The sequence below is a fragment of the Taudactylus pleione genome, unplaced genomic scaffold, assembly GCF_031769625.1.
Source record: "Taudactylus pleione unplaced genomic scaffold, aTauple2 ptg000198l, whole genome shotgun sequence".
Taxonomy (NCBI): Eukaryota; Metazoa; Chordata; class Amphibia; order Anura; family Myobatrachidae; genus Taudactylus; species Taudactylus pleione.
The window spans coordinates 8,251,626-8,395,804 of NW_028284600.1; the positions used below are offsets into that span (position 1 = coordinate 8,251,626).

Here is a 144,179-nt window from a genome sequence, read left to right on the forward strand (position 1 = left end):
TCAGGCTCCGGGGGAGACAGTTGTTGTCCGTGGGATGAAAAAGCCCATCACGGTCATGCCTGGGCAGAAGACCAAACATTCCACCTCTTTGGTCTGGCAATATTTCTATCCAAATCCGGACAACAACTGTCTTGCCATATGTACCATATGTAAAGGTGAAATAAGTAGGGGTAGGGACGTCAACCACCTAGGAACATCCTCCCTTATACGGCACCTGCAGCGCGTTCATAAAAAGTTACTGTCAAGTTCAGAAACTTTGGCTAAGACCGTAAGCAGTCCAGGGACACCTAAATCCCGTTGTCCTGTTGTATCCAAGCGCCTGCAAACCACACCGTCAACTCCCTCCTCGTCAATTTCCTCCTTAGTCAGGATCGGAAGTAGTCCTGCAGGCCATGTCACTGGCATGACTGACTCTCCTATCCGGGATTCCTCCGGAGGATCCTGCATTGCTACGCCTACTGCTGCCGCTGCTGCTGTTGCTGCTGCTGGGAGTCGTTCATCATCCCAGAGAGGAAGTAGGAACACCACTACTTTTACTAAACAATTGACCCTCCAACAGTGCTTAGCGAGGAGGATGAAGTACGACAGCAGTCATCCTGAAGCAAAACGTATAACTGAGGCCTTGACTGCTATGTTGGTGTTAGACGTGCGTCCGGTATCCGCCATTAGTGCAGTGGGATTTAGACAATTGATGGAGGTAGTGTGTCCCCGGTTCCAAATCCCGTCTAGATTCCACTTCACTAGGCAGGCGATACCGAGACTGTACAGAAACGTCAGAAAAAGTGTCCTCAGTGTCCTGAAAAATGCCATTGTACACAATGTCCACTTAACCACGGACATGTGGACAAGTGGAACAGGGCGGACTAAGGACTATATGACTGTGACAGCCCACTGGGTAGATGTATCACCTTACGCAGCAACAGCAGCAGCATCACCAGTAGCAGCATCTCAGAAATGCCAGCTCGTTCCAAGGCAGGCTACACTGTGTATCACCGGTTTCAGTAAGAGGCACACCGCCGACAACCTCTTAGAGAAACTGAGGGAAATCATCGCCCAGTGGCTTACCCCACTTAGACTCTCCTGGGGATTTGTGATATCTGACAACGCCACCAATATTGTGCGGGCATTACATCTGGGCAAATTCCAGCACGTCCCATGTTTTGCTCACACAATAAACTTGGTGGTGCAGAATTTTCTGAAAAGCGACAGGGGCGTGCAGGAGACGCTTTGGGTGGCCCGAAAAATTTCTGGCCACTTTCGCCATTCAGCGACTGCGTGCCGAAGACTGGAGCGCCAGTAAACACTCTTGAACCTGCCCCGCCATCACCTGAAGCAAGAGGTTGTGACGCGGTGGAACTCAACCCTCTATATGCTTCAGAGGATGGAGGAGCAGCAAAAGGCCATACAAGCCTATACATCCACCTATGACATAGGCAAAGGAGGGGGTATGCACCTGACTCAAGCGAAGTGGAGAATGATTTCCGTGTTGTGCAAGGTTCTCCAGCCCTTCGAACTTGCCACACGTGAAGTCAGTTCAGACACTGCCAGCTTGAGTCAGGTCATTCCCCTCATCAGGCTTTTGCAGAAGCAGCTGGAGAAAGTGAAGGAGGAGCTAAGACGGAGCGATTCCGCTCGGCATGTGGGACTTGTGGATGAAGCCCTTCATTCGCTTTGCCAGGATTCCAGGGTGGTCAATCTGTTGAAATCAGACCACTACATTTTGGCCACCGTGCTCGATCCTAGGTTTAAAACCTATGTGGTGTCTCTCTTTCCAGCCGACACAAGCCTGCAGAGGTGCAAAGACCTGCTGGTGAACACACTGTCAGCTGAAGCGGAACGTGACACGTCAACGGCTCCTTCTTCATTTTCTCCCGCAACTGGGGCTGCCAGGAAAAAACTTAGGTATCCTAAGCAACCCGCTGGCGGTGATGCAGGGCAGGCAGGACCAAGTTTGGACATCTGGTTCGGACTGAAGGACCTGGCAACAATTTCTGACATGTCTACTGTCACTGCATATGATACTGTCACCATTGACAGAATGGTGGAGGATTACATCGGTGACAGCATCCAAGTAGGCATGTCAGACAGTCCATACCTGTACTGGCAGGAAAAAGAGGCAATTTGGAGGCCCCTGTACAAACTGGCTCTATTTTACCTGAGTTGCCCCCCCTCCAGTGTGTACTCCGAAAGAGTGTTTAGTGCAGCCGGGAACCTTGTCAGCGAAAGGCGTAGGAGGTTGCTTCCACAGAATGTGGAGAAGATGATGTTCATCAAAATGAATTATCAGCTCTTCCAGGGAGACCAGCCTCCAGAAGGTACAGAGGGACCTGTGGTGGTGGATTCAAGTGGGGACGAGTTAATACTTTGTGAGGATGAGGATGTACACACTGAAGAGGGTGAGGAATCGGTGGATGAGGAGGATGAGGATGACATCTTGCCTCCGTAGAGCCAGTTTGTGCAGGGACACATTAATTGCCAGCTTGTTTTGTGGGGGCCCAAACGAACCAATCATTTCAGCCACAGTTGTGTGGCAGACCCTGGCGCTGAAATGATTGGTTTGTTAAAGTGTGCATGTCCTGTTTATACAACATAAGGGTGGGTGGGAGGGCCCAAGGACAATTCCATCTTGCACCTCTTTTTTTTCTTTGCATTATGTACAGTTTGGGGCCTAGTTTTTCTAACTGCCATCCTGTCTGCCACTGCAGTGTCACTCCTAGATGGGTCACGTGTTTGTGCCGCCCACTCGTGTCGCTTAGCATAGTCATCCAGCTACCTCGGTGCAACCTTTTGGACATAAAAACACTATTGTGAGGCGTGAGGTGTTCAGAATAGACTGGAAATGAGTGGAAATTAAGGTTATTGAGGTTAATAATAGCATAGGAGCAGAAAAACCTACAAATTCTGTGATTTTAGCTGTTTTTATGCTTTTTTTCAAATAAATACAGATCCAAAACACAAAACCCAGAACCCAAAACACGGAAGGGTGGTTTTGGCAAAACCAATCCAGATCCAAAACACGAAGAAAGATCCAGATCCAAAACCAAAACACGAAAAGTGGCCGGTGCACACCCCTAGTTATTATAATTAAAAATTATAACCCAAAAAAGGTGTCGGTACTGAGTATCATTGAGTACCATCAAAAAAACAAGCACTGTAACAGTATATGAAGTATAATTATAGGCAGAAGAAATTCAGTAAAATTCAGTAAAATTATTCTTCAGTTGTGATTCAGTCTCTCTAGTATGTTTTCTAGAGTTAATTAAAGCCACATTAAATTATTGTATATGTAAATATATTGCAGGCAAGCCATTAGATTAGTTCAGTATTGTAATAATAGCATATAAATGCAATGTAATGAGACACAGAAAGGGAAGTAAATTAAATAATGGTTTTTGAATTTCCCTAAAGCCGAGAGCTTTAGTAAATTGGAAGCTTATATTCCATAAATAATTTTGATAAGCAGAATTGCAGCCTTTAGATATTTAATAGCAAAAGCTCCAAAATTAAGCACATCACGTTTATATTAAAATAATTGTTTATATAATCAACTTTCGGTAAAAGGAAAATTAGATCTGCTGGAGTCTGGGTGGCAATAAATAAGCTGTTCTATTGATTAAAATGCTTATTTGTGTTATTGAAAATCAGGAGTGTTGGTAGGTATACCTACTGTTCCTCTATTTGGGGGTCAGTTACCCAAAAACACATGCGCCTTACAGCTTGTGTCTCTTTTGGGTCTGGTGCACAAATCTATATGAATAAAACCTTCCAGAGATTCTGAGGAAGGAAGGGTCCAAAAATGTATCAACATAAATATGATCTTTTCATAGCAAACAACCAATTTGGTAGTTTGTTAATTGGATGGTATCCCTGCCCTTACATGCGCATTATAGTGCAAAAGGGGATGGAGCCAGTATATGCTTGTATGGCCGGTGATTGGGGCCATGGTTAGGAGGATCAGGAGTTTGTTCTTGGACAATAGTGCCCCAACATAATAATCAGGAATTTTGACTGATATGGTTATCACTGTAGTCTAGAGCAGGGGTAGCCAACCCTGGTCCTCATGAGCTACCAACAGTGCATATTTTCCAGGTCTCCTCACAGAATCACAAGTGAAATAATTAGTTTCACCTGTGGATCTTTTGAAATGTGTTAGTGAGTAATGAATACACCTGTGAACCAACTAGGTGATCTGGAAAATGTGAACTGTTGGTAGCTCTCGAGGACCGAGGTTGGCCACCCTTGGTCTAGAGGGTAGACTTACTAAAACTTCTAAAAAGAAAAAGTGGAGGTTTGGCCCAGAGCAACCAATCAGATTATAGCTATCATTGGAAGGTTCTAATAGATAAATGATAGCTAGAATATGACTGGCTGCTTTGTTTACCTGGTTGCTTTGCTTTAGAGGTTCTACATTTACTACATACTGTTGGTAAATATTTCACAAAACTGAGGATACTTGAGGGATATCTTAGGGGGAGATGTATCAAACATTGCAGAGAGATAAAGTAGAGAGAGATAAAGTACCAACTAATCAGCTTCTAACTGTCATTTTACAGGCTGTGTTTGAAAAATGACATTAACACTTTGCGATGTGCGATCCGACGAGCCAAAATATCATACCGCGGGTACACATTGAGCAATGTAATGAAGGATAGAATGTTCCCTCCTTCATTACTTGCAACGGCGCCGAATGCAATATCGTCTGGTTGGCTGTGTAGCATGCAAACCGCTGGAGCGCGCAGATAGACCTTACACACTGGACGATCCAGCCAATATGCGCTTCGATTCAGCCGTAAACGACATATCGGGCTGACATCATCCTACCCAGCATTAGAAGCTGAATGGTCGGTCCTTTATCTCTCTCCATTTTATCTCTCTCCGAGGATTGATACATCTCCATTATGTCACAAGAGTTGTCTCTATGTCTACCTGACGTTTGTAACGTGTGACTTGTAACTGTTGCCTGCAACAAGCACTCACACATTACTTGCCACTTTCTAAAAAGTTTTTGCATGAACTTCATCAAATTGAGGTGTGGTTGCCATTGTAGTCTTCAGCTTGGCACGGGAGAATTAAAAGGAGATGGGCGGATTAGGGGGTCCCTGAATTTCTGTTTCCTGAATAATATACAGCGGGCTTAGGCTGCGCTGTATCAAGCTTCACACAAGTTATGTCAGAGCACCACCAGCTTCTGGCTGGCCAACGCTGGGGGTGGGGAGGGGGGCACGAAATCCGTCTACAAAGAGATCTTCTTGAAATTGATATTATATAATTTTTCTTATATTTATATATAATTTCTATAATGTATTTTATTTATAAATTCCTATAATATATCCTATATAGTGTTCTTATAATTGTGTGGTTTAATCTCTGTAAGTAGCTGTGGACCCTTTGGGGTACTGTAGAAATAAAAGATTATAATAGTAACTTTCTCATTGTTAGTGAAGGTGGACTCGTCAATCGTTAATAGCACAGTAGACTGCCATGCTGTCTAGTCAGGCAAACTACAAGCTATAATAATAATTATTATATCAAGGCTTTATACTTAGGAAAAATATATGGTATATTACATCTTGCTCATTTTCCAGGGGTAGTATTTGGCATTGTATATGTACTTGAAGATTGCTGATTATTCCATTGTGCATATTATATCCTGCCTGCTGAGTATAATGCTATTGGTCTGTATCTGGTGACATGATGACGTCAGTTATGGACACAGAGTAGTTCTTTTGGCCACTACCACACATGTTTACCTGTTTTAACAATAATGTGCTTGATGTTATGTATAGCACACAGTCACATGGGGGTTGCGGGGGGTGCGCCGAGGAGTGACACCAAACAGGGCCGGCTCCAGGGGTCGGTACACCCTGTGCCGTCTCAGTTACTAGTGCCCAATATTCGAGGGGTGTGGCCTAATTACCATAGGCCACGCCCCTAAGTGCCATTATTTGGAGGCCTGCCCTCACGGCACGCCTCCAAATAAAGTCAGGCTGGGCGTAAGCCAAGCACTCCGTCACTAGCTGGGCTTCCCCCTGCCCTCTCCCGGCACTGAATGGATGCTGAGCGCATGCACGCAGTATCCATTCAGCTACTCCAGGGTCCGGCACTGCCGCACGGCTGTGGCAGTGGGGGTCACCAACCTCCCTATTTGACCACCCATGGGCCACTTCGGCCCACAGGTGGAACAGCGTGATGTTGAGGAGGGGTGTGTCCTCTATGGGGTGGCGCCCCTGTTTGACCGCACTGGTTGAACACCCCAAGAGCCGGTCCTGACACCAAAGTGCCGACTCCTCCTCAGTGACAGGAGCCTGGTGCTGCACTGTAGCATTACCTGCAGCACTTGGCTCCTGACACAGTGAGGGAGCACACAGAGTGGTCTCCGGGGGCAGTCCACACCTCTGGAACCCCCCAGAGTGATTACAATGGGGTTTCGGGCTGTGAGGCCACACCAGCGACCCACGAACCACGCCCCCTACCCATGAGGCCACGACATTTTCACAGCCCTTCATGCATCAGGTGTCACCGCGGGGAGGGACGCCACTGATAGCAAACTAACATACTGAAGGTGTATTTATAACGAGTGCTGGGTGCACAATGCACACGGGCTCCTAGGTCCAGGGGCACCCCGCATTACACACCTGCACCCATAGTTTACTTACCTTGTACTGTCCAGCAGGTCCCTACTCTGCGGCGCCATCCTACCAGGGACATCTTTGGGAAGATGGCACCGCACAGTGAAAGCTAAGACTCTGGCCCTGTGCCAGAGCCTTATTCGCTATCTTCCCGAATATCACTAGGAAGATGGCTCCACAGAGGAGGAGGGACTTACTTGCCAACACAAGGATAGATACTGGGCTTGGGGGCTACCCTGCTGCACGGTATACGTTGAATTTGCCGGCGGACGGGATACCATACGTCGGAATCCTGACCCCAACCATCCCTAAGGTAAGAAGATGGGTAAGTATGATACTTAGCCCGGGGATGGGGGGGTTAGTTTTTATGCACCCCTGGGGAGAGATTACGGTTAGGCACCCCCTCGGGAGGGTTAGGCTCTGGGGAGGGGGAGATTAGGGTTTGGCACCATTGGGGGGAGATTACGGTTAGGCACCCCCCGAGGGAGGTTAGGGTTAGGCACCACCAAGGGAGGGTTAGGGCTAGAGGGGGGGGAGGGGGAGGGTTAGGGTACTTACCACCCCTGTCAGGATTTAACTCCATCGGGATTCCGGCATCAGGATTTGAAGCTGGCATATCATAACCAGGCCCTGCTGCACATGTGCCCCCTCAGGCATTCATTCGCACCTGCATACTAAATATATTGATGTTTTTATTGCACTATCCAATAATTTTACATTTTTTGCCACAGCCAGTTTATAATAGCTTAAGTAGTATATAATGCGGTGCATACATGCATCCTACAAAATTTATATTATTGTTTATATACTGTTATATATATTGTTGAAAATGAATAAGCAATAGCTTAAACCACACCCCATTATTTTCCCATTAAAATTTTAGGCCACATCCCCAAACCTTACTCGTTTTCACACATGTTGATATTTTATAACTATGTTCTTCATGTCGATTAGTGACCAGACCTATCCCTGCATACAGGAGTTGTCTGAGCTGAAATACTCTGTGTATCTGTTAACATCCTAATGTTCTGATTGGCTGCAGGTGGTTGTAAGTTAACCTAGACTCAAGTCAAATGCAGCAAAAAAATAACAACCATCTAACACCTAATTATTTAAGTGGAACCATCAATTTACCACAGAGGAGGCCGCCATTTTGTGGGCTGAACCAATGTTTATGGAATGCAGCCTATGAGCACACTGCTTAGCAATATCTCTGAGGCATAAGGTTATTTATGCCTCATGTCTATGAAAGGAATCGGTATGTATTACCATCTGCCGCATGGCTAATGCGAGAAGCCCGGCAGGGGTGAAGATCCCGACAGGGGTTTTCGGCAAGTATTACTAACCCTGCCCCCCCCCTAACCTTCTCTTAGGGATGCCTAACCCTAACCTCCCCCCTAGTGCTTAACCCTAGCCTAAACATAACCCACACTTGCCGACTATCTGACTGCCCCTTCTGGGAGGGAGCAGCCAGAACGGCATAAGTGGGGGGCGTGGCCAGCAAACGGGGACGGGGACGGCCATATGACAAGAGTTTGTGAGCAGGGCGGGGGCCCAGCCCCCGCTACACACTGCCCATATTACAGGCAGTGTGAAGTAGGGGGCGGGCCAAAATTACACGATTCGGCGTGAGTCGCGTCACAGGCCCCCGGGGATTTTCTTGCCTTCCCGGGAGGTCAGGAGCGGAACCCGATTTTTGGGAAGCTCCCGACCAAATCAGGAGGGTAGGCAAGTATGACCTCACCCCCCCCCCCCGTCCCCGCAGCCTAAACCTAAGTCTCCGGGGGGATGGGGGGGCTGCCTAACCCTAACCTCCCCCAGGGGGTGCCTAACCCTAGCCCCCCCTTCCCCTAGCCTAATCCTAACCCTCCCGGGGGGGTACCTAACCCTAAGTCCCCCCGGGGGACCTGACACCTAACCCTCCCCCCTGCGGCTGTCCGACCCTGCCACCCGGCTCACCTTCGTTCGGTATGGCAGGCGTCGGGCTCCCGGCATAGGTCTAATAACAGGCGTCGGAATTTCAACGCCTATCATTAGTACCCTGCCGGGATTTGACAGTCGGGAAGCCGGCATTTCCTGACTGCATCCCCTGTGAAATGTCACTTGTTTCTATGAAATGATTGACTGACTGTACTACATGCATGAGATAGGACCTCTATAACATAGCATAACAGGCCTGCTTGTCTAAGCACGTGCTCAAATGTTAAAATATTTTCCACACGCTATGTGATTCTTCTACATTTGCATGTGATTGTTCAGAGCAATTTTCAGCTATAATTTGCTATTTCACAGTTTCGGGGCAAATCACAATTGAAATTCACTTAAGAATATAATTTAAATGCAAATTGATGTGCTATTTCCTTCAGAGTGAGTCGTTGCTTAATGTCGCAGAAGGCGCAATTATTTCAAGAATTCAGGTGAAGTTGGACAGTTTGGACTAGGGACGTATTCAACCGTAGAGCTAATTTAACTAGCAAGTACTTTGAACTAATAATTGAATAATATAGGATATGTTGTATTTCATAATTAATCAGCACTACAGTGTTCCACACATGGAAGTTAAAACAAACACAACCAGCAGCAGCTCCTACCCTTTTACCTGAGAGGGGCTGCCGCTGGCTTGGGTCCCGGCGCCTGCTCAATGAATCTGCCAGGAGTCAAGACCGGTGCCTGCGTATGAGCGGCGATGGGGCAGTGCATGACAATTTTTTTCCGGAAAACTGCTGAGAAATTGTCGGGTTTTTTTATGACTGAATTAAGTCAAGTACATCTTCTTAAAACGTATCCAACACAATTTTATACAATTTTTTTTTTTTTTTAAAACACTGTATACCATAAAAATTGCAAATTTGGCCGATGGCTTCAACTATCTATAGAAACCATTGATTGTTTGAGGACACAGCCACCGATGTGTCGGTTCACAAACCATCAATGGCCCCACACCCCTGCTGGACCCCTCCGTACCCCGCTGCTGGACCCCTTCACACCCTGCAACGGAGGCCGCAGGATCCCCGTACACTGCCATGGATGCCGCTGAAGCCCCGCAATGCAAGCCAGACCCCCATGTATTGTAAATACTGGAAAAAAATCCCATATCCGAAATCCTCCTGGTCTCGAGCATTTCGGATATAGAAAACTAATCCTGTATGTATGTATGTATATATATATATATATATATATATATATATATATAATATATATATGTGTTTATATATATATATATATATATAAATATATATGTTATATGTATCTAATGTATATGTATATATATATACGTATGTATATATATATATATACATATACACATGTACATACAGTACATATATATATATATATATACATATATGTATGTATATATATATATAAATACATATATACACATACATATATATGTATATATATATATATATATATATATATATATATATATATTGTCCAAAGAGATTCGGCACTCTGGGTTTGGAAAAAATTGGGGGGTGCCTTCCTAGGAATAGTTAGAACACAGGACTTCTCCTATGGTGGTGCTTGGTAGCATCACACCGATAAAGAAAAGAAGGAGGCGGATAATGGTTAAAAGGTGTTTAAATAAGCAAAAACATGGGTACAGATAGAGGTCGACGTTTCAAGGCTCTAAAGCCTTTTCATCAGGACTGTACCTGCCAACAGAGTGTAAGAAAGGTGCTTACCTTTAAAGAGAAGGTGCTGAAATCGGGTGGTCTCAGCGCAGCGTGTTCCAGCAGCATGGCCAGCGGGGACATCCGGCGGAAGTGGAGAGCTGCAAGCTCGTCTCCTAGCAACCGGGACGCCCGGCGGGACGCGTCACCGGAGGCTGCCGTACTGAAACAGAGAGTGATGTGTAATGGATGTATGAAAACATAAAAAGGTGTTGAAAGTGGATTGAGGTGCCGTGCTAAGGATGTGAGTGTGAAAGAGAGTGTGATGTAAGGAAAAGAAAGAAGAGCTACGTGAAGTGTTCTAAATCGTATAGTAAGAACTGAAGTGATTACTGTGAATATTAATAAAAAGGCATAGCAACACTCATGGAGATAATGTAGTATCGATTCCTGCCTGTCTATACCTTCTAAAATTGTCGCTATTTAGCATTATGAGTCGCACAAGAAATAAATGCTTTCAGACTTTGAGTGTGGTTCCAAAGCACAAAAAGTTATTATTCAATATAAAAACAGATGGTTACACGCTGTGATCTAAATACAATTTAGCGCAAATAAATTATACAGACCCAAGGTACAGTTGTTACATACACACGCGCTCTGGACCCAGATACTGGCATCAAAGTAGAAACCTCCATCAGCAGCAAAGCAAGCAGACTGGCATCCAGGTTTAGAGAGCCCACATATATACTCTTACAGAGATAGGCAATACAATAAAACAGTTTGGCATGATTCCATTGGTTCTTCTTCCTGGTTCTTCTGTTACAGTATAGTTCATAGGTAAGTTCATATGGACACAATCCAGCCTCCAACAGCCCTTTGTGTCCTTTTTCCCGCTGCATAATAAATCTAAGCTGGCTACATTACATGTTAATGTTTAACTCTCTATGGTCCATAGTTTGCAGACACATGTTGCGATCTTCTCACTGATGGTACCGGAAATCTGCAAAGACACAGTGGATCAGTACAACACCAAACATGGTCTGCTTACCATGTACTAAACCTTAGATATCAAATTACATTTATTTCACAACATTAATATTACTGAATAAACCTTGAATATTACACTTTAATACTAGGGAACCTTTTATGTAAGTGTGCAGTGTGTAAGTATTGGGGTATTGGGAAAAGCCGCTAGTTAGCGTTGTGCGACTACGTGTTTGTGGAGTACACCATGGTGCATGTTTTGCAGGGTTGATCATTTTATATGTTTTAGTGACTGTCTGTATTTATATGATGAGGACTTTTAACTTCTTTCTATTGCGTGGGAATCGCAGGACGCTAATTAATAGCATCACCGTATGTACTTATAATGGGCGGGATTCACTAAAATGGCACTGGGCGGCCAGTCGTAAAATGGCGTCTCATTGCCATTCACAAAATGGCATCGTGCAGATTTAATTTTAAACCGATTCTGTCTCAGCCAATTATCCGGCTTTGACATACTCTGATTTAAAAATTAATTTAATCTTCCATTATGACATATTATTTAATGTTATATTATGGGATTACACAAGGTGGTTCTTAAACCATTGATAATGTGTCTCTAGGAGGGGACACATTATAAATATCTAATATATATAATTGCAAAATTTTTGATTGCAAAATGTTATTGCATATATATATTATTAATAATTTGGAGTTGTGCACCTGAGATTTGTCTGTTTCTGTGACTGCAATTAGTCTCATTAGGTAGCACCTCCCATTACATATATAGTCAGGTTATGCAGTCCAGAAATCTTTTTCATATACTACATTCAATGTGCTTTATTGCACATCTGAGGGAAAGGAGACGCCCTGATTCTGGACTAGCACCCTTCCTTATTGGTTTAAAAGCATGGAGTATGGTAATGTATATGCACACTGTATTAGGCACAATTCTAGGTAAGTCCTACAAGTTATATACTGTAGTGCAATTTTGGTTCATTTTTGGGGCGTGGGTCCCCCTGGATTGCGTTGGTTGGTCTGTCTCAGGGCACTGCATTATAACACATTTTCCTTTATAACACATTTTAACTCTTCACTGTGTGTCTAATATATATGTACCTCACTTTTTTATTTTCATTCTTTATATGCAGCTGCAGCTGCTCCTAACTATCTCTTTTCACTGCACTTTTCTTACTATGATGCCCTGGGGCGGCTTAGCTGGGACGGTTTTGGGGGGTCCTGCGCTCTGGATTTGAACCTTAGTATGTTAGGGACCTACCCGAAAGAGGTTACCTGGATATGGTGGGTAGGCCCATAACCTTGGCCATGATTATGCTAAAAACCTCTATTGATTGCAAAATTTTATTATATATATTATTAATAATTTGGAGTTGTGCACCTGAGATTTGTCTGTTTCTGTGCCTGCAATTAGTCTCATCAAGTAGCACCTCCCATTACATATATAGTCAGGTTGTGCAGTCCAGAAATCTTTTCCATATACTCCTCTACTTCAGCCACTGAAGCATTATGGTTCTTTTGAAATTCCCTTTTCAGCTGCAGAATTTAATCCATCTTCCGGTCTATTACCTCCTTGGGATCGCTGGTATCTTTTGAAATGTAAGTGCAACATTTTACACCAAATTGGGTGGCCAAAGTTACGCAATACCCTCCAGTGACAGCTGTTAAATAATTTAACACTAATCTATGTTGCACGAGTTCTTTCTGGTAAGTTTGCAACGCCTTACCTGTATACCTGAATGTGTCATCATACATCTCGTGATATTATCTATTAATTTAGCAAGATATTGGATATATCTAAAATTTAGTGTACCCCGAGCGATCCTGGTGGGATCCAATGCTACCAAAACTTGAAAGCCAGTTGTCTCTCTAATTAACTGTGTTGCTTTATGCACGTCACCAGGTATCATATTTCTTTTGTCTCTGTGTTCATACTGTGTGTGAAGATATGGTGATGGTGTGTTTTTATGAATACCAAGCATTTCGTCATGTGTAAGGGTCATAACTTCTGGGACTACTCTTCCCAAGTAACACAGACCTTCTGAGCCACTTATACACTTTCCTTCCACATATAAAATATACATAATTGGGGAGAACATAAGGAATAGAATGCATCATGATCATCCAACACATTTCCCTCACAAATGATCCTATCTCAGGTTCTTCCATCTGGCTAATACATGTTTCTGGTTGTATAACCCTAGCACAGTACCCTTCTGGTATTCTGCCAACCGTTTCTTTGGTGTTACTTAGTGTATATTTATACCGGAAGTGTCTTCCACCTGACCTAATTGTGCGTAACAGTTCATAATTGATAGGCTCACGATCAGCCCTTAGTGAGAAGGTCATTGTCTGGTTATTCCCAGTCACCTCCCAACTTCCTGGTTCATTGGAGTTGGTTATGTTTAAACATAAAAGTGTTTTATCTACCTGGTACTGGTGGAGTTTAAAATGGGATGGTTTGGTGTTAAGAAATTTTCCATCCAGTGTCTTCCCTTTTTGTAATTCTAAAATTTCAGAGACATTTAATAGGAATGGCACTAATCCTACATTATGCTGTCCTTGGGGCACTTGAGAGCACACCCAACAGTCGGTTTGGTTTAAAATTTTGCCCACCATGGTGTGATAATCCTCTAAAGGATACCCACCCCAATACTGGTTATACTTAGTTTGGCACTGTTGGATGCATCTCTCGTTTGACTATGGACCCACAGAACTCACACATACAATAATCCTCAGATGATAGACCTTCACACTGTCTCCGAGTATCCAGAATAGCAGATCTCTTAACAATTACTGTACTGGGTTTGGTCAGATACTGCCCTTGTGACTGTATTGCTCCTTCTCCCGACTCCACTCCATTGATATCACCATCAGTTCCCCTCTCCGTCCTCTGGGCTTGATTCAGAGGCGTTTGCAAAAAGCAAACTAGGGCGGGAGCTGGTTTTTTTAGTTGCGGCCTCCTGGCTGCTCGCATAGCTGTGGGTGACCACCCACAGCTATTGCGAGCGGCCAGGATGATGGTCGCGATGGTCAAGACCATCGCGACCATTGGGCTTGCGACGAGACCCTTGTGCTAGGGTCTCGTGGCCGCAAGCCCCAGAGAGCTTCTGGCTCTAATAGAGCCGGAAGCTCTCTCACTGACATCACTGGTGATGTCAGTGGGGCTGCCCACAAATGACAGGTGTTCGCTTGGGAACGCCTCCATTTGTGAAGCCACCCCCCGGCCACACCCACAAAACGGGGCAAGCTGTCAATCAACATCGACAGCCGTCCCTTTTGTAGTGAGCCACGGAGCGAGTGCTTTTTGCGCTCAATCGGGGGCTTGCGCATGCCACGTGTGCGCACTGGGCCACCATTGACCCGATTGTGAGCGCTATGCGCTTGCGAGCGGGCCTGAATCAGGCCCTCTGTCCTCCATCACAGAAACCAGAGATCCCGAAACAACCCAAGATAATGAGGACTCTGGGAGAAAACACAAAGATAACCACAGCAGGCCAATCCATTGATGTAAACACTGATCTACAAATTTCTTTAGCTCAGGTATCTCACTGTAATCTTTAATCTTCCCGGAACAGACTCGCAATTGACAGGTCTACGTTATCTGCCTCGATTCCACCTTGTTTCTCCACCGGTTGGTTGACCTTCTTACAGTGAGTGGAATGGACCCAGGTATCTCTCTCCGCCACCTTCAATGAAGTTGTAGTCGTCAGCAACACCTGATACGGACCTTCCCACCGATCAGTCAAACAACCTGAACGTAAGAAATTTTTGATCATAACAAATTCTCCAGGTTCAACATTATGACAGTTTGTCTCAGGCATATCATGTGACAAAAATTTCAGTTTCTGCTGTTGCTGTTTTAACTGTTTACTCATTGTTATAAGATACCTTACAGTTACCTCATTGCTACCTTTCAAATCTTCCTGCGGACTTATAATCAAATGAGGTTGTCTACCAAACAGTATTTCAAAGGGGGACAGATTGAGAGGGGGTCTAGGAGTTGTCCTGATACTATGATGAAAAGTGGTAGTGCTTCTGGCCAACCCAGTCCAGTTTCCGACATGATTTTACTTAATTAATTTTTAATAGTCCCGTTCATCCTCTCCACCTTGGCACTGGCTTGCAGTCGGTAGGGGGTATGAAGTCTACTATTAATACCCATCAGCTTACACATATTTTGGAAAACATCACCTGTGAAATGAGTACCCCTATCACTCTCAATAATTCTCAGTAGGCCGCACTAAAAAAAGAAGCGGCCGCCCTCATTCAGAGAGAGTGATCGCTTCTTGCGACCTCCTCTGAATGAGGGCCTAAGTCCTGTAATGGCAAGGCCAAAATAGAAAAACCTGGGATCCACATTATGCAGCATCCACACATTCCCAAAAGGTACGAATTTGCTGTTGATTCTGCGGCAGTGTCATGGTTTGTATGGCTTGGATTCTGCCATTTTGTCAGATGTCGTAACCCCTGGGTTAGGCAATGTCCCAAGTATTTAACCCTGGACTGGCATGACTGTAGTTTGTCCTTAGCAACCTTGTGTCCCGTTTGTGAGAGATTAAGCAATAAAAGTTTAGTATCATTTAAACATGACATAAACGAATCAGAACATAACAATAAATCATCCACATATTGTATTAGAACAGATCCATTGGCAGGTTGAAAATATTGTAAGCAGTCGTGTAAGGCCTGGGAGAAGATACTGGGGCTGTATATGAAACCCTTGGGCAAACGTGTCCATGTGTATTGTACACCCCTGTATGTAAAAGCGAATAGGTACTGACAGTCAGTATGAAGAGGTACAGAGAAGAAAGCAGAACAGAGGTCAATGACAGTGAAATGGGTTGCAGTTGGTGGGATCTGCATAAGAATGACAGCTGGATTTGGCACTACGGTAAATTGGCTCTCTACTACCTTATTAACCCCTCTAAGGTCTTGTACCAGCCTATAACCCCTCTCACCACTCTTCTTCACAGGAAAGATGGGGCTGTTGGCTACACTTGCTGTATGGACTAAAATTCCCTGCTGTAATAATCGCTCAATTATGGGATTATGGGACTCTACCTCCTGTTTTAATGGGTACTGGGGAATTTTTGAAGCTTGCCTACCGCTTTTTAGATTTACCATTACAGGAGCTACATTTGCCATTAATCCAGTGTCCTGTCCATCCTTGGTCCAAAGTGAATCTGGAACTTGGGATAACATTTGATCTACCTGAGATGGGTTTTTACCTGAACCGGTAGAGTGATACATTATCCTTTGGGGAGTGTCCAACATATCCCTCACCTCGTGCGCAACTCTCTCTGGGATATCTAGAAATATACCATCAGGGGTACAATATATGACACATCCCATCTTACATAACAAATCCCTTCCCAGTAGGTTAGTAGGAGCCGCTGCTGCCAGGAGGAAAGAATGCCTGGTTTGCAATGGCCCGATAGCGACCTCTGTGGATTTGGTTAAAGGATAATGTTGCACTTTACCCGTTACACCCATTGCTGGTACTGTCTCGCTGGTCACCTGTAAATTAACTGGAGAATTTATCGCCCCTGTGTCTACAAGAAAAGGATATTTAGTACCAGCTACATCAACCATCATTACCGGTTCTTCCCAAGTACTTCCCGTTAACCTGACTATCTGTAGACTACAGGTATGATCTGACCCCTAGCATTGACTCTCACTCTCCAATACAGCATTTAAGGCTACAAATGGAGCTGGTGACTGTTGGAAATTTCCTGTACTCTGTGTATATCCCTTATGAGGATATCCAGGTACTCCCTGGTTAGGGGGTCCTACCTTCTTCACCTTACAGTTCCTACTTACATGTCCCACTTGGTTGCAGTTAAAGCACCGTCGTGAGTGGGGTGGATGAAAGGGTTGCTGTGTGGGTTGAGCGGTAGGGAAAGGTTGTGGGTGTGGATAAAGATTTTGAGGGTAATATGGTAGTTGTGGATAGTATGGGTTTTGAGGCTGTGTGTGATAAGTGGGGTAGGGCTGTGTTTGTGGTGGTGCAGGGTTGGTGAGGACGTGTAGTTGTGCAGGTGCATGTGTGTCTGGTGGCTGTGATGTTACAGTAATTCTAGAGCTTGAACACTAACAGCCATTAGCTTCTCGCTCTGGGTCTCTCTCTTTTTAAGGATGTTTTTATCATGTTTAATAGCAGATTCTATGAGTATGTCTACAGTAACTCCTCTCCAGCCAGGTAGTGAGGTCTGAACTAGGGTCTTTAGATTGTCACCTAATCCCTTTTTGACTACCTTTCAACTGCTAGCATGTAGGCATTCCAATAACACCTACCCTTTTCAGTGATTTCGTCCACCCTCTACTCAGTTCACAATCACAATTTAGCCACAACTGTGCGGTTCAATTATAATGCTTAAATAACCCTAACTGATCACTGAATACTGTAATCACACAGAGCTGAAACTACAACAAAGACAACAACTACACCTGCTTATGTGTATAGCCTGCGGTATCTACTACCGAGCCACTAGGCCGACACCCGGCGCCTAGCACTTAAGGGTCCTATGATACCCTTAACTAGGGAATATGTTACCCCTACCAACAAATATTCACTGTTACACACCCTTTTCCTGCGCAGAAAAATACATGTTTTCCCAGACTATAGCAACACTGATCAAGATATTTACAACAATGCTATCTATCAATGCAATCTCAACGGCTTTGTTCAAATCACGTGGCAGCAATACAGGAAATACGTATAAGCTATTGTGCGACTAGTCGCATACACAATAATGCGACTACTACACAAAACATAATATTACCCTTACGCTATTGTGCGACTTCCCCTTTTTAACATAAAAATCTATCAATGAAGGAAAACAAACTTTTTCCTCCCTTATCCCTGGATTCTTAATCAGCGCTCCTTAAGTCACAATAACGGGTAGCGGACTCTCAGCAACAAAGTGGTAGCAGATTTTCGAAGGCACAATGCGTTCTCCTGCTATGGCGCCTCCACCCTTTTGCTGAGAGATCGCTGACCGAGTGTTACCAAGTGACCGGTAGCGTGATTCACACTGTAAGTCCCCAACTATCGATTCCTGCCTGTCTATACACTCTAAAATTGTCGCTATTTAGCATTATGAGTCGCACAAGAAATAAATGTTTTCAGACTTTGAGTGTGGTTCCAAAGCACAAAAAGTTATTATTCAATATAAAAAGAGATGGTTACATGCTGTGATCTAAATACAATTTAGCGCAAATAAATTATACAGACCCAAGGTACAGTTGTTACATGCGCACGCGCTCTGGACCCAGATACTGGCATCAAGTAGAAACCTCCGTCAGCAGCAAAGCAAGCAGACTGGCATCCAGGTTTAGAGAGCCCACATATATACTCTTACAGAGATAGGCAATACAATAAAACAGTTTGGCATGATTCCATTGGTTCTTCTTCCTGGTTCTTCTGTTACAGTATAGTTCATAGGTCAGTTCATATGGACACAATCCAGCCTCCAACAGCCTGTTGTGTCCTTTTTCCCGCTGCATAATAAATCTAAGCTGGCTACATTACATGTTAATGTTTAACTCTCTATGGTCCATAGTTTGCAGACACATGTTGCGATCTTCTCACCGATGGTACCGGAAATCTGCAAAGACACAGTGGATCAGTACAACACCAAACACGGTCTGCTTACCATGTACTAAACCTTAGATATTAAATTACATTTATTTCACAACATTAATATTACTGAATAAATCTTGAATATTACACTTTAATACTAGGGAACCTTTTATGTCTGTGTGCAGTGTGCAAGTATTGGGGTATTGAGAAAAGACGCTAGTTAACGTTGTGCGACTACGTGTTTGTGGAGTACACCATGGTGCGTGTTTTGCAGGGTTGATCATTTTATATGTTTTAGTGACTGTTTGTATTTATATGATGAGGACTTTTAACTTCTTTCTATTGCGTGGGAATCGCAGGACGCTAAATAATAGCATCGCCGTATGTACTTATAATGGGTGAGATTCACTAAAATGGCGCTGGGCGGCCAGTTGCAAAATGGCGTCTCATTGCCATTCGAAAATGGCGTCGTGCAGATTTAATTTTAAACTGATCCTGTCTCAGCCAATTATCCGGCTTCGACAGTAGCACACAACAAGAAACAAACCATAAATGCTGTACACACAAATTTGTCTAAAAATAAAGATCAAAGGCATCGGAAAAGTGATTTTCAAGGGGGGGGGGGGCGAAGGAAAGTGGGGGATAGAACAAAAGGAAAATGAAGAGAACAGAGCGGTAGAGTATTGTCAAATGCAAAGGTGTATATGGACTATATAACAAGGAAAGGTTATATATAATAAAACAGATGTGCTGCAGATATAGCACGAAAAATTCATACCAAGAAATTTTTTAAAAAAAATTTACAAAAAAAAAAATTAATTTACAAAAAAATGTTCCATGAGAATTTCTCATTAAGGCCTCTAGGACTGATGGTATCTAGCTTATGGATCCATTTGGCCTCACGTTTACTTCATTTCTTGGCACGGTCTCCTCCGCGGATGTCTATGGGGATATGGTCCACAGTTTTATATTTCTGACTAGAAAGTTGATGATTAGTTTGTTTGAAATGCCGAGCGACAGGTTGGTCCATCTCTTTGCCATTCAGGGCAGCCCGGATGGCTGACCTGTGTAGGGCCATGCGTTATGCGTTCACGGAATGTACGTGTGGTCTGACCCACATAATACATACCGCAGGGGCAGATGATGATGTATATAACGAATCGCAACATACAGGTCAAAACATGACTGATGTCCACTTTCCATGTAGTTACACGTTGTGCAGGAGGCGCATTTGTAGCAACCAGGTTTCTTTTTTTGTATAAAGGGTACTTGATCCGTTGGTTGTGACAACACGTTAGCTTTAACTAAAATGTCCTTCAAGTTTTTGCCCCTGTTGTACGCAGGCATCAAGTTTTTATTTTTGTCCCCAGACACTATTGGCCAGAGTGCCTTAGAAGCATTGGGTAATACAGGGCTTGCTAAACTGTAATCTGTGATAAAGGGGATTTTGGCTATACTGGTGTCAGTGTCCACGGCTGGAGATAAGAGTTGATCACGGGGTATGTGAAGCACTTCTTGTTTGATGTTTTTAAGACTGACCTCCGAGTAGCCCCTTGCACCAAATTTCGTACTCATTAGATCCAGGGTATGTTCTAAATCATCTGGGTCGCTAGTAATGCGAGCCGTAGAAAATAAGGCGCCAACAAAGCACTAATCAAGTGAAGAAATTGTGTACGCTGCTGCTTACCACCTGGGAAATATTGCCATTCTTCCCTAAAACAAAAAATGATTAGAAAAATAGGTGAAAAAGCACCTCACAAACACACATGAACCAAATGTATCGTTGATAATAAAAAATTTAATGCACAATGATATATATAAGAGAGAATAGGTACTGGTATATGCCCAGATATCTAATAGTGTAGCTCTTATAACACAAGAAAACGATAAAACACTAACAGAATTCTGAATGATGTATCAAGAAAGCGACAACAAAGTAAAAATAATGTTGATAAAAATTGCCAACAATCCAATACAAAAATATAATCACTTGTAGAGCTGATGAAATTATCAATATGATTGAATGGAAATATAGCAGACAGTAATATGAATAAAAATGTCTTGTAAACTGTTGGGTATAACAAGAGATAGCGTGGCTGTATTGTAGCCTGAAACACAGTGTCCACATGAAGTTCACATACCCATGAATGTCACCTCCTCGGATGGACAGGCCTGTCAGTGCTGTAAATAATGTGTTCTCCGGCAGCACAGTGGGATTGCTGTTCCTACCAGCTGGATGATGACGCTGCGATCAGCTGCATGATCTGTCTGCTACTGGTGTAATACCTATACCACACTTGTGGGAGCCGTATCCCAGTAGCCAAGTTGTAGTGTGAGTCAGAGGGGACATCCAGCAACACGTGGGATGTATTCGGGCACCCAGGTATGGCGGCTGAAGAAAGATGTATAGCGCTTGATATGTGCGATCTCCACGGGGTGGGATGTGGTAGCTCCGGGAGTGCAGGTATGCAAAGTGGGACGTCAGACAATAATTCCTTAACGCGTTTCACCGCTAACAGTGGCTTTCTCAAAAGGCAGAATAGAAGGTCTGCAATCACAATTGGTTATAAATAGCATGTGGTTAAACTCAATCACCTGTCGGTGGTTAATCAATTCACAGGTTTAAAGTAGTATGCAACATGCTACTCATTCTAATCCACTGCTACCATAGAGAGTAGAGAGTTCTGACAATAAACATAAGTCTAACATGTAACATAAATAACATGTAACTAATAAATCAATCAATATACATTTTTATTTTATTATAATCCTATACCTACAATTTAAAAAGAGCTATTACTAAATTCAGAAAATATATACTTAAATGATGTTGATGTGTTATACTGCATAACTAAGGTATAGAGAGGCAGGCTACACCCGATGGATAGAGACTATATATAAAACTCAATGTATATCTTATATGACTAAAAAGAATTGGAAAAATAACTAAAATAATAAGAAAATATATAAATGAGAAAAGCACTGTATATAAAGAAACATGATATTTGAAAGAGAAGAGAGAGAATAAGCAAAATATGTTCCGAGAAGGCATATGGAGAGAAGGATAAATATATATGTATAGGCCCCACACATGGGTCTAGATAGAGAGATTTTTATATTATGTTTACATTTATATATTATATGCACACATAAAAGTCAAAAAACCCGTTCCCAGATCTCTATTTAAGTTATTCACTACTGCCCAATAGCATCATTGTTGGGATACTAAATGGTAAGGGAAGCAAATAAACGATCTAGTAAATCATCACTAAAGAATGTACAGGATGGATACATCCAAAATGAGACCGAAAGTAATAATAAAAAATTTTTGAAATATAAAATATAAAAGTAATGCGAGCCACCCTGAGCATCTGAGATTTAGGTAGTGAGACTTTAAGGGCTGGAGGGTGGCAACTGCTGTGGTGAAGGAGGGTGTTGCGATCTGTCTTTTTGCTGTAAAGACAAGTGCATATCTCATTGTTAATGAGTCTAACTGTGAAATAGTTGATTTCTTTATTGCTGACTTGACATGTCAGCTTGATTGGATTGTCCTGCAGATTGATATTCTCGATGAGCTGCAATAATTCTTCCTCCTTGCCTGACCAAATAAGGAACAGGTCGTCTAGGTATCTGGTGTACATGACAATTTTGGCTGAGATATCGATATCACTGAAAAATAATTTTTGCTCTTGTTCAAACATGAAAATGTTGGCAAGAGACGGGGCCACATTTGACCCCATCGCGCAACCTGTGCGCTGTATAAAGAATATATGTATGTATGTATATATATATATACACATGTACAGTACATACAGTGTGTATATATATATATATATATATATATATATATATATACACACATGTACATACAGTGTATATATATATATATATATATTAGAGAAGAGCGGGTCCAGTTCCCTGAGAACCGGACCCACCCGTACTTCGGGGATCCGAGGCAGATAGAAGTCAGCTCGGGTTTTCCCACCTGACTCGGATCTGAAAATGAGGCAAAAAGTCATCATCCCGCTGTCGGATTCTTGCGGGTTTTGGATGCTATAAAGGTCCCACGATTCGCCACCATTTTTCATTCCGGCTGTGAAGAGCTAAGAGCGAGGGAGCTGGGAGCTGTGCTGTGCTGTTGTTATTCACTATTGTTAATTGCACACTGACGCTGTCAATAGGGGCTGGCTACTGTTGTCCATAAGGGCTGGCTGTTGTCTATAGAGGGGCCGGCTGGCTGGCTGTTGTCGTGTCCATAGGGGCTGGCTGGCTGCCATTCTCCTTTCCATAGGGGCTGTCTGACTCGTTGTCCTGTCCATAGGGGCTGGCTGTTGTCCTGTCCATAGGGGCTGGCTGGCTGTAGTGCTGTGTTGTCCAGGGGGTGCTCTGTCTTTCAGAGATGCTCTTCACCCACCCCCAGTGTGAAAAATAAAAAAAATAGTGTTAGCCACACTTGTCATCAGTGCAGGGGTGCTGTGCTGCTGTCTGTTAAGGGGTTGCTGCCTCTTTTTAGGGGTTCACCCCAGTGTTATAAAAAAATAAACAATTTTTTTTGTGTGCGTGTCAGCCACACCTGGCTGTCACTGCCATCAGCGTAGCTGCGCAGAGGTGCTGTGCTGCTATCTGTCATAGGCTGCTGCCCAAAAAATAAATAAACAATTTTTTTTGTGTGCGTGTCAGCCACACCTGGCTGTCACTGTCATCGGGCGTGGCTGCACAGGGATGCTGTGCTGCTGTCTGTCGAGGGGCTGCTGCCCAAAAAATAAATAAACAATTTTTTTGTGTGCATGTCAGCCACACTTGGCTGTCACTGTCATCAGCGTAGCTGCGCAGGGGTGCTGTGCTGCTGTCTGTCAAGGGGCTGCTGCCCAAAAAATATATAAACAATTTTTTTCATGTGCGTGTCAGCCACACCTGGCTGTCACTGTCATCGGCGTAGCGGTGCAGGGGTGCTGTGCTGCTGTCTGTCGAGGGGCTGCATGAATATTGCAATGAAAACTTTTTCTTTTTAAGTTGTTGGGTTACAAAAAGTTTTTTTTTTTTTATCTTAAACATAGCAGAAATGTTATCCTAACAGCTTATAAAGTTATATGCTCTAAAAAATTAATGCCTATATTTATTTTCAAACCTATATAGAGTGGACATCCTAAATTCTAAAACTATTCTATTCAAAAATGTAAACAAAGCAAAGATTATAAGTCTAGTGTGTTATAGTGTGTTATTATGATTTTAGAATGTAGAAGGCCAAAAACTGGGTGGACCACACATGGCTGATTGATCAACCATTGCGACTGGGTTAGTGTCATAAGGAAGAGGAGGCTGTAAACTGGGTGACATGTTATGAGTTGGCCATATGGGGTATGTTGCTGTTATGGGATCAGGCTGGTTATCAGTGGACACATTTTTTATTATAGTTGTTGTTATTTTGGGTTGCCATCTCCTGAACGGTGTTTACCAACAGACAGAGACTACTTATCAGCTCAGGCATAGACACTTCCTGAGGATCAGAGCGCTGTTCTCTGGAGGGAAGCCAAATAAGTGGGAGCCCCTGTTCCATATCTGAAGCTCTTCTCTCTCCACATAGATGAAAAAAAATGTAATCGGGGACATCTAGCTCCTCTTTCTGTACCCTGCTCACCCTCTTTGGACAGGGAGTCCAGGATGGATGGTTTGGAAGAAGAAGAACTAGCAACAGATGGGGATGGTCATTATCAAGACCTGGTCCCCTCAGTGGGTGTAGTCTGGGAGGTATTGGTTGGCATGCAGGCAGCGGAATAACAAAGGCCTCCATGTTGTCTGTGCTTACTATTCCGTATTTCAGTTTGTGGTTCAGGTAGGAATAAAGTCGACTACAGAACACAGAATCACTGGATGTCTTAGTGCATTCAGGCCAGATACGATCCATGAATTCCCAGACAGATTCCGGACAGATGAATCCTTTGCTTGTGATAATCTTTGGTAATTCTTGGCAAAGGTGGCTGTTATAGCCAGACACTTTAAAGGCTGTAACTTTGAACTGCTTTATAGACAACATTTGAATGAAACCTTTCCACACTGCAGAACATGATGGAGAAATCCCTTGAAGTTCAGCACCTAGAGCATCTTTTTTCATGTTCTCTGAGGCCTCTCCTGACTGTGAAGAAAGAATCTACACACTGTAGTCTTCCATTCTTCTTTTCCCCATGCAAATGAGACAATTCACATCCAGAAGGTGACTCTAATGTTTAGCCGTGGTGTCAGTCTCTCTTTTGGCAAATTTGCACAATCTTGGTCTTGGGGGCACCATGATGAATCAGACAGTTTTTTTAATGTCCCTGTACAGGTTGGGAAATTCCTCTACAGAACAGAAGGTTTACAAAGGATTATTTAAGGCAATTGTTTATCTATTTTTGGAAAGCATACTTCCTGTTCCTGGTCTCCTTCTGGGATGAAAAAAAATCCACTCCCAGCAAGCAGGCATGGCGCTCAAGTTTGAATTCCAAAGAAACACACAACGTAAGACTTAAACCTTAAATCTGATATGTTGCATTTAATGCTCTGTTCTGCTTGTTCACATATTTGATATGGTTAAGTGGACAGTGGGAACAACGGCAGTTTCAAGGCCACTAACTAAATCAGTTTTTTATAATGGCCCTGTACAGGTTGGAAAATGCCTTTACAGAGGGTTTGCAAGGGATTATTTAAGTCAATTGTTTTTTATAAGCACTCTTCATGGTCCCCTTCTGGGATGAAAATCCACTCCTAGCAGCAGAAGCAGGCGCAGGATTCTCAAGAAAGACACAACATAAGGCCTTAAATCAGGGGTAGCCAACCTCGGTCCTCAAGAGTTCATGTTTTCCAGATGACCTAGCTGGTGCACAGGTGTATTCATTACTCACCAAAATATTTAGAAAGATCCACAGGTGAAATTAATTATTATAGTTGTGATTCTGTGAGACCTGGAAACATGCACTGTTGATAGCTCATGAGGACCAGGGTTGGCTACACCTGCCCTTAAATCATAGATCTTATGCTTGTCCACATATCTGTGCTAGTAAGTGGCACTTTGAGGCCACTAACTATGTTTTTTTTATGTCCCTGTACAGGTTGGGAAATGCCTTTATAGAAGGTTTGCAAAGGATTATTTAAGTCAATTGTTTATTTTTATTTTTGGCAAGCTCTCTTCCTGGTCCCCTTCTGGGATGAGAAAATCAACTTCCAGCAGCAGCAGCCATGCTCAAGGATTCTTCTGTGGCAAGGACTGATGTAAATGTATCACATTTTTTTTGTAAATGCCTCCTCCCCTCCCCTTCTCCCTCATAAATTGTCTTTGGAATCAAAAAACAACATTAAATTTACTACCAATCAACCCTTCCTGTCCCTGTCCTACCTTCAACTACATACATACTCCAACTCCCTCAGGCCTCTCTTGAATAATAAAAGTGTTTCCTGATGTGCCATGTTTGAAGTTGAACTGCCATGTGTTTGTGCCGCCCACTGCTGCAGCTTAGCTTAGTCAGCCAGCTATCTTGGTGCAAATTTTGGGCCTAAACTAGATGAAAAAAACAATATTGTGAGCTGTGAGGTGGTCAAAATTTAATGGAAACTAGTGAAAATAAATGTTATTGAGGTTAATAATACTGTAGGAACAAAAAAAGGCCCATTTTATGTGATTTTAGCTGTTTAGAAAAAATCCAGATCCAAAACCAAAACCGAAAAACAAAACACAGAGGTGAGGTTTTGGCAGAACCAATCCAGATCCAAAACCAGGGGAGATCCAGATCCAAAACCAAAACACGAGGGTCAGTGCACATCTCTAATACATACACACACACATATATATATATATATATATTAGGGGTGTGCACCGGCCACTTTTCGTGTTTTGTGTTTTGGTTTTGGATCTGGATCTTTCTTCGTGTTTTGGATCTGGATTGGTTTTGCCAAAACCACCCTTCCGTGTTTTGGGTTCTGGGTTTTGTGTTTTGGATCTGTATTTTTTTTTAAAAAAGCATTAAAACAGCTCAAATCATACAATTTGTGGGTTTTTCTGCTCCTATGCTATTATTAACCTCAATAACCTTAAATTCCACTCATTTCCAGTCTATTCTGAACACCTCACAATAGTGTTTTTATGTCCAAAAGGTTGCACCGAGGAAGCTGGATGACTATGCTAAGAGTGGGCGGCACAAACACATGGCCCATCTAGGAGTGACACTGCAGTGGCAGACAGGATGGCAGTTTAAAAGACTAGGCCCCAAACAGTACATAATGCAAAGAAAAAAAAGAGGTGCAAGATGGAATTGTCCTTGGGCCCTCCCACCCACCCTTATGTTGTATAAACAGGACATGCACACTTTAACAAACCAATCATTTCAGTGCCAGGGTCTGCCACACGACTGTGGCTGAAATGATTGGTTTGTTTGGGCCCCCACAAAACAAGCTGGCAATTAATCTGTCCCTGCACAAACTGGCTCTACAGAGGCAAGATGTCGTCCTCATCCTCCTCATCGACCGATTCCTCACCCTCTTCAGTGTTGTGTACATCCTCATCCTCACAGAGTATTAATTTGTCCCCGCTGGACTCCACCACCACAGGTCCCTCTGTACGTTCTGGAGGCTGGTCTCCCTGGAAGAGTTGATAATTCATTTTTATGAACATCATCTTCTCCGCATTTTGTGGAAGCAACCTCCTACGCCTTTCTCTGACAAGGTTCCAGGCAACACTAAACACTCTTTCGAAGTACACACTGGAGGGGGGGCAACTCAGCTAAAATAGATCTAGTTTGTACAGGGGCCTCCAAATTGCCTCTTTTTCCTGCCAGTACAGGTACGGACTGTCTGACATGCCTACTTGGATGCTGTCACCGATGTAATCCTCCACCATTCTGTCAATGGTTACAGTATCATATGCAGTGACAGTAGACATGTCAGAAATTGTTGCCAGGTCCTTCAGTCTGGACCAGATGTCCAAACTTGGTCCTGCCTGCCCTGCATCACCGCCAGCGGGTTGCTTAGGATACCTAAGTTTTTTCCTGGCAGCCCCAGTTGTGGGAGAAAATGAAGAAGGAGCTATTGACGTGTCATGTTCCGCTTCAGCTGACAGTGTTTTCACCAGCAGGTCTTTACACCTCTGCAGGCTTGTGTCAGCCGGAAAGAGAGACACCACATAGGCTTTAAACCTAGGATCAAGCACGGTGGCCAAAATGTAGTGGTCTGATTTCAACAGATTGACCACCCTGGAATCCTGGCAAAGCGAATGAAGGGCTTCATCCACAAGTCCCACATGCCGAGCGGAATCGCTCTGTCTTAGCTCCTCCTTCACTTTCTCCAGCTGCTTCTGCAAAAGCATGATGAGGGGAATGACCTGACTCAAGCTGGCAGTGTCTGAACTGACTTCACGTGTGGCAAGTTCGAAGGGCTGGAGAACCTTGCACAACACGGAAATCATTCTCCACTGCGCTTGAGTCAGGTGCATACCCCCTCCTTTGCCTATGTCATAGGTGGATGTATAGGCTTGAATGGCCTTTTGCTGCTCCTCCATCCTCTGAAGCATATAGAGGGTTGAGTTCCACTGCATCACAACCTCTTGCTTCAGGTGATGGCGGGCAGGTTCAAGAGTGTTTGCTGGCGCTCCAGTCTTCGGCACGCAGTTGCTGAATTGTGAAAGTGGCCAGAAATTTTTCGGGCCACCCAAAGCGTCTCCTGCACACCCCTGTCGCTTTTCAGAAAATTCTGCACCACCAAGTTTATTGTGTGAGCAAAACATGGGACATGCTGGAATTTGCCCAGATGTAATGCCCACACAATATTGGTGGCGTTGTCAGATATCACAAATCCCCAGGAGAGTCTAAGTGGGGTAAGCCACTGGGGCGATGATTTCCCTCAGTTTCTCTAAGAGGTTGTCGGCGGTGTGTCTCTTACTGAAACCGGTGATACACAGCGTAGCCTGCCTTGGAACGAGCTGGCGTTTCTGAGATGCTGCTACTGGTGACGCTGCTGTTGTTGCTGCGTAAGGTGATACATCTACCCAGTGGGCTGTCACAGTCATATAGTCCTTAGTCTGCCCTGTTCCACTTGTCCACATGTCCATGGTTAAGTGGACATTGGGTACAACCGCATTTTTCAGGACACTGAGGACACTTTTTCTGACGTTTCTGTACAGTCTCGGTATCGCCTGCTTAGTGAAGTGGAATCTAGACGAGATTTGGAACCAGGGACACACTACCTCCATCAATTGTCTAAATCCCACTGCACTAATGGCGGATACCGGAGGCACGTCTAACACCAACATAGCAGTCAAGGCCTCAGTTATACGTTTTGCTTCAGGATGACTGCTGTCGTACTTCATCCTCCTCGCTAAGGACTGTTGGAGGGTCAATTGTTTAGTAAAAGTAGTGGTGTTCCTACTTCCTTTCTGGGATGATGAACAACTCCCAGCAGCAACAGCAGCAGCGGCAGCAGTAGGCGTAGCAATGCAGGATGCTCCGGAGGAATCCCGGATAGGAGAGTCAGTCATGCCATTGACATGGCCTGCAGGACTACTAAGGAGGAAATTGATGAGGAGGGAGTTGACGGTGTGGTTTGCAGGCGCTTGGATACAACAGGACAACGGGATTTAGGTGTCCCTGGACTGCTTACGGTCTTAGCCAAAGTTTCTGAACTTGACAGTAACTTTTTATGAACGCGCTACAGGTGCCGTATAAGGGAGGATGTTCCTAGGTGGTTAACGTCCCTACCCATACTTATTTCACCTTTACATATGGTACATATGGCAAGACAGTTGTTGTCCGGATTTGGATAGAAATATTGCCAGACCAAAGAGGTGGAATGTTTGGTCTTCTGCCCAGGCATGACCGTGATGGGCTTTTTCATCCCACGGACAACAACTGTCTCCCCCAGAGCCTGATTTAAACAAACCACATCACCATCAGAATCCTCCTCGCCAACTTCCTCCTCAGCGCCAGCTACACCAGTATCCTCATCCTGTTGTACTTCAACAGTGACATCTTCAATTTGCATATCAGCAAGTGGACTGTGGGTGCTCCTTTCAGCACTTGCAGGGGGCGTGCAAATGGTGGAAAGAGCCACCTCTTCCCGTCCAGTGCTGGGAAGGTCAGGCATCGCAACCGCCACCACACTTGGACTCTCCTTGGGGATTTGTGATATATTCTTAGAACGCACAGTTCTTCGCTGTGCTTTTGCCAGCTTAACTTGTTTGATTTTTTTTTAGCGGGAGGAGGGCTTCCATCGTCATGTGAAGCTGAACCACTAGTCATGAACATAGGGAAAGACCTTAGCCGTTCCTTGCCACTCCGTGTCGTAAATGGCATATTGGCAAGTTTACGTTTCTCCTCAGATGATTTAAATGTTTTTTTTAAGGTCATTTTCCTGAACTTTGTCATTTGGGATTGCATGTGCCCTCTACTATGACATTGGGCATCGGCCTTGGCAGACGACGTTGATGGCATGTTATCGTCTATGTCATGACTAGTGGCAGCAGCTTCAGCACTAGGAGGAAGTGGTTCTTGATCTTTCCCTATTTTATTTTTATCGGAGAAAGTTTGGTCCTCCATTTATGTTATATTGATATATACGTGCGGCTAAGGTGCACACAAACACAGAAAATAATTTTTTATTTTTGTTGGAGACTAGTGCACTTTGTGGGTTACACCACCCTTTAAGAAATGAGCCAGCCGGCTCTTTACTTATGGGACACAGGCGCACGCTTGGCTCTGCTCCTTTGTTGATGCACATGCAGCTACAGTGCACACAATTCACAAAGACAGAAAAAAAATAATATTTTATTTTTTGTGGAGCGCACTTTGAGGGTTACACCACCCTTTAACACACAGACGCACGCTTAGCGCTGCTGCTTTGAGGATGCACGTACAGTGCACACAATTCACAAACACAGAAAATATTTTTTTATTTTGTTCGGAGTGCACTTTGGGAGTTACACCACCCTTTAACAGCCGGCCCTTTACATATGACACAGGCGCACGCTTGGCGCTACTTTGTTGATGCACGTGCGGCTACTGCGCACACAATTCACAAACACAAAAAAAATATATTTTTATTTTTTTTGGAGTGCACTTTGGGGGTTACAGCACCCTTTAATGGACAAGCCAGCCGGCCCTTTACTTATGGGACACAGGCGCACACTTGGCGCTGCTCCTTTGTTGATGCACGTGCAGCCACAGTGCACACAATTCACAAACACAGAAAATAATTTTTTATTTTGTTTGGAGTGCACTTTGGGGGTTACAGCACCTTTTAACGGTCAAGCCAGCCCTTTACTTATGACACAGGCGCACGCTTGGTGCTGCTTTGTTGATGCACGTGCGGCTACTGCGCACACAATTCACAAACACAGAAAAAATATTTCTTTTTTTTGTACTGTACTTGGGGGGAGCACCCCTGATGGACAGAGCAATCCCTAGACAACACTACAGCACCCCTTTAGGACTGGGTCACTGCACAGGACTTTGGAGTGGACCCAGCCCCTATGGACAACTGACTGCACAACACAGTCCAGCCAGCCCCTATGGACTTTGGAGGAGTGGACACAGCCCCTATGGACAACAGCAGCACAGCACAACACAGCCAGCCCCTATGGACTTTGGAGGAGTGGACAAAGCCCCTATGGACAACAGCAGCACAGCACAACACAGCCAGTCCCAATGGACTTTGGAGAAGTGGACACAGCCTCTATGGACAACAGCAGCACAGCACAACTCAACACAGCCAGCCCCTATGGACTTTGGAGGAGTGGACCCAGTCCCTATGGACAACAGCAGCACAGTGCAGCACAGCACAGCACAACACTACACTGCACTACACTACACAGCCCAGTAACGATACTGGAATTGAACCTCTATATACACCCCTGTCTATACCTTCTAATATCCTACCTATAAACCTCTAAGGATGACGCTAATTTGCGTACGCAGTCATACAATAAATAGAGACTCCGGACTTAGAACATGTGGTTCCAAAGCACAAAGTATTATTCAAGTAAAAGTACAGTCAGTTACACGCTATTGATCCAGACACAATTCGGCGCAAAGGAATTATACAGACCCAAGTACAGTATACATACGCAGCGCTTCCGGACCAGATGTTAGGCATCAGCAAGAAACCCCTTGTCAATCAGCATTCAGCATGAAGACTAAAAACCCAGTGTTGGAGCACACATATTTATACCCCCCAGGAATAGACAGAACAATAGAGAAGTTTGTTGCTGATGCCATTGGTTCCCACGCGGGAAGCATTTGTTACAGAGCATTTAACAGGCTGATTCAAATAAACACAACCCAGCCTCCAACAACTGGGGGTCTCTGCCTTCCTGCCCCATGCAACATCCTAGCAGTTGTTCATATAATATACATTTTGTTGCTTGAAGTCTGCGGTCCATAAGTTGAGAATGCATGATGTGATCTCCACACCGATAATACCGGAATTCTGTTGAAAGAGTACGCATCAGTACAATACCAAACACGGCTTACTTATGTATAAAACCTTAATTACCAAAATAATCTTTATTTCACAGCATTCGCACTAAATGAACAACCTTAAATCTTATACCTTAGAGCTTATGGAACCTTGTATGTGAATATGTAATGTGTGAGTATGCGGGGTTTGATATAAAGACGCTAGATAACTTGGGTCAGATGCGTGCGCATGAAGCTAATAAAACAGCATTTTCATACAAGATCTTATGCATTCGCTAATATGTGACTAGTTAACAGCGCAATTGTGCGTATTAATGTGTGTATGAGAAATGGTGGAAGATGCAATCGCATGGTGCTAATAGTAATATCGCCATATGTACTTAATTGTGAGTTTATCTAAAATGGCGCTTGGGCGGCCATTCGCAAAATGGCGTCTTGCGATCTAATTTCCAAGATGGTGTCTTGCGGCCAGTCGCAAGATGGCGTCGCTGCGATTCAATTTTAAACTGATCTTGTCTCAGCTAATTATCCAGCTTCGACACCAGCCAGCCATAACTCCCACCCTCCCTTTTCACTGTCCACAGCCGAGTGAGAAAATGGCGGGTACCTTATATAGAATCCAAAACCCGCGAGACCCGGAAGGCGGGATGATGACATTTTGCCTCGATTTCATCAGGGGGGCTCGGGGGGGGTTCGGATTTCAGAAATCCGAATCCACTCTCCCCTAATATATTTATATACACATATGTACTGTTTGGTAACTATTGCCCGATCACTGTGGCCAGCAGTAGTGGGCTGCCCGGGTACATAGTAGTGGGCTGCCCGGGTACAGAGCCGCTGCTGCTGCTTCTTCTGCTCAGTGATCACTACAGGTTTCTCCCATATCCAAATATTCCGAAATACGTAATTTTTTAAGCATGACTGAGATAATGAAACCTTTGCTTTTTGATGGTTCAATGTACATAAACCTCGTTTAGAGCACAAATTATTAAAAAAATTGTATGCAATTACCTTCAGGCTTTGTGTATAAGGTGTATATGAAACACTAATGAATTTCATGTATGTACACTAATTTTGTTTGAGCCACAAAATTCTTAAAAATATTGTATAAAATTACATGCAGGCTGTGTGTATAAGGTGCATATAGCACATACATGCATTCTGTGCTTAGATATATCATTATATTATGCAAATATTCCAAAATACGGACTATTCCGATATCCAAAATATCCCTGGTCCCAAGCATTTTGGATATGGGAGACTCAACCTATATTGTGATCACTGTTGTTCCAGAGCCAAAGCGGGAGGGTGTCCCGCTGGCGGCCCGGATACATAGCAGCAGCTATCACTGTTGTTCCGGAGCCGCAGTGGGAGGGTGTCCCGCTGGCGGCCCGGATACATAGCAGCAGCTATCACTGTTGTTCCGTAGCCGCAGTGGGAGGGTGCCCCGCTGGCGGCCGGGATACATAGCAGCAGCGGAGGCTACCAGAGCCATGGCTGCTGCTTCTTACTGAAGTGGGTGGGGCCGGCTGCCCAATCACTGCTGGCCACAGTGATTGGGTCACAGCAGCAGCGGTTACATGAGCCGTGGCTGCTGCTTCTATGGAATTGCACCGGCAGGGGGGTGCCGCCGTGCCCGATCACTGTGGCCAGCAGTGATCGGGACACAAAGGAGAGGGAGCCGCAGGTGTAGAGGGACCGGCAGGTCCTTCTGAGGTGGGCGGCTGCTGGAAGTTAACTTCCAGCAAGCCGTCCAATGGGCGTTTCTGACTGGTTGTATCAGATATGACCATGTCAGGGAAAGCCCAGTCTGGTATGGTCGCATCTGATACGACCATGCCAGGCAAGTGGTTAACACAAGTTTCTCAGGGCTGAATTGTTTGCAGCCCCGAGAAGTCCTGTAGAGCTGCCTGAAAGGCAGAGCAGCAGCTTCCACTGGTAGGCAGAGGCAGAGCAGATGCGTCCATCTCTGTATCAGCATATGCACCAGCTGTATGGATAGAGAACAGTAGTATAGAGTATGTGCCTGGCTGCAGAGCTGGGCGCATCTTGCACTGCGTCCATCTCTGTAACGTAGAAATGAGCGGTTCTGATTCTGTGGAATCAGAACTGCTCCGAACATAGGGGATCCGAGACCACCCGAACCCTGTTCGGGTGTTCCCCGCCTGACTCGGATCCCCGATCGGGGCTGAACAGCGGCCTCCTGCTGTCGGATTCTCGCGAGAGAATCCGACATCAGGGCTCTTCTAGTGTACGGCAGACCACTGTGATAGCGGTCTGCCCTACACAGACACAAACACACAGCCGCCAGCGGCAGCTGTGTGTTTGTAATAGCAGCCAATGAGAGTCAGGCAGACTCTCATTGGCTGCTGCACGGAGGGAGCTGGTTGGAGCTCACTCATGAGCTCCAGCTTCCGGCTCCCTCCGCGCATAATAGAGCAGAGCAGAGCGGACGGCAGCAGGACTGGGGATTCAGGTTTTTTTTCTTCTTTTTTTATTTGTGTGTTTGTAAGGGGGCGCTACTGGGGGCATGCTAATGAGGGCACTGCTACTAGGGGGCATACTACTACTGGGGGCCTGCTAATGGGGGCACTACTACTGTGGGCACTGCTACTGGGGGGCATACTACTACTGGGGGCATGCTAATGGGGGCACTACTACTGGGGGCATACTACTAGGGGGCATACTACTGGGGGCACTGCTACTGGGGGGCATACTACTACTAGGGGCATACTACTGGGGGCACTACTACTGGGGGGCATACTACTACTGGGTGGCATACTACTACTGGGGGACACTACTACAGGGGGCCTGCTAATGAGGGCACTGCTACTGGGGGGCATACTACTACTGGGGGCCTGCTAATGGGGGCACTACTACTGGGGGCTCTGCTACTGGGGGGCATACTACTACTGGGGGGATGCTAATAGGGCACTACTACTGGGGGCCTGCTAAGGGGGGCATACTACTGGGGGGCATACTACTGGGGGCACTGCTACTGGGGGGCATACTACTACTGAGGGCATACTACTGGGGGCCTGCTAATGGGGGCACTACTACTGGGGGGCATACTGCTACTGGGTGGCATACTGCTACTGGGGGGCACTACTACAGGGGGCCTGCTAATGGGGGCACTACTACTGGGGGTACTGCTACTGGGGGCATGCTGAAGGAGGCACTACTACTGGGGGCCTGCTAATGGGGGCACTACTACTGGGGGGCATACTACTACTGGGGATACTGCTACTGGGGGCATGCTAATGGGGGGCATACTACTACTGGGGGCACTGCATAGGGGGCCCTACTACTAAGGGGACTGCATAGGGGGCACCACTACTGGGGGCATTGTGTAAGGGATACCACTGCTGGGGCATTGTATAAGGGGCATTACTGCTTTGGGCTTTGTAAGGGTCACTACTCTGGGATTTGTGTAAAAGGGTCACTACTGTGGGCACTGTGTAAAAGGGGCACTACTGTGTGTCGTAACATAAATAAGAGACACTACTTTATGGTGTAATGTGAATCAGGGACACTATGGCCCTGATTCAGAGCCGGACACTCTGACAGAGCGCTCGCTCTGAATCAGGGCATCTTTTTCTCTTTATGGAACGGCCTCCTGGCCGCTAGCATTGCTGTGGGTTGCCACCCACAGCTAATGCGAGCGGCCAGGATGATGGTCGCGATGGTCAAGAACATCGCGACCATCGGGCTTACGACGAGACCCTTGTGGTAGGGTCTTGTGGCCGCAAGCCCCAGAGAGCTTTCAGTTCAAAAAGAGCCGAAAGCTCTCCCACTGACATCACTTGTGATGTCAGTGGGGCCACCCCCAAACGGTAGGCGTTCTCATGGGAACGCCTCCGTCTGGGCAGCCACCCCCCCGACCCGCCCACCAAAGGGGGCGTGCTGTCACTCAACATCGACAGCATGCCTCTTTGGTGCGAGACCCGGAGCAACGGATTGCCCGTCGCTATCCGGGTCTCGCGCATGCGCACGACGGAGCCGGCTCCGTAGTGCGCATGCGCTCTGGGCCACCATCGACCCGGTTGCGAGCGCTCAGCGCTTGCAACCGGGTCTGAATCAGGCCCTATGTGCGGTGTGATGTGAATAAGATTGTGCACTGTGACTCCTTGTGCCGTAGCCCACTTTGTAAACAAGTACTGTGATTCTGCTGGCCGTACCTCACTGGGTGGGTGCACTACTTTTCATTTCTGCCACTGCTGTGTCATAGATGTGCTTTATACTGTGGTGTCTGTGCCGCTGCTTTGTCGCTTGGTAACCACTCAGCTCACTGCAACCTTTGGCCAATAATGGTGAAAACTATAATTTAGGTGGTCTAAATTGACTGTAAATGACTGGAAATTAATGTTATTGAGGTTAATAATACTCTAGGAAGAAAAAAAAAGACCAATTTATGTGATTTTAGCTTTTTTTGACAATTTTTGTAAAAAAATCCAAATCCAAAGCCAGACACCGCAGTTTGGCAAATCCAAATCAAAATCCAAAGCCGGACGACGAATTAGAACCAAATCCAAATCCGGCAAAAATGGTCCGGCGCACATCCCTACTGTAACGGCATATGTACCAGCTGTATGGATAGAGGGCCTGATTCAGAGCCGGACGCTATTTGCGGCCACTCGTTCAGAAAAAAGGGCTGGCTATTTAAATTAAGCGCTCGCTCTTTGCGGTCTGTTGACGCCTCTATGTCTGAACGAGTGAACGAAATATGCGCTCACTATTTCGGAAAAAACGCCCCCTGGCCGCTCGCATCATACGTCATCTCCACTATTTATTAGATAAATCGAGTACATCGAAAGGCGTATGAACTGCTCGCAGTGCTTGTGGTAGCATATTCCTACCGCAATCATGCGAGCAGTTCAGGCTAAAAGATAACCAAGTGATGTGGTCAATGACGCTGCTTTGTTATTTATGCACACCCTTAAAACGCCCGTTTTGACCGTTTGGCACGCCTGCGTTCGGATCTCCACTCCCCGTTTTCAAGCACCTTCCCCTGTTACCACCCACAAACGCCTCATTCTGTCACTCAAATTAGCAGGCATTCGCTATTTTGCGCACACACGATTTTCGACCGCAATGACTGGTTCGCGCATGCGTACTAAACCTCATACGCATGCGCAGATGTGCGAACATCGCTCGGAGCGAACGAGCGGCCGCTTACGAGCGGCTCTGAATCAGGCCCAGAGAACAGTAGCATACAGAATGTGCCAGGTTGCAGAGCTGGGCGTATCTCGCACTGCGTCCATCTCTGTAACGGCATATGTATCAGCTGTATGGATAGAGAACAGTACTATACAGTATGTGCCAGGTTACAGAGTTGGACATATCTCACACTGCGTCAATCTCTGTAACGGCATATGTACCAGCTGTATGGATAGAGAACAGAAGTATACGGTATGTGTCATGTTGCAGAGCTGGGTGTATCTCGCACTGCGTCCATCTCTGTAACGGCATATGTACCAGCTGTATGGATAGAGAACAGTAGTATACAGTATGTGCCAGGTTACAGAGCTGGGCATATCTCACACTGCGTCCATCTCTGTAACGGCATATGTGTGGAAGGCTGTGCTGGGATCAAGTGTTTGATCCCAGCATCAGCAGAGTTGCAGGGGCAGGCAGAGGGGATGTGTCCTCTGCGGGACACATTCGTTGACGGCGCTGGGACAGTAATGTCCCTAGCATCGGTGCAGACACCACGGGCACCTGGTGAAGGGACCGCCTGGTCCCTTTCATCAGTGCCGGCGGTACTGTGGTGCCGGGAGAAGCCAGGCTCCGGGCGCAGGCTCAGTGGAGCTTGGCGCCCGGCAGCCAAGAAGCGGCGGGTAGCCGGCGCTGGGACAGAGCACCTGCTCCCAGCACCGGTCAAGCGTTGGGCGCGGCGTTCCATGCGGCGGGTGTTTGGCTCTGGCCGCGAGCCAAACCTGGCTCGCGGGCCAGCAGCCAATCAGAGGCGGACGCGACGAGCCAATCGCGGCTCGCCGCGTCATAGCCCCGCCCACTCGCGCCGTCTTGTATTAGACGGCGCCGAGCAGGAAGAGTTAGTTCGGCAGCGGAGAGGGAGGAGAGAAGACCTCCCGAAGAGCGGAAGATCGGCGTGTCAACAGGGGCGGCGGCCGCGGAAGAGGCCAGAAGACGCCGCTGTCAAGAGAGAAGACAGGCGGCGCCGGCTGGAAGAAGAAAGGAAGAGGCGGCGACACTGGCCAGGACGGGCCAGCGGCCGAAGAATGCAGTTGAGGACCGGAGAGGACTGCGGGGGAGGGAAGTGAAAGAGCGTCACGAAGTTCCCCCCCGCAGCCTCTTCCAACGTAGCAGGTAGGCCTTCCGTGAGGCCCACCATATACCCCCCTCCCTAGACCACCAGGGTTGTCGGGCGCTAGGCCTGTGTAGCGTTGTCGGGCACTAGGCCCGTGGGTAATTAGTCAGGCACAAGGCCCGAGGCACAGTAGAGGGCATTAGGCCCCATAACAGGATTGGCCCTTAATCAGGTGTGAGTGGCCTGGGTACTAGGCCCAGGTCACTGAATAATAAAATAGGCGGCCAGCTGCCCGAGCCACCCAACATATAAGGTGGTCTGGGCATTAGGCCCAGACCGCTATATGAGCCCCACAGATAGGCAGGTAAATAGGCCTGAGCCCCATAAAAAGTGGTCTGGGCATTAGGCCCAGGCCACTACCAGAGCCCACTGTTTAGCAGGCACCTAGGCCTGAGCCGCAGGTAAGACCCTGGGCGTTAGGCCCAGGGCCCTGAACCCATTAGCTGCAGCACTAATATAGAGAGGCGGATGATTAGAGGTGTGAGCAGTGGTGGAGAGCTGTACGGCTCCCACCAATGAGGTAGTGTTTCCCCAGTCACTGAGAAGAGGAGCTGGCCAGCTCTGGATAGGTAGGTAGCAGACATTTAAAGGGACAGTACCGTGTTTTGCTCTTGTATACTTATAGTCTGTGATTGGTGTTCCGTGCAGGGCAAAAGTTTAGTTATTGTTAAATCTGTCGCACTACACACACTGTAGGTTGAGGGTGATGCCGTTTTAGTATGTGTAGTTGCTTGACATAGGTTTAGGCCCTGCACGGCTGTGTTGTGTATCTCCTTACAGGGACCTGTAGGCGAGTGAGCGGACGAAGAGCAAGAGTGGACACAGTGAGGAATATCTGTGTGTACTGTCTCTCCCTGTTTGTTTGTCACTATCTATCTCTCCTTCCTTCTGGGCAGACGGTGAACCTTGCAACCCGGTGCAAGGACGGATCTTCACCTGGTGCGTGAGTACCGATAGGTGAAAATTCGGGATCTGAGGCCAAAAGTGCCAATGATGATCTTCACTTAAAACCTGAATTTATCCCCCGGTTCGGTAGGGCGCGTCAGTCGACGTGAGGAAGGATGGTACTCACCTCTTCTCCTTCCCCCTAGGTCATCGTGTCCGTGTTCTATTTGGAAGTTCCAGGACCGTCTGCTCAACACACGGCCTGAAGGTGAGAGGGTGCGACGCAAGGTAAGGAACAGACGTACACCTGAATGGCAGCAGGCACTGCACCGCACCCACCTCTCACATTTGGCGTAGTCGGCAGGATCACGGACAGCGGACACGATGTGGACCACCGGCAAGAGGACCCCCCTACGGACAGCTCTGGAGTGGAACCATCCCCGGGCGTATGAGGACAAGAGTGACTGGATTACGGTGTCGGGAGAAGACATCATGAAGATGGTGCAGCGGTCGGTACAGCGCGGCAAAGAAGAGCGCCGGGAGAAAGGGCACAAGAAATCCGCTGTGACCCCCTGCAAGACGTGTCAGCAGCTGGGACATTATGCCAGTGAATGTCCCTGGCGTGAATTTAGGGCGACAGAAGAGGAAGAAATGTCCCAGTTGGAGATCACTCAGATGGCCCAGCAAGCGGTTCAAAGATGTGGTCAGAAGAACTCTGTGAAGAAGAGACTCTGGTGTACGCTCTGCGGAAACCTACGGGCATGAGCATAATAGCTGTCCACGTGATGAAGAGTGGCACCAGGAGGATGAAGAATTCCGGTGTGAAGGATGTGGAGATCCAGAGCATGAGCTTCAAGATTGTCCGTGGGACGAAGACCGGATGATCTTGGATGGCCGAGCCCAGAAGTGGATAGAAGAAGCCAGGGAAGTGGAGCAGAAGAGCCTGCTGGAAGTACGTTCGCAGGTGCCCATTGTTCCTGAGCAGGAGCCGAAGGGTAGAGATCCCTTTGTGAAGAAGGTGGCAACAGCACCCCGTGCTGGAAGCGTCAGCGGCAGGGACACTTGGCCCATGAGTGTCCCTGGGAAGATGCAGTGGCACTGTTATGCCCCGAAGAGGTCCCAGTGAAGAAGAATCCTTGCCCTCAGAGGACGGATGTGGATGACTGGGAGGTGAAGATACCGCGCTACAAGGAAGAGCGCGAAGACCCAGTGGCAAAGAAGTCCAGGATCTCCACGTGCTGGAAGAGTTCGCGACCTGGATACCCGGAGATGTCAGCGGAAGAGATGGAGTACGCTGAAGAAGGAAATTGTCGCCTGCTGCAGGAGTCTGTGGAGAAGAGTCCAGATTCATGGAAAATGTCGGCGGAGACCCGGGAAGAAGAGGATGCCCCGGAGGAATCGACTATTGGGTGGTGGTTAGTGCCACACCCTGACTGCAGTGAAGATGCCCCAGACCAGTTGGAAGAAGAGTGGGTGGCTGCGGCACCCTTAGAAGAAAATTCCCCATGGTGGCCCATCGTGAGTGGCACTTCCGAGTTGCCACTCCCACAGAGGATCCGCAGACTAAAGTCAGGAGGTACGAAGATGGAGAGCCCGGAGCCAGTGGAGAAGGAATGTGGGGTCATAGTCGGTCCCGGCTGGGCCCTCGAACAGATCCTCGCTGGAGGGACCATAGAATACCCTGACCGGCGGACGATGGAGATGGAAGAAGACTTTGTAGGGACTACAAAGGAAAAAGGGGGGGGAAATGTGGAAGGCTGTGCTGGGATCAAGTGTTTGATCCCAGCATCAGCAGAGTTGCAGGGGCAGGCAGAGGGGATGTGTCCTCTGCGGGACACATCTGTTGCCGGCGCTGGGACAGTAATGTCCCTAGCATCGGTGCAGACACCGCGGGCACCTGGTGAAGGGACCGCATGGTCCCTTTCATCAGTGCCGGCGGTACTGTGGCACCGGGAGAAGCTTGGCTCCGGGCGCAGGCTCAGCAGAGATTGGTGCCCGGCAGCCAAGAAGCGGCGGGTAGCCGGCGCTGGGACAGAGCACCTACTTCGCGCTGGGACAGAGCACCTACTCCTAGCGCCGGTCAAGCATTGGTCGCGGCGTTCCATGCGGCGGGTGTTTGGCTCTGGCCGCGAGCCAAACCTGGCTCGCGGGCCAGCAGCCAATCAGAGGCGGATGCAACGAGCTAGTTAGTTCGGCGGCGGAGAGGGAGGAGAGAAGACCTCCCGAAGAGCGGAAGATCGGCGTGTCAACAGGGGCGGCGGCCGCGGAAGAGGCCAGAAGACGCCGCTGTCAAGAGAGAAGACAGGCGGTGCCGGATGGAAGAAGAAAGGAAGAGGCGGCGCCGCTGGCCAGGATGGGCCAGCGGCCGAAGAATGCGGCTGAGGACCGGAGAGGACTGCGGGGGAGGGAAGTGAAAGAGCGTCACGAAGATCCCCCCGCAGCTTCTTCCAACGTAGCAGGTAGGCCCTCCGTGAGGCCCACCATATACCCCACTCCCTAGACCGCCAGGGTTGTCGGGCGCTAGGCCCGTGGAGCGTTGTCGGGCACTAGGCCCGTGGGTAATTAGTGGGGCACAAGGTCCGAGGCACAGTAGAGGGCATTAGGCCCCATAACAGGATTGGCCCTTAATCAGGTGTGAGTGGCCTGGCCGAGCCACCCAACATATAAGGTGGTCTGGGCATTAGGCCCAGACCGCTATATGAGCCCCACAGATAGGCAGGCAAATAGGCCTGAGCCACATAAAAAGTCAAGACCATCGGGACCATCGGGCTTGCGACGAGACCCTGCGGTAGGGTCTCGGTGACCGCAAGCCCTGGAGTGATTTTGGCTCTATCAGAGCCAAAATCACTCCCACTGACATCACTAGTGATGTCAGTGGGGCCGGACCGAGACGGTAGGCGTTCCCATGGGAATGCCTCCGTCTGGCAGCCACGCCCACCAAAGGGGGCATGCTGTCACTCACCATCGACAGCACGCCCCCTTTGGTGCGAGACCCCGAGCGACGGCTTCCCTGTCGCTCGCCGGGTCTCTCGCATGCGCACGATGGAGCTCCCTTCGTTGTGCGCATGCGCACTAGGGCACCATCGACCCGCTTGCGAGCGTACAGCGCTCGCGAGCGGGTCTGAATGAGACCCTGTGTCCATCTCTGTAACGGCATATGCACCAGCTGTATGGATAGAGAACAGTAGTATACAGTATGTGCCAGGATACAGAGCTGTGTGTATCTCACACTGCGTCCATCTCTGTAACGGCATATGTACCAGCTGTATGGACAGAGAACAGTAGTATACAGTATGTGCCAGCTTACAGAACTGGGTGTAACTCACACTGCGTCCATTTCTGTAACTTCATATGTACCAGCTGTATGGGTAGAGGACAGTACTATACAGTATGTGCCAGGTCGCAGAGCTGGGTGTATCTTGCACTGTGACCATCTCTGTAACGGCATATGTACCAGCTGTATGGATAGAGAACAGTAGTATACAGTATGTGCCAGCTTACAGAACTGGGTGTAACTCACACTGCGTCCATTTCTGTAACTTCATATGTACCAGCTGTATGGGTAGAGGACAGTACTATACAGTATGTGCCAGGTCGCAGAGCTGGGTGTATCTTGCACTGAAACCATCTCTGTAATGGCATATGTACCAGCTGTATGGATAGAGGCCCTGATTCAGAGCCGGACGTTCTGACAGAGCGCTCGCTCTGAATCAGGGCTGTCCTTCTTAATTTTTAGAGCGGCCTCCTGGCCGCTCGTATAGCTGTGGGTGACCACACACAGCTATAGCGAGCGGCCAGGAAGATGGTTGTGATGGTCAAGACCATCGCGACCATCAGGCTTGCGACAAGACCCTTGTGGTAGGGTCTTGTTGCCGCAAGCCCTGGAGTGCTTTAGGCACTATCAGAGCCGAAGGCACTCCCACTGACATCACTTGTGATGTCAATGGGGCCGGCCCCAGACGGTAAGCGTTCCCATGGGAACGCCTCCGTCTGGGCAGCCACGCCCCCGGCACACCCACCAAAGGGGGCGTGCTGTCACTCACCATCGACAGCACGCCCCCTTTGGTACGAGACCCGGAGCGACGGCTTGCCCGTTGCTATCCGGGTCTCACGCATGTGCACGACGGAGCCGGCTCCGTCGTGCGCATGCGCACTGGGCCAACATCACCCCGCTTGCGAGCGCTCGCGAGCGGGTCTGAATCAGGCCCAGAGAACAGTAGTATACAGTATGTGCCAGGTTACAGAGCTGGGCCTATCTCACACTGCGTCCATCTCTGTAACGGCATATGTACCAGCTGTATGGATAGAGAACATTAGTATACAGTATGTGCCAGGTCACAGAGCTGGGCCTATCTCACACTGCATCCATCTCTGTAACGGCATATGTACCAGCTGTATGTGCCAGGTCACAGAGCTGGGCGTATCTCGCACTGCGACCATCTCTGTAACGGCATATGTACCAGCTGTATGGATAGAGAACAGTACTATACAATATGTGCCAGGTTACAGAGCTGGGTGTATCTCACACTGCGTCCATCTCTGTAACGGCATATGTACCAGCTGTATGTGCCAGGTCACAGAGCTGGGCGTATCTCGCACTGCGACCATCTCTGTAACGGCATATGTACCAGCTGTATGGATAGAGAACAGTACTATACAGTATGTGCCAGGTTACAGAGCTGGGTGTATCTCACACTGCGTCCATCTCTGTAACGGCATATGCACCAGCTGTATGGACAGAGAACAGTAGTATACAGTATGTGCCAGGTTGCAGAGCTGGGTGTATCTCGCACTGCGACCATCTCTGTAACGGCATATGTACCAGCTGTATGGATAGAGAACAGTACTATACAGTATGTGCCAGGTTGCAGAGCTGGGCGTATCTCGCACTGTGTCCATCTCTGTAATGGCATATGTACCAGCTATATGGATAGAGAACAGTAGTATACAGTATGTACCAGGTTACAGAGCTGGGTATATCTCGCACTACGTCTATCTCTGTAACGGCATATGCACCAGCTGTATGGATAGAGAACAGTTGTATAGAGTATGTTCCAGGTTATAGAGCTGGGTGTATCTCGCACATCTCTGTAACGGCATATGCACCAGTTGTATGGATAGAAAACATAGGGCCTGAGGGCCTGATTCAGAACCGGACGCTCTGACCAGAGCGCTCGCTCTGAATCAGGGCAACCCTACCTAAAAATGGAGCGGCCTCCTGGCCGCTTGCATAGCTGTGGGTGGCCACCCACAGCTTATGCGAGCGGCCAAAAAGATGGTCGCGATGGTCAAGACCATTGCGACCATCGGGCTTGCGATGAGACCCTGCGGTAGGGTCTCGCTGCCGCAAGCCCAGGAGTGCTTTTGGCTCTATCAGAGCCAAAAGCACTCCCACTGACATCACTAGTGATGTCAGTGGGGCCGGACCCAGACGGAAGGCGTTCCCATGGGAACGCCTCCGTCTGGGCATCCACGCCCCGGCACGCCCACCAAAGGGGCCGTGCTGTCAGTCACCATCGACAGCACGTCCCCTTTGGTGCAAGACCCATAGCGACAGCTTGGCTGTCGCTATGCGGGTCTCGCGCATGCGCACCATCGACCCGCTTGCGAGTGTCCTGCGCTCGTGAGCGGGTCTGAATTAGGCCCTGATCCCCAACCGATCGCAATAGCGATTACGCATGCAGTCTCACTGCGATAGTTTGCTAATCTATTGCGATCGCTATGCTGTCCCAACAGAACATAAGGATGCCCACTTTACCTTACACACATATCTGTAATCCTTAGCAAAACTTCAAAACCATCGGTAACATCGAGTACCATCGCAGCCTCACGCACACTTGCACAAGCTCTGACCTTACTCAGGAATTGCTAACTTCATCACACGCTATGTGTACTCAACCTGCGTAAGGCATCGCAGTGGATACTTTATGCACGCCCGTGCAACGGCATTTGAACGAACTGGCATGCCTGTGTTCCACCGACCACCACCCCCAAACGGCACTTCCTGTCAATCACTCTGCGATGGGTCGCAGTCCCGATTGCAGTGGCCGGTTCGCGCACTGCGGTGCATACGCATGGTCAGAATGCAACAATCGGCCGATTGCATGCGTAATCACCATTGCGATCGGTAGTGAATGAGGCCCATAGTATACAGTATGTGCCAGGTTGAAGCCAGGAGAAAACACTAGTACAGTATACAGTATTTGGCTTATTTACTGCTGGGCCATCCACTAAGGGGCCACATTGGGAGGACCTATAACCTTTATAAGGGCTGAACATGGGGAGACTGTGATAAAGATGATACTATGGGGCCTATTCATCAACACTAAAATAACGTTTTTAAGGACATTTTCCTTAAATAACGTTATTTTGGTATTCATGAACAGACTTAGCACAGGAGATATCACAGATATCTCCTTGCTAGTTCCCCTGCGTTAATTTCCACACTCCCCATACATTAGTACATTAGTATGGGGATGTTGAAATTGTGGTATTCATCAAATTCTGAAAATTATGAATTTTCTGAATTTGATGCAGTTACTATTCGCCACTGTGAGGTCGGGGGGGGGACACAAACTTAACGCATCTGTAGGCAGTGCTGCACATGCGCTGGTTTTACAGATGTAACAGCGCATGCGCAGCACTGTTTCCAGATGCGATAAGGTAGTGTATGCAGGGAAAAGTATCTATTTCCCGAAAAGCTGTCATCGCAAAAATGACAGCTTTTCGGAATAGATACTTATGGAGAGGTGGAATGATGAATTCCACCTATAATTAGGTAGAACTCCATGCGAGTTCTAAACCTAATTATCTCTAGAGAATTTTTAGGTTTAATGAATAGGCCCCTATGTCCTGCTAGTATGATAGGGTTCAATGGTAAATTTGAAACGGCCGTATTTGAAAGGTTTATTTTTTTTCTTTATATACTATACTATGGTGCTCCTATAATGGTAGGCCACTCCTCTCTGATGGCCACACCCCTATCAGTAACTGGCCACGCCCCTTAGCGGGCCTCTGTGATTGCATTTCCTTGGTGGGCCCTTCATTCCCCAGCCTGACAATGTAAACAGTAATATACTTAAGGAACATGCTGACTCATAGTTAAAAAAATGAATGGCAGGTTTGTAGAGCATTTATCAGTAAAACGTAATAGGGTAGTTATATGTTATTCCAAAATGGCCAAGAAAATGGCATCTGGGAAAAGAAACAAAATAACTTTCTTTTTGCAATAAGTAGTTATAGAAAAACAAAGCAAGATAAACATTACTTATAAATCAGGAATCTCCCCTTAAAATTTTTGGCAACAGTAAAGTAATTGCAATAAAATACATTCAAGTTACACTAAAGTTAGTGTCAAATTTGTTTTGAAGTCACTGATATGGTTGTATACAAGATAAAACTAGTTCACTATGATGAGTGTTATATCGTAGTACATGTTTATTGCAATAAAGATACTTACCAGTAGATGGCGCCCATGCAGCTTGATTTGGAATACAATATACACCCTCAGTTCTAAAATGAGCAATATAACAGTGAGTTTTTTGTCAAAGAAAACTGTTATAACTATGGCTATGCAATTATCTTTAATGCATATGCTCCAAAAATAAATACTTTATTACCAATTACCAAAGAACATGGTTATCAAAAAAACGTTTTTAGTCATAAACCCTCTCATTGACAGTACATAAATGTCAGCCTTACACAATTTACGTATACATATTTTTCCATAGAAACATTTAATACATCTTTGCCTGCTATCCCAGAACTTCAGAAAAATATATTTTTTGGTGTGTTCTCTTGGGATTCCGTCCCCTCCCATCTGGACCGCTCTTCCCTGTAATCTCCAGGAAAACAGCATGCAAAAGTAGTCCAATATTGTTAAATGTGTCCTCCTGCTAACGAGTAAATAATTAGCCATTTTTTCCCTGGCAAATGGCGAAAAATGTACTCTCTGCATGTATGTATTTGGACTGTGAGGGGAAGCCAGAGCACCAGAAGGTAACCAGTGGTGAAGCCAGTTTTAATAGTATTATATAAAGATATAAGATATAAAAATAGTCACCGCAACGCTATGGCGTGGAGGGGAGGATTCGCTCCAGGCTCCTTCGACCACTGCAGGGGCAGAATGCCTCTCACACAGATCAGCAGTTGCAGGTCAGTGGCTACACTATAAATAAAGGCAGATAATAATACGCTACCTACGCATGGGCGAACTTAAATCATAACCTGTGGCCACCCCCACACAGCCACCAGCCAATTAGTGTTGTCTGCTCTTCCACCTGGACCAATCAAATGCAAGAGCTGCAGAGAAAAGACCCTTTGGTGTTCACTCTTAAGAAAACAAAACTAAACAAAAAAACACATTACTGGGTTTCTTTTTTGTACTAAATCAAAAGACGCTTCACCTATATGTTGGTTTCTCTGCAACGGGGAACCTCTGAAGAAGTTGATCCTCCCCGTGCTGACAGTGACTTTGCTATGAATATAGGAGTAGGAGATCATTTGGTCCGGAAGATGTGTGCGCGTAGGAATATAACCAATGCCATACTCATACAACAGTGGTGTAACCAGAGAATACTTGGGGCTCTATTTATTAACATTATTTTGACTAAAATAAAGTGAAAAAGGGTGTTTTCACACCCTTTTCACATTATTTTAGTATCACCTATAGTTATTACAGGGCAATTGGAATAGCATTCGTAAAATTCTACTCCAAGCCCTAAAAAGTATCACTTATTTTTAGTAAGCAGATCGCATTTCCCATAACTGTAATGGGAAATGTGATCCGACCAAAGTTACTAAAAATAAATGTGAAAAAAATACCGGAGAAAGCCCTGTGATAATAACACCACCTGGAGGTGGCGTTATCCAGGGTCTCCCCCGGTTACCGGCCTCCTGCCCTGCTCTAACGGGGAGAGCAGAGCCGGGAGTCGGTCCCAGTAATCAGCTGTGTGGTCTAAACAGACCGCAAGCTGATTACTGTAAAAAAAAGAAAAAAAAACAATAGTAAAAAAAAAATTACTTACCTGACTCTAGGGACCGGTGATCGGGCCTCCGGTGATGACTCCCCACCGGTCAGCTGGTCTCCCATTATGCACTGCTGCCCGGTCATCAGGTGATCGGGCCCTAGTGCAGTATGGGAGATCACCTGACCGGAGGCATGGAGGACATCACTGGAGGCCCGGATCATGCAGGTAAGTGTAAGTAGAGAGAGGAGAGGGGGGTCGTGGGGAGGGGGGGTTGCAGGGGGTCCGCGATCGCGGGGGCGGGGCTTAGTGCTGGGGGGGTGGGGCTTAGCGCCGGGGGGGGTAGCAGCGGCGACCGGTCAGCGCATGCGCGGGCCCTTAATCACGGTATTTTTTGCGAAAATACCGTGATAAGGCTCAGAAGGGGATTCGCAGGGACAGAGCTTTATCGCAAGCTCTGTCCGTGCAAGGGATTTGTAGTAAATCCCTGTGATATTGCCTGAATTCGCAATGCAAATTCAGTCGTTAATATCACACTACAATCTGCATTCAATATGCGGATTGTAGTAAATAGAGCCCATAGTAACAGAAGTTTGGGGCAGGCCACATTTTGAACTTCCCTGTTCAAACTATTTTGTATTATTAATTTGCTATACCATTTGTCACTGTAATATGGTTCTGTTCCCAGTGGTGTCACAAGGGGGGTGCGGTCCGCACATAGGCGGGTCCGGGTAACAGAAGGCGTGGCCTAATCGCAGGAGGCATGGCCACGCCCCCTTCCCGAAAAAGAAAAAAAAATTGCACGCTGGGGTGGGGGGCGCTCTGAGCCCCCTCAGTCCAGTTCAAAGCCAGGGGGGGCGCGATCAGGGTGATCGCTCCCCCCCACAGGCATAGGAGACTGCAGTGGCTGCAGCTCGGCAGCCATGAGCAGTCTCCCACTGCAGTTCAGCACATGCTGTGTGCTGGGCTGCTGTGAGGGAGGGGGGGGCGGCACCGGACCCCTCAGGAAGCCCGAGCCCGGATAATCTGTACCCGCCCCCCCCCTTTCTTGGCACCCCTGTCTGCACCTAGGTGTCACCCATCGAAGGACGACACCAAGGAGCAGACTCCCCCTCACTGACAGGAGCTGGGTGCTGCACTGTAACATTAAGTGTAGCACTCGGCTCCTGACACTGAGGGAGCCGGCTGGCACTCCACACAGGGACCTCCTGCATCCCCCCCAAGTAATAGGCATGGGGGTCACACCCTTCCCACATGGCCATGCCCCCTTTTCGGCGGCGTGCGGCGGTGCAGCACACACAGTGTCTCCCTCCCCTCACTGGGTAACACCGCGGGGAGGGACGCCACTGTCTGTAACCACACAACCAACACAAAGATGGCGAGGACATACAAACTGCACACAGATATGGCTCTGGCCAGAATCAAACTCATGTCCTCAGTACTGTGAACCAGCAACACTAACCACTGTGCCTCCCTGCTGAAAACAAATGAAAAATGGCCAATTTGCTTCTTTTTCCCACCAATGATGTCTTTTTCAGCATGTGCCCCAATTTTTCTTATGCATCTATAGCCATGCCAACTGAGATGGATTTTGCGCTTACATCCATCTGCTGTTAAGGGTCCTGTGGCCTAATGCCCTGATTCAGAGCCGCTCGTAAGCGGCTGCTCGTTCGTTCTGACCGATGTTCGCACATCTGCGCATGCGTACGGATTTTAGTACGCATGCGCGAACCAGTCAGTGCGGCCGAAAATCGTTTGTTCGCTATATAGCGAATGCCTGCTATTTTGAGTGACAGAAGGAGGCGTATGTGGGTGGTAACAGGGGAAGGTGCTTGAAAACGGGGGTGTGGAATTCAAACGCAGGCGTGCTTAAAGGTCAAAACGGGCGTTTTAAGGGAGTGCATAATCAATACAGCAGCGTCATTGACCACATCACTTGGTTTTTTTTTACTCAGAACTGCTCGCAAAATAGCAGTTGAATAAACCAGCCACAAGAATAGCGAGCAGTTCATACGCTGTTCGATGTACTCGATTAATCTAATAAATAGCGGACATGACGTATGGTGCGAGCGGCAAGGGGGCGTATTTTTCAAATTTACAACCGCAAGTTTTGCTCGCTCGTTCAGACTTAGAGGCGTGAACAGACCGCAATTAGCGAACGGTTCATTTGAATAGCCACCCCTTGTTTTAGAACGAACGACCGCAAATAGCGAGCGGCTCTGAATGAGGGCCTAAGTACAGTAAGGGTGTGTTCACTCAAAATACGTCCCATGTTGACCACAAGAGTGGAGCATACAGTATGCACCTGTTTGGAGGTGGGTCCACCGCTGGTGCAAAATGCAAACTCTCCATGATAACGATCTATGGATGCTTCTGATTGGCTATAGTAACATGGCTGCTGCCATCCAGTCGTATTATTACTGAGATATTTGCCATCAGACTGCAGCAATAAAGCATACAGTATTTCTATTGATCTTTTAAAGGAGAAGGCAACGGATGTGTGTATTGATTTTAACTTATTCAATACTTTATTTTGAGATTGCTTCTTGTTCTAAATTCCAATTACATGGTAAATGTATTTATCTTTGTAAGTTATTAATAGATCTGTCCAGACAGTATATTGTTTATGACTTGTTTACTGTCATTTTATCATGTACTACCACCACATCTCCTGCCATAAACCAGGCACTTATACTACAGTCTGCAGCAATGCAATAGGACTGCAGTGCGCCCCGTTACCCCCTCCCCCTGAGCACATAAAGTCATGACATCGCACAGAGGGGGCGGGGCTGACAGCGGCAGGAAGTGCAGCACTGTCCGAAGTGTAATGAGGATTCTCCGAGCAGCACTGCAGTAGCGATACTGGCTGCAGGGTGCTGATCCAGGCACCCTGCTAGCCAGAAGCAAGGACCGTGGGGCCATGATGGTGCCGCGCCCAGAGCCCTCTGACGTGCTGTCTAGCCACTTGCACACCCCTAGTTATGGCCCTGACTGCCTGGACCGCTGGGCTATCCAGTGGCTAGAGAGGGGTGGTGCCAATATGGGGGAGTGGCCACGGCCACTTGGAGAAAGACTCATGAAGAAGATAATTCTACGTAAACCAAAGGGGAAAGGGGTTTCCTCTGCTACAATGGCTGGCCCACCAAGGGAAAATCTGCTATGTGCAACTGACCGCAATGGTTGAAAGTGTGACAGTATAGAACCATATCAGTACTAATAATGTATAACTGGGATGAGCATCACCTAAGTAGGGTTTCTTGTGTAAAATTCAGTCAAATTTACTAACAGGACTTGACAATAGATTGGATGGATGCATCTCTCAGATGCAATGTGCAGCTATAATTAGTAGATGACATAATGGGGGGGGGATTGATGCATTGAACTCATTATTTATGTAGTCAGGACTATTCTATTGCCTCTTGTAAAGATATACTGGCAACTGGCATCCTGGCAGCTGTGTTACTCCATCCTGTGAATTGACAGCATTAGGATTTATGGAAAGGTGAATATGATGGTCCTGTGTCTTTAAACCTTCTATCGGATGAGGTGTGTCATGTGTGCAAACCACTTAACCAAATAAAATAAAATAACGACACAGACGTGGATTTGGCAGATAACTTGATGGCGATTTATTGGAGTAATAATAATGTATTATTTATTTATTATTTATTTAAGGATGTATGGTGGCAAAGAAAGGATGGACAGAAATCAGCCAAATCTGCAATGCCCACACACAAACAACAAAAGGCATAGCAGGCGTAGATCGCCCAGAGTGCATACACATAACCATGTAACTCAATATCATCAACAAAAGGTAACGCTAACCCTCTATCTTGACTACCCACCCGTTAGGTTGGTACAGCCAACTACCAGTCAACGAAGGGAACGCCCTTAACTCATAATTGCACCCAGACTGGTGACCTGGCGTTCTTTCCCGCCACACTAAAAACAAATCCACAACAAAATTCCTTAAATTTAAAGGGGAGGTAGGGAGGGTAATCTGGAAACAAAGAGGTTTTGGCCCACACTTCTAGCCCCTTATATAATGTCCCTATTAAAAACCCGCCCCTGCTTGTCATAGGCTAACTCCAACTAGTAATTTGCATACATGCTGGCCCCCATCCTAGAGGTTTAAAACACCTCTTTTCTTATGTAATCTTTTGGTTTCTCTTGTTGTAAATGTACATTTTAGCACAAGTATACCCTGGTGTCACACTGTTGTTTTAACACTGCTACAAAAGCCACTGGCACTCATAGCGCGGAAATCACTCGCACCAATGGATTGAAGCGAATGAATAACGCTCATCCCGTCACACATGAGCAATTGCGCTCAGGAAAAGTTGCATGCGGCAACTTCAAAGCTTAATCTTTCCAATGTGATAGGGAGTAAAAAGCGTATAATCTGAAAAATGGGCCTATGGTTAATGCATTTCAGTTTGGGGGGAATCTGATAAAAAGTGCAAATTCCAAGAAAGTGTAAAACTGGGGGTTTGACTGACGTGGAGACAGGTAGGCAGATGTTCTGATGGGATAGACACTTTTTAATGGGATACAACTGGTCAAAACTGAGGCAGAAGAGGACAGCTTGACAGAAAGCTGAGTAGCAACGCTCAATGCCAGGCGGCAGCTGAAAAGCCGAATAAATTACTGGGTTGCCCAAAGATGGATAAGGATGCAAAGATAATATTACCAGGGTATAATTCATAGTTATGCCACATCTTGAACAAGACGTGGTGATGGCAAGTTCAATAACAGAAAGGGCTGGGAGACTGGTGCCTGTGTAGATATAGGAGTCTATGTACCAAGCCTTTGAGAGTGATTAAGTGGAGAGAGATAAAGTACCAACCAATCAGCTCCTATCTTTCACTTTACAGGTTGTGTTTGAAAAATTACAGGTAGGAGCTGTTAAGTTGGTACTTTATCTGCATCCACTTTATCTCTCTCCAAGGCTTAGTACATAGACCCCTTAGTTAGCAGAGGACTTTATGGGGTATTTGCTTTAGAGAATTCCTCCCCAATATATTAAATTGGCAACTGTCACACAGAGGGTTTTGTTACACATTCCTGTGGATTAACATAGTTTGAATTGATGAAAGGTTACACATTTACGAATTGATCTATGTAACTGTAATAAGTAAATATTTTTTTTCCCCATGCATTAAAGGGTGGTGCCACACTGGCGATTTGTACGCCTAGAAAACCATCAGCATCCAGAGCGCTTTAATCGCAGAAGCGATTATACTCAGAAAACGTTGAATGCAGCATTTTTAAAGCTTAATTGCTCCCGTGCGACAGCAAAAGATCATTACTCATTCACTTCAATGTGTCAGCACGAGATATGAGAGAGTTATGAATGCTACAGTAGCTGTAATAGCGATGATGTCCAAAGCGCCTGTATGACTGACACTAGCCTTTATCATTGCTATAGGCATGATTATAATGGTATTGATACATTCACTGCTACATACATACATGACTTTCAAACAATCAAATGCATCTATTTTAATCTGATAAACTCTGACTCTCTTCAAGTTATGTACATCTGGCTAAATATCCCTATCCAGCAGTTAGTTGGACAAATATAGTAATTATACATCTGATAACCTATATGTAGCCAAAAGAGTCTTGTATCCTAGACATTTTCCGTATTTTTTTATCTACTAACTTCGGACAATTCAGGAAGCACCGCCAGCTCCCAGGAGTATCACTTTACCCCAAGATGCTGCTCTGAGCTAAAGAAGATTAAGCAAAGGATTATCCAGGCTTCTGTCACAAAGGGCAGTTTGAGACTTTAATCCATCCTCTCATTACTGCATACACATGCCTATAGCACAGGCAACTGCAGCCAATCCAGTGCCAGAGGGCACTATACTGAAAGGCAACAGGCTAATGAGTGACAATTCAGAGCTGCAAATAGCAAGTGCTGGAAATGAGACCTCAAGATTCTCCAAACAAGTGACACACATTGTATGGTCACTTACAGGGCATTTACAGATGTCCACTGGGAAATGTGATGTAACCCACTGGGAAATCTGATGTAACAACATCTGATTAATGGAAGAGTCAGTGAGAGTTAGTTGGAGCTCAAAGGAGATGTGGACGTTAGATTGTTGGTGTGCTTGCGGCGGATTAGGAAAGGCCTAGAGGAATTCCGGAAAGATAGAAATACGGACAGACACTGTCAAAATGTTTTGGAACACGAGAGGAGATGTATTCAACTTTCTAAAGAGGACAAGTGAAGTTACCCATAGCAACCCATCAGCTTCAAGCTATCATTTAGCACATTCTATAAAATGATAGGTAAAAGCTGATTGCTTGCTACGGGCAATTTCTCCACCTGCCTTCAAGGTTTGATACATCCAGTAGCAGAATAGGGGTCAGTGACACCCAGTGCACACCCAGTGTGGCCCTCTGTCCCCATACACTAGTATTGGGACAGAAATGCATCAAACTCCGAATATACAATATTTTCAGAGCTTGACTGGGGGAGAATTCGCCATCTTCAGATGGCGTTTACTCCCGCACTCGGCGCTCACCCTGCTCCTTCCTGGGTTGCGAAGAAGGATCCTTTAGGATCAATCCGCCCCTGTCCGGTGCCATCCGCTGGACGCCAGGGCTTTCTGCACTTGCGTGATCTCTAGTTCACGCAGGTGCACTAGCAATGCCAAGTCAACTCGGCAGTGCCAAGTTTCACTGCTCCGATAATTGACATAATGAATAGACCCCTCAATCACAGTGCAGCGCCCGGCTCCCGGTCACTGAGGAGGAGCTGGCATTTTGATGCCACCCCCCTAGTAACTCCACTGGATACATATGCTGAAGATTAAAACAGATAAATGGAACTGGGGTAAGAATGGCACAAAAAATAAAAACATTTGCCCGGAGCTGATATCATAGTCTACTTTGCAGTGGAGATCACTTATGAAGGGCATTGCAAAACATCTTGGTCTTTAGGCTGCTACACCTAGAGGGACTGCACAGCATGCACTAAGTAGAATACAAATTTTCTACCCTCAGGAGATGTCTACGCAGGCATGTGGTGCTCCTGGATGCACAAAGATCTGCCCCCCATCCATACAACATGGACTATCCCTAAGGTGCACCCACCTGTGTGCCTCCTCAATAATTAGTAACAACCTCACTCTGCCAACCTACTCCCCTTGGTCTCTGCAAATATCAACCCCTCCACAGATTCTGCCATCTTGCCAGGTGAACTTATATACTTTGGCATCATTGCTTTATATCGCTATGTAATATGTTGGTGCTTTATAAATAATTTCTGCTAACAAATTACAGGTGCATGGCCGGATCAAAACCGATTTTGTGCTTCATCGATGACTGCATGAATCCATGCTGCGAGGCATCTGCTTAGTGAGTAGGCAAAGACAGCTCAAACTTCCATAAACTCCCTATCGGCAGATAGTGCATGCAACCATAAAGTTATTTAATCAAAAAACGTAACTATAATAAAGAGACAGACCAAGTATATATGCGATCAAAAATGTATGGTCAGCTTTATTTATTTTACAATCAGAGTATGGTGGCATAAGAAAGAACGGCCAGTAACCTGACGCCCCACTTGACTTACGCAAGGATGTAAAACACTCACTGAACAGGCCACTATCCCAATTCAAGTGTAATAGTGATATAAAACTTGCAAGGGCCGATATCCCTCTCTGGAAAGTGAGACGGTATCCAGCCCCATCCCAATGCACTATTTTAGCCCTCTCCGACGAGAGGTGCCACTGACCCCAGTAGGGTAAATTCAGCCTAACCAGAGCTATGAAGGGGGCTCATACTGCAGCAAGGTGGACGCTTTATAGACACTGCCATTCTTTCCCGCCCTTGAAATAAAGCTGACACAAGACACAAAAGGATAAAAGGGGGAGGGAGGGTGGGAGATCAGATTCAATAGAGGCAGCATAACCTTACAGACCTACCCACACTCCTATTAACCACACCCCTTGACACAACACTCCACCAATCCTAACCTAATGTCAACCTGACCATAAAAAACTGACACTCCCCTACCTAACTTTATTAACACCATGAATCCCTGCCTAGGGGTTTATGTGCCCTCTGATCTATTCGAAACTCGGTTATCTTAGTAGTCGATTGTTGGCATTATCAAAACTTACCTCAAAAAACAAATGGGAACTATAATAGTACCGAGATAATAATTAGCTCTTTTGTCCACCCCCCGAGTGTAGCCCGAAGCCTGTGCATAGTCTCGGGTTGCCTCAGGTTAGATGGGTGCTCTGTTTGCCACAGGTGATGGTTGCTCTTTTAATGGTGTATACAGTATATATGTACATCTAGCAGTGCCTTAGGAAGTCACATGGCATCACTGAGAACAGTACATACAACACTTTATGCTACAGGTACACCGAGCAATCAGTACTCATCCCATACTACAGCACTGGTGAGAGAGTATGCCAAGTGGCATTCATATTTATTTTCAATGTGTCTGGCACCCATCCTACGCCACAGAAGCATTGCGCTATGAAGTTAGATTAAAACCTATAGTAATAAGTGAGAGTGTAGGTCTGGGATACAAGGGGCGTAACTAGTTATTTCAAGGCCACATAGCAAAGGTTTGTAAGGGCCCTTGTGTACCACTCGGTTAAAAATGGCCCCCCCTCAGCTCTAGTCCCCATAGCAGCTGCACCCCTTGCACCTATGGTAGTTACACCTATGTGAGGAATGGACACGGGACAGATAAGAAGGGTGCAGGGTACATATATTATATTAGAATGATGCTGATTGTGGTACTCTTTGTTCTGATAGTCTAGATTTGTTTTTGTTTAAAAAAAACCAAACAGTTATCAGTGAAATAAATGATGTCAACGGAATCGGTATGAAATACCGCCGGCCGCATGGCCAACAAAAGCAGAGTTCCCGGCAGCGGAAGCCCGACAGCGCTGGAAATCCTGATCGTCGCTAAGGTAAGTATAAACTAACCTAACCTAACCCCCTAACCCTCCTTAGAGGTGACTAACCTTAATCCCCCCTCTAAGTGCCTAACCCTAATCTCCCCTCTAATTGCCTAACCCTAATCCCCCTTCCCCGCTGCCTAAACCTAATGCCTCCAGGGGGGTACCTAACCCTAAGTCCCCCCCGGGGGTGCCTAACCCTAACCCTCCCTCCCGCTAGCATAACCCTAACCCCCCCAGGGGGGTGCCTAACCCTAAGTCCCCTCCGGGTGCCCTAAACCTAACCCTCCCCCCCGTGGCTGTCTGCCTGCGGCGCCCGGCATCCCTTCGATCGGGATGCTGGGCGCCGGTCTCCTGGCGTCGGGGAAATGTCAGGCGTCTACATCTAGACGCCCGGCATTTCACCCTCCCCGGGATATGACAGTTGGGAAGCCGGCTGTCGGTATTAAGGCAGCCGGTTTCCCGATTGTATACCATGTCAACTACAGTATCTATAGCTAAACAAGCACATTTCTTTATGGAACTGTATTTATTATTCTTTGTTCAATCATTATGCTCTGGAATTCATACCACAACTATAGGGGATATTTATCAAAGCTTGGAGAGAGATAAAGTGGATGGAGATAAGGTACCAGCCAATCAGCTCCTAACTGTAATTTTACAGGCCGTGTTATTGCTATTTTATGTCTCTCCACTTAATTTCTCTCTAAGCTTTGATACATCTCCCCCATCATGCCTATGTAAATTATATAAAATCTGGGTTAATAATAGAGAGACCCCTGTGACAGTTTAGTGAGTACTGTAACACTGTTTATAGGTCCTCTCTTGGCAATTACAGGGTTAAAGCGAAGGCGCTACTATTCATTTACTTTGTATTTCTTGTAAAATGGGACACAGAGACCTGAGACGAGAATTATAATTGAGCAGGAAGGACAATACCCTAATGAGTGATGTCCAGAATGGAGGTTTGAGATTCGGGAACCTCAAACTTTATACTACTCGCCCGTTTCGCTCCCCTTTCTGGTGACAGTCCCTAGTTGGAACTATTGTGTACTTTCATTCATTTGTATCTATCTCCAGTTGAGATATTTTATATGTTTTAGCTTTAATAAATACCTTGTTATTTTATATCTTTATCGTGTATGGTTTCATGCTAAGGGCTCCATTTATCAACGTTACATAACCCCTTTAGCAGTCGCTAAAGGGGTTATGTCACCCTTGTAACTTTTATCAAACAGCGTAAATCTAAGATTACAACTATTTGTCACTGTGTTGCTCTAACCATCTTTAAATGAAAGTGCGAAAACCCATCGCTGGCAGCAATAGGCTGCCAGCAACAAAGCAGAAGGCACCACTGAGGATGGAGATTGTCGCTGGACCTTACTGGGGAGCAGAGCCGTAACTAGACTTTTTGGTGCCCTGTGCCAGAAAGAGCATTGGTGCCCCCCTCATTTTTCAAAGGGATATAATGCACCCAAAAAAGGGGAATGTCCTCATGGGGAAGGGCCAGGGAAGAGATAGGAGAGGCCAGGAGATTCTGGGGATGAAATAAGAGGAAGCTACAAGCAAGAATGAAAATAAACAGAAATTTTACAGGCCCAAACAGCGCCCCCTGACCTGTGGTGCCCTGTGCGATGGCACCGGCCGCACTGCCCTAGCTACGGCCCTGCTAGGGAGGTAAATAATGTTGAATAAAAAAAAGGGGGGATGAAGGTAGTGCAAGTGCTCAGGTCCTAATAGGTTGCTGCCTTTAGAGGAAAGGATAGGGGATCACCTTCCCTGATATGTTTAAGAAAGAAAAAGAATCATCTGGCGCTTCTTATAGGTCCCGTATATAGCAAAAGTAATAATCACAAGGTACGTAATAAAACTGAAATAGTTTAATAATAAAGGGCACCATAAATATAAATAGATATATATGGTAAATATAAATAGTATATAGCTCTAGTCAATTAAAAAATGGACATACTCACTAACAACACTCAACATAAAACAAATACAACTGTATGTGGGGCAGCAGACACGCTAGGTATGCGTTTTACTCTGCTAATAGATCCTGTCTTCCAATAAGGGATAATCCAAATAGAGGAGGTCGTAAAATTGTATGTCCTCCTAGGTAGTCTCAATCTCAGGTAATAGTTCCAAGTAAGTACAAACATGTGCTTACCGCACTGAGTGAAGGTCCTCCAAGTACTAACTTCTGAGGGAGGTAGGTCGGTTGAAATAGTTTGTCAGCAAACTGGGGGTGCCCTACGTACTGCAGACGTGTAACGGGTCCCCCTCCACTGTCATCAACGCATTTCGCCTACTACTGGGCTTCCTCAGGGTGGTGTGCGGATGTCCTTCTTACCAATCTATACCTCCTCGATCTATAATTCCCGGTCAGCCGCATTCAGTCCACTTCCAGCCAGCGGCACTACAGCCTCCTCGTCACTTCCTGTGGCTTCCGGTCATGGGATGGAGCAATCGCCTACTCCTCTGTCCTGCGTTAACTTCCGGTCCGCTGCACCATGACGTCAACGTCACTTCTGGTTCACGATCATAGAGTGAACCAAACACGTGATCTTCCATCATGCTTCCACTCAATATCGGCGCCATGACATCAACGTCCCTTCCGGTTTATGATTATGGAGTGAAACAAGCACGCGGTCTTCCGTCGTGCTTCCACTCAGTGTCAGCGCTTCCATTATAGATATGCTAGCCAATTAGTGTCCCATATTCTCCATCAATTTGGAATCATCTTCACAAGTAAAAAATCCTACCATTCAAATTTGACTTTATATTCTGTTATAATCATAAATAATAGTATATTCCAAAAAGGAGAAAAGTCGTCTTTCATTCCATTTCATTATCTTCTAGGGATATGTATGGAAAGTCATGAGACACAGACAATCAACAGACTTAACAAACAAACATCCTAAACAGAATTAATTAAAAGATAAATAATTAAAAAGAAAAAGTTTTTTCTTTTTTTAGACAGGTATTAATAATTAACTATGGGCAATATTTTGAAATTTAAGAAATGGTCAACTATAGATAATAGTCTAGGATTTGAGGAATGGTGTCAACTCAAAGTCGATATTAAGGCCATTGGGATGCAACGTTCCTAATTCAAAGATAATTCTAGTTTCTTCCTTTAATAAACTGTCATTTAAGTTCCCACCTCTCCATGGAGTTGATATTTGTTTTAGACCTACAAATGCTAATTTTGAAGGATTGCTATTGTGTTTCTCTTGAAAGTGTTTAGAAACACTGTGATTTTCCTTATTGTTTTTTATATTGTTTAGATGTTCATTTATCCGTACGGACAATTTGCGTATCGTCTTTCCTATATACTCATATCCGCAAAGGCAGGTCAACAGATATATCATTCCTTTTGAGTGACATGTCAATTTTTGTTTAATTTTAAAATTTTTCTTCATAGTGTGCGATATGATATTTAAAATAGGTTTAGTAGTGTGACTATTGTTTTTTTTACAGGCACTACACCCTCCACATTTATAGAATCCCGGGGTATTCCCCTGTAGCCATGTGCTTCTTTCTTCTTTTTCCTTGCGAAGGTGACTTCTTACTAAAGCATTCTTTATAGTGGGGGCTCTTCTTTACACGATTTTAGGTATTTTTGGTAGGAAAGTATTAAGTTCTTCATCGGCATTTAATATGTGCCAATGTCTTCTTAAAGATTTCTCCAGGAGTCCACTTTGTCTCGAAAAATCCGTAATAAATAGGACATTGCTTTCTTGTGCAGTCTCTTTTTTGTCCTTATATTTTAGAAGGGTACTTCTTTCCAATAATTCTACTTCTTCTCGATCCTTTTCTAATTTGCCTATATTGTATTCTTTATCTTTAAATAGTTCAATTAGGATTTTTGATTGTTCATCCCAATCTTCTTTTTTTGAACAATTTCTCCTTATATGTTTTAGTTGTCCTTTTGGGATATTTGCTATCCATTTATGGTAGTGGTTGCTGTTGGCATTAAGGTAACTGTTACAGTCAACTTGTTTGGAGAATGTGTTAGTTTCTAATTTGTTACTATCAATAAAGATAGTGAGGTCAAGAAAATTGATCTTATTTTTACTTATCTCGCTAGATTTTCGTTATTCTGATTGATGCTGGAGATAAAGTTTTCCAGCAGTCCTCTTTCTCAATCCCATATAATAATAATACCGTCGGTGTAACGTGCCCATAGAATGAGATTTTCTTGATAGATGTTATTTGTCCAGATTACCTCTTTTTCCCACTGCCAAAAATTAGATTTGCATAAGATGGCGCAAACACAGTACCCATTGCTGTTCCTCGCTTTTGGTTATAGAATTTATCCTCAAACCAGAAAAAATTGTGGGTGAGTATGAATAGAATTCCCTCCAAAATATATTCAATTTGTATCATATCTAGATCAGAGTCTTCCTCCAAAATTTTCTTGACGTTTCTACACCCCTTATCATGTTCTATACAGGTGTAGAGTTAACGTCACAAGTAGCTAAAATGTAGGACTCCTGCCATTTTACAGTCTGTATAATTTCCAATACCTGTGTGGTGTCCTTCAGATAACCCCGTTGTTTTTTCACTATGGGCTGTAGAAATTGGTCAATGTATTTGGATAGATTTGATGTCAGTGAATTTATTCCTGCCACTATTGGTCTACCCGGTGGTTTTATTGGGTCCTTATGTAGTTTGAGGAGGTGATAGAACACTGGAATTTTAGGACATTTTGGATGTAGATATTCGAATTCCTTCTTAGTTAATATTTTACTTTCTTTTCCCTTTTTGAGAATTTCACCTAATTCCTTAGAGAACATACAAGATGGATCACTCCCCAGAAGCTCATAGGTACCATCCTCCTTCAATAGATTGTTAGCTTCTTCTATATGTTTCTCTATCCATTATGACTATTCCTCCTCCCTTATCTGCGGGTTTCAGCACTATATTGTCATTCTTTTTCAGTCCCTGTAGGGCTTTCCTTTCACTAGATGATAAGTTGTATTTCTGCCTTCTATCAATTCTCTCTGGCATATTTCGAATGTCATCTTCCATTAATTTTTGGAACGTGCTGATTAGATTCCCCTTCATATGCTGAGGAAAGAAAGTGGATTTTTCCTTGAGATCTGTATGTCTAAATGAATCTTCCTTTCATGATATCTCCATTTGGTGATCCTTCCTGTTGAAGAATTTCTTTAGAGTAATTTTCCTTGTGAACTTATGGAGATCTATAAAGGTATTGAATCTGTTAATTTCATTGGTGGGTGCAAACTTGAGTCCCTTTTTAAGTACATTAATTTCTGCAGGAGATAAAATGTGTTTGCTCAAGTTGAATATCCCCTGTGCATCATCTTTTTGGTCGCTCTTTTCTTTTCTCTTCTTCCTAGTATCTTTGAGTCTGATCTGACGTCCTCCTCGCTTGCTGCGCTTTGTGACGTTGATTTTCTTTTTCTCCGAACTCTTCTCTTGTTGGATGGGTTCTTCTGTATTGTAGTTAGTAGAGGCTCTGTTCTGTTGGGTGACATGTACTGATTGGTCAACTCTAAAAAAGCATCAAGGAACTCTTCTGTTTCTTCTACATTTTCATAATTTCTCTCTTTATTTTCATATCTCTTTTCGACCCCAATGCACTCCGTTGAGACGAGTCATCAATGTTCTTGCCGATGTATTGCTGATTTCTTCTTGATCTTCCCTTCCACTATTAAAACTTCTAATGAAGGTGTTTGTATCGGGATAATCCCTATTTGGGGCTCTTCCCTTCATCAGCCGAGTATGCTCCTGTTCATGTGTAGTATGGTGGATATTTTTTGAATCTCCACAATCATTTTTTGCATAATGAATGGTATGGGGGTGCTTATATTTCAGGCTGTAGAATGATTTATCTCCATTCCTCCATTCCTGTTCTTTCTTAGAGTGGAGTCTATTCCTTACTGATTGTCTATTGCTGTCTTCCTTCTGGAATCCATTTTTCTGTTGATCTTCCATTCATCCTCCATGTAGCTTGTTCGCTCTTTTTAAATTCCTTCCAGTTTCTATAGTCACCCCTGTAATCTTTCTCATCTCTTATGAACTTTCTTTTTTTCTGATCTATAATATCATTCTCCAATCTTCTAAGTTTATTCTTAGTTAGTTCTTCAAGGTTTCTAAAATCTGGCAGTTGACGTTGACTTCATGGTGGAGTGGACCGGAAGTTAACACAGGACAGAGGAGTAGGCGATTGCTCCATCCCACGACCGGTTGGTAAGAAGGACATCCACACACCACCCTGAGGAAGCCCAGTAGTAGGCGAAATGCGTTGATGACAGTGGAGGGGGACCCGTTACACGTCTGCAGTACGTAGGGCACCCCCAGTTTGCTGACAAACTATTTCAACCTACCTACCTCCCTCAGAAGTTACTACTTGGAGGACCTTCACTCAGTGCGGTAAGCACATGTTTGTACTTACTTGGAACTATTACCTGAGATTGACACTACATAGGAGGACATACAATTTTACGACCTCCTTTATTTGGATTATCCCTTATTGGAAGACAGGATCTATTAGCAGAGTAAAACGCATACCTAGCGTGTCTGCTGCCCCACATACAGTTGTATTTGTTTTATGTTGAGTGTTGTTAGTGAGTATGTCCATTTTTTAATTGACTAGAGCTATATACTATTTATATTTACCATATATATCTATTTATATTTATGGTGCCCTTTTTTAAACTATTTCAGTTTTATTATGTACCTTGTGATTATTACTTTTGCTATATACGGGACCTATAAGAGTCCAGAGGATTCTTTTTCTTTCTTAAATAATGTTGAATACCAATGGCATATTCATTATTATCACTGCGATACTAAAAGAAATATGCCGCTGGTATTTAGGTACGTTGATAAATGGAGCCCTAACGATGACAACTACATTGGTTTAAGCTATTTATATCATACAGTATCGCACATGAGATTATGGGGGAGATGTATCCAACCTTGAAGAGTGATAACGTGGAGAGAGATACTAACCAATCAGCTCCTAACTGTTACGTTACAGGCTGTGTTTATAAAATATATGGAAAAAAGGGAAAAAGTACTCTCTAGTGTCGGGGCACAATATCTGCCTAATTAAGTTAAAACTTAACTTTTATTATATATATCATAAGACTGGGACTAACAAGACATGACACAACATAAAACATATAAATCCATTGTTAACAGGAACAGGTAATGAAGTATTATCCTGTGTAGGTAATGCAACAATTAGATATAGGTAATCAAGTATTATCCTGTATAGGTAATGCAACAATTAGATATTAATAAAGAGCATTAACAGCATAAAAAATAGATTTCAGACAGACTATGACTAGTCATTAATATATGCTGTTATCCTTGCTAAATGTAATAGGATAGGTGAATATATAATTGAAAATAAGATAAATCAACAGATAGATCCTGAAATGAAAATCGGCCCAAAACACCGCTATAGCAATATTAGTAACCAGACATTAATGTACATATGTGGTATCAGCCCTATCAGCAGTATTGACTGGTACTAATGAACACGTCACACACAAGAGAAATGAGGTGGTACAAAATTAAGTACAATAAATAAAATAGGCAAGCACTGACTTCCTCACTGTGAATAAGAACAAAAAGTGTGAGTAAATCATATACACGTATATATGTGCATTGTATGGGAGTCCATCAAATAGGTCCCATGGTATAGAAAAACACAAATGCAGTCGTAGTTAAGGAAAAGGATATCAAATACTCAGATGAGACACAATTATATAAAATAATAATAGCCAGGTATTAGTGTGTGCAATTATGCACACCATATGAGGTTAATGCACAGAACATCCACATTTGGGTCTGAGTGATAATGACCCTTTAGAGCACAGTGCAATGTGAAGCAAAAAATAGTCAACAAAACACATAAATGGTTAATATTGTGTCCATCATATATGGCAATGAAAACAGAAGTAAAGATACCACTCACTTAAGGTAAGGGGATGAGTAGCTTCTGTATCCCATGTACCAAGGTATTGAATGGGATATGAGCGAACTCTCCACATATACCATGAGGGTATGAAACAATGTGTGATAGAGAATGGGCTCTAATTAACTCATTTATGCACCCAGGCTTGATTGCCAGAGAAAATAGAGAAATCTCCAATAAAGTTATAGAAAGCAATAAATAAAGACAGTGTATGTGTCCAATTCCAATTAGGTCTGAAGAAATAATAATTATTCTAAGTTGCTGTGAAGTATGGTGTCAGCATCTACAACTGTGAGAGGTAAAGGAGAGACAGCGCCGGTGTCTGCAATGAGCGCACCTCACCCCACTGTTATCAGAGACAGCGCAGTGGGAACAATATATGAAGTGGTGCAGCACCGGATGTCCCTAGAAGTGAGACAGGACAGATACCTGTGTGTGTATTGCGGCGGTGAGTCCAGAAAGCGGGAGTCCCCTCGTGCACTCCGGAGGCTCCCTGCTGTCAAGCAGACGCGCGTTTCACCTATGGCTTCGTCAGTAGGCCCTGTGACATCACTGGGGGCTGGCCTCTTTTATTTACACATGTGGCCAATCAAATGCAGGGCTGAAAAGCAGTCTCGTTGTAACTAATAATAAACTGATTCAACACATTGTCTGCGTATCTAGTTTCTATCTGGGAATATTAAAGGCGTTATCTAACATTTATATAACGCGGAGGTTATAAAAAACAGAGGTTATAAAAGAAAAAACCTATATCAAGAAAATTATTGCGGATAGGTAATATTAAGACAAAGCTTTGTATAGAGCAATGGGTAAATCCTTATTCTAACCTGAAGGTTAATATATACAGATATAATATGGAAAGTCCATTGGAAAAATATATAGAATAACAATAAATAAATATACATTAAAGGGTATGACCCTATTAAGTGAAAAACATATGTTTTTTTTATAGTTTGCTGACAAACTATTTCAACCGACCTACCTCCCTCAGAAGTTACTACTTGGAGGACCTTCACTCAGTGCGGTAAGCACATGTTTGTACTTACTTGGAACTATTACCTGAGATTGAGACTACATAGGAGGACATACAATTTTACGACCTCCTTTATTTGGATTATCCCTTATTGGAAGACATGATCTATTAGCAGAGTAAAACGCATACCTAGCGTGTCTGCTGCCCCACATACAGTTGTATTTGTTTTATGTTGAGTGTTGTTAGTGAGTATGTCCATTTTTTAATTGACTAGAGCTATATACTATTTATATTTACCATATATATCTATTTATATTTATGGTGCCCTTTTTTAAACTATTTCAGTTTTATTATGTACCTTGTGATTATTACTTTTGCTATATACGGGACCTATAAGAGTCCAGAGGATTCTTTTTCTTTCTTAAATAATGTTGAATACCAACGGCATATTCATTATTATCACTGCGATACTAAAAGAAATATGCCGCTGGTATTTAGGTACGTTGATAAATGGAGCCCTAACGATGACAACTACATTGGTTTAAGCTATTTATATCATACAGTATCGCACATGAGATTATGGGGGAGATGTATCCAACCTTGAAGAGTGATAACGTGGAGAGAGATACTAACCAATCAGCCCCTAACTGTTACGTTACAGGCTGTGTTTGAAAAATGACAGGATCTGATTGGTCGGTACTTTATCTCTCTCCAAGGCTTGATACATATCCCCCTGTGTGTTTATGTCTTTTCATATACCCAAACTATACTGCCAGGTCGGTGCAGCAAGTAGGGTGGGGCAGGCTGAAGTGGGCAGAGCGATGGCATGTCCACGCGATTCCGTTATCGCGCCCCGCTTTACCAATGCCGATATTACCGCACTACAAAACAGGGGATGGGGCTACGATGACGTGATTCAGCACGAATCGCATTATCACCCCCCCAAACCACCCACTTTCACGTGTGTGGGCGTGGTGGGGTGAGGGGGGTCAGTGGACAATGCTGGGGACTTGCCTACTCTTGCGGGGTACCAGGAGCGGAACCCGATTTTTGGGAGGCTCCCGACAGGCCCGGGAGAGTAGACAAGTATGACGTCAGACAGTATTGCACTATGAGTATACTGTATGTGTTTATGGGGCCTATTCATCAAAACTAAAAATGTCCTGTTAGCCATGCGGATGAAACTAGCGTTTCCGCATGTTTAAGTTACTGGGCCATTTATCACCAGGGGACCGAATAGGACTACCTGATATTCAGCAAACTCCATAAACTTTCAGGGGGGGGGTGTTAATCAGCCAGTCCCTCCCCGGCCATTGACCTCACCGCATGCCACTGCACCATTGTTAACTGCACATGCACATAGCACAACCTCCGCCACCATTACTAAGGAGACTAAGCATGGTAAATAAAGACAATACTTCACTATGTAGTGCTGCAATGTGCATTGAAACTAGGGGTGTGCACTGGACACTTTTTGTGTTTTGGTTTTGGATCTGGGGCCCTGATTCAGTGCCGTTCGCAAAAAGCGAGCGCTCGCTCTGAATCAGGGTGGCCGTTTTTAAAAAAAAATTGCCTCCTGGCTGCTCGCTAAGCTGTGGGTGACCACTCACAGCTTTTGCGAGCAGCCAGGTGATAGTCACGACCATCGCGACCATCAGGCTTGCGACGAGACCCTTGTGGTAGGGCCGCAAGCCCCAGTGAACTTCCTGCTCTAATAGAGCAGGAAGCTCACTACTGACATCACGAGTGATGTCAGTAGGGCCGCCCTCAAATGGCAGGCGTTCCTTCGGGAACGCCCCCGTTTGGCTAGCCACCCCCTTCCCCGCCTACAAAACGGGGCAAGCTGTCGATCAACATCGACAGCCGCCCCGTTTAGTAGTGAGCCCCGGAACGAGTGATTTTTTACTCGCTACAGGTATTGCACTTGCGAGCGGGTCTGAATCAGGCCCTGGATCTTTGTTCGCATTTTGGATATGGATTGGTTTTGCCAAAACCACCCTTCCGGGTTTTGTGTTTTGTGTTTTGGATCTGTATTTTTTTGGGAAAAAAGCATAAAAACAGCTAAAATCACAGAATTTGGGTTTTGTTTTGTTCCTACGCTATTATTAACCTCAATAACATTCATTTAGCAAGTCGGCAACGCAAGCTAGTGCTGCCCGACTCCAGTCATCATCAATCTGTGCTCTGGGCCCAAGTTCTGGAGCTGGAAAAAAAATAAAAAAATATTGTCTTTTTTTTTAAATAATTGTCTGTGTGTCTGTGTGTGTTAGGCTTAGCCACACAAGATCTGGCAAGTCGGCAAAGCAACCTAGTGCTGCCCGACTCCAGTCGTCATCAATCTGTGCTCTAGGCCCAAATTGTGGACCGGCAAAAAAAAAAAAAACATAGTGTATTTTTTTGTCAATTTGTTTTCTGTGTGCGCAGGACTGCACGTGTGTGAATTTTGTAACTGCACTTTGGCTACACTATTGGTGCTTGTGACACTGCTTCAAGACCGCAGAAAATATGGAGGGCTGTCACATGACAGGAGAGCAAGGCCAAGAGCCACATGTTGTAGCTGTCGCCAATAGTGCAAGGCCGTCAAGTTCCTCATTCTCTATGAAGGCCCATTAAGTCAGGGCTTAAGCTACTTTTACTGAAGTTAGGGAAAAAAAATTTAAAGGAAATTTGCCTTTAGATAAACAAAAAATTGGCAATATGCCATTCACTACATGAAGTGGCAAGGAAAGGATAGGGCTTTGGCCTTTCTTTAGGAAAACTGCTGGTCCTGATTCTGATAGCCCTTCGGAAAAAACAACTGTGTGCCCTGAGAAATCGAAATCACAAATCCCCGAGGAGATTGCAAGTGTGTCCGTGGTTGCCATGTGTGAGCCAGACCTAAATACTAGTGTACTGGAGGATCCTCCAAGTTCCAACATTTGTGTGCCCTCTGTAAATGTGGGGAAGGGCAATCAACATCTTGCAGACTTAGTCAGTGAGGATGCTTCTGTGGTATTGCACATGGAGGAGGAGGATATTTTGATAGTTGAAGGTGCTAAGGATGATGAAGAGATTGGTGATGAGGATGTTGATGCCGAGGATGTCCTTTGTGTAAGTAAGGCATACAGCTGTTGCCCATGGATTGAAAAAGCCAAAGGCCATTGTTGTCATGCCGGGGCAAAAGACAAAAAAATCCACTTCTCACGTGTGGAATTATTTCCACCCCAATCCGGACAACAGTTGTCAAGCCATATGTAACCATTGCAAAGCAAGAGTGAGTTGAGGGAGGGACCTAAACCACTTAGGAACCTCTTCCTTGTTACGTCACTTGGAGCGCATTCATCAAATATCAAAGTGTATGTCGCCAAGTTCCAAAACTCAAAACGTAATAAGTCCAGTGTCACCTACCTGCTCCCTCTCTGTGGGATCCAAGCGCCTTCGATCTCCAACACCAACACCTGCATCATCATCAACATTCTCATTCATGATCGGAAGTAATTTAAAAAACAATTGTCTATTAAACAGTCCTTTGATAGAGGAAGTAAATATAACAGCTGTCACCCAGTTTCACAGCGGATCACTGATGCCATGACGGCTGTGCTAATATTAGATGGTGAAATAATAAAAAATGAGGATGATAGTGTGAAGGAAGTGCAGAAGGAGGATGAGGTGGAAATTTGTGTCCTATCTGACGCTAATGTGGATATTGATGATAAGAGGGTGGTTTACCTACATCAGCCACCAGTGGCAGCAGTTCTTGCTAATGATAAAAAGAAAGCCAGAAAAGCAACGTCTTGGGTGTGGAATTATTTTAATCTAAATTCTGACAACAGTTGTGAAGGCATCTGTTCCATTTGTAAAGCCAAAGTTAGCAGAGGAAGGGACGTTAACCATCTAGGCACCTCTGCCCTGTTACGCCATTTGCAGCGAGTCCCACATAAGAGTGGGTGAGAGGGACAATTCCATCTTGCACCTCTTTCCTTTACTTTTGGCACAATTTGGGGCATTGCCGACTGACATTATTATAGTTTATTAGACTGCCATCCTGCCTGCCACTGCTGTGGGGCAATGTTTCATAGATGTCCTATATTTTTTTAAACTGCCATGCGTTTGTGCCGCTGCTCTGTTGCTAACTTTAGCCAGCCAGCTCGCTGCAGCCTTTGGCCTGTATTGGTGAAAAATAGTGAAATCTATATTGTGAGCTGTGAGGTGGTTAAAAATGTCTAGAAATGCCTGAAAATAAACAAAAATACAGCGGGGAAAAAAAATGCAGTAATAAAGAGACTATAGGGGCAAGCTTGCCGACTTTCTGGCTGCCCCTTCCGGGAGGGGGCAGCCAGATTGGCATTACAGGGGGGCGTGGCCATCACGAGGAGTCGGGGCTGGCTAGGTGATGCACGTTTGTGGACTGAGCGGGGGGCGGGGCCACGCAATCGCGACATTTTCTGGCTGCCCCTTCCGGGAGGGGGCAGCCAGATTGGCATTACAGGGGGGCGTGGCCATCACGAGGAGTCGGGGCTGGCTAGGTGATGCACGTTTGTGGACTGAGCGGGGGGCGGGGCCACGCAATCGCGACATTTTGGCCCCGCCCCTGCTACACAATGCCGATATTACAGGCATTGTGAAGCAGGGGGCTGAGCTGGGAGGATTGCCTGCCTTCCCAGGAGGTCGGGAGCAGCACCTGATTTTCGGGAGGCTCCCGACCAAATCGGGTGGGTAGGCAAGTACGGAATATTGGTACCAAAAAAGATTTCACCACAACAGCCTGCGCTCCCGGACTGCAGCCCTAGTCCACTCTTAGGCGCACTACACCTTAGCACATATAAACAAGACAAGAATGAATGGTCCAACGGGCGCTGTCCTTATCTCTGGGTTCCAGATGGAATCTTCCTCTCATTAAAAAGAAAGAGAAACAAAACCACAGTCTATGTGTACATCCAATCTGTAGTAGGTATAACCAAGAAGGACTCGTGAATAACTCACCTGTCCTAGGTGAGATGCATTCATCAAAAGGTATCTTTAAAATTTCTTCCTTAGTCCTAATTTAAGGATGTTACATACAGGTATCCCCCCTGATACCTGTATGTAACATCCTTAAATTAGGACTAAGGAAGAAATTTTAAAGATACCTTTTGATGAATGCATCTCACCTAGGACAGCTTATTCACTAGTCCTTCTTGGTTAAGTATGGAATATTGTTATTATATTATTATTTTGTAGAAGGTTTAACTAACATCTTCTAGAAGGTAATAGCTATAATCTGAGTAGCTGCTATGGGCAACATCTCCAATTCTAAAAACTCTCACTTTAGTAAATATACCCCTAACTATTAAGTAGTAACCCAGTTTGTCATCCAGTTTCATGGTTGAGTGAAGGGTAAATAGAATATATTGTTTTTAAACAAAAACTTTTTGATATAAAGATATACAGCAGCATTATAATTCCTATAGGAGTTAAGCCGCATACACACTGGACTATATTTATGAACGATTTGAACAACAACGATAACTTTGAAGTGAACGATATATCGTTCAAATCGTCCAGTGTGTATGCACTTCCTGACAAAAGATGCACGCTCCGGCTGGTCGTTAACGATATCCCCAGTCATCTGTACATGCAGATCAATCTGGGGACATCGTTAGCGATGCCATACGTGTCCGGCTTTTTCCACCGGACGTTGGGGTTCCTGTGCGCATGTGTGACCTGTAGGTTGCGCATGTGACTCCCGTCACTTCTCCGAAAAGATTCACTGCTCTGAAAAGGAGCAGTGGAGCCGCTCGCGGGACAGTTGATTTTCGGATCAGCGGTCACCACGCCAGAGCAATGATGAATTGCTCCGTAATCAACGGCGAGTTAAAACTGGCAAATTTTACTGATGTCAGGGTTTTCGCCAGCAGTAGCAGCGTTAGAGGGAAAAAAAATAAAATCAGAAGATTATGCTTACCTGCCATGCTCAGGTTTGTCCACGTTCCTTCTGTTCATCTGCCAGCAGGACTCCATCACCTTCAGCTGCAGGGGCTGAGGATGGTAAGGTATGAGGAAGGGAGAATTGGAACAGGAAAGGGGGTGGTGGGAAGAGAAATGTGGTTTGTGAAGGGGTAAGGTTGGTTGTAGGGGCACAGGGGAAAGGTGGGTGGTGGGGACAACATATGGGGGACCAGTGATGTCTCGATATGGGAGGGCTGCAACTGGAGGGTCACAGGACAGGAAAGACTGAACCTGGAGGATGCAGGGCAGGGAGGGCTGGACCAAGGAGTTACCAAGGCTGGACCAAGGAGGGTAAGCGGGCAGGAAACACTGAAAGAGAATGCCGGGCTGAGGGGAGGGAATTAGCGCCGGCTGCGACCTTGTTAGAGTCGCGGATGGGCAGCCTTCCAGCAGTGACAGTCATCAACATGAAGATACAGGAGAGCTGTGGTGGCTGCAGCATTTTGAATATGGTGTCAGCCACGAGCCAATCACAGCTCCTGGGCTGACAGCCAATCAGGAGTGGCTACTCGGATCGCAGTGCCATTTTCGGATTAGAAATGAGGAGCAACGGCATCTTCCCGCCGTCAGATCTTGCATATTTTGGATCCGATATGCGTCCCTCCTGCATTGATTCAGCGTCATTTGTCACAGAACCGCGGGAGGGGAAAGAGGGTAGGCTAGTTAGCTTAGCTAGTAGTTAGTGACAGTTAGTGACAGTCAGGAGTAGGACAGGTTTGTGACACTGGGGTCTATTTATCCAGCAGTGAAAAGCGTGGAGAAGTGGGACAGTGGAGAAGTTGCCCATAGCAGCCAATCAGCTTCTACCTATTATTTTAGAGACTGTACTTGATAAATACTATTTTAAAGCTGATTGGTTGCTATGGGCAACGTCTCCACTAGTTCACTTCTCCATGCTTTTCACTGCTTGGTAAATAGATCCCACTGTCTTTGATGGGCAGTACCACCCACAGTGACAGTCCTCTAAGTAAAAAACTGGCCAAGCTAGTTTTATCAATAGGCAGTCAGCAATCATTGTTTTTTTTTCAACTATTTATATATATATATATATATATATATATATATACAGCAAACTCAGGGAATTTGTAATAAAAGACAATAGACACCAAAGGTTCAGTCTAGTCGAGGTTTCAATGCATGAAGCATTTTCATCAGGACACAATATCATACAAAAAACACACCTTAAATAAGTGCTCCCCATCACCAACAGTTCCATGTGCTTCCTGTCTGCTTCCGGCTTGAAACACGCAGGAGAAGCACGTAGTGATGACATCACCAGAAAGTGCGCCCATCACCAAGACAACGGCTATAAACACATAGTCATAATACCATAAGTATAGACAACAACGATGCTGTAGCTCACAGCAACCATTGTGTCATACACTACATAAAAAAGCACAATAATAACGTATATTAATTAGATACTATAGCGCAAGATCAGATAAACACCAATTGAACGAGCATGGAACTAATACATTGCCGGAACTATAGTGACACTTACAGAACACACTGAAAACTATTAGTTTCATTCAACCCCCTTGGGGTCAAACTATCAAGCAAGAAGATCCACGGCCTCCCTTTGCAGGAGAGTCCTCGATCTATTACCACCTCTCATTGACGGCGGCACATGATCAATAATCATGTTTCGCATGGCAGTCAATGAATGACCAACATGGGTAAAATTTTTGGCCACTGGTTGATCACCAGTTCCGGAGAGAATGGCAGCACGGATCGATGATCGGTGCATAGCCATTCTCTCCTTGAACTGGCGATCCGTCTTACCGACATAATACTTGCCGCACAGGGAGATCAGCACGTACACCACGAATCTGCTCGTGCAGCTAACATGGTGGCGAATCTTGAAAGGCTTGGCAGAATATGGATGTTTAATGGTGTCACCGGTGAGCTTGTACACGTAGGTGACACAGCCAGCACATTTAAAACAGCCATTCTTAAGGGGTCCCAGCATATTTTTTAGAACAGGTTTACCCAAAGCTGACACATTTGTGTGAACAATCATATCACGGATACTTTTTCCACGTGAATAACACGACATTATTCGCTTAACATGTAAAATCTGTAGATCTTTATCACTACTTTCTATCTATCTACTATCGGCCAGTATTGCTTAATAGCTCTACGAGCTTTAAAACTGGCCGTACTAAATTGGTTAGGCCAAATGATTTTATTGGCAAGATTTTTTGTTTTTTTCGGCATAAGAGTATGTGAATGTGGGATAGAGAAAACTTTCTCTTTAATCCTTACCAGTGAATTAGAATTATACCCTCTATCAACAAATTTGTTGATCATACTTGACATTTTCTCATGCATATCAGCATCGTTATTACAAATTCTGCAAATACGCAGAAGTTGAGAGAATGGCAAACCCTTATGCACTGCCGTTGGATGAAAGCTCTGAGGTGAAAGCAACATATTACGGTCAGTCGGTTTAACAAAGAGGGATGTCTAAATTTTATCATCAACGATGCTGACACACCCACCCCATTTTCCAGAACGCTCCCTGTCACTGCCCCTAAATGCCAGCCAGGGACGGCAATATAAATCTCGGGGGCCCGGTACACTGTTGTCTCTGGGGGCCTCACCTTCTCACCACCAGCTCCGACCCTGCACCCACCCATACCTCTCCTGCAGGTGTGATATGTGAAGCATGATAATGTTAACTGAAAGATATGCCAGCCTTTAAATAAAGTACAAATACACTATGACTTACCACATTGTCACTCTGTCACTGACGATGCAGGCTGTATTTCTTGTCTGCTGTCTCTTCTTGATGACAGTGCTGTGGATGCCTTGATGAAGGTCTTCTTGATGACAGTGCTGTGGATGCCTCAAAGGTAAGAGGGATGGTGTCTGTAGCCAGTCATCCTCAGTCCTCAGCCCCTCATCACCTTCCTGAAATTCAGTCTCTCATCACCATTCTCAGCCCAAAAGTCCCTTATCACATTCCTCAACCTCAGACCCTCATCACCATCCTCAGACCACCATCACCTTCCTTAGCCTCAGACCCTCATCACCATCCTCAGACCACCATGACCTTCCTTAGTCCAAAACCCCCTTCACCTTCCTCAGCCCTTAGGGCTTTATTCAGAGGCGGCCGTACGGTCTACGACCGCACGGCCGCCTCGATGTTTGTCTAGTGCACATGCGCACTAGGGAGCCGGCTCCTTCGTGCGCATGCGTGAGACCCGCTACGACCGACAGCGCTGGTCATAGCGGGTCTCTTTCCAAAGGGGGCGAGCTGTCGATGTTGATTGACAGCTCGCCCCATTTGGAAGGCGGGCCGGGGGGGTGGCAGCCCAAATGGAGGCGTTCCCATGGGAACGCCTGCCGTTTGGGGGAGGCCCCACTGACATCACTAGTGATGTCAGTGGAGAGCTTCCAGCTCTGACAGAGCCAGAAGCTCTCCGGGGCTTACGACAAGTGAGACCCTACCCTAGGGTCTCGTCGTAAGCCCCGATGGTCGCGATGGTCAATGACCATCGCGACCATCACCCTAGCGGTTGTTAGAGCTGTGGGTGTTAACCCACAGCCTAACGACTGAAACAGAGGCGGCCGGTCAGGATGCAAGCGGCCGCCCAGTTTCTGAGTGACCGCTTGCATCCTCCGACCGTCTCTGAATGAGAGCCTTAGTCCCATCACCTTCCCCAGTCCTCAGCCCTTTTCACTTTCCTCAGCCCCCAACCTCCTTCATCTTCCTCAGCCCAAAATCCCTTCACCTTCCTCAGCCCCTACCCCCTTCCTCTGCCCCCTGCCCCTTCCTCCGCACCCAGCCCCTCACCACCACAGTCCACTGTGTGCCTGACAGAGGGGACGATGTGCGGCGGCATGACCTGTGACATCACGCCGCCTCATTGCTTACTGAAAGGTCATGTCCGGCCGGGTCGCATCTGAGCCACCAGCAGGCCAAGCCCAGCGTTGCCCGGGCAAGGCTACAAGGGAGCTGGGCGGCGGATATGGGTACCGGCAGCCATGGCACGCCAGCTGGAGCACTGAGTCTGTCATCCATGGCCCCGCTTTGTGCCTGTTGGGGCCTCTCTGGACCTCGGGGCCCGGTACGGGTGTACCCTTAGTCCCCCCTGTCACCAGGCCTGATGCCAGCAGCATGTATATCATGCTGTAGCTTCGGGGTACTGTGACTGACGTTGCAGAAACAGACCTGCACATACACACTGCGGCTCCTGCGCAGAAACATTGCTGGTGATCCAACACCAATGCAATGACACATAGTGGGCTGTGTGAGGTCAAAATTACCTTTATTTCCTATCTAGATATGGATGTCCATTGGATATGGAGGAACTACAGATGGTCAATGATCGTAATTTGCCTTTAGGTGCAGTCATCAATCACATGTGCTATTAGAGGTTTATGTGATACTGCTTTTGTTTTAAATGTTAACCAACTTAAACCAATCCAAATTGGCACTCAAGATCTGTCAGAAGTTTGCATATAAATATGATGGCATCCGCCTCTCAGGTCAGACATCAGGATCATTTAAAGGGATACGTCTAAGATGCCGGCGGTCACTATGCCGACCGCCGGCATCTAGACTACAGAATCCCAGTGTGGGTTAACTAACCTACGCCGGGACACCGGCGCCCAGCATCGCGATCGAAGGGATGCCAGGCGCCGAGCGCGGACAGCCACGGGGGGGGGGAGGGTTAGGTTTAGGGTTCCCGGGGGAAACTTAGGGTTAGGCACCCCCCCGGGAGGGTTAAGCTAGGGGGAGGGAGGGTTAGGGTTAGGCACCCCCGAGGGAAGGTTAGGGTTAGGCACCCCCCGGGGGACTTAGGTTTAGGCAGCGGGGAAAGGGGGGGTTAGGTTTAGGCACTTAGAGGGGGAATTAGGGTTAGGCACAGGGGGGAAGGTTAGGGTTAGGCACCCTAAAGGAGGGTTAGGGGGTAGAATTATGTTAGTTCAAACTTATCTTACAGACGATCAGGATTTCCTCCCTCCATGCGGCTGGCAGTACTTCGTACTGAATGCCATTTAAAATATAAACTCTCACGAGCAGCGCCCTCCCTCCTCTTATTTCTTTCCTCCCTTTAGGTCCACTAACTCAGCCAGATAATGATGGCCATTGACCATCAATGGTTATCAACCATCAATTTTTAACAACCGATAACAGATGGTTTTGCCTTTGATAGTGGATTTCCAATGGTTTTCTGCCATCGATGGCACTGAGCAAGAATGGTTTCTTTTTCCCTATGTGCCAGGACCTGGAGCCTAAGGGCCTGATTCAGCAAGGATTGCAATGGCAAAGCTGCACGCAGGCATATACTGTAGTGTGTACTGCATGCAGGTAGCTTTGTAATTGCAATTCTGGCAATAATGCAAATGCAGCAGGAGGTGTATAAAACCCCCTGCTCATTTGCGATCCCAGCACTGCGACCATTTGTGGTCGATGGTCACGATGGTGGATGGCATCGGGCGGCCGGCCAGCTGAGTAAGCCACAGCTTACTCAGGCTGGCCGGCTTGCAAGCCCACGCCGTCCCTGGGCTGGCCACTCCTGGAAAATGGGGCGGACACGCCCCATTTCCGGGAATGCCGGCCACCCCCGCACCGCCTCTTAAATGCTTCTGCCTGTCAATCAGGCAGAGGCATTCAAGGGCTTGCGTGCATTTTAGCAGGACCCATTCTGCACACAATGATCCGATAATCGGGAATCTGGGTTCAGCAGTTCACTGCTGAATCAGTCCTTGGTTCTGCCCCTCCCACTCTCTGATTGCCGATTGGCCCATTGCCCAGTAAGTATTAAAGCAAGGCTGAACACATACATGCTTACTCTCCCGGAAGTCGCGGGAGGCTCACGATTTTTCGGGTAACCCCCCACAACCAGTGCCAGATAAAGGTTCATCTGGGCCTGGAGCTGAAATGTATGAAAGGCCTATTGTGTGCCGGTGTGTTTCACCAGAAGAAATTAGATCTAGACACTTTAATGAGAACTAAAAAAAAAGTTCCTAAGTGCCACAAATAATAAAATATGACTATATCTATCTATATTCAGGGCCACATAGGACCCTTTTCTAAGGGGTCTCCCAGTGACGCCTGAGGTCTTCCCAAGTTCAGTGGGCGGTCCAGATGGCCAATGTATTGTATTGTATGGATTTGTACTGAATTCCGTCATCGTTGCCCTGTCCCCTGCTTCACATCGCAGATAGATATCTGACGCATTGTGTAGCAAGGGTGGGGCCACAATGATGTGATTGCGCCATCATGCCCACTGTGCCGCCCACTAGATCATGCGTGAAAGACAGGAAGAACAGCATGCTGTCACATACGTCCCTCTGTGATGATGTATGGGGCAGCACAGCGCTGTCATGGCTATAGTACTAGAGTGCGTTGGGGATGGAGAGGAGCAGGGGCACACTGAGGTTACCTGACATATGAGATATATATATATATATATACACATACACACAGATACAGACACACACACACACACACACACACACACACACACACACACACACACACACACACACACACACACACACACACACCAATCAGACATAATATTAAAAACCCCTGATAGGGGAAGTGAGTAACTTTAATAACATTTATTATTTCAATACAATTGCACCTGTAAAGGGGTCTGATACATTAGGCAGCAACAGGTAACAAAGGGTGGAGGGTGAGGGAAGATGAGCATACAGGTACAGGTAAGCATGGGGAAGGGGGAAAGCAGAGGGGGTAAGGGGACTGCCAGTAGCGGGAAATCTGGCTTTCTTTGACGCTGTGGAGATGAGGCTTTGTGTGGCAGAGTCAGTGCAGCCTGGGTGCTGCGTGTGTCACTACTGTCTCACTGCAGTGCTAGCCCCAGTTAGCGCGAGGCATTACCTTATAGTTGGAGGATGAAATCCTCCTCCGGCTGCAGAGAGATCATCCGCAGTTACCGACAACGCACCGGGGAGGCAGATGTATCTTGTACAGCAGAGGTGATGAGGAAGCCATTGCTGCTGCTGAGTTTAGAATGAGTGAAGTGACGTCACGCCACTTGGAGGAGGAGCCGCCGTACCAGCCCTTAAGACTATGCAGCGCAGGGAGGGCTAGTGCTAGTGAAACCTTCCACTGCGCTGCAGCTACCAAATATATGTTAGGTGTTTGAACCGCGGGTGGCCGTGGAGGATGGGGGAGCGGGGGCCCCTCAGTCAGACAGCAGCAGGCAGGCTGTAACAGGAAGAAAAAAAATTCCTGTCTGAGTGACAGCAGATCCCATGGGCCTATTTTGATGGGAGGGCCTGGAGCTGTAGCTCCACCCGCCCCATTGTTAATCCGGCCCTGCCCACAACCCTGGTAGAGTAGGCATTTCTCCCGCATTCCTGCCCACTTCCTAGTGAAGTGGGCAGAATAGGGAGAATTTCCGCCTCCTATTTAAATCTGCCCAAATCACTGCAATTTACCACCAGGTGGCAGGACTTATTGACGCGAACCCTCATATCCCGCCCCCCATTGCCTCCCAGCTGCTTCTTCTGCCCGAACTTCCCCCGGGAGGAGAAAAAGATAGTCGGCAAGTATGGCTGAACATCAGTGGATCAAACCATCGAAGATTCCCAGCAAATGGGGTCAACCACCAATGGTACCCACCAATTTACAGCCAGATGGTACGCACCAGGGGTAGGCAACCTGTGGCACTCCAGCTGCTGTGGAACTACACATCCCAGCATACCCTGCAACAGTTTTAGCATTCCCTAACAGCAAAATTGTGGAAGGACATGCTGGGATATGTAGTTCCACAGAAAATAGAGTGCCATAGGTTTCCCCTGGTATACACTATAACTATAACTACATATGTAATAAGAGTATGCTTACCATTTTGTGTCCTTGCTCTATGGCGCTGTGGAAAGGTTTTGATCCACCCATGGTGCCTTTCATTTTTATAGCTGTACACAGGAAGGGATGAATGATGTATACATGCACATAAAGGAAGTTATTAGTCCCTATTTAGAAACACACAAACTCTGCAGACAAGCTTTTCAATGTAAGTCATAATAGAACATCAACATGACAACATGATATATCCTACTTGTGTGTATCCACTGCAATACCAGCTACAGAGAACAGGTGTCTACTCAGACAACAGCAATATATGAGGATGCGCTGCAGTACCAGCTACAGATGATAGGTGGTAGTGCACTATCAAAACTCCCAACTACTTGTGATGATGATCCGCGTAATACCAGCTACAGTGGACAGGTGTCTATTCTGACAACTTCAATGTGGGGATCCGCTGCAGTACCAGCTACAGCTGATAGGTGGCAGTGCATCACATACACTGACAGCTCCACATTATTTTTTACTTACTGCATTCAGCATTTTGTTAAAGGTTGAGTAAATTTCAGTTCCAAGTCTGGTTATCAAGTCTCCAATTCCATCTAGTACTCCAGTCTGGTTTTTCCACAGAGGTTTATTCACATTTACCTCCTTTGGGCCCAGCCAATATCTCCCATCATCGGTCACAGTCAATATCTCCAATCATCGGTCACAGTCAATATCTCCAAAAATCTGTCTCAGCCAGTATCTCCAAACATCGGTCTCAAACCGATCCAGTACTTCGATTCATCATCATCGGTCTCAAAGCGATCCAGTACTTTAATTCATCAACTTAAACTGGTCCAGTTCTTCAATTTATCAACATCAGTCTCAATCCAATCCGGTTCTTCAATTCAGTAACATCAGACCCAACTTGACTGTCTCCAAACATCAGTTCCAACCTGATTGTCTCCAAACATCTTTTCCAATCTGACTGTCTCCAACATCGGTTCCAATTCGATCCTGCTTCATCAAATCCATATCATCGATTCCACTACATCGGTTCCTATCCGATTCCACTACAGTTCCAATTCAATTTCCAGCCTAATGAAGTTGTTCCCTACTGTCCTCACCTTCGGGCTCATCACCTCCAGCAGTTTCACTGCCTCCTATCTTCCCCCATTACATGAGGAAGTCCTGGCGCAAGCCACCCAGATTCAATCACGCCTTCCTAGGTTCCACTTCAGCCTCACACATCTGTTCCAACCAACTCCAACCCTCAGGGGTGACAATGAGATGACCAGCACAGTCTCCAGACTTAAACCGCATCAAGCTGGTTTGGGGTGACAGGACAGGAAGGTAAAAGTAAGGAAACCTGCAAACACATTTGTGGGAACTTAGGGCCTGATTCAGCAAGGATCGCAAGTGCAAAAACGCACGCACTCAGTTGATTGTTACCTTCTGCGCATGCGTATGCAATGCAGTGCACGTGCGCGAACCAGCCACTGCAATCACAGTGACTATGCCGACCCATCGTAGAGTGATTGACAGGAAGTACCGTTTGGGGGTGGTGACAGGGAAGTGGTCGGCGAAACGCAGGCGTGCTAGTGCGTTTCAATGCCGATACAGGGGTGTGCTTAAATTAGCCACAGCGTCGGCATACGCAGCATGAGCTCTAGCTGCGTAAAGGAATTTTAGCAATTTCTGGGTAAGGTAACCTGCCTTAATTGTGAGTGAGGATCCGATGGTACTCCATGGTACCGATGTGCAAGGTATTACAGATGTGAGTAAAGGGATGTGGGCGTCTTTAGATTGTGCTGCGGCAGCATTGCGATCGCAGTCATTTGCATAATTTTGCAGCAGAACTGAGTACACGCTTGCTGCCGCGATCGCATCAGCGATCCTTGCTGAATCAGGCCCAGTATCTGAGGTCCATCCCATACACAATCTCTCCAATCCTCAGCTTGTGTACACTCTTTCTGGGATCTTCTCTTTCCAGCCAAGCCTTGTTCTCGGACTATCCAAGCCTCAGACTCGCATCTGACAAGCCACTCGAAAATTGTGTGCCGCTCTCGACCTCCCGGGAAGGCAGGCAATCCTCCTGGCTGCCGCCCACCCCTCCTATCCCCCCCGCATTTACCTTAGCAACCCCCGCAGCAAGAGGGCTGGTGACGTGATTTGCGTAATTTTGGGGGCAAATATTGGGGGCCAAAATTACGTGATCGTGTGGCCCCGCCCCCCGCTCCGCCCACAAATACACATCGTCTGGCCGGCCCTACCTCCTCACGATAGCCACGCCCCCTGGCATGCCGATCTGGCAGCTCCCTCCCTCCCGGGGCAGCCACAAAGTCGGGAAGCCTGCAATATTCTCCTTGTATAGCCTGTTTGTTCAATACCATAACTAATTAGCAATTAACTGCTGCCATTTTCACTACACAATTTCTTATAATCATGTTAGCACATTGTTCTATGTAATAGATCATAAGCAATCCTTATTATAAAAACATAAAATATAATATAATTAGGGGTGAGCGGGTTCGGATTTCTGAAATCCGAACCCCCCCGAGCCCCCCCGATCCGAGTCCGATCCGAGTCAGGCTCGACTTTTCCCGCCTGACTCGGATCTGAAATCGAGGCAAAACGTCATCATCCCGCCTTCCGGGTCTCGCGGGTTTTGGATCCTATATAAGGTACCCGCGTCGGCGCCATTTTCTCACTCGGCTGTGGACAGTGAAGAGGGAGGGTGGGAGTTAGGGCTGTGTAGTGTAGTGTAGTGTAGTGCTGCTGTTGTCCACTACTTCAAAGTCCATAGGGGCTGGCTGTGTTGTGCTGTGCTGCTGTTGTTAATAGGGGCTGTGTCCACTACTTCAAAGTCCATAGGGGCTGGCTGGACTGTGTTGTGCAGTCAGTTCTCCATAGGGGCTGTGTCCACTCCAAAGTCCTGTGCAGTGGCCCAGTCCTAAAGGAGTGCTGTAGTGTTGTCCAGGGGGTGCTCTGTCCATCAGGGGTGCTCCCCCCAAGTGCTAAAAAAATAATATATTTTCTGTGTTTGTGAATTGTGTGCGCAGTAGCCGCACGTGCATCAACAAAGTAGTGCCAAGCGTGCGCCTGTGTCATAAGTAAAGGGCCGGCTGGCTTGACCGTTAAAGGGTGCTGTAACCCCCGAAAGTACACTCCAGTCCAAACAAAAAAAAAATTATTTTCTGTGTTTGTGAATTGTGTGCGCAGTAGCCGCACGTGCATCAACAAAGTAGTGCCAAGCGTGCGCCTGTGTCATAAGTTAAGGGCCGGCTGGCTTGACCGTTAAAGGGTGCTGTAACCCCCAAAGTACACTCCAGTCCAAACCAAAAAAAAAATTATTTTCTGTGTTTGTGAATTGTGTGCGCAGTAGCCGCACGTGCATCAACAAAGTAGTGCCAAGCGTGCGCCTGTGTCATAAGTAAAGGGCCGGCTGGCTTGACCGTTAAAGGGTGCTGTAACCCCCAAAGTACACTCCAGTCCAAACCAAAAAAAAAATTATTTTCTGTGTTTGTGAATTGTGTGCGCAGTAGCCGCACGTGCATCAACAAAGTAGTGCCAAGCGTGCGCCTGTGTCATAAGTAAAGGGCCGGCTGGCTTGACCGTTAAAGGGTGCTGTAACCCCCGAAAGTACACTCCAGTCCAAACCAAAAAAAAATTATTTTCTGTGTTTGTGAATTGTGTGCGCAGTAGCCGCACGTGCATCAACAAAGTAGTGCCAAGCGTGCGCCTGTGTCATAAGTAAAGGGCCGGCTGGCTTGACCGTTAAAGGGTGCTGTAACCCCCAAAGTACACTCAAGTCCAAACCAAAAAAAAAATTATTTTCTGTGTTTGTGAATTGTGTGCGCAGTAGCTGCACGTGCATCAACAAAGTAGTGCCAAGCGTGCGCCTGTGTCATAAGTAAAGGGCCGGCTGGCTTGACCGTTAAGGGTGCTGTAACCCCCGAAAGTACACTCCAGTCCAAACCAAAAAAAAAATTATTTTCTGTGTTTGTGAATTGTGTGCGCAGTAGCCGCACGTGCATCAACAAAGTAGTGCCAAGCGTGCGCCTGTGTCATAAGTAAAGGGCCGGCTGGCTTGACCGTTAAGGGTGCTGTAACCCCCGAAAGTACACTCCAGTCCAAACCAAAAAAAAAATTATTTTCTGTGTTTGTGAATTGTGTGCGCAGTAGCCGCACGTGCATCAACAAAGTAGTGCCAAGCGTGCGCCTGTGTCATAAGTAAAGGGCCGGCTGGCTTGACCGTTAAAGGGTGCTGTAACCCCCAAAGTACACTCAAGTCCAAACCAAAAAAAAAATTATTTTCTGTGTTTGTGAATTGTGTGCGCAGTAGCCGCACGTGCATCAACAAAGTAGTGCCAAGCGTGCGCCTGTGTCATAAGTAAAGGGCCGGCTGGCTTGACCGTTAAAGGGTGCTGTAACCCCCAAAGTACACTCCAGTCCAAACCAAAAAAAATATTATTTTCTGTGTTTGTGAATTGTGTGCGCAGTAGCCGCACGTGCATCAACAAAGTAGTGCCAAGCGTGCGCCTGTGTCATAAGTAAAGGGCCGGCTGGCTTGACCGTTAAAGGGTGCTGTAACCCCCAAAGTACACTCCAGTCCAAACCAAAAAAAATATTATTTTCTGTGTTTGTGAATTGTGTGCGCAGTAGCCGCACGTGCATCAACAAAGTAGTGCCAAGCGTGCGCCTGTGTCATAAGTAAAGGGCCGGCTGGCTTGACCGTTAAAGGGTGCTGTAACCCCCGAAAGTACACTCCAGTCCAAACCAAAAAAAAATTATTTTCTGTGTTTGTGAATTGTGTGCGCAGTAGCCGCACGTGCATCAACAAAGTAGTGCCAAGCGTGCGCCTGTGTCATAAGTAAAGGGCCGGCTGGCTTGACCATTAAAGGGTGCTGTAACCCCCAAAGTACACTCCAGTCCAAACCAAAAAAAAAATTATTTTCTGTGTTTGTGAATTGTGTGCGCAGTAGCCGCACGTGCATCAACAAAGTAGTGCCAAGCGTGCGCCTGTGTCATAAGTAAAGGACCGGCTGGCTTGACCATTAAAGGGTGCTGTAACCCCCAAAGTACACTCCAGTCCAAACCAAAAAAAATATTATTTTCTGTGTTTGTGAATTGTGTGCGCAGTAGCCGCACGTGCATCAACAAAGTAGTGCCAAGCGTGCGCCTGTGTCATAAGTAAAGGGCCGGCTGGCTTGACCGTTAAAGGGTGCTGTAACCCCCAAAGTACACTCCAGTCCAAACCAAAAAAAAAATTATTTTCTGTGTTTGTGAATTGTGTGCGCAGTAGCCGCACGTGCATCAACAAAGTAGTGCCAAGCGTGCGCCTGTGTCATAAGTAAAGGGCCGGCTGGCTTGACCGTTAAAGGGTGCTGTAACCCCCAAAGTACACTCCAGTCCAAACCAAAAAAAATATTATTTTCTGTGTTTGTGAATTGTGTGCGCAGTAGCCGCACGTGCATCAACAAAGTAGTGCCAAGCGTGCGCCTGTGTCATAAGTAAAGGGCCGGCTGGCTTGACCGTTAAAGGGTGCTGTAACCCCCAAAGTACACTCCAGTCCAAACCAAAAAAAAAATTATTTTCTGTGTTTGTGAATTGTGTGCGCAGTAGCCGCACGTGCATCAACAAAGTAGTGCCAAGCGTGCGCCTGTGTCATAAGTAAAGGGCCGGCTGGCTTGACCGTTAAAGGGTGCTGTAACCCCCGAAAGTACACTCCAGTCCAAACCAAAAAAAAATTATTTTCTGTGTTTGTGAATTGTGTGCGCAGTAGCCGCACGTGCATCAACAAAGTAGTGCCAAGCGTGCGCCTGTGTCATAAGTAAAGGGCCGGCTGGCTTGACCGTTAAAGGGTGCTGTAACCCACAAAGTACACTCCAGTCCAAACCAAAAAAAAAATTATTTTCTGTGTTTAGCCGCACGTATATATCAAATCGATATAACATAAATGGAGGACCAAACTTTCTCCGATAAAAATAAAATAGAGAATGATCAAGAACCACTTCCTCCTAGTGCTGAAGCTGCTGCCACTAGTCATGACATAGACGATAACATGCCATCAACGTCGTCTGCCAAGGCCGATGCCCAATGTCATAGTAGAGGGCACATACAATCCCAAATGGCAAAGTTCAGGAAAATGACCTTGAAAAAGACATTTAAATCAGCTGAAGAGAAACGTAAACTTGCCAATATGCCATTTACGACACGGAGTGGCAAGGAACGGCTAAGGTCGATCCCTAGTATGTTCATGACTAGTGGTTCAGCTTCACATGACGATGGAAGCCCTCCTCCCACTAAAAAAATCAAAAGAGTTAAGCTGGCAAAAGCACAGCGAAGAACTGTGCTTTCTAAGAAGATATCACAAATCCCCAAGGAGAGTCCAAGTGTGGTGGTGGTTGCGATGCCTGACCTTCCCAGCACTGGACGGGAAGAGGTGGCTCTTTCCACCATTTGCACGCCCCCTGCAAGTGCTGAAAGGAGCACCCACAGTCCACTTGCTGATATGCAAATTGAAGATGTCACTGTTGAAGTACAACAGGATGAGGATACTGGTGTAGCTGGCGCTGAGGAGGAAGTTGGCGAGGAGGATTCTGATGGTGATGTGGTTTGTTTAAATCAGGCTCCGGGGGAGACAGTTGTTGTCCGTGGGATGAAAAAGCCCATCACGGTCATGCCTGGGCAGAAGACCAAACATTCCACCTCTTTGGTCTGGCAATATTTCTATCCAAATCCGGACAACAACTGTCTTGCCATATGTACCATATATAAAGGTGAAATAAGTAGGGGTAGGGACGTCAACCACCTAGGAACATCCTCCCTTATACGGCACCTGCAGCGCGTTCATAAAAAGTTACTGTCAAGTTCAGAAACTTTGGCTAAGACCGTAAGCAGTCCAGGGACACCTAAATCCCGTTGTCCTGTTGTATCCAAGCGCCTGCAAACCACACCGTCAACTCCCTCCTCGTCAATTTCCTCCTTAGTCAGGATCGGAAGTAGTCCTGCAGGCCATGTCACTGGCATGACTGACTCTCCTATCCGGGATTCCTCTGGAGGATCCTGCATTGCTACGCCTACTGCTGCCGCTGCTGCTGTTGCTGCTGCTGGGAGTCGTTCATCATCCCAGAGAGGAAGTAGGAACACCACTACTTTTACTAAACAATTGACCCTCCAACAGTCCTTAGCGAGGAGGATGAAGTACGACAGCAGTCATCCTGAAGCAAAACGTATAACTGAGGCCTTGACTGCTATGTTGGTGTTAGACGTGCGTCCGGTATCCGCCATTAGTGCAGTGGGATTTAGACAATTGATGGAGGTAGTGTGTCCCCGGTTCCAAATCCCGTCTAGATTCCACTTCACTAGGCAGGCGATACCGAGACTGTACAGAAACGTCAGAAAAAGTGTACTCAGTGTCCTGAAAAATGCCGTTGTACACAATGTCCACTTAACCACGGACATGTGGACAAGTGGAACAGGGCAGACTAAGGACTATATGACTGTGACAGCCCACTGGGTAGATGTATCACCTTACGCAGCAACAGCAGCAGCGTCACCAGTAGCAGCATCTCAGAAACGCCAGCTCGTTACAAGGCAGGCTACGCTGTGTATCACCGGTTTCAGTAAGAGGCACACCGCCGACAACCTCTTAGAGAAACTGAGGGAAATCATCGCCCAGTGGCTTACCCCACTTAGACTCTCCTGGGGATTTGTGATATCTGACAACGCCACCAATATTGTGCGGGCATTACATCTGGGCAAATTCCAGCACGTCCCATGTTTTGCTCACACAATAAACTTGGTGGTTCAGAATTTTCTGAAAAGCGACAGGGGCGTGCAGGAGACGCTTTGGGTGGCCCGAAAAATTTCTGGCCACTTTCGCCATTCAGCGACTGCGTGCCGAAGACTGGAGCGCCAGCAAACACTCTTGAACCTGCCCCGCCATCACCTGAAGCAAGAGGTTGTGACGCGGTGGAACTCAACCCTCTATATGCTTCAGAGGATGGAGGAGCAGCAAAAGGCCATACAAGCCTATACATCCACCTATGACATAGGCAAAGGAGGGGGTATGCACCTGACTCAAGCGCAGTGGAGAATGATTTCCGTGTTGTGCAAGGTTCTCCAGCCCTTCGAACTTGCCACACGTGAAGTCAGTTCAGACACAGCCAGCTTGAGTCAGGTCATTCCCCTCATCAGGCTTTTGCAGAAGCAGCTGGAGAAAGTGAAGGAGGAGCTAAGACGGAGCGATTCCGCTCGGCATGTGGGACTTGTGGATGAAGCCCTTCATTCGCTTTGCCAGGATTCCAGGGTGGTCAATCTGTTGAAATCAGACCACTACATTTTGGCCACCGTGCTTGATCCTAGGTTTAAAGCCTATGTGGTGTCTCTCTTTCCGGCCGACACAAGCCTGCAGAGGTGCAAAGACCTGCTGGTGAACACACTGTCAGCTGAAGCGGAACGTGACACGTCAACGGCTCCTTCTTCATTTTCTCCCGCAACTGGGGCTGCCAGGAAAAAACTTAGGTATCCTAAGCAACCCGCTGGCGGTGATGCAGGGCAGGCAGGACCAAGTTTGGACATCTGGTCCGGACTGAAGGACCTGGCAACAATTTCTGACATGTCTACTGTCACTGCATATGATACTGTCACCATTGACAGAATGGTGGAGGATTACATCGGTGACAGCATCCAAGTAGGCATGTCAGACAGTCCATACCTGTACTGGCAGGAAAAAGAGGCAATTTGGAGGCCCCTGTACAAGCTGGCTCTATTTTACCTGAGTTGCCCCCCCTCCAGTGTGTACTCCGAAAGAGTGTTTAGTGCAGCCGGGAACCTTGTCAGCGAAAGGCGTAGGAGGTTGCTTCCACAGAATGTGGAGAAGATGATGTTCATCAAAATGAATTATCAGCTCTTCCAGGGAGACCAGCCTCCAGAAGGTACAGAGGGACCTGTGGTGGTGGATTCAAGTGGGGACGAGTTAATACTTTGTGAGGATGAGGATGTACACACTGAAGAGGGTGAGGAATCGGTGGATGAGGAGGATGAGGATGACATCTTGCCTCCGTAGAGCCAGTTTGTGCAGGGACACATTAATTGCCAGCTTGTTTTGTGGGGGCCCAAACGAACCAATCATTTCAGCCACAGTTGTGTGGCAGACCCTGGCGCTGAAATGATTGATTTGTTAAAGTGTGCATGTCCTGTTTATACAACATAAGGGTGGGTGGGAGGGCCCAAGGACAATTCCATCTTGCACTTCTTTTTTTTCTTTGCATTATGTACAGTTTGGGGCCTAGTTTTTCTAACTGCCATCCTGTCTGCCACTGCAGTGTCACTCCTAGATGGGTCACGTGTTTGTGCCGCCCACTCGTGTCGCTTAGCATAGTCATCCAGCTACCTCGGTGCAACCTTTTGGACATGAAAACACTATTGTGAGGTGTGAGGTGTTCAGAATAGACTGGAAATGAGTGGAAATTAAGGTTATTGAGGTTAATAATAGCATAGGAGCAGAGAAACCAACAAATTCTGTGATTTTAGCTGTTTTTATGCTTTTTAAAAAAAAAATACAGATCCAAAACACAAAACCCAGAACCCAAAACACGGAAGGGTGGTTTTGGCAAAGCCAATCCAGATCCAAAACACAAAGAAAGATCCAGATCCAAAACCAAAACACAAAACACGAAAAGTGGCCGGTGCACACCCCTAAATATAATATATAAAGCCCTATTCACAGTCTCCATTTTCTAGAAGCCCCTGTATTCTCTGAGCAATGCCATTTTTAGTGAGACAAATTTAATACATAAATATTCCTACAGTACATAGATAAAAAACACTGTTAATCACAAATGAAGACCATCGCGACCATCGGGCTTGCGACGAGACCCTTGCGGTAGGGTCTCGTGGTCGCAAGCCCCAGAGAGCTTTCAGCTCAAACAGAGCCGACAGCTCTCCCACTGACATCACTTGTGATGTCAGTGGGGCCGCCACCAAACGGTAGGCGTTACCATGGGAACGCATCCGTCTGGGCAGCCCCCCCGACTCGCCCACCAAAGGGGGCGTGCTGTCACTCAACATCGACAGCACGCCCCCTTTGGTGCGAGACCCGGAGCGACGGATTGCCCGTCGCTATCCGGGTCTCGCCCGTGCGCGTGACGGAGCCGGCTCCGTCGTGCGCATGCGCTCTGGGCCACCCATCGACCCGGTTGCGAGCACTCAGCTTTTGCGGCCGGGTCTGAATCAGGCCCAGAGTACTGCAGCAAAAGGGAAACAATCTTAAAAGGGAAACAATATGAATAGATAACATACATTAACGTACATAATAATAATAATAATTATTATTATTATTATTATGTGCATACTTTTTACATATAAAGTGCAAAAATAAATATTTTTTTTATTTTTCATTTGTTTTCTTATTTAGTACAAAAGTTTTCCATAAAAAAAAAATTCTTACAAATGGAAATATCGAATATCGAATCCTTCATTCATGTCAAAGGTGAAGGTGCTATGGGCATTAATCCAATAGGTTTCTCATTTTGCCCATATTTTTGAGCCTATAAACTTGTCTCCCATCTAGACATCACACGTATTATGCCACAAAAAGGGAACGTTTGGCTATGTCAAGCAAAAGGGTATTTCCTAGCATTCACTGTAACGTGTGTCAACATTGGGCCTGATTCAGACCCACTCGCGAGCGGCTGTCCGCTCGCAAGTGGGTCGATGTTATGCACTGAGCATGCGCACGACGGAGGGAGCTCCGTCGTGCGCATGCGCCAGACGCGACGAGCGAAGGAAAGTCCTTCGCTCGTTGTGTCCGATCAAAGGGGGCGTGCTGTCAGTAGGAGTGATTTTGGCTCTGATAGAGCCAAAATCACTCCGGAGCTTGCGGTTGAAAACCTCAACCGCAGGCTCCGGCTCGCAATTTCGATGGTCGCGATGGTCTCGACCATCGCGGCCATCAAAAAGCACGCTCGTATAGCCTGTGGGTGGTGACCCACAGCTATACGAGCGTCCAGGAGGACGCTCCATGAAAATGGAGCCCGGCCCTCATTCAGAGCGTGTGCTCTGCTCAGAGCGTACGGCTCTGAATGAGGGCCATTGTCCTAAAACTTAAAGTGGAATCATTTGTTTGACGACACTTGTAAATGATTAAATTGAGGGCTGGATTCAGAGTTGTACACTATTCCAGTATTTACGAAGTTGAGCGATTATCGGTCATCTGCGCATGCATCACGGTCACACTGCGCAGGTGCCAAGGTACCTTTGCGATGCCTCCCACAGTGAGCGTTACTTCGCAAAATGAATGACAGTCAGGGACCGTCTGGGAGAGGTACCGGGGAGTGGCGGTAAAAAATGCAGGCTTATCCCGGGCCATCTAAGGGGTCTTAGCCTGTATCTGCGATCCCATGCGCAGATAAAGCTTCGATATCTCAGTTCAGCCGGCCGTTCTGCATGGCCGATTATCGAATGATCTGCGACGGCAGCTGTGTATTTGTAGTTTAACGCAGTTGCTTGGATCTGTGAAGCCGCCGGTGGACGTCTCGAAACATTTCCAGGCGGATACAGCATTAATATATTTTCGCACAGCAGTTGCGTGCAGGATCGTGGCTGCCGATACATTAGCTTATATCTCTGAGGCCGGGATGTACTAAGGTTGCGCAGGGTTGTCTTAACAGCAGTGTGGGCCCTTGGCAAAGCAATGCACTGGGGCCCCTACCCACCCATTCACGGGAAAAAATTAAAATGGTCAATAAAATTAAAGCCTCCTGCATGCCCATCAGACCTCTCACACATGCAGATAGACTGGTCTGAAGCCAGCGGATTAAGTGAAACTGGGACTGAGGTGAGTACTCATCACCAGGGGGGGATGGGGTGGGGGAGGTTAGATCAGAATACAGGGCACCGGCGGCCGGCTTATAAAAATATAACAAGTTTACCAACTGGCCACAGCTGCAGGGTTCCCTACAAGCTTCGGGCCCTTGGGCAACTGCCCAACAAACCCAATGGAAGAAATGGCCCTGAGGTTGTGGTGACCTTTCTTTACTAATCGCATATGTACTAACTAGGGGTGAGCGGGTTCGGATTTCTGAAATCCGAACCCCCCCGAGCCCTCCCGATCCGAGGCCGATCCGAGTCAGGCTCGACTTTTCCCGCCTGACTCGGATCTGAAATCGAGGCAAAACGTCATCATCCCGCCTTCCGAGTCTCGCGGGTTTTGGATCCTATATAAGGTACCCGCGTCGGCGCCATTTTCTCACTCGGCTGTGGACAGTGAAGAGGGAGGGTGGGAGTTAGGGCTGTGTAGTGTAGTGTAGTGTAGTGCTGCTGTTGTCCACTACTTCAAAGTCCATAGGGGCTGGCTGTGTTGTGCTGTGCTGCTGTTGTTAATAGGGGCTGTGTCCACTACTTCAAAGTCCATAGGGGCTGGCTGGACTGTGTTGTGCAGTCAGTTCTCCATAGGGGCTGTGTCCACTCCAAAGTCCTGTGCAGTGTCCCAGTCCTAAAGGGGTGCTGTAGTGTTGTCCAGGGGGTGCTCTGTCCATCAGGGGTGCTCCCCCCAAGTGCTAAAAAAATAATATTTTTTGTGTGTTTGTGAATTGTGTGCGCAGTAGCCGCACGTGCATCAACAAAGTAGTGCCAAGCGTGCGCCTGTGTCATAAGTAAAGGGCCAGCTGGCTTGACCGTTAAAGGGTGCTGTAACCCCCAAAGTACACTCCAGTCCAAACCAAAAAAATAATTATTTTCTGTGTTTGTGAATTGTGTACGCAGTAGCCGCACGTGCATCAACAAAGTAGTGCCAAGAGTGCGCCTGTGTCATAAGTAAAGGGCCGGCTGGCTTGACCGTTAAAGGGTGCTGTAACCCCCAAAGTACACTCCAAACGAAAAAAAAATATTTTCTGTGTTTGTGAATTGTGTGCGCAGTAGCCGCACGTGCATCAACAAAGTAGTGCCAAGCGTGCGCCTGTGTCATAAGTAAAGGGACGGCTGGCTTGACCGTTAAAGGGTGCTGTAACCCCCAAAGTACACTCCAAACCAGAAAAAAAATATTTTCTGTGTTTGTGAATTGTGTGCGCAGTAGCAGCATGTGCATCAACAAAGTAGTGCCAAGCGTGCGCCTGTGTCATAAGTAAAGGGCCGGCTGGCTTGACCGTTAAAGGGTGCTGTAACCCCCAAAGTACACTCCAAACCAGAAAAAAAATATTTTCTGTGTTTGTGAATTGTGTGCGCAGTAGCCGCATGTGCATCAACAAAGTAGTGCCAAGCGTGCGCCTGTGTCATAAGTAAAGGGCCGGCTGGCTTGACCGTTAAAGGGTGCTGTAACCCCCAAAGTACACTCCAAACCAAAAAAAAAAATATTTTCTGTGTTTGTGAATTGTGTGCACTGTGGCTGCACGTGCATCAACAAAGGAGCAGCGCCAAGCGTGCGCCTGTGTCCCATAAGTAAAGAGCCGGCTGGCTCATTTCTTAAAGGGTGGTGTAACCCACAAAGTGCACTACACTCCAGCAAAAATAAAAAAATATTTTCTGTGTTTGTGTGCGCTTTAGCCGCACGTATATATCAATATAACATAAATGGAGGACCAAACTTTCTCGGATAAAAATAAAATAGGGAAAGATCAAGAACCACTTCCTCCTAGTGCTATTGCTGCTGCTGGGAGTTGTTCATCATCCCAGAGAAGAAGTAGGAACATCACTACTTTTACTAAACAATTGACCCTCCAACAGTCCCTAGCGATGAGGATGAAGTACGACAGCAGTCATCCTGAAGCAAAACGTATAACTGAGGCCTTGACTGCTATGTTGGTGTTAGACGTGCGTCCGGTATCCGCCATTAGTGCAGTGGGATTTAGACAATTGATGGAGGTAGTGTGTCCCCGGTTCCAAATCCCCTCTAGATTCCACCTGCATCCTCAAAGCAGCAGCGACAAGCATGCGTTTGTCTGTTAAAGGGTGGTGTAACTCTCAAAGTGCTCCAAAAAATAAAAAACTATTTTTTTAATGTGTTTGTGACTTGTGTGCGATGTAGCCGCACGTGCATCAACATAGTAGCAGCGCCAAGCGTGCGCCTGTGTCATAAGTCAAGGGCTGGTTTGGACATCTGGTCCGGACTGAAGGACGTGCCAACAATTTCTGACAAGTCTACTGTCACTGCATATGATACTGTCCTCAAAGCAGCAGCGACAAGCGTGCGTCTGTCTGTTAAAGGGTGGTGACACCCTCAAAGTGTGCTACACAAACAATAAAAATATTCTTCTTTTTTCTGTCTTTGTGAATTGTGTGGGCTGTAGCCGCACTTGCATCCTCAAAGCAGCAGCGACAAGCGTGCGTCTGTCTGTTAAAGGGTGGTGACACCATCAAAGTGTGCTACACAAACAATAAAAATATTCTTCTTTTTTCTGTCTTTGTGAATTGTGTGTGCTGTAGCTGCACTTGCATCCTCAAAGCAGCAGCGACAAGCGTGCGTCTGTCTGTTAAAGGGTGGTGACACCCTCAAAGTGTGCTACACAAACAATAAAAATATTCTTCTTTTTTCTGTCTTTGTGAATTGTGTGGGCTGTAGCCGCACTTGCATCCTCAAAGCAGCAGCGACAAGCGTGCGTCTGTCTGTTAAAGGATTACATCGGCGACAGCATCCAAGTAGGCATGTCAGACAGTCCGTACCTGTACTGGCAGGAAAAAGAAGCAATTTGGAGGTCCCTGTACAAACTGGCTCTATTTTACCTGAGTTGCCCCCCCTCCAGTGTGTACTCCGAAAGAGTGTTTAGTGCAGCCGGGAACCTTGTCAGCGAAAGGCGTAGGAGGTTGCTTCCACAAAATGTGGAGAAGATGATGTTCATAAAATGAATTATCAACTCTTCCAGGGAGACCAGCCTCCAGAACGTACAGAGGGACCTGTGGTTCCAGCGGGGATGAATTAATACTCTGTGAGGATGAGGATGTACACACTGAAGAGGGTGAGGAATCGGTGGATGAGGAGGATGAGAATGACATCTTGCCTCCGTAGAGCCAGTTTGTGCAGGGACAGATTAATTGCCAGCTTGTTTTGTGGGGGCCCAAACGAACCAATCATTTAAGCCACAGTTGTGTGGCAGACCCTGGCGCTGAAATGATTGGTTTGTTAAAGTGTGCATGTCCTGTTTATACAACATAAGGGTGGGTGGGAGGGCCCAAGGACAATTCCATCTTGCACCTCTTTTTTTTCTTTGCATTATGTACAGTTTGGGGCCTAGTTTTTCAAACTGCCATCCTGTCTGCCACTGCAGTTTCACGCCTAGATGGGTCACGTGTTTGTGCCGCCCACTCGTGTCGCTTAGCATAGTCATCCAGCTACCTCGGTGCAACCTTTTGGACATAAAAACACTATTGTGAGGTGTGAGGTGTTCAGAATAGACTGGAAATGAGTGGAAATTAAGGTTATTGAGGTTAATAATAGCATAGGAGCAGAAAAACCTACAAATTCTGTGATTTTAGCTGTTTTTATGCTTTTTTAAAAAAAAAATACAGATCCAAAACACAAAACCCAGAACCCAAAACACGGAAGGGTGGTTTTGGCAAAACCAATCCAGATCCAAAACACAAAGAAAGATCCAGATCCAAAACCAAAACACAAAACACGAAAAGTGGCCGGTGCACACCCCTAGTACTAACGTATGCTATTAGTATCGCAAAGGACAGCTCTTGTGATAAGAGCTGCCCTTTGCGAAGCAGCCGACGCCGGGTGACGGGGTCTCCGTGGGACCCCGTCCCTTCCGAGCCACAGGAGCTTCCTGCTGGTCACCTGTGCAGGAAACCCCGGGCTCCTCCTCCTCCCTGCACCCGGAAGATTAGGAGGGAGAGGAGGCGGAGGACCCAGGAGGTGCGCGGGCCGGTAACCATGGAGAGCAGGTGAGTGGGGGCCAGTGCTGGGCGATGGCGGGGTGGCGAGTCGGCGGCAAAGCGTCAGGAGCGGGGTGCGGTAAGACGCCCATAGGCTTCTATATGGTAATGGCAGGTTTTTCTGGCGTATCCCTCTGCACCGATAAAAGTGCGGCCGGGCTTAGTACATATGGATATGCGGTTAAAGCCCAGAAAACGGTTTTATCGCATTTTTCCTTTAATACATCCCGGCCTGAATCAGGCAAGTGTGTCAAGAAATATATAGGAAGACAATTGAAGATACAATATACTTGAAATATCAAGCAAAAATTTGTGAATCACAGTGTACCCAGGCATTTTGCAGAATTTTAGTTCTAAAGTCACAGACCGTGATCTTAAATAGGATATATTTATATATATATATATATATATCATGATCTAGTTGTGGCCGTGAGGACAATGAAAGATAGATCTGTTTTAAAATGTAATGGTGAGCGGATTAGAGTCAGCAAATTGATATTTTTTTACTGTATCAATCTAAAGATGTTTCATAGACGTTCGTATCTATAAGACCTGCCAACCTCACAAATCCATAAGTGATCTCAGAAAATAATGTTCAACATCAACAGTGATTGATTTCTGTGTTGATCAAATAAAACTCAGCACAAATGATAGTTCCAGGAGAACGAGCAGAAAGCGCATGTGCTTTAGACAAACGCTAAATGTAATTCTGGGCCTCAATTTACCCTGCACACTGCATTCAGCAGCAATGACTTATAGCAAATCAATAAGGTCATTCTGCCATTCCGAGTTGGAGGAATAGGACAATAGAACAATCTTGTTCTACATTTGTGTTCTTCTGTATTTAGTAGAATCATATGCACCACCATGCCTAAAGCTATCAGCACACTATTACGTATAGTGTCCCTGTCACCTGCACACAGTGGGGCGGCCATTTTGCTCAATGAGCACATATTCATGACAATGCAATCTGTTAGGTCACTAGGAAATAGTGACATTGCTGAGGCATGAGGTACTTTAATGAAATAATAAACTTTAAATCAAATAGCTACAGTAGGACACATTATCGTATTGGGATATAGAGGCTGATTCTTTTCCGTACGGCTGTGTCAGCCTACTTACAAGCTTAGGCTAATGCGAGACTCCGTCCACGTATGCCTTACACCCATGGGTCCGCATGCGAAATGATGTTCAACCTACTGTTTCCCAGTCTCCAGCCGTCATCATTAGTATCTGAATGTGCCGCCCATTCCATGCTGGTGCAAGATATCCGCAGAAACAGGCGGCTCCGTCCGCGCTCTACTGATGTTGGCTTACACGCCGATGATAACCACTGGAGGAAATACACTTATATTAAATGACGTATACTAATATAGCAGAACAAATTCAAGACACGTCAAAAGAGTAACCTGCTAGAGGTTATAAAACAGGTTCAAATGAGCAAAACCTGCAAAATAATGTAAGTTTAATTCATATAAAAAAGGGCCTTTTTCAGGGAACCAGTAATGGGTTAAGAACTTACATCTATTCTGCAGCAATGAAAAAGAGACTTGCCTGGTCCATGAAGCACTGTTCACTGGACTAATAAAGACTGGAAGAAGCTCTTAAGGACCGATGAATCAAAATGTTAAATCTTTGGTTCATCACGCAGGGTATTTGGGGGTCTATTCATTATCACTTGATTTTTACAAAAACAGGTGAAAATTAAAATTTTCACCTGCAATTATAAAAATTAAGTTATCGGGCCATTCATCAAGAAGGTAATGCAGGAGATATCACAGATACTTTTACTTTTGCAGAATGGACCGCTGTCCCCATACACTAGTATGGGGACAGAATTCATCAAGCTCCGAAAATACTAGGGGTGAGCGGGTTCGGATTTCTGAAATCCGAAACCCCCCGATCCGAGGCAGATCCGAGTCAGGCTCGACTTTTCCCGCCTGACTCGGATCTGAAATCGAGGCAAAACGTCATCATCCCGCCTTCCGAGTCTCGCGGGTTTTGGATCCTATATAAGGTACCCGCGTCGGCGCCATTTTCTCACTCGGCTGTGGACAGTGAAGAGGGAGGGTGGGAGTTAGGGCTGTTAATGTAGTGTAGTGTAGTGCTGCTGTTGTCCACTACTTCAAAGTCCATAGGGGCTGGCTGTGTTGTGCTGTGCTGCTGTTGTTAATAGGGGCTGTGTCCACTACTTCAAAGTCCATAGGGGCTGGCTGGACTGTGTTGTGCAGTCAGTTCTCCATAGGGGCTGTGTCCACTCCAAAGTCCTGTGCAGTGTCCCAGTCCTAAAGGGGTGCTGTAGTGTTGTCCAGGGGGTGCTCTGTCCATCAGGGGTGCTCCCCCCAAGTGCTAAAAAAATAATATATTTTCTGTGTTTGTGAATTGTGTGCGCAGTAGCCGCACGTGCATCAACAAAGTAGTGCCAAGCGTGCGCCTGTGTCATAAGTAAAGGGCCGGCTGGCTTGACCGTTAAGGGTGCTGTAACCTCCGAAAGTACACTCCAGTCCAAACCAAAAAAAAAATTATTTTCTGTGTTTGTGAATTGTGTGCGCAGAAGCCGCACGTGCATCAACAAAGTAGTGCCAAGCGTGCGCCTGTGTCATAAGTAAAGGGCCGGCTGGCTTGACCGTTAAGGGTGCTGTAACCTCCGAAAGTACACTCCAGTCCAAACCAAAAAAAAATTTATTTTCTGTGTTTGTGAATTGTGTGCGCAGTAGCCGCACGTGCATCAACAAAGTAGTGCCAAGCGTGCGCCTGTGTCATAAGTAAAGGGCCGGCTGGCTTGACCGTTAAGGGTGCTGTAACCCCCGAAAGTAGACTCCAGTCCAATCCAAAAAAAAAATTATTTTCTGTGTTTGTGAATTGTGTGCGCAGTAGCCGCACATGCATCAACAAAGTAGTGCCAAGCGTGCGCCTGTGTCATAAGTAAAGGGCCGGCTGGCTTGACCGTTAAAGGGTGCTGTAACCCCCGAAAGTACACTCCAGTCCAAACCAAAAAAAATGATTTTCTGTGTTTGGGAATTGTGTGCGCAGTAGCCGCACGTGCATCAACAAAGTAGTGCCAAGCGTGCGCCTGTGTCATAAGTAAAGGGCCGGCTGGCTTGACCGTTAAGGGTGCTGTAACCCCCGAAAGTACACTCCAGTCCAAACCAAAAAAAATTTTATTTTCTGTGTTTGTGAATTGTGTGCGCAGTAGCCGCACGTGCATCAACAAAGTAGTGCCAAGCGTGCGCCTGTGTCATAAGTAAAGGGCCGGCTGGCTTGACCGTTAAGGGTGCTGTAACCCCCGAAAGTACACTCCAGTCCAAACCCCAAAAAAAATTATTTTCTGTGTTTGTGAATTGTGTGCGCAGTAGCCGCACGTGCATCAACAAAGTAGTGCCAAGCGTGCGCCTGTGTCATAAGTAAAGGGCCAGCTGGCTTGACCGTTAAGGGTGCTGTAACCCCCGAAAGTACACTCCAGTCCAAACCAAATAAAAAATTATTTTCTGTGTTTGTGAATTGTGTGCGCAGTAGCCGCACGTGCATCAACAAAGTAGTGCCAAGCGTGCGCCTGTGTCATAAGTAAAGGGCCGGCTGGCTTGACCGTTAAGGGTGCTGTAACCTCCGAAAGTACACTCCAGTCCAAACCAAAAAAAAAATTATTTTCTGTGTTTGTGAATTGTGTGCGCAGTAGCCGCACGTGCATCAACAAAGTAGTGCCAAGCGTGCGCCTGTGTCATAAGTAAAGGGCCGGCTGGCTTGACCGTTAAGGGTGCTGTAACCCCCGAAAGTACACTCCAGTCCAAACCAAAAAAAAAATTATTTTCTGTGTTTGTGAATTGTGTGCGCAGTAGCCGCACATGCATCAACAAAGTAGTGCCAAGCGTGCGCCTGTGTCATAAGTAAAGGGCCGGCTGGCTTGACCGTTAAGGGTGCTGTAACCCCCGAAAGTACACTCCAGTCCAAACCCCAAAAAAAATTATTTTCTGTGTTTGTGAATTGTGTGCGCAGTAGCCGCACGTGCATCAACAAAGTAGTGCCAAGCGTGCGCCTGTGTCATAAGTAAAGGGCCGGCTGGCTTGACCGTTAAGGGTGCTGTAACCCCCGAAAGTACACTCCAGTCCAAACCAAATAAAAAATTATTTTCTGTGTTTGTGAATTGTGTGCGCAGCAGCCGCACGTGCATCAACAAAGTAGTGCCAAGCGTGCGCCTGTGTCATAAGTAAAGGGCCGGCTGGCTTGACCGTTAAGGGTGCTGTAACCCCCGAAAGTACACTCCAGTCCAAACCAAAAAAAAAATTATTTTCTGTGTTTGTGAATTGTGTGCGCAGTAGCCGCACGTGCATCAACAAAGTAGTGCCAAGCGTGCGCCTGTGTCATAAGTAAAGGGCCGGCTGGCTTGACCGTTAAGGGTGCTGTAACCCCCGAAAGTACACTCCAGTCCAAACCAAAAAAAAAATTATATATTTTCTGTGTTTGTGAATTGTGTGCGCAGTAGCCGCACGTGCATGAACAAAGTAGTGCCAAGCGTGCGCCTGTGTCATAAGTAAAGGGCCGGCTGGCTTGACCGTTAAAGGGTGCTGTAACCCCCGAAAGTACACTCCAGTCCAAACCCCCCAAAAAATTATATATTTTCTGTGTTTGTGAATTGTGTGCGCAGTAGCCGCACGTGCATCAACAAAGTAGTGCCAAGCGTGCGCCTGTGTCATAAGTAAAGGGCCGGCTGGCTTGACCGTTAAGGGTGCTGTAACCCCCGAAAGTACACTCCAGTCCAAACCAAAAAAAAAATTATTTTCTGTGTTTAGCCGCACGTATACTATATATCAAATCGATATAACATAAATGGAGGACCAAACTTTCTCCGATAAAAATAAAATAGAGAAAGATCAAGAACCACTTCCTCCTAGTGCTGAAGCTGCTGCCACTAGTCATGACATAGACGATAACATGCCATCAACGTCGTCTGCCAAGGCCGATGCCCAATGTCATAGTAGAGGGCACATACAATCCCAAATGGCAAAGTTCAGGAAAATGACCTTGAAAAAGACATTTAAATCAGCTGAATAGAAACGTAAACTTGCCAATATGCCATTTACGACACGGAGTGGCAAGGAACGGCTAAGGTCGATCCCTAGTATGTTCATGACTAGTGGTTCAGCTTCACATGACGATGGAAGCCCTCCTCCCACTAAAAAAATCAAAAGAGTTAAGCTGGCAAAAGCACAGCGAAGAACTGTGCTTTCTAAGAAGATATCACAAATCCCCAAGGAGAGTCCAAGTGTGGTGGTGGTTGCGATGCCTGACCTTCCCAGCACTGGACGGGAAGAGGTGGCTCTTTCCACCATTTGCACGCCCCCTGCAAGTGCTGAAAGGAGCACCCATAGTCCACTTGCTGATATGCAAATTGAAGATGTCACTGTTGAAGTACAACAGGATGAGGATACTGGTGTAGCTGGCGCTGAGGAGGAAGTTGGCGAGGAGGATTCTGATGGTGATGTGGTTTGTTTAAATCAGGCTCCGGGGGAGACAGTTGTTGTCCGTGGGATGAAAAAGCCCATCACGGTCATGCCTGGGCAGAAGACCAAACATTCCACCTCTTTGGTCTGGCAATATTTTGATCCAAATCCAGACAACAACTGTCTTGCCATATGTACCATATGTAAAGGTGAAATAAGTAGGGGTAGGGACGTCAACCACCTAGGAACATCCTCTCTTATACGGCACCTGCAGCGCGTTCATAAAAAGTTACTGTCAAGTTCAGAAACTTTGGCTAAGACCGTAAGCAGTCCAGGGACACCTAAATCCCGTTGTCCTGTTGTATCCAAGCGCCTGCAAACCACACCGTCAACTCCCTCCTCGTCAATTTCCTCCTTAGTCAGGATCGGAAATAGTCCTGCAGGCCATGTCACTGGCATGACTGACTCTCCTATCCGGGATTCCTCCGGAGGATCCTGCATTGCTACGCCTCCTGCTGCCGCTGCTGCTGTTGCTGCTGCTGGGAGTCGTTCATCATCCCTGAGAGGAAGTAGGAACACCACTACTTTTACTAAACAATTGACCCTCCAACAGTTCTTAGCGAGGAGGATGAAGTACGACAGCAGTCATCCTGAAGCAAAACGTATAACTGAGGCCTTGACTGCTATGTTGGTGTTAGACGTGCGTCCGGTATCCGCCATTAGTGCAGTGGGATTTAGACAATTGATGGAGGTAGTGTGTCCCCGGTTCCAAATCCCGTCTAGATTCCACTTCACTAGGCAGGCGATACCGAGACTGTACAGAAACGTCAGAAAAAGTGTCCTCAGTGTCCTGAAAAATGCCGTTGTACACAATGTCCACTTAACCACGGACATGTGGACAAGTGGAACAGGGCAGACTAAGGACTATATGACTGTGACAGCCCACTGGGTAGATGTATCACCTTACGCAGCAACAGCAGCAGCGTCACCAGTAGCAGCATCTCAGAAACGCCAGCTCGTTACAAGGCAGGCCACGCTGTGTATCACCGGTTTCAGTAAGAGGCACACCGCCGACAACCTCTTAGAGAAACTGAGGGAAATCATCGCCCAGTGGCTTACCCCACTTAGACTCTCCTGGGGATTTGTGATATCTGACAACGCCACCAATATTGTGCGGGCATTACATCTGGGCAAATTCCAGCACGTCCCATGTTTTGCTCACACAATAAACTTGGTTGTGCAGAATTTTCTGAAAAGCGACAGGGGCGTGCAGGAGACGCTTTGGGTGGCCCGAAAAATTTCTGGCCACTTTCGCCATTCAGCGACTGCGTGCCGAAGACTGGAGCACCAGCAAACACTCTTGAACCTGCCCCGCCATCACCTGAAGCAAGAGGTTGTGACGCGGTGGAACTCAACCCTCTATATGCTGCAGAGGATGGAGGAGCAGCAAAAGGCCATACAAGCCTATACATCCACCTATGACATAGGCAAAGGAGGGGGTATGCACCTGACTCAAGCGCAGTGGAGAATGATTTCCGTGTTGTGCAAGGTTCTCCAGCCCTTCGAACTTGCCACACGTGAAGTCAGTTCAGACACTGCCAGCTTGAGTCAGGTCATTCCCCTCATCAGGCTTTTGCAGAAGCAGCTGGAGAAAGTGAAGGAGGAGCTAAGACGGAGCGATTCCGCTCGGCATGTGGGACTTGTGGATGAAGCCCTTCATTCGCTTTGCCAGGATTCCAGGGTTGTCAATCTGTTGAAATCAGACCACTACATTTTGGCCACCGTGCTCGATCCTAGGTTTAAAGCCTATGTGGTGTCTCTCTTTCCGGCCGACACAAGCCTGCAGAGGTGCAAAGACCTGCTGGTGAACACACTGTCAGCTGAAGCGGAACGTGACACGTCAACGGCTCCTTCTTAATTTTCTCCCGCAACTGGGGCTGCCAGGAAAAAACTTAGGTATCCTAAGCAACCCGCTGGCGGTGATGCAGGGCAGGCAGGACCAAGTTTGGACATCTGGTCCGGACTGAAGGACCTGGCAACAATTTCTGACATGTCTACTGTCACTGCATATGATACTGTCACCATTGACAGAATGGTGGAGGATTACATCGGTGACAGCATCCAAGTAGGCATGTCAGACAGTCCATACCTGTACTGGCAGGAAAAAGAGGCAATTTGGAGGCCCCTGTACAAACTGGCTCTATTTTACCTGAGTTGCCCCCCCTCCAGTGTGTACTCCGAAAGAGTGTTTAGTGCAGCCGGGAACCTTGTCAGCGAAAGGCGTAGGAGGTTGCTTCCTCAAAATGTGGAGAAGATGATGTTCATCAAAATGAATTATCAGCTCTTCCAGGGAGACCAGCCTCCAGAAGGTACAGAGGGACCTGTGGTGGTGGATTCAAGTGGGGACGAGTTAATACTTTGTGAGGATGAGGATGTACACACTGAAGAGGGTGAGGAATCGGTGGATGAGGAGGATGAGGATGACATCTTGCCTCCGTAGAGCCAGTTTGTGCAGGGACACATTAATTGCCAGCTTGTTTTGTGGGGGCCCAAACGAACCAATCATTTCAGCCACAGTCGTGTGGCAGACCCTGGCGCTGAAATGATTGATTTGTTAAAGTGTGCATGTCCTGTTTATACAACATAAGGGTGGGTGGGAGGGCCCAAGGACAATTCCATCTTGCACCTCTTTTTTTTCTTTGCATTATGTACAGTTTGGGGCCTAGTTTTTCTAACTGCCATCCTGTCTGCCACTGCAGTGTCACTCCTAGATGGGTCACGTGTTTGTGCCGCCCACTCGTGTCGCTTAGCATAGTCATCCAGCTACCTCGGTGCAACCTTTTGGACATAAAAACACTATTGTGAGGTGTGAGGTGTTCAGAATAGACTGGAAATGAGTGGAAATTAAGGTTATTGAGGTTAATAATAGCATAGGAGCAGAAAAACCTACAAATTCTGTGATTTTAGCTGTTTTTATGCTTTTTTTCAAAAAAATACAGATCCAAAACACAAAACCCAGAACCCAAAACACGGAAGGGTGGTTTTGGCAAAACCAATCCAGATCCAAAACACGAAGAAAGATCCAGATCCAAAACCAAAACACAAAACACGAAAAGTGGCCGGTGCACACCCCTAGAAAATACATTATTTTCAGAGCTTGACTGCGGGAGCATTCACCATCTTCAGATGGCAAATACTCCCGCTTGTGGATCGCAACCTGCTCCTTCCTATGGGAAGGAGTTCCAGGTTGCAAAGAGGGATCCTTTCGGATCCCTCCACCCCTATCTGGCTCCTTCCACTGGACGTCGGGGTTCTTGTGCGCATGCGTGACCTGTAGATCACGCATGCGCAGTCCCGTCACTGCTCTGAAAGGAGCAGTGAGACATTCGCATCAGCTGTCACCGCACCGGAGCAATGATAAATTGCTCCGGCAGCCGCTGCCGTTCGGACCCCGATAATTAACATCATGAAAAGGCCCCTTGGACACTATGGAGTAGGCGAAAGGATGGTTACTCAGTGTGTGGGGTTTGTTTACTTAATGGTGGCTTTTTTAAGCCCAAAATTTAAAAGGGCAGTGCATCCTGAAAAAGCTAGATGAGTCAAAAATTTAGATTAAATTTTGATAAACAAAATGATTCTGATTCCCATTTTTATCTCCAATCGTTTATTTGTTCTATGCTTAACTTCAGAGTACGTTGAGACATTAAACTGCATAATTAAAACTGGAAAAATAGGGGTGTTCTAAAACGTTTGATTAGTAGTGTATCTGTCTGGCACTGACAATGTGTTTCTGCCGTCTATCCAGGTATAAGCATCCTTTAGCAATCCAGCTGCTATCAGACTGAGGGGCCTATTCATTAAACCTAAAAATTCTCTAGAGATAATTAGGTTTAGAACTCGCATGGAGTTCTACCTAATTATAGGTGGAATTCATCATTCCACCTCTCCATAAGTATCTATTCCGAAAAGCTGTCATTTTTGCGATGACAGCTTTTCGGGAAATAGATACTTTTCCCTGCATACACTACCTTATAGCATCTGGAAACAGTGCTGCGCATGCGCTGTTACATCTGTAAAACCAGCGCATGCGCAGCACTGCCTACAGATGCGTTTGTGTACCCTATAGACCCCCCCACCCCCCTCTCCCCTCCTCTCACCTCCCCCCCCCGACTTACCTGTCCGCGCAGCAGCCTCCGGCTCCGTCCTGCTGGTCTGTCATGTGGTTTCCCTGCAGACCACATGACAGATTAGAAAAAAAAAAAAAAAATTTTTTTCTTTTTCTAAACTTTCTTGTGCTCTGCTGGGGAGCACACATGACAGACCAGCCTCCGGAGCCCGAGGACGGAGCAGAGCACCGGAGGGACTCGTCGGGGGACCTGCACACGCGGATACAGGTAAGTGGATTCTGCTATTCGCCACCTCACAGTGGCGAATAGTAACTGCATCAAATTCCGAAAATTGATAATTTTCGGAATTTGATGAATACCATAATTTCCACATCCCCATACTAATGTACTAATGTATGGGGAGTGTGGAAATTAACGCAGGGGGACTTAGCAAGGAGATATCTGTGATATCTCTTGTGTTAAGTCTGTTCATGAATACCAAAATAACATTATTTAAGGAAAATGTCCTTAAAAACGTTATTTTAGTGTTGATGAAAATAGGCCCCTGATACTCCTATGATCCCCAAACTCAACACATTGCTAGATGTAGTTCGCTGACAGCGAGGGGCCAAAAGTTCTTCATCCACCCATTATAGAAATCATAAGTCCTGCAAATGACACATTTCATACCACTGTAAGAGGCCAGTTAACCAAGTCTAACTTAACCCACTGACAACCAGAAGGACCAACAGAGGCCGCTCTGAAAAACACAATGGCTCATTATTCTTTGTTTGCCATCTGTTCCCTATGTACTAAATGCCTTTCCGTGCAGAAGGAAATAAAAACCGCTGTAAATATATGTATGTATGTACATACAGATGTCAAGATGAGGAATGGACGTATTGATTTGCCGTGAATCATCGTTTCTGCTGTACGTGCTTGAGTGCATACGGGGAGATCTGAAAGAAGGTATCATGACCTTCAAAGGGACGAGTCGTAACAAACAGACTGACTCACACACACACAGCAGATCAGGCCACCTCTAATGTAGTTTAGAATGTACAGTTTTGTGCTTCCGCACTAAAGAGAACAAGACATACAAGACTCTTTCATTCACCGGCCTCTCATAGTGCTTGGCTGAGTGAGCCAGGACAGGCATCTCTTTCATGGGCACAGCCTGCAGCTGAGGGGCTGACTACCGGTACTAGTGTTCTGAACTTTTCATCAGCCCTATGTGTGAGCTGCCAGTGCAATACTTAACCGCTCTCTATTCCCTGCGGTTTCAAGGGGCCTGGGGTACAACAAAGGCCGGAGGAACCGGATCCCCGAGCAGGTTGAGAGCTTTGTGTATCCTAGCCGATGTGGAAGGAGCTCCTGCCTCTAGTCGTGTCATGGAAAAGTGCTCAGCAATTTGTTTCTGTTAAACAGGACCTTTCTCTAGAGGAAGTATTTGGCTTTTCATCCCTGGCTGTGTCTGGCTGCCAATCTGCCTCGGAGCCTGAGGATGCTGCTGAGACACTGACAGTCCCACCGCACTACATCTAACCCATAGTAAACCCTCCAGACTGAAAGCACTCTAATCACAGAGCGCAGGGGTGCAGTAATGATAGCTAAAGGAGGTGTCTTTATGCAAAGCTCCTCCGATACAGGGTATGCAGATAGCAAATGCACCACCGCCACCTGTGCCAGAGTTCTGAAGAAAAGAAAAAATACAAAATACTCTCAAAATAGACATAATTCTAAGTATTACAGGCATTGCTGTGTGACAGAATGGGCAAATAAAGCCTCAGAAGAGGATGACTTGTTTTCTTCTGAAAAAGCGGGTAGAGGAACGAAAAAAAAGTTTGGTGTATTTAAATGTGGCAGCAGTAAAATAAAGTAAAAATGTAAAAAATTTACATTTAAAAATAACAATTTTATACATATATATATATATATATATATATATATACAGTATATATTAGGGGTGTGCACCGGCCACTTTTTGTGTTTTGGTTTTGGATCTGGATCTTTCTTCGTGTTTTGGATCTGGATTGGTTTTGCCAAAACCACCCTTCCGTGTTTTGGGTTCTGGGTTTTGTGTTTTGGATCTGTATTTTTTTGAAAAAAAGCATAAAAACAGCTAAATTCACAGAATGTGTTGGTTTTTCTGCTCCTATGCTATTATTAACCTCAATAACCTTAATTTCCAATCATTTCCAGTCTATTCTGAACACCTCACACCTCATAATAGTATTTTTATGTCCAAAAGGTTGCACCGCGGTAGCTGGATGACTATGCTAAGCGACATGAGTGGGCGGCACAAACACGTGGCCCATCTAGGAGTGACACTGCAGTGGCAGACAGGATGGCAGTTTGAAAAACTAGGCCCCAAACAGTACATAATGCAAAGAAAAAAAAGAGGCGCAAGATGGAATTGTCCTTGGGCCCTCCCACTCACCCTATGTTGTATAAACAGGACATGCACACTTTAGCAAACCAATCATTTCATTGCCAGGGTCTGCCACACGACTGTGGCTGAAATTATTGGTTCGTTTGGACCCCCACAAAACAAGCTGGCAATTAATCTGTCCCTGCACAAACTGGCTCTACGGAGGCAAGATGTCGTCTTCATCCTCCTCATCCACCGATTCCTCACCCTCTTCAGTGTTGTGTACATCCTCATCCTCACAGAATATTAATTCGCCCCCGCTGGAATCCGCCACCACAGGTCCCTCTGTACGTTCTGGAGGCTGGTCTCCCTGGAAGAGTTGATAATTCATTTTTATGAATAACATCTTCTCCACATTTTGTGGAAGCAACCTCCTACGCCTTTCGCTGACAAGGTTCCCGGCTGCACTAAACACTCTTTCGGAGTACACACTGGAGGGGGTGCAACTCAGGTAAAATAGAGCCAGTTTGTACAGGGGCCTCCAAATTGCCTCTTTTTCCTGCCAGTACAGGTACAGACTGTCTGACATGCCTACTTGGATGCTGTCACCGATGTAATCCTTTAACAGACAGACGCACGCTTGTCGCTGCTGCTTTGAGGATGCAGGTGTGGCTACAGCCCACACAAGTCACAAAGACAGAAAAATAAAGAAGAATTTATTTTTTTGGTGGAGCGCACTTTGAGGGTTACACCACCCTTTAACAGACAGACGCATGCTTGTCGCTGCTGCTTTGAGGATGCAGGTGCGGCTACTGCGCATACATTTCACACACAAACACAGAAAAAAAGAAGATTATTTTATTTTGGTTGGAGCGCACTTTGGGGGTTTCACCATCCTTTAACAGACAGATGCATGCTTGTCGCTGTTGCTTTGAGGATGCAGGTGCGGCTACAGCCCACACAATTCACAAAGACAGAAAAAAATATATATATATTTTTTGTGGAGCGCACTTTGAGGGTTACACCACCCTTTAACAGACAGACGCACGCTTGTCGCTGCTGCTTTGAGGATGCAGGTGCGGCTACTGCGCATACATTTCACACACAAACACAGAAAAAAAGATTATTTTATTTTGGTTGGAGCGCACTTTGGGGGTTACACCACCATTTAACATACAGACACAAGCTTGTCGCCGCTGCTTTGAGGATGCAGGTGTGGCTACAGCCCACACAATTCACAAAGACAGAAAAAAAAAAAAATTTAATTTTTTGTGGAGCGCACTTTCGAGGTTACAGCACCCTTTAACGGACAAGCCATCCGGCCCTTTCCTTATGACACAGGCGCACGCTTGGCGCTGCTCCTTTGTTGATGCACGTGCAGCCACAGTGCACACAATTCACAAAGACAGAAAATAATTCCTCCACCATTCTGTCAGTGGTGACAGTATCATATGCAGTGACAGTAGACATGTCAGAAATTGACATTGTTGGCATGTCCTTCAGTCCAGACCAGATGTCCAAACCGGCCCTTGACTTATGACACAGGCGCACGCTTGGCGCTGCTGCTGTGTTGATGCACGTGCGGCTACTGCGCATACATTTCGCACACAAACACAGAAAAAAAAGAATTGTTTATTTTTTGTGGAGTGCACTTTGGGGGTTACACCATCCTTTAACAGACTTATGGGACACAGGTGCACGCTTGGCGCTGCTCCTTTGTTGATGCACGTGCAGCCACAGTGCACACAATTCACAAACACAGAAAATAATTTTTTATTTTGTTTGGAGTGCACTTTGGGGGTTACAGCACCCTTTAACGGTCAAGCGAGCCAGCCCTTTACTTATGGGACACAGGCGCACGCTTGGCGCTGCTCCTTTGTTGATGCATGTGCAGCCACAGTGCACACAATTCGCAAACACAGAAAATAATTTTTTATTTTGTTTGGAGTGCACTTTGGGGGTTACAGCACCCTTTAACGGTCAAGCCAGCCGGCCCTTATGACACAGGCGCACGCTTGGCGCTACTTTGTTGATGCACATGCGGCCACAGTGAACACAATTCACAAACACAGAAAATAATTTTTTATTTTGTTTGGAGTGCACTTTAGGGGTTACAGCACCCTTTAATGGTGAAGCCAGTTGACCCTTTACTTATGACACAGGCGCACGGTTGGCGTTACTTTGTTGATGCACTTGCGGCTACTGCGCACACAATTCACAAACACAGAAAAAAAAAATTTTTTTTTTTGGAGTGCACTTTGGGGGATCACCCCTGATGCACAGATCACCCCCTGGACAACACTACAGCACCCCTCTAGGACTACAGCCTTTATGGGACACTGCACAACACAGTCCAGCCAGCCCCTATAGACTTTGGAGTGGACACAGCCCCTATGACTGCAACTGACTGCACAACACAGCCCAGCCAGCCCCTATGACAGCAGCACAACACAGTACAGTCAGCCCCTATGGACAACAGCAGCATAACACAGCCCAGTCAGCCCCTATGGACTGAGTGGTCATAGCCCCTATGGACAACAGCAGCACAACACAGCACAGCCAGCCCTAGCTCCCACACTCCCTCTTCACTGTCCACTGCCGGAGTAAGAAATGACGCAGACGCGGGGACCTTTTATAGGATCCAAAACCTGCGAGATCCGGAAGGCGGGATGATGACGTTTTGCCTCGATTTTAGATCCGAGTCAGGCGGGAAAAGTCGAGCCTGACTCGGTTACGACTCGGATCGGGGGGGCTCGGGAGGGGTTATGATTTCAGAAATCCGAACCCGCTCATCCCTAATATATATATATATATATATATATATATATATGTTAATAGTTTATTTTGATCAATTAACAAAATGCAAAGTGAATGAACAGAAGAGAAATCTAAATCAAATCAATATTTGTTGTGACCACCCTTTGCCTTCAAAACAGCATCAATTCTTCTAGGTACACTTGACACAATTTTTAAAGGAACTCGGCAGTGAGGTTGTTCCAAACATCTTGGAGTACTAAGCACAGATCTTCTGTGGATGTAGGCTTGCTCAAATCCTTCTGTATCTTCATGTAATCCCAGATAGACTCGATGATGTTGAGATCAGGGCTCTGTGGGGGCCATATCATCACTTCCAGGACTCCTTGTTCTTTTTTATGCAGAAGATAGTCCTTAGTTTATATACTGCAGCATAAGCCCTAAACCTAAGTCGGCCAGATCGTATAACAGGTACTTCATTAGCAGTGTTAGAGATCGCGGTGACCGCTGCTTTTCAGAGAAGCAGTCCCCGCACCTGAGGAATACTAAATCACTCCGGTAATTAAGTATCCAACCAGTCCCTGATGATGAATAGGCCCCTATATAATCTAAAGTAAAGATGTGCTGGTCCGGTTCCCAGAGGACCAACAACAACCGAATTTAGGGGTTACTAGTCCCAGCTCGGTTTCACGGTCAGCTCAGAACTTGTAAACAGGTCCAAATTACATGATATTACCTGTTTTTTTATTTCTTTATTTAAAAATACAAATTTTGCAACACGAGATGAATCCAGATCCATAACTAAAACAAGGGTCTGTGCACATCTTTAACCTAAAGTGGAGATAAGCAGGTCCGGTTCGCCGAGTACCGGACCCACCCGAACAGTGGGTCCGGGCTCGAATTTTCCCGCCTGACTCGGAATCCAAAACAAGGCAAATCGTCATCCACCCGCTGTCGGATTCTCACGGGTTTTAAATTGTATATAAGTCCCTCCCCGCGGTGATCGGCCATTTCCTTGCTGAGTCCCGGGCTGTCAATCTGTGCTGTGCTCCGTCCAAGGGGACTGTGTGACAAGGGGGCTGTTGTTCAATCAGTGCCTGTGTGTCCAATCCAGGGATGTACTGTCACTGTCCAGGGGGCTGTTTAAACAGGGGTGTGCTGTGCTCTGCCCAGGGGGGGCTGTTCAATCAGGGGCTGTGTGCCCAATCCAGGGGTGTGCTGTCTGTCCAATGGCTGTAAAAGTTAAAAGCATTTTTATATCCATTATTTTGTATCCTTATAAGCACTGTGATGCTGTATGCTGTATCCCTACCTTCTCAGTGTATTCATATGTAAGCACTGTGACGCTGCTGGTCATACCGTAGCGTAATATTCATATAATTATATTGTGACGCTGTGGGTCATTCATACCACAGTGTAAAATTCATAAAAATATTGTGAGAGACGCCGTAGGGTCATCATACCGCAGTGTAAAATTCATAAAGTACTGTGAGTGATGCTGTAGGTTCATCATACTGCAGTGTAAAATTCATAAAGTACTGTGAGTGATGCTGTAGGTTCATCATACCGCAGAGTAAAATTCATAAAGTACCGTGAGAGACGCTGTAGGTTCATCATACCGCAGTGTAAAATTCATACAAGTATTGTGAGTGACGCCGTAGGTTCATCATACTGCAGTGTAAAATTCATAAAGTATTGTGAGTGACGCCGTAGGTTCATCATACCGCAGTGTAAAATTCATACAAGTATTGTGAGTGACGCCGTAGGTTCATCATACCCCAGTGTAAAATTCATACAAGTATTGTGAGTGACGCTGTAGGTTCATCATACCGCAGTGTAAAATTCATACAAGTATTGTGAGTGACGCCATAGGTTCATCATACCGCAGTGTAATATTCATAAAGTATTGTGAGTGACGCCGTAGGTTCATCATATCGCAGTGTAAAATTCATACAAGTATTGTGAGTGACGCCGTAGGTTCATCATACCGCAGTGTAAAATTCATAAAGTATTGTGAGTGACGCTGTAGGTTCATCATACTGCAATGTAAAATTCATACAAGTATTGTGACTGATGCTGTAGGTTCATCATACCGCAGTGTAAAATTCATAAAGTACTGTGAGAGACGCTGTAGGTTCATCATGCCGCAGTGTAAAATTCATAAAGTATTGTGAGTGACGCTGTAGGTTCATCATACCGCAGTGTAAAATTCATAAAGTATTGTGAGTGACGCTGTAGGTTCATCATACTGCAGTGTAAAATTCATAAAGTGTTGTGAGTGATGCTGTAGGTTCATCATGCCGCAGTGTAAAAGTCATACAAGTATTGTGCGTGACGCTGTAGGTTCATCATACCGCAGTGTAAAATTCATAAAGTATTGTGAGTGACGCTGTAGGTTCATCATACCGCAGTGTAAAATTCATACAAGTATTGTGAGTGACGCTGTAGGTTCATCATACCGCAGTGTAAAATTCATACAAGTATTGTGAGTGACGCCGTAGGTTCCTCATACCGCAGTGTAAAAGTCATACAAGTATTGTGAGTGACGCCGTAGGTTCATCATACCGCAGTGTAAAATTCATAAAGTATTGTGAGTGACGCTGTAGGTTCATCATACTGCAATGTAAAATTCATAAAGTATTGTGACTGATGCTGTAGGTTCATCATACCGCAGTGTAAAATTCATAAAGTACTGTGAGAGGCGCTGTAGGTTCATCATACCGCAGTGTAAAATTCATAAAGTATTGTGAGTGACGCTGTAGGTTCATCATACCACAGTGTAAAATTCATACAAGTATTGTGAGTGACGCCGTAGGTTCATCATACCACAGTGTAAAATTCATAAAAGTATTGTGGGTGACGCCGTAGGTTCATCATACCACAGTGTAAAATTCATACAAGTATTGTGAGTGACGCCATAGGTTCATCATACTGCAGTGTAAAATTCATAAAGTATTGTGAGTGACGCCGTAGGTTCATCATACTGCAGTGTAAAATTCATAAAGTATTGTGAGTGACGCCGTAGGTTCATCATACTGCAGTGTAAAATTCATAAAGTATTGTGAGTGACGCCGTAGGTTCATCATACTGCAGTGTAAAATTCATAAAGTATTGTGAGTGACGCCGTAGGTTCATCATACTGCAGTGTAAAATTCATAAAGTATTGTGAGTGACGCCGTAGGTTCATCATACCGCAGTGTAAAATTCATACAAGTATTGTGAGTGACGCCGTAGGTTCATCATACCCCAGTGTAAAATTCATACAAGTATTGTGAGTGACGCTGTAGGTTCATCATACCGCAGTGTAAACTTCATACAAGTATTGTGAGTGACGCCATAGGTTCATCATACCGCAGTGTAATATTCATAAAGTATTGTGAGTGACGCCGTAGGTTCATCATATCGCAGTGTAAAATTCATACAAGTATTGTGAGTGACGCCGTAGGTTCATCATACCGCAGTGTAAAATTCATAAAGTATTGTGAGTGACGCTGTAGGTTCATCATACTGCAATGTAAAATTCATACAAGTATTGTGACTGATGCTGTAGGTTCATCATACCGCAGTGTAAAATTCATAAAGTACTGTGAGAGACGCTGTAGGTTCATCATACCGCAGTGTAATATTCATAAAGTATTGTGAGTGACGCTGTAGGTTCATCATACCGCAGTGTAAAATTCATAAAGTGTTGTGAGTGATGCTGTAGGTTCATCATACCGCAGTGTAAAAGTCATACAAGTATTGTGCGTGACGCTGTAGGTTCATCATACCGCAGTGTAAAATTCATAAAGTATTGTGAGTGACGCTGTAGGTTCATCATACCGCAGTGTAAAATTCATACAAGTATTGTGAGTGACGCTGTAGGTTCATCATACCGCAGTGTAAAATTCATACAAGTATTGTGAGTGACGCCGTAGGTTCCTCATACCGCAGTGTAAAAGTCATACAAGTATTGTGAGTGACGCCGTAGGTTCATCATACCGCAGTGTAAAATTCATAAAGTATTGTGAGTGACGCTGTAGGTTCATCATACTGCAATGTAAAATTCATAAAGTATTGTGACTGATGCTGTAGGTTCATCATACTGCAGTGTAAAATTCATAAAGTATTGTGACTGATGCTGTAGGTTCATCATACCGCAGTGTAAAATTCATAAAGTATTGTGAGTGACGCTGTAGGTTCATCATACCACAGTGTAAAATTCATACAAGTATTGTGAGTGACGCCGTAGGTTCATCATACCACAGTGTAAAATTCATAAAAGTATTGTGAGTGACGCCGTAGGTTCATCATACCACAGTGTAAAATTCATACAAGTATTGTGAGTGACGCCATAGGTTCATCATACTGCAGTGTAAAATTCATAAAGTATTGTGAGTGACGCCGTAGGTTCATCATACTGCAGTGTAAAATTCATAAAGTATTGTGAGTGACGCCGTAGGTTCATCATACTGCAGTGTAAAATTCATAAAGTATTGTGAGTGACGCCGTAGGTTCATCATACCGCAGTGTAAAATTCATACAAGTATTGTGAGTGACGCCGTAGGTTCATCATACTGCAGTGTAAAATTCATAAAGTACTGTGAGTGACACCGTAGGTTCATCATACCGCAGTGTAAAATTCATACAAGTATTGTGAGTGATGCCGTAGGTTCATCATACTGCAATGTAAAATTCATAAAGCGTTGTGTCGCTGTCAGTCAGTAATACCACAGTGTAATATTCATAAAAATATTGTGACGCTGCCATCTTTAGCGCAGTGTAAAATTCATAAAAAATATTGTGACGCTGTATGTCATTGATACTGCAGTGTAATATATTCACAAAAATATTGTGACGCTCTAGGTAATTCTCATACCGCAGTGTAATATTCATAGAAGTATTGTGACGCTGTAGGTCATTGATAACATAGTGTAACATTCATACAAGTTTTGTGACACTGTTGGTCAGTAATACCGCAGTGTAAAATTCATAAAGTATTGTGAGTGATGCTGTAGGTTCATCATACCGCAGTGTAATAGTCATAAAGTATTGTGAGTGATGCTGTAGGTTCATCATACCGCAGTGTAAAATTCCAAAAGTGTTGTGATGTTGTTGGTCAGTAATACTGCAGTGTAATATTCATAGAAGTATTGTGACGCTGTAGGTTCTACCCCAGTACATTCACATAAGCGGTATGACTGCGCAGTGTCGTTTGTGAACAAAGTTTAAAATAAAGCCGAAAATAAAAAATGTTGGTACAAAGTGACGTGTGTGCTGTACCCCACTTCGTTTGTGTTTGTTGATATGGAGAATGATCAGTTGAGAGGAGAGAAGGAACTACATACTAGTGCTGGAACTGCTGCTACCAGTACTAGTCCATCAACATCATCAACTAAAGCCGATGACCAAGGGCAAGGAGGGCTTAAGTTAGCGCATCTAAAATCAAAGAACCAATCTTTTACAGTGGTAAAGAAAAAAAAAATCAAAGGGAAAGTTAGCTACAGAAAGACATAAAATTGGCTATATGCCTTTCACCACACGAAGTGGTAAGAAAAGGCTAAGGCCTTGGCCTTTATTTATGACTGGTGGGTCTGCCTCTTATGATGATGTAAGCCCTTCTCCCTGTAGAAATTTAAAAAAATTAAAATCGTTAAGGCACAGGTACCAACTGTGTGCTCAGAAACATCACAAAACTCTGAGGAGAGTCTAATAGTGCATACACACAGGACGACCGTCGACAATAACAATATCGTTGAACGATCTCCCTGGTGTGCTGGATGATTGATGTCGATCATCCAGCACACCACCAACCCACCAACGATGGCGAGCGACCCGTTATCAACGATCGCAAGTCCCTATAGTTCCTTGTCAATATCAGCCAGGTTGGCCTGAATGCATGGTCGATGGACAATATCTTTATCGTCCATATGTGCCCGCGCATCGCAGGTCATTGGTGGGTTGGAGGCATTGAAAAATGCACGATATGAACGATAGCGATATGATTGATATCGTTATCGTTCATATCATGCATTTTAATCGTACCATGTGCATGCACCTTTAGTGTGTCGGCGGGCACCATGTGTAAGCCTGACCTTTCCAATACTGTACTCAAAGAGGAGCCTCCTTCCACCATTTGTGCACCCTCTGCAAATGTTGGGATGAGCAGCACAAGTCAACATACTGACATATAAATAGAGGATGCTTCTGTGGAAGTGCACCGGGATGAGAAGGATATTTGTGTAGCTGATGCTCATAAGGATGTTGATGATGAGGATGTTGCTGATGAGGATGTTGTTGATGAGGATGTTGTTGATAAGGATGTTGTTTGTGTAAATCAGGCACCAGTGGAAACACTTGTTGCCCATGATACGGAAAAAATCCACTTTTAAAAAAAACAATTGACTGTTAAACAATCCTTCTGAGTACCCAGAAACTGCCCCTGACAGCCTCGAGAGCAGAGACCATGTTATTAAGCCCCGCCCCCCTCACTGCAAAATGCAGCGATAGGCGGGTTAATAAGTAGCCAATTTGACACAATTCTATTAGAATTGCTTCATTTGGCTCTGCCCCCTCTCGACTGACTCTCTAATAGCTGCATTTTGCCAATAGGGGGAGGAGCCTAATGACTTGGTGCCAGCCTGACAGGTCCCATCCCCGCAGCTGCTGCAAGGTAAGAGTAATGTATGTGTGACATATGTATTTGTGTGTAAGATATGTGTGACATGTTTGTGTGTACATATATGTATATGTGTGTGTGTATAATATGTATGTATATGTATGTGTATTATTTATATATATATATATATATGTGTGTGTGGAAACCCCCCTGGAAAAGTCCTGCGTTTGTCCCTGACTGCTGTGAGGTAATGTTTCACAGACATCCCATATTTTTTTAAACTGCCATGCGTTTTTTGCTCAGCCAGCTCGCTGCCGCCTTTGGCCTATATTGGTGAAAAAAATAATGAAAACAATATTGTGAGCTGTGAGGTGGTTAATAATGACTGGAAATGCCTGACAATTATTGTTATTAAGGTTAATAATACTCTATGAAGAAAAACAGGCCCAAATTACGTGGTTTTAGCTGTTTTTATAATTTTAAATAAAAATACAGATCCAAAACCAAAACACGCAAGGGCGGTTTTGCAAAACCAAAACCAGATCAAAAAAACCTCAAAGGAGATACAGATCCAAAACCAAAACACGGCGGTCGGCACACATCTCTAAAGTACAATTTTTTGCTCCACTGGCACTAGTCATGCTTGCCGACTATCTGGCTGCCCCTACCGGGAGGGAGCAGCCAGATCGGCTTTACTGGGGGGGCGTGGCCAGCAAACGGGGCGGGCCAGCCAGACTAAAAGAGTGTGCGGGCGGAGCGGGGGGTGGAGCCACGTGATCGCGTCACTTTGGCCCCGCTCCCGCTATGACAGGCAGCGTGAAGCAGGGGCGGGGCCAAAATGACGCGATTCGCCGTGAATCGCGTCACAGGCCCCCCGCTGCCGAGGATTTTACTGTCATTGCGGTAGGGGGCAGGAGGGGTTTGCAGCCGCCGGGAGACTTGCCTGCCTTCCCGGGAGGTCGGGAGCGGCACCCGATTTTCGGGAGGCTCCCGACCAAACCAGGAGGGTAGGCAAGTATGGCACTAGTCACCCCATGGGGGAGATTCAATTAAATGCAAGAGGCAATACAGGCGATGTGACATTGGGACGGTGTGAATGCTGGCAATGCAAACCTATATCACTCCTACATCGCATTTAATTGAATCACTCCTATGGGGTGACTAGCGACAGTGGACCAAAAATAGTATTTTAGATTGTATGAGAGGAATTATGCATTGTATGAGAGGAATTATGCATTGTGATTGTATGAGAGGAATTATGCATTGTGATTGTATGAGAGGAATTATGCATTGTGATGGTATGAGAGGAATTATACATTGTGATTGTATGAGAGGGATTATGCATTGTGATTGTATGAGAGGAATTATACATTGTGATTGTATGAGAGGAATTATACATTGTGATTGTATGAGAGGAATTATGCATTGTGATTGTATGAGAGGAATTATACATTGTGATTGTATGAGAGGAATTATGCATTGTGATTGTATGAGAGGAATTATGCATTGTGATTGTATGAGAGGAATTATGCATTGTACCTTGCACCATCATGTACAGATGTGTCCTGCTACATCTTTGCCAATCGCATTGCAAACATGCGTATGCATCTTGCCATGTGATTACCCGCAGCAGCATACACTATGGTGCGTACTGCGATCCCGCCAAGCATTCCTACGGCAGCGAGGGTGCGAACGCTGTGCGCGTTTCTGCTCGAGGTCACATGCCTCACCCCATGCCTGGCACGATTTACTGCGTACGCAGCAAAGATGTAGCAGGACACAGCTGTATGGGATGTGTGTCCTCTACACCATCATCCATACCTCCCGTTGGACCATGCAATCTTACATCAGATTTAATTGACTTGCCCCTCACATGTAATGTTATATTGTTAGGCAGCTGAAAGCAAGCCATTTTTATCATGTAAAATGAGTAGCTCTCTGTCTTCAATACCCTATTATGAGGAGGTCTGGTGTGTAGTGTAGGATAAACCGTTCAAACATGAAACAATAGGTATGTCAAGTATTTGTCATATAAACACCCTTGTATGTTTTGTAGTCCTTTAATAGTGATATTTTGAATTTCTTATAAATACACATGTATGGTTTGTGGTCCTTTAATAGTGACTATATATATATTTATTAACCAATTAAAAGATGAAGAATCTTGCCATGGATAAATAATGATCACATTCACAGGAGTCACTGGATAGGTCCCCGCTGTTTTCCCCAATTTATAGGCTGGTATGTACTAGTCACAGCACAGGAATGCTGGTGGTGAATTCTTTTGAGTGCTACAAACTTGGTTTTACCTCCCCCTCACCTGGCACAGGTAACAGTGAGAATACAGAGCCTCCCTGGGGAGACAGCAGAGAGAGAGCCAGACACTGCATTCTCAGAGCTTGCACAAAGAGCGTACACTTGACTCTGATATTGAGACCGGTATAGATGCACCTGTGGCTGATCCTTCTCTTACCCCATTTCCCCTCCTCCTCCCTCTCTCTGCGTAGGTCAGGAAGGGTTCACCACTTGTCCAACATGACCCCCCTTCTGTACCTTTGGCCGAGAGAGCTCCTCTGTTTTCAGTTCACAGTGAGACAAAATCTACAGTGTTTGACCGAATTCATTTATTTGTGTGTGATGATGCAGGTGGATGCCTGGGTGACATACACAGAAGTTTCCGGATACACCCAAACACACATTCCAAAACCATTCACAAATTACTAGCACTTACATGTGCACACACACTGCTCCTCTCTCCATCTATCCACTTCATGCGTTTCACCGTCCCACACACCTATGTCTTCACTGTCTGTGTACAGCTCAACTTTTGTGTCCTGATTCCTGCTCACACACAGGTCGTACACATTGAATTCACACAGTCATGGAGGCAAATTTGTGGACAAACCCAATATTCTGATCAGCTTACCTCAGAGTTGCCAACTTTGTGGGATTCTCCTCTGAAATATTTTAAAAGGGGAGGTCCAAGGAGGTGGTGGGGGTGTGTGCTGCGAAACGCGTCATTAACGCCCTGGTTCAAAATGACGCAATTTACTTAGTTTTACAAAGGGAGGCAGGTCTGCAATGACAGGACTCACAGCAAATTGCACCCTCATGCCCCTGCCCACTTCATTGCAGAAAAGGACAGGATGCGGAATGACATCACGGGAGAGAAGGCAAATACTGTAACTGTATGGTTTATCTGCAATGTGAAGAGAGAAAGGATTCTGTATTTGGTACATAAATAATAAACTTTAACTTTAATTTAGTTAGGTTACAGTTATTCCTTTACCGGTGATACACAGTGAAATATAACTTAAAAAAGCAGTAGAAGGACTGTGTACAAGTTAAAAAAAACTGTAATTAAAAATGTATTAAACTACTGCTGTCAGCTGTACAGAGGCATCACAATGGGTGGTGACACCCAGTGCAGCACCATCCAACCCCGAGGGTGAAAGGGGACGTGACCTCATGCCCACGAGGCCACACTCTTGATTTGTGCCAGTTTAAGAGCATGTCCTCGTGCCACACCCCCTTCCTCATCCCGCTGAGGGCTTGCCCAATGCTCCAGCTGCTGCTGGGAAACCCCCAGCCTCTCCCAGCACAGTGTGGTGACGCGCTGCAGCTCTACTCGAGGGTGTGACTCCAAAATATCAGGGCAACTGTGATATTTCAGTGTCTCCCCCTTGGATGGTGTTACGCAGTGCGGCATGCACCCCCCCACGCTCCCCTAATGATGCCACTGCAGCTATGTGCCTATAAGTCGTCATCTTTCATTTTATATAATGAATCAGTATCTGTGATTGATCTTATGGGTATTGAAGCAAATATCTTTGAATTTGTTAAGGTCACTTGTCTCTCTGATGAATCTGAAGAGGATGCTATAAGTTCTAAGGAATAGGTATATAACAATTCAATCATTGGATGTTGTTAATCCAATAATAACAATACATACAAAGTTGACACCTATACTTAGTAATGCAGTCTACTCACTCCAAAAGATTGTTTATGTATGGATGTCCCCGATTGTATTAGATATAGACTATTATGTATTTATGGAGTCATAGATTATTATAACACTGGGGATCTTCCCTCAGTTATTGCGTTTGTCTGTGTATGCTCCAAACCGTAAAATAAAATGAGCTGTTACTGTAGTTGGTAATAAGTGAGCATGTACAGTGCATCCGGAAAGTATTCACAGCGCTTCACTTTTTCCACATTTTCTTATGTTACAGCCTTATTCCAAAATGGAATAAAAGAATTTTTGTCCTCAAAATTCTACACACAATAACCCATAATGACAACATGTAAAAAGTTAAGTAAACTTTAATAAAATATAAAAAAAACTAAGAAATCACACGTACACAAGTGTTCACAACCTTTGCTCAATACTTTGTTGATGCAGCTTTGGCAGCAATTACAGCCTCAAGTAATTTTGAATATGATGCCACAAGCTTGGCACACCTATCTTTGGGCAGTTTCACCCATTCCTCTTTGCAGCACCTGTCAAGCTCCATCAGGTTGGATGGGAAGTGTCAGTGCACAGCCATTATCAGATCTCTCCAGAGATGTTCAATTGGATTCGTCTGGGCAGGGGCGTCGAGAGGGGGGGGGATCGGGTACAGATTACCGGGGCCCGGGCTTTCTGAGGGGCCCGACGGGGGCCCGGGTCCAGCGCCGCCGCCCCCCTCACAGCAGCCCAGCACACAGCGTGTGCTGAGCTGCAGTGGAGACTTGCTCGTGGCTGCTGAGCAGCAGCCACGAGCAGTCTCCTATGCCTGTGCGGGGGAGCGATCACACTGATCACGTCCCCCTGGCTTTGCGCCGGGCTGAGGAGGCTCAGAGCGACCCCCCTCCCCAGCACACAGCGCCGCTTCGCAGCGCTGCAAATCTGTTTTTTTTTTCCTATCGGCAAGGGGGCGTGGCCACGCCTCCCGCTATTAGGCCACGCCCCTCTATTACCGGGGCCCGCCACGGCTCTTGGCGGGCCTGAGTCTGGGCTCTGGCTGGGCCACTCAAGGACATTCACAGAGTTGTCCTGAAGCCACTGCTTTGATATCTTGGCTGTGGGCTTATTTGATCCTGTCTTTGAGGTCTACAGACAATTCCTTGGAATTCATGCTTGGTTTGTGCTCTGACATGCACTGTCAAGTGTGGGACCATACATAGACAGATGTATGCCTTTCTAAATCATGTCCAATAAACTGAATTTACCACAGGTGGACTTCAATTAAGCTGTATGAACATCTCAAGGATGATCAGTGGAAACAGGATGCACCTGAGCTCAATTTTGAGCTTCATGGCAAAGGCCATGAATACTTATGTAAATGTTTTTTCAAAAGGTGCATACACACACAACGATTTTCTAAATGAACGATTTTAGTAAACGATTTTCGTTCATTTTTTCAAGCGAAAAATGAACGAAAATCATTTACTAAAATCGTTCATTTACAAAATGTAATGAACGATTTTTTTGAACTACAAAAGATTTTTGTAACTTTCCCTTAATGAAAATCGTTAAGTTGTTCAGTCAGAATGGACGATGAACAACAAACTACAAACTCCAAACGTGAACGCGCATGAACGATAATCGTTCATCGTTTAGGCTAAAAAATACAACGATTTTTTTAAACGATTGTACGATAACGATGTTGTAAAAGCTAAATCATTCAAAAAATCGTTGTGTGTGTACGCACCTTTAGTGTTTTTTTGTAAATTAAATTTGCAAAATTTTCAACAAAAAATCCTTTAAACACGTTGTCATTATGGGGTATTGGGCTTCATTCAGAGGCGGCCGTACGGTCTACGACCGCACGGCTGCCTCAATGTTTGTCCAGTGCGCATGCGCACGAGGGAGCCGGCTCCTTCGTGCGCATGCGTTAGACCCGCTACGACCGACAGCGCCGGTCGTAGCGGGTCTCTTTCCAAAGGGGGTGAGCTGTCGATGTGGATTGACAGCTCGCCCCGTTTGGAAGGCGGGCCGGGGGGGGTGGCAGCCCAAACGGAGGCGTTCCCATGGGAACGCCTACCGTTTGGGGGAGGCCCCACTGACATCACTAGTGATATCAGTGGAGAGCTTCTGGCTCTGACAGAGCCAGAAGCTCTCCGGGGCTTACGACAAGTGAGAACCTACCCTAGGGTGTCGTCGTAAGCCCCGATGGTCGCGATGGTCTACGACCATCGCGGCCATCACTCTAGTGGTCGTTAGAGCTGTGGATGTAAACCCACAGCCTAACAACCGAAACAGAGGTGGCCGGTCAGGATGCAAGCGGCCGCCCAGTTTCTGAGCGACCGCTTGCATCCTCCGACCGTCTCTGAATGAGGGCCATTGTGTGTAGAATTTTGAGGACAAAAAAATAATTTATTCCATTTTGGAATAAGGCTGTAACATAACAAAATGTGGAAAAAGTGAAGCGCTGTGAATACTTTCTGGATGCACTGTAGCATCTGGCAAAATGTGGGCGTTACACATCAATTATATCGCCACAAGTAACAATATTATTTTGAGTTCTTCTTTATTACATTCACTAATTTGAATTATACCGTTCAGTGACTTAAGGCTACTAAGCCTTGGAGAGAGCGAAAGTGGATGGAGATAAAGTACCAACCAATCAGTTCCTAACTGTCATTTTTCAAACGCAGCCAGTAAAGTGTCAGTTAGGAGCTGATTGCTTCTATTTAGTTTGCTGTTTTCAGTATCAGTATATAGGGGATTGTGATGTTCAGCCCTAAAATTTACATAGTATCAATTTTAATTACATTCATAACTAAGTAACTAAGTGGCTGACTCAGCTTGGATCGCAATTGCTACCGTGTACGCAGATCGGGTGATTGTTGCGTACTAAGCATGCGTATATACCGCACTGCACATGCGCGGCGATCACACTGTGATTATGCAGGCAGACAAGAATCCATTGCAGAGTGACAGGTCGTGAGCATTTGGGGGTGGTGACGGGGGAGTGGTTGCAGAAACGCAGGCGTGCCTGTACGTTTGAACGCCGTTGCATGGACGTGCATAAATTAGCCACGGCGATTGCCTATGTAGCTTGAGTACTCACTGCTTGCGATGAGACTTGCAATTTCTGCGACGGGTCAGACCTGCTGTAATTGTGCGTGACGGGCCGATGTTCCCCCGATGGTACCAATGTATACGCAATTGCGATCCGTGCTGAATCAGGCCCTAGGTGCAGATTGCTACTCATCTGCCATTCTTAGCAAAGCTGGGTACACACACTATGCAATTCCTCGCGCGATATATATTTCTGACGTGGATCAGAATGATATATCGCGTGGATCACATAGAGTGCACGCCCGATCGCGCATGCCCGCAGGTCGTGCATCGTTTTGTCCCATCTGCTGTGCTGTACATCAGATGGGACGATGTGATGAACGATTCCATGCTGCTAAATGCAGCATGGAACGACACATCATGCCATCGTCCACTGCATCATGCAATGTGTACAGACGATGCGATGAATCATACCATCGCATTGTGCCATCTCTGGGTACACACATTGTGTAATATGTACCCAGCGTAGGTTCCAAAGTCTAAGGGGTCTATTTACTAAGCAGTGTTAGGAGACAGAGAGAAAAGTGATAAGGTACCAGCCAATCCACTCCTAACTACCATCTCAAGACTGGCACCTTATCACTTTTCACTTCATCTCCTAACACTGCTTAGTAAATAGACCCCTAAGACTGTTAGTAATAAATGTGTGTTTTTTGTAAGTGGCTCTTATTGTGCCTGCATAGTATACTAGTATACCGTTAAGCAGCACTAATAAGTATTGCTAAGTAAGACACCTCAGTTTAAAGCAGTCAGTGTTTAAAGATTGCTAATAAATGCAGCATACAATTTTATGTAATTGCTTTTCTCCTGTTCTCCATTTGGTTTACCTGAAAACAGTGACATTACGATGGCATTAGGCACATAAGAAATCAAACAAAAAAAAAACACATATTGATCCAATATGAAAAGGCATTTATAACCATTCTGAAATATATTGCTATGTTTCTATGCCATAAAAAGCTGAGACTTTTGTCACTGTACGTACTTAGATTTTCTATGCATTAAAAAGCAAGTGGCAGTTCTCGGGGGATGGGTACAGGATGCCGGTGCTCAGAATCCGGGCGGTCAGAATCCTGCCGCTGGTATCCCGACAGGGTTAGAATACTCACCCTTGTTGGTCAGCATTTTCTAACCCTAACCCTCTCTGGTGCATGCCCCTAATCTCCTCCCTAGTGCCTAATCTCCCACTCCCTGCACCCTACACCTAACCCTCCCCCCTTAGTGTCTAACCCTAACCCTAGTGCCTAACCCTCCCCCCAACCCCACTACTTACCTTCAGGATTCCAGCAGTTGGGATGCCAGCGCCGAGATTCTGACAAGTGTCAGGATACCGTCTCCAGCTCTGGCATTCTGAGCGCTACAATCCCTGTGGTCAGGACATAGACCGCATCCCGTTCTTGGTCATATCAGTCACCTACTTCTTCTCTGCAGTGCCCTGCATTGGCCTTATTAATAGCCTCAAGTAGTTTGGTTAAATGTTTACCACACAAGTATCTATGATCAGGCCTGCCAAGGCCTGTGGGCCTGGGTAACAGGGGGCGTGGTCTAACCGCCGGAGGCATGGCCACTCCCCCTTCCTGAAAAAAGAAAAAAAAAGTTATGCAGTGCCGCCAAGTGGCGCTGCGCGCTGGGGAGGGGGGCGCTCCGGTGCAAAGCCAGGGTGGGCGTGATCAGTGTGACCCTGACTCGGGCCCCCGCCGGGACCCTCAGGAAGCCCGGGCCTGGGAAATCTGTACCCGCTCCCCCTCTCGGCGCCCTTGTGTATGATCAATGATTTTGCGTCAGATTAGGCCCTGAAACGTTTGCACACATCCTTTGAGATTAGTCCGAATCTCTCTGTGATTCTCTCCCCATCAAGTGGAATGTGTTTTGCTCAGTGTTTAAAAACCTAAACCTAATATTGTAATCATATACTTTTTATGTCTTGCTGTAGTTCATCTGGCAATGGCTGGGTTGTAGTAGCCTATGATTTTGAGAATATAAAGCAGGGATGGGGAACCTCAGGCCCGGTGGCCATATAAGGCCCGCGGAATCATTTGGACTGGCCCTCTGAGCTTTTTACTGCTCGCCTCATCTGGCACCCTGCAGCCAGAATCTATGAAGCAGTGCCACACTGCTGCCCTTACAGCTCCCCGGAGCATCCTCAGGTTGCTTCAGGCATTGCTGTAATCACGATGATTGTAGCCCCACCCCGTGTGAAATCACACTGATGGGGTGTGGCCTGCACCAGGCCCGCAAATAATGTTATATATTTCAAAATGGCCCTCGGCAGAAAAAAGCTTCCCCACCTCTGATATAAAGGGTTTCCAGCAATTTTCTGGTGATTTGCAAAGTGCCATATGTAATAGAGTGTAACTATCTGTGATTTTGACAGAAATTATCCATATAAAACCTTCGCCATCCCATATTTACATACAATATGTAATTTAATATCATGCATATTAAACTGCATACATCACCTACACACAATGGAGAAAGTTACTTTGTGGATTAAGATAATACTGTATTTAGCCTATCAATACACTAGGAAGTAGTAACAAGGTGTGTCAGTGATGTCAGATGAAGGTCATATAGCTTTCAGATTAGAGTAGTCACATTAACTTCTCACCTGTGCAATGATACATATGCACACAAACACAGTTATATTTATACAATCAGTTACATACAGTACATACAGTACATACACAGATACAAGAGTGTATAGTCCAAACACAGATTTAACTTTGTTTCTTCACAAGTTGTCACAACAAAACAAAAGATGATAAATCACATGACGTAGCTGGGATTCCCAGAGAGGAAAAGTTCACTCCTGGGCTTTCTGTGTGTGTGTATATATATATATATATATATATATATATATATATATATATATATATAGTGCACATAAACATGAAATTGCAATGAAATTTTGCACAAGCTGAATTTCGTGGCAAATGGGCGATTTAACTGATATGCGAAATTCATGCACGGCAATCTACGTGTTCCACTTGTGCGCCACGATCCTGGTAACTGGTAATGTCTTCCTGGGGTTATACAATCAGATTTTGCAACTAGAGCTATGATTCAATGGCCCATTTATTTCTGAGTGTGTGCGGGGTAGGGTAGTACTGTGAGCAGGTAAGGCAAAATTTGGGGAGCAAATTTTCGGGAATATGGGGAATATTCTTCGGGAAACATTTTTCAAAAGTTGCTCGACTCTATATGAAAGCGTCAGCATCCGAATTGTTTTTTATGCAAATTCAATTAAATAAATATATAAAAAGAATAAAAGTAGTAATGTTGTGGAAAATCACAAAATGAAAGCGATGTAGAATGTGAATAGACTGTTCTGCCTGACAAATGAAGAAGTATGCCAGAAATATATTAAGAGTAAAAGTTACTGCACAATATTTATGGTCATTTGGCCACCAAGGAGCTCTAGGCCTGATTATCTGTAAACTGCGCACTCTGTATACAAAATCAGGATGCGTGCGCTGTGCAGACAAAAAACATTGCACGGCTGCATCCAAAATCGCTGCTGTGTCTGGCTCAACCCTTTTGTGTGGACACCAAGCCCAGGTGCCTCATGCAGGATAAATGTGATCGCTGACTCACTCTCTCTATGTGATCCTGAGTTTGGTTACATTCAAATAGGTCTTTTTTTGAGGGTATATTAAGATAATTGATGGTCTAGAAAATTGTAAATACAGTACTCTTTAAACATCCCTCTAGTAAAAAGAAAACACACACACACACACACACACACACACACACACACACACACACACACACACACACACACACACACACACACACACACACACACACACACACACACACAGCTATTTTTGTTATTTGGAGAACACCAGGACAGTCCTATTCCACCCTTCATGTTATAGTGTCTTCAACAACAGCAATAAAAGCATAATTGCCAAATCCTCACCGAGAGCAGCCGGGAGAGGAGATTCTGCAAACATCTTCGGGGGGCGGGGCAGGACAGTAGACATCATTAGGCCCCGCCCCACAACAGGAAAATGCTTCGATTCATGGGTACACTAGGAAGGGGTGGGGCCAAATGATGTGATTTGCATAATTTTAGCCCCACCCCCTCACGACGGACCCGTGAATTCTTAGTAAAATCTCCTCATCCTGCCCACTTTACTAAGAAGTGGGCAGGATGTGGAAGATCTGCCTACACGGGGGTGCAGGGGGCTACCCGAAAAATTGGGAGCCTCCTACAACTAGCGGGAGTGTAGGCAAGTATGAATAAAAGTGGGTAGCCTGTGCGTACATAATTGGCAGAATCAGCTCAGTGGCTGCCACCTTACTGGAGTGCTCTTAGCAAACACCCCTTCATCCAGGGCCAGCTCTAGGGGTGTTCGACCTGAGCGGTCGCACAGGGGTGCCACCCATAGAGGGCGCACCCCACCCCAACATCCCGATTTCAGCGGGACATTACTGTCCCACTGTTCCACCTGTGGGCCGAAGTGGCCCGCGGGTGGTTAAATCGGGAGGTTGGGGACACCCACCGCCGCAGCTGTACGGCGGTGCCGGACCCCAGAGACTCTGAATGGATGCTGCGCACATGCGTGCGGCATCCATTCAGTGATGGGAGAGGGCTGGGGGCCCAGCTAGTGAGGCTCCCCCCAGCGTGACGTTATTTGGAGGCGGAAACGCCTCCTAATAACGTCACATAAGGGGCGTGGCCTATGGCAATTAGACCACACTCCCATTTTCGGTCGCACGCTGCTTCCCCGCGTGCAAAGATAGGGCGCTCTAGTGGGGGTCGGCACAGGGTGCTCCGGCCCCTGGAGCTGGCCCTGCCTTCATCATATAGGAGTGTTCCTGTGTCCTCTCATTCATTGATATCCAATTAGATGATGGAGTTTAGTGAATGAGCAGCAGCCAGACTTCTAACAGCCAATAACTGAGTAGCACAGACAACTAGCAGCTCCTATTTTTGCACTTTGGGCCTGAGTTGAATGCGAGTTGGCTGGAAGTGCGGCTGCATTGCGTCCATGGAAATAGGAGCGGATCTTAATCCATTTGTGCAGGATTATGGCATAATCAACACATTCCTATTTATTAATGCAATAATGCCATTTACTAAACTTCCATTAACTACTATTGTCCTCATAGTGCTCTATGGGGACAGCGATATGGGACTATTTAACAACCTACAAAAAGCATAGTTTTGGGAGTTTGCCTCTATTAGCTAACAGCATCTTGATATGGCGATATCCCTACTGAAATCCCGTGGGCTAAAGCACCTCCCCACCATCATTGCATAAATTCTGCAATTACCATGCACAGTCTGAGAGGAGAGTAGAGTAGTCAAGTACACTAAACCAGCTTCCCCCCTACCTAGCCCCAAAAATAAGGAGTATGTTGGCGTTCACTTTGTGACTCCATCATGATGTCTATGAACATGGTTAAAATGAGAAGGATGTATCAAGCCTGGAGAGAGATAAAGTGGAGACGTTGAACCCAATTAGCATCTAATTGTCATTTCAAAGACTGAGCTAGAAAACTGACAGAAGCTGATTCAGGGGTGTAACTGGCGGCTGGGCAGCCATTGCATTGCACCAGGGCAATTAAGGGGTCTGCAGCCGATGGCATTATAATGAGTCAGACTGTGCTGCAGACTGCAATAAAGAACAATAATGTTGGAGGACAGGAGCAGGAGTGATTTTTTTTATGAGATTGAGGATTAGGAGTTTAATGCTCGCTAAATTATATAGGGGTCACTAATGCTGTCTGTAGTATATGGCAGTCACTAATGTTGTCTGTAATATATGGGAGCCACTAATGCTGTCTGTACTATAGTATATGGGGGTCACCAATGCTGTATGTATTATATGGCAGTCACTAATGCTGTCTGTAGTATATGTTGGTCACTGATGCTTTCTGTAGTATATTACGGTTGCTAATGCTGTCTGTAGTATATTGTGGTCACTAATGCTGTCTGTAATACATGAGGGTCACTAATGTCTGTAATATATGGAGGTCACTCATGCTGTCGGTAATATATGGGGGGGTCACTAATGCTATCTGTAGCATATGACAGTCACTAATGCTGTCTGTGGTGTATGGCAGTCACTAATGCTGTCTGTAGTATTTGGCAGCCACTAATGCTGTCTGTAGTATATGAAGGTGGCTAATGCTGCCTGTATCATATGGCGGTTACTAATACTGTCTCTAATATATGGCGGTTATTAATGCTGTCTGTAGTATATGGCAGTCACTCATGCTGTCTGTAGTATATGGTGGTCACTCATGCGGTCTGTAGTATATGGCGGTCACTCATGCTGTCTGTAGTATATGGCGGTCACTAATGTTGTCTAGTATAGGGCAACGAAGCCACATCCCCTTTCCCAAGAGGCCACACACCTTTTTCGGACTCACACCTTTGGTGCACTCAATGAGGCACTGATTTATGGGTGGCGACCGGGGGGGAGGGCCCAAACCATATTGTTGGGGGGGGGACGGCCCAAACCATATTGTTGCATCACCACTGAGCTGATTGGTTGCTTTGTGTAACTTCTCCATTATATCTCTCTCTCCAGGGCTTGATACAGATTCTAAAGGAACAAGATGTTGTGTCAAGCACACAAATTTCCCAGAATAAATCTTCTGTTCTGGGACAGTATATACAGTGTAATTACTGCACATTTGCCACATGAATTTGAGTCAACCGCGAGGGAGACAACAAAGGTCACCATCAAACTGTTATCTCAATGCACAATTATAGCAAATGTCGTTGTGATGTTTTGAAAATCAATCTGTGGACAGCGCTGATTTCTCAGGAACTGCACACAAGAGCACGCTACAATCTGCAGAGCGCCTAAACTTACCCTGTATGATGGGTGGAACTTGGGAGAATATCATTTTTAAATTGCACTTCAAGGGTCCCCACAAAATAGTAGCTTCAGGAAAGTTAGACACAATAGGGCTGATTCTGGGGTGCACACAAGTCGCAATGAGCACTGAGGCTGCCATGTCCATAGGAAAAAGCGGTTGCTGATGTGTCTGACTCAACATTGGAGACGTAGATATCGGGACATTGTGCGCACACCTACGGTGTGCTTTTGTGGTCTGGGGGCATAGCCGCGCAGAACCCCCTTGGTTTTTCTCACACTGGGGGCATGCCCTGCGCTTCCCAAGTCTCTCTCTAGTCTCCATAGTGTATGGATGCCATGCACAATGCTATGCAGAGCAGTAGATAAGAGGGAGATCTCTATACCTTCCCTTCCTCTCCCTGCAAGACACTGCGGCTCATGGTTGGGACTGCGGCACAGTGCCCAAAAAGCGTGACTGTCCCGCCAAAATTGGGACGGTTGGGAGGTATGCCAGAAGTGCATAGATGCAGGGGCATAGCTAGACCTATAGGGGTCCCATAGAAAAAATTTCCACGGGGCCCCCATAGGTCTAGCTGTGCCCCCACCTCCTGAGCTCGGCGCTCTGTCTATCCTCACTGATCCTGGGAGGGGGCGTGGCCATGGTCCCAGTATGTCCTACCAGGCTCAGAACAGCATCAGTGAGGTGAGTTGTGTCAGAGGGAGGACTGGGAAGGTGCTGAAGGTCAGACTGACAGGGGGCCTGCAGCACTGATGATCCCTGTAGCAAATGGCTTCCCAGTCACAGGCTGAAGTTTGCCTATAACTAAGAGGCAGTTTGCAGGAGGGATAATTGGTGCTCACGGTCCGGACTACATACAGCAATAACTCCCACACACTTGTTACGCCCAGCCAGCAGCACCCCATGTAGAACCCTCCGACTTGTATCCCCAGCCCCATAGTAATGCACACAGTTGAATACACAAATGTTATATACACACAGTACTGTAGGCATTATATAAACTCATGCAAATAATATCTCTATTAATAGTGAGTTTTCATGTCATTATTAAGTGCTCATTAGGAGACCTTGGACCTGTTTCAGAGGCAGACACCTTCTGATGGTTGCCTGTCTAACTTTATGTAAATGCCGCTACAGAGTCCTTCCTTGGTGACCATCAATGCCTATGAATGTGCGAGGACTGAGACACCCAATTCGAGCATCTGTAGATGCGGTAATCAGACGCCACCATCGGTCGCACCATGGAAACTTGCGCCAGCCCCAGTGGCGGGCTGGGCCAGGGGGCAGGGTGCCATGTGCCCCCCAGGCTACAGCGCCATGCCATGCTGGCCGTGGACAGTCTGTGTCTGTGTGACACAGGCTGCACTATGCGTGTAGCGCTGACCGGACGGAGTTCGGTCAGCGCTACACTGACTAACAAACAGCCGCTGGCTCCGGCAGCTGTGTGTTTGTTTTGATCAGCAGCCAATGAGAGTCTGTCAGACTCTCATGAGCTGCTGCTGCGCCCACTGCAGGAGCTGCTCCATCTTCCGGCTCCCGCAGTGGGTAATGGGAGAGGCGTCATGACGTCATATGACATCTCTCCCATAATGCAGAGCGTCCCGGCCCGGGAGGACAGACGGAGGAGCGGATGGCAGCGGCGGGAGTGGGGATTCAGGTAAGTGTTTTTTTAATATATTTTTTATTACGTGTGTCTACTGGGGGGGGGGGGCTGGCACTACAAGGGGGAGACCACTACTGGGGGCACTACAAGGGGGGGACTACTACTACTGGGGACTACTACTACTGGGGGCACTACAAGGGGGGACTACTACTACTGGGGGCACTACAAGGGGGGGGACTACTACTACTACTGGGGGCACTACAAGGGGGGACAACTACTACTGGGGGCTACTACTACTGAGGGCACTACAAGGGGGGGCTACTACTACTGGGGGCACTACAAGGGGGGGACTACTACTACTGGGGGCACTACAAGGGGGGGACTAGTACTATGGGCACTACAAGGGGAGTGGACTACTACTAGGGGCACTACATAGGGGGGAGGGGACTAACACTGGGGGCACTGCATCAAGGGACCACTGCTGGGGGCTCCATATAAAAGACAATACTGGGGGTACTGCATAGGGGGGAGACTACAACTGGGGCCACTATTTAAGGGGCACTGCATAAGGGTTACCACTATTGGGGGCACTGCATGGGGGGTGGACTGCTACTGGGGGCACTATATAAGGGGCACTGCATAGGTGGTACCACTATTGGGGGCACTATATAAGGGGCTTACTACTGGGGGCACAAGGGGCACTGCACAGGGGGGACCACTACTGGGGGCACTATATAAGGGGCTTACTACTGGGGGCACAAGGGGTACTGCATAGGGGCGATCCCTACTGGGGCACTACTGGAGGCCTGCATAAGGGGGTCCTCTCCTGGGGCACAGGGGGGCACTGCATATGGGCACTACGACAGGGGGCTGCCCCTAATCTTTATTTCTACTTTACATTAATCCCATATGGACCCGCCTCCTCCCTGGAACACTTGAGGGGTGGGCGGGCGCCGTAGCACGCACGTTCTTCAGGCACCCTGGCTACACGCTACTCCTCTGCCAGGGTCCCCAGGCTAAAAGTTGCCAGCCAGCCCCTGACCAGCCCTATGGCAGACGCAGATTTTCCATTTCAGTTTGGCTTCTAATATGAACGATAGAGCTTCAGTGTGCACACAGACACTTCAGCAACACGCCCACCTCCCAGTCACCTCCCAGTCACCTCCCAGTCACCGCCCAGCACTTTTCCATGACATTACTGCTACACTCTGTGCAACCCATGCACCATAGGAATATTGCTCACCTACGTGAACTGAACACTGGCATTGCATGCAGCCCTGAATCATGTTCCTTGTGTATTATAATGACAAATGCACTCACGGGAGGCAATTGGGAAGCCGACTGCCTAAATATCGGCAGCCGGCTTCCCGACTGTCTTATCCCGGCATGGGTGAAATGCCGGGCGTCTAGATATAGACGCCCGCATTTCCCCGATGCCGGGAGACCGGCGCCCGGCACCATGATCGTAGTGATGCCGGGCGCCGCGAGCGGACAGCCGCGGGGGGGAGGGTTAGGTTTAGGGCTCCCGGGGGGGACTTAGGGTTAGGCACCCCCCTGGGAGGGTTAGGGTTAGGCTAGGGGGAGGGAGGGTTAGGGTTAGGCACCCCCGGGGGGGACTTAGGGTTAGGCACCCCCCCCGGGGGTCTTAGGATTAGGCAGCGGGGAAGGGGGTGGTTAGGGTTAGGCACTTAGAGGGGGGATTAGGGTTAGGCACTTGGGGGGGAAGTTAGGGTTAGGCACCCCTAAGGAGGGTTAGGGTTAGGGGGGTTAGTTTAGGTTAGTGGATACTTACCTATCCACGATCGGGATTTCCAGCGCTGCCGGGCTTCCGCTGCATCGCACTCTGCTTCTGTCGGGCTGCCGTTGACGGGAATCGAACCGCCGGCCATGCAGCCGACGGTATTTCATACCAATTCCGCACTCACACCCCTGCTATAATCCACATTTGCCAATTCTCCCTCCCCTTAGGTTTCTCTTGCTCATGTTTATGGAGTCCCTTGTAGAACACAATACATGAGCAAGCCCTGAAAAGTATCGGTGTGTTTTTTATCAGCAAATAGCTCTTACAAACTGCTTTGGGGCTCATTTACATTTAGATGTCAGTCGGTTTTATGACACACCCCTCAGATGTAGCGGTACACGCCCACTTTACCTCCGTGATCATAGGTGCTGCTTGCACAGTCTCCCTGAAAAGCTTTTTTAAAAGTAGGCAAGTATGTAGTAATGTAATGCGGTTATAGTCATATTTCTGTGACCTGTATTAAAGCACTCTTGTCCACAGCCTTGTCCTGTTTATATGGTCACAGAACTCCAATAGACCCTGCTGTGTGCGCTTTGCATACGACTCAGAAACAGGCCCTTTAAAGCTGGGTACACACTAAATGATGTGTGTACCCAGCATCCTCGTCAGCAACAGACTCGGCGGGGGTGCCGGCATTGGCAAGTGCATATGCATACAGGACGGAACGACGGCGGGGGAACGGGGCCATGCTGCATTCGGCAGCATGGCATTGCTTATGACATCCCCAGATTGAGCTGCAAGTACAGACGACTGGGGATGTTGTTAGTGACCCGCGGGAGTGCGCATCGCGAGAAATCTAGTGCATACACAAATTTGTTGAAACGATGTGTCGTTATCGCCAATATTGTTTAAAATATTGTCTAGTGTGTACACAGCTTAAGTCTTGTTTTTCGCGAATGACAACAACATATTTTCTGCTTAATTTTAAAGCTGCATACACACGTATCGATTTGCTAAATGAATGATTTTAGTAAACGATTTTCGTTCATTTTTTCAAGGGAAAAATTTACGAAAATCGTTTACTAAAATGGTGCATTTACCAAATGTAATGAACGATTTTTACAAACTACAAACGAATTTAGATACTTACCTTAATGAAAATCATTCAGTTGGACAGTCAGAGTGGACGATGAACGATAAACTACAAACGTGAACATGCATGAACGATTATCGTTGCACATCTGAAACTGAACGATTTTTTTGAACGATTGAACGATAACGATTAAATTATAGTTAAATCGTTGAAAAAATCGTTGTGTGTGTACGCCCCTTTATGGTTAAGCTGAAACCCATGAAAAAAAAAATGACAATAGTTACATTTATTGTAATAATCCAAACTATTTGTTTTTTCTGTGTGTCCCGCAACATTTTATACGTGGCGATGCTCTTACTTTCCAGCAAAGTGATTGTTAATCCAGACTGTGATATCCATTGCGGTGTATTAACCCGCGTGCACTCACGTCTACCGTAATCCGTCAACTGTGCTACAAACAAAGTAACCAAAATGTGATAAAATTGAAGAAATAAAAAAAAAGAAAAAAAAGAACAGGGCATTTTAAATTTTAAGGTATATTTAGCATTTAAATACGCTGTGTAGAATATGCATTTTAGGTCCCGTATATCACTTTCTGACAGTTTTGCTGCCAGGCAGCTGTTAAATATTACACCTCTTTTACCACAACAATAATAATAAACACATTTTCCAATTGTAAACTTGCATTATTGTATTTGTACTGCACAAAGAAGAATGGCAGCGAGGAGGAAATAAAGACTGAGCACCCGGGAGGGTGGTTTAGTAGGGTAATAGAGTGGGGGAGGGCAGAATGTTATGGTAAAATTCATTGATGCTGTGATCTCTGCCATAAATCTGTAATAACACATTGTACTGCCTGTCAACCACTGAATCCCAGCTGGAAAGCGGAGAGGGGTGAAATGCCTCATTAGCTCATAATAACCTGCCCTCTAATCACCCACACGCCTCGGGACCTCCTCCCCTGACACCAAGTCATAAACACCATTTAGGCCTACACAATAAGCACTGAATGAACAACGCTTGCAGCACACATATACACAATGACTAGAAACATTCACTGCTACAGATATGCTGCTGGATCCCATTTACACGCACGCGTTGGTGGCACGGACAATAAATACCTGGCCGTTGACCATGCAGGAACATTTCCGCACACTGTACTGGGAAACAACTAAACAACAGTACATTGCTGTATGTTACAGTAATAAAGTCTAAGGAATTCCACACTAATCCTATACATGAAGGTATTTATAAATATACATTCTTACCAAAAGCAGATACACAAATTTATTACATGGGTTCTGAGTATTTAATTGATAAAAAAATTCATGCACTGTACTGTAAGAAACATTTTTTTATCAATCTATCTATCTATCTATCTATCTATCTATCTATCTATCTATCTATCTATCCCATATCTGTTTATCTATCTATCTATCTCATATCTATCTATCTATCTATCTATCTATCTATCTATCTATCTATCTATCTATCTATCCTATATCTATCTATCTATCTTTCCCATATCTGTCTATCTATCTATCTACCTACCCAGGGACGGACTGGGGCTGTATCTCAGCCCTGGTAGTCCACTCTGCACTTCTGTGTAGAGGGGGCGTGGTAAATGCAAGGGGGCGTGCTGTGAGTCACGGGGGCTGGCCTCGCGGCACGCCCCTGTCTCTTTTCGGCCCATACATGCCTCCACTCCTTCCGGCTCCGTGAAATCTTAATGATTTCTGAGCCGTTGGGTGATGGGCGGGGTCTTTTCCTTCACCCCTCCTCGAGCCGGTCCTTAGGCCATCTATCTACACACATACATACATACAAAGCAGTGTTACAAAATAATAAATAATAATATTAGTGCTACAGTGATGGAAATCTCATATGCAGTACACGGAAGATGTAAGGACCAAAGCATCAACCAAAGCAACCATTGCTTAGGGCAGGAGCATGTGACCAAGGATGACACTGGTGCAGTTGGCTTCCCTATCTCATGCAGACAGGCCCATGGTTTGCATGGAATCATATCAGATCATTTGCATGTTTTTCACTTAAAGCCAGTACATATGCTGGCAATATAATTAACCACAAGACTCCATGGTAGCTTTTAGTGTTTTGTTGCATACAATATGGCAATGACGGTAAGGATAAAAATCACTTATATTTGTTTCACCCCCTAGGAGGTAGAAGGAAAAGTGAGCAAATTAAGCATATTTTATATCTCATATTTACGCAATAATTAACCTACACATCACACAGAAACATAATGCAGAGGCTACTATTGAGCCTCATCGCTAATGGAATCAACCATGTTGAGCCAAAAGTTACTTTACTTCTGGTCCAATGTCTCTCCCCTTTGTGCTAGTACATTTGCCCAGCTTCCGACTAGAGTTGCCCATAGGTGGCTGGCAGCCATCAATGACTTGCTCCTGATGGAGATGGTTCTTTCATTCGATGACAGAGACTCGATGGTTCTCTTACAGGGCGTCCATTGCCCTGCTCATGTACGACTGCGGCTTCCTTTGCTTTGCGCATGCACAGTTGCAAAAAACAAAAAATCAATGGCTCATTCATTGATGTTTTCAGCGACCAACCATCAATGGCTAGCTATTCAATGGACAACCCTACTACCAACTCAGAGAAGACAGTCTTGTGTACCCTTGCTTTCCCGTAAGAATACGCAGAGGGCGCCCATTAGCTTATACGCTTGAAAGTGCCGATTATTATCATAAAGCATCTCTGGATGAAATAAATTCATAACAATTAAAATAATGGTGTAAACTAACCCTATCTAATTGAACTAACTGTACAGAAGAGAAAAAAAAATATGCGCAAATAGCAAAAAAATTAGGGTATAATCTTATAGCATCACATTTTTGCCTCCCACTCTGTATTTCATCAATTTTGTCCAGTTGAAAACATACGCTGAGATTTATGGATAGAAATTGTTGGCTAATACATTTTGTTGGTTACATTATACTCCTGAGCAGCAGAATGATTCCAGGATCCTTAGGCAGCAGGGTCTTCCACACGTTTAAATAGCCATGATAAATGACACATCTCCTGGTGAAAGACATGAAGTCCTTATTCTGCTCAGCGACTTCATCATTAGCTCATCATGAGGATTAAACGATTGAGGGCTTTATGTCTTCTCTAATAGACCCCTGGGACACTGCAGGGTCATTTCCATACAAAGCTTTAAGAGAGGAGATAGCGAATCCAACTCACCATGACAATCAATACTGCAAAAAGGCCCAGCGCATATCTCTGTGTGTATGTGCAATGGATAAACTCTGCAATATAGATCCTGTTGTCACAATCTGAATAATCTTACATTAGCCAGGCATACAGTAGCTGGATAATGTCAGGTATTTACAAAGTAATTTTCAAAAGTACCTCTGCATCAGGCACAGGCATTACACAGTCTGTGCTTGGAGAAAATGTGTGCGTGTGGGGGGGGTATTTCGTGTCATGACCTTAGACCGACATACTATCTGCCTCTCTGTCACACAGAATAGGCAACCATCACTCACACAATAACAGACCTGACACCCAGCAGTGGAAAAGAAACCGGCTGCAGTCTCATATTTTCAAAAATATCTGATTTTAACTAGAGATGTGCGCCGGACCATTTTTGCTGGATTTGGCTCTGATTCGTCGTCCAGTTTTGGATTTGGGTTTGCCTAACCGCCGTGACTTGTTTTGGATTTGCATTTTTTTTTTAAATTGACAAAAGAGCTAAAATCACATAATTTGGGCTTTTTTTTTGATCCTAGAGTGTTATTAACCTCAATAATGTTAATTTCCAGTCATTTCCAGTCAATTTTGACCAGCTCACAATATTGTTTTCACCAATATTGGCCAAAGGCTGCAGCGAGCTGGCTGGTTACTAAGCACACAGAGCAGCGGCACAAACACACAGCAGTTTATGGCACATCTATCAAACGGGATGTGGTTAATATCGATCAAGATATTACGATCGGGATGACGGCTTCTAAAATCCCGGCGCTAGAATCCTGATAACCAAGAAAAGACCGGCGACGGAATCCCGACAGCACTGCGGATGCCAACGCCAGAATCTCGGCAGCCGGCATCCCGACTGTAAGGACACCAAGGAGAGGTAAGTAGTAGCCGCTGGGGGGGCATTTAGTTTTAGACACCTCCGGGGGGACTTAGGGTTAGGCAACCCCCTGGGAGTGTTAGGGTTAGGCTGCGATGAGAGGGGGGGTAGGGTAAGGCACCACTGGGGGGAGGTTAGGGTCTGGCACCCCCCCGGGAGGGTTAGGTTTAGGGTGTGTTGAGGGCGGGTTAGGTTTAGGCACCCCTTGGAGGACTTAAGGTTAGACACCCCTGGGAGTGTTAAGGTTAGACACCACCAAGGGAGGGTTAGGGGGGGGACAGGGGTAGAGTTAGACTACTTACCTTCTCCTGTCGGGAACTCTCTCCATCGGGATTCCGCTGTCAGTATTTCAATGGTCGCTGGGATATCATACCTAACCCCTATGAAACATTGCCATACAGAAGAAAAGAAAAGTGGTGCAAGATGGAATTGCACTTAGGCCCTCCCACCCTTATGTTGGATATTATAATGGACATGCACAGTTTAACAAACCAAGCACTTCAGCGACAGGGACTGCCACTTTTTTGGATGAAGTGCTTGGCTTGTTTGGGCCCCTACAAAACAAGCTACCAAGGCAGCTAAGCTAACAGCTCTACTATGGCAAGATTTCATCATCATTGCCATCCTCATCCTCACCCTCATAAGTGTGTACATCATCCTCACACAATATTAATTCATCCCCGCTGGAATCCACCATTACAGGTATTTTTTCTGTTTTTGAACTGGCAGCTCAGGTTAAACTGCATGGATCACAGGGCTTATAGCAGCACATGAAGAAAGTGCACTAGGGTAAAGTGCCCCAAACAGTACAATCAACAGAACTACAGTATATTTAATTTTTCTGTTTTTGAACTTGCAGCTCAGGTTAAACTGTGTGGATCACAGGGCTTATAGTGGCACGTGAAGAAAGCGCACTAGGGTAAAGTGCACCAAACAGTATAATTTAAAGCAGAGTACAGTGCAGCATACAACAGCATGCAGTGTGCCCCCTATACACAGTCACTTTATATACAGCACAGCCACTTGTGAGTCCGGAGTCTTAGCACAGCCAATACAGCAGAACATAGCGCAGCACACAGAAGCATGCAGTGTGCCCCTATACACAGTCACTTTAGAGTACAGCCACTCATGGACACAGCACAGCCTGAGCCAATACAGCAGTGTATAGCACAGCACGCAGAAGCATGCAGTGTGCCCCCTATACACAATCACTTTAGTGTACAGCCACTCATGGACACAGCACACCCTGAGTCAATACAGCAGTGTATAACACAGCACACAGAAGCATGCAGTGTGCCCCCTGTACACAGTCAGCAGAGTACAGCGCAGCAAACAGCAGCAGTAAAATTGCACCGAGTCGCGGCTACGCCGCCTTATATAGAATCCAAGACCCACGAAAATCCGAAGCAGGGAGGATGACGTTTGGCCTCGAAGTGGGATCCGAGACTGGCGGGAACACCTGAGCTGCGGCTAGGGTGGACTCAGATCCTCAGATTAAACAGCCGATATATCGCCCAAAGTATACCCAGCTTTAGTAAGCCATCGGAGGAGAGAGAAGAAAAGAAAACATTGCTGCCTCTAAACCATTGATGGCGGACAACCATTGTCTCTCCGAATAAAGTAGTATGTACTAGGGGTGAGCGGGTTCGGATTTCTGAAATCTGAACCCCCCCGAGCCCCCCCGATCCGAGGCCGATCCGAGTCAGGCTTGACTTTTCCCGCCTGACTCGGATCTGAAATCGAGGCAAAACGTCATCATCCCGCCTTCCGGGTCTCGCGGGTTTTGGATCCTATATAAGGTACCCGCGTCGGCGCCATTTTCTCACTCGGCTGTGGACAGTGAAGAGGGAGGGTGGGAGTTAGGGCTGGCTGGGCTGTGTAGTGTAGTGTAGTGCAGAGTAGTGTTGTGTTGTGCTGTGCTGTGCTGTGCTGCTGTTGTCCACTACTTCAAAGTCCATAGGGGCTGGCTGTGTTGTGCTGTGCTGCTGTTGTTAATAGGGGCTGTGTCCACTACTTCAAAGTCCATAGGGGCTGGCTGGACTGTGTTGTGCAGTCAGTTCTCCATAGGGGCTGTGTCCACTCCAAAGTCCTGTGCAGTGTCCCAGTCCTAAAGGGGTGCTGTAGTGTTGTCCAGGGGGTGCTCTGTCCATCAGGGGTGCTCCCCCCAAGTGCTAAAAAAATAATATTTTTGCTATGTTTGTGAATTGTGTGCGCAGTAGCCGCACGTGCATCAACAAAGTAGTGCCAAGCGTGCGCCTGTGTCATAAGTAAAGGGCCGGCTGGCTTGACCGTTAAAGGGTGCTGTAACCCCCAAAGTACACTCCAGTCCAAACCCCCCAAAAAAATATTTTCTGTGTTTGTGAATTGTGTGCGCAGTAGCCGCACGTGCATCAACAAAGTAGTGCCAAGCGTGCGCCTGTGTCATAAGTAAAGGGCCGGCTGGCTTGACCGTTAAAGAGTGCTGTAACCCCCAAAGTACACTCCAAACCAAAAAAAAAATATTTTCTGTGTTTGTGAATTGTGTGCGCAGTAGCCGCACGTGCATCAACAAAGTAGTGCCAAGCGTGCGCCTGTGTCATAAGTAAAGGGCCGGCTGGCTTGACCATTAAAGGGTGCTGTAACCCCCAAAGTACACTCCAGTCCAAACCAAAAAAAAAAATATTTTCTGTGTTTGTGACTTGTGTGCACTGTGGCTGCACGTGCATCAACAAAGGAGCAGCGCCAAGCGTGCGCCTGTGTCCCATAAGTAAAGAGCCGGCTGGCTCATTTCTTAAAGGGTGGTGTAACCCACAAAGTGCACTACTCTCCAGCAAAAATAAAAAAATATTTTCTGTGTTTGTGTGCGCTTTAGCCGCACGTATATATCAATGTAACATAAATGGAGGACCAAACTTTCTCTGATAAAAATAAAATAGGGAAATATCAAGAACCACTTCCTCCTAGTGCTGTTGCTGCTGCTGGGAGTTGTTCATTATCCCAGAGAGGAAGTAGGAACACCACCACTTTTACTAAACAATTGACCCTCAAACAGTCCCTAGCGATGAGGATGAAGTACGACAGCAGTCATCCTGAAGCAAAACGTATAACTGAGGCCTTGACTGCTATGTTGGTGTTAGACGTGCGTCCGGTATCCGCCATTAGTGCAGTGGGATTTAGACAATTGATGGAGGTAGTGTGTCTCCGGTTCCAAATCCCGTCTAGATTCCACCTGCATCCTCAAAGCAGCAGCGACAAGCGTGCGTCTGTCTGTTAAAGGGTGGTGTAACCCTCAAAGTGCGCTCCACAAACAATAAAAAAATTCTTTTTTTTTTTTCTGTCTTTGTGAAATGTGTGGGCTGTAGCCGCACCTGCATCCTTAAAGCAGCAGCGACAAGCGTGCGTCTGTCTGTTAAAGGGTGGTGTAACCCTCAAAGTGCGCTCCACAAACAATAAAAATATTCTTCTTTTTTTTTCTGTCTTTGTGAATTGTGTGGGCTGTAGCCGCACTTGCATCCTCAAAGCAGCAGCGACAAGCGTGCGTCTATCTGTTAAAGGGTGGTGTAACCCTCAAAGTGCTCCAAAAAATAAAAAATATTTTTTTTATGTGTTTGTGACTTGAGTGCGATGTAGCCGCACGTGCAGCAACACAGTAGCAGTGCCAAGCGTGCGCCTGTGTCATAAGTCAAGGGCCGGTTTGGACATCTGGTCCGGACTGAAGGACGTGCCAACAATTTCTGACAAGTCTACTGTCACTGCATATGATACTGTCCTCAAAGCAGCAGCGACAAGCGTGCATCTGTCTGTTAAAGGGTGATGTAACCCTCAAAGTGCGCTCCACAAACAATTAAAAAATTCTTATTTTTTTTTCTGTCTTTGTGAAATGTGTGGGCTGTAGCCGCACCTGCATCCTTAAAGCAGCAGCGACAAGCGTGCATCTGTCTGTTAAAGCGTGGTGTAACCCTCAAAGTGCGCTCCACAAGCAATTAAAAAATTCTTCTTTTTTTTTCTGTCTTTGTGAAATGTGTTGGCTGTAGCCGCACCTGCATCCTTAAAGCAGCAGCGACAAGCGTGCGTCTGTCTGTTAAAGGGTGGTGTAACCCTCAAAGTGCGCTCCACAAACAATAAAAAATTCTTATTTTTTTTTCTGTCTTTGTGAAATGTGTGGGCTGTAGCCGCACCTGCATCCTCAAAGCAGCAGCGACAAGCGTGCGTCTATCTGTTAAAGGGTGGTGTAACCCTCAAAGTGCTCCAAAAATAAAAAATATTTTTTTTATGTGTTTGTGACTTGAGTGCGATGTAGCCGCACGTGCAGCAACACAGTAGCAGCGCCAAGCGTGCGCCTGTGTCATAAGTCAAGGGCCGGTTTGGACATCTGGTCCGGACTGAAGGATGTGCCAACAATTTCTGACAAGTCTACTGTCACTGCATATGATACTGTCCTCAAAGCAGCAGCGACAAGCGTGCATCTGTCTGTTAAAGGGTGATGTAACCCTCAAAGTGCGCTCCACAAACAATTAAAAAATTCTTATTTTTTTTTCTGTCTTT

General features: G+C 46.1%; 1 long non-coding RNA gene across 1 annotated transcript; it reads right to left on the bottom strand.

Moving 5' to 3' along the window:
- Positions 1–20,670: 20,670 nt before the first annotated feature.
- LOC148518836 (uncharacterized) lies at positions 20,671–79,273 on the bottom strand. Its single transcript, XR_015878967.1, has 3 exons — positions 79,132–79,273; positions 46,936–46,988; positions 20,671–21,378 (listed from the first exon to the last, which is right to left on the bottom strand). It is a non-coding gene; the product is annotated as an uncharacterized LOC148518836 (long non-coding RNA).
- Between the last annotated feature and the right edge of the window lie 64,906 nt (positions 79,274–144,179).